At 40.3% G+C, this 121,896-nt stretch overlaps 5 protein-coding genes, 1 long non-coding RNA gene and 1 pseudogene across 15 annotated transcripts; 3 read left to right on the top strand and 4 right to left on the bottom strand.

Annotated features, from left to right (window-relative positions):
• Positions 1-2,355: 2,355 nt before the first annotated feature.
• Positions 2,356-28,362, bottom strand: tut4 (terminal uridylyl transferase 4). 5 transcript variants are annotated; one of them, XM_085137872.1, is made up of 31 exons: positions 28,214-28,351; positions 27,957-28,102; positions 26,330-26,891; positions 26,089-26,240; positions 24,838-24,954; positions 24,571-24,748; positions 24,373-24,461; positions 24,234-24,285; positions 23,974-24,043; positions 21,347-21,473; positions 20,805-20,924; positions 14,129-14,317; positions 13,862-14,036; positions 13,251-13,783; positions 12,366-12,516; positions 11,882-11,968; positions 11,474-11,577; positions 11,315-11,372; positions 11,109-11,212; positions 10,908-10,997; positions 10,183-10,296; positions 9,980-10,057; positions 9,550-9,727; positions 9,416-9,463; positions 7,764-7,846; positions 7,540-7,655; positions 6,297-6,451; positions 5,166-5,263; positions 3,943-4,507; positions 2,964-3,134; positions 2,356-2,876 (listed from the first exon to the last, which is right to left on the bottom strand). In XM_085137872.1, the coding sequence occupies exons 3-31, from the start codon at positions 26,811-26,813 to the stop codon at positions 2,788-2,790; spliced, it is 4,575 nt and encodes a 1,524-aa protein (XP_084993998.1). In that variant the 5' UTR covers positions 26,814-26,891; positions 27,957-28,102; positions 28,214-28,351; the 3' UTR covers positions 2,356-2,787. The 5 variants fall into 5 exon arrangements, with proteins under 5 accessions (XP_084993998.1, XP_084994000.1, XP_084993999.1 ...); XM_085137874.1 differs by lacking the exon at positions 27,957-28,102 and having other exon boundaries at positions 28,340-28,362; XM_085137873.1 differs by lacking the exon at positions 27,957-28,102 and having other exon boundaries at positions 28,214-28,333.
• Positions 28,363-28,938: 576 nt separating this feature from the next.
• Positions 28,939-36,288, top strand: gpx7 (glutathione peroxidase 7). Its single transcript, XM_085137877.1, has 3 exons — positions 28,939-29,421; positions 32,783-33,044; positions 33,225-36,288. The coding sequence occupies exons 1-3, from the start codon at positions 29,290-29,292 to the stop codon at positions 33,386-33,388; spliced, it is 558 nt and encodes a 185-aa protein (XP_084994003.1). The 5' UTR covers positions 28,939-29,289; the 3' UTR covers positions 33,389-36,288.
• Positions 36,289-44,430: 8,142 nt separating this feature from the next.
• On the top strand, positions 44,431-48,449 carry LOC146499047 (uncharacterized; annotated as a pseudogene). The gene is made up of 6 exons (XR_014870173.1): positions 44,431-44,919; positions 46,491-47,155; positions 47,254-47,344; positions 47,530-47,640; positions 47,775-48,063; positions 48,147-48,449. The product of XR_014870173.1 is annotated as an uncharacterized LOC146499047 (transcript).
• On the bottom strand, positions 48,441-54,467 carry LOC146499045 (uncharacterized). The gene is made up of 13 exons (XM_085138284.1): positions 54,387-54,467; positions 54,197-54,272; positions 53,784-54,055; positions 53,428-53,577; positions 53,144-53,185; positions 52,578-52,711; positions 52,134-52,336; positions 51,958-52,054; positions 51,695-51,857; positions 51,451-51,554; positions 51,216-51,360; positions 50,738-50,861; positions 48,441-49,033 (listed from the first exon to the last, which is right to left on the bottom strand). Exons 3-13 carry the CDS (start codon positions 54,027-54,029, stop codon positions 48,735-48,737), a joined length of 1,707 nt encoding a protein of 568 aa, XP_084994410.1. The 5' UTR covers positions 54,030-54,055; positions 54,197-54,272; positions 54,387-54,467; the 3' UTR covers positions 48,441-48,734.
• Positions 49,047-50,681, bottom strand: LOC146499046 (uncharacterized). Its single transcript, XR_014870174.1, has 3 exons — positions 50,057-50,681; positions 49,853-49,970; positions 49,047-49,722 (listed from the first exon to the last, which is right to left on the bottom strand). It is a non-coding gene; the product is annotated as an uncharacterized LOC146499046 (long non-coding RNA).
• A 65-nt stretch (positions 54,468-54,532) lies between the features above and the next one.
• Positions 54,533-95,675, bottom strand: LOC146499043 (uncharacterized). 5 transcript variants are annotated; one of them, XM_085137794.1, is made up of 32 exons: positions 95,399-95,675; positions 95,008-95,127; positions 94,723-94,890; positions 94,488-94,598; positions 92,285-92,494; positions 91,843-91,944; positions 91,570-91,737; positions 91,335-91,445; positions 89,126-89,335; positions 88,684-88,785; positions 88,411-88,578; positions 88,176-88,286; positions 85,966-86,175; positions 85,525-85,626; positions 85,252-85,419; positions 85,017-85,127; positions 82,807-83,016; positions 82,365-82,466; positions 82,092-82,259; positions 81,857-81,967; positions 79,648-79,857; positions 79,206-79,307; positions 78,933-79,100; positions 78,698-78,808; positions 76,493-76,702; positions 76,054-76,155; positions 75,781-75,948; positions 75,546-75,656; positions 64,766-66,619; positions 57,291-64,123; positions 54,774-54,839; positions 54,533-54,641 (listed from the first exon to the last, which is right to left on the bottom strand). In XM_085137794.1, exons 1-30 carry the CDS (start codon positions 95,442-95,444, stop codon positions 58,713-58,715), a joined length of 11,256 nt encoding a protein of 3,751 aa, XP_084993920.1. In that variant the 5' UTR covers positions 95,445-95,675; the 3' UTR covers positions 54,533-54,641; positions 54,774-54,839; positions 57,291-58,712. The 5 variants fall into 5 exon arrangements, with proteins under 5 accessions (XP_084993920.1, XP_084993921.1, XP_084993917.1 ...); XM_085137795.1 differs by having other exon boundaries at positions 57,291-62,869; positions 63,578-66,619; positions 95,399-95,672; XM_085137791.1 differs by having other exon boundaries at positions 57,291-66,619; positions 95,399-95,674.
• Positions 69,005-73,665, top strand: LOC146499044 (uncharacterized). The gene is made up of 5 exons (XM_085137796.1): positions 69,005-71,056; positions 71,156-71,491; positions 71,690-72,341; positions 72,498-72,541; positions 72,662-73,665. The coding sequence occupies exons 1-5, from the start codon at positions 70,280-70,282 to the stop codon at positions 73,058-73,060; spliced, it is 2,208 nt and encodes a 735-aa protein (XP_084993922.1). The 5' UTR covers positions 69,005-70,279; the 3' UTR covers positions 73,061-73,665.
• Positions 95,676-121,896: the final 26,221 nt, after the last annotated feature.

The following is a 121,896-nucleotide window of genomic DNA, read 5'->3' as shown; positions in this document are numbered from 1 at the left end:
TTCTGTTCATCTGGACATAGCATTTTCAATGGGAGAGGTTTTGTCACTCATCCAAGTGACTTCTTCGGTCTCAACTGATTTCCCCAATCTCATAAACAGTACATTGCATTTTCAGTCATTATGCAATGTACTGTTTAATAATAAAAAAAGAAGGTTTTTTTTGGCTTGACAACATACATTTGTCTTCATTTCAAATAAGTAGTTATTTTTCACACAGAGAGCAATACCATTCTCCAATCTCTGCTGTCCAAAACTGCGCTGTATTCACCTAGAGGCACTGTGTGTAAAACCAATTTAAATAGCTCTCATGCAGGAACAAAGCAATTGTATAAAATGAAGAGAAGGAATGGAGCTATAAATAGATTAATATAGAGATATGAAAATAAACTTAAATATAGACATAGGAACACAAGTATTAACATTAATGTTTCTGGGATATAATAAACAATATAAGCATACAGGTGTCTAAGCAAACATTGCGGCATGCAAACAGAGAGTGCAGTGAGTCATGTTTATTCCTGTTCAATATGTGTCTGAATTAAAAAGTCTGATAGCAGCAGCAACAACAGGCAATGCCTTCCTGATGACCTTCCCTTTTTATAGTCAGTGGGTGTGTGGGCAGACAACTCTGGCTTGTCATCCAGTTGGATTTCCTGGTATTTGTAAGATGGCACTATCTACAAATCAGGACACATTAACTGTGATATTTAAAAAATGACATGATGACATATTCCTTGGTCAGTTTACTGAGCATTTCTCAGTTTTGTTCTTTATAGTTCTGTTCATCATATCATTGTTTGTGAGTCCTGGATTATTTGATGATATGTTTACATTATGTATTCTTTTGTTTTCAGTTCCATATTGCTTTTTAGTGTAGTTCTTCTTCAGCGTTCCACAAGTGGATGGAACACTTGTGAAAACACTCTAGTGTTAAAGTCAGTCTTGTCTTCATGTCTGTTTACGGTTTTTGTCTGTGTCAAGCTCGTGTGTCTTAGTCTGGATTTTAGTTTGGTGGCCTCTTGTCTCTTTCTTGTGAGGAGTCTTACTTCCACTGTCTTCTTATTCCCAATGTATCCCTGCTGTGTTATGCATCTGTCTCCAATTCTCCTAATCGCCATCCTATTTATACATTTTGCCAATCTCCCGGTCTGAAGTACATTATTCTATTCTATTCTATTTATACAGTGCCAAGTCACAACAACAGTCACCTCAAGGCACTTTATATTGTAAGGTAGATCTTACAATTATATATGCATACATGCATTTCTTCACAGTCCTTACATCCACTGCACACAGATTTCTAACTGAAATTCTAGGGAGCAGTTTTTACATCTTGGTTTTCTATCTGATCTTTTGGGTTCTCCTGTTTTATTATTTTAATGGCTACAGTCTTTTTGTCAGCCATTCTGACACATTTTGCAACTCTGCCATAAGACCCTTCTCCAAGGAGAGTTAAAATGTGGTGTGCACCAAACCATTTAAAATTACAATAAAGAAACACCAGAGCATTAACCACAGCCGAATACTGTGCATCGACACATTGCAATTATAATTTTTGCCTTTTTCTTTGTTTATTTTTTCCATGTTGTATTATAACTTACAATGATTTGGCTCCCTTCCTATTAGATTATATCGACACAGAACAGAGAAGTGCATCAGGGCTGTGACCACAAAAAGTAGAGAAGAAATCGCTACTCGGAATGTTAATGTTTCAAAAGTGATTCAGAGCAGCGTTTGATCTCAAATCAAATGGGACTTATCACATTAATGCTAGATTAGATCACAGTGCTGCTGTGGTTGGTTGTACATGTCTTTAGAGGCAGGGTCTGCTCACTGAATCAACTGTAACAGTTGTAAAGTGCTGTTGTGAAATTGTTCTAAAACACTGAGGACCATGTTCCCATTTGTGAAAACAGCACCATTGCTTTCTTCTTGCCATTAGAAAGAATGCACATCTGTACTCGACTACAGAAATCTCTTCAACTGGCATGTTTAATATACGTTGTACACATTACTGCTTCCACTCTCTATAGTGTCCCAAGAAAGATCAGCGCAGCTGATTAGAATGATAAAAGAAGTCTCAATCTTAATGTTACAATGTGCACTAGTCCACTAAGCATCTGGGTGCAAATGTTTTGGGGGGCTTTCAGTGGAGCCAGTGTACCTAGATGGAAGGAAATATTCAATTTCAGCAAATCATCTGCTCTCCACATGGACACAATGCAGTCACAACCTGCTCAAACATCATTGCTTGTAGTCTGAGTTCTAATGACCAAAGCACAAATGCAAACTAGATCATACATAGTATGCTGGAGTATTGGTAAGAGAAATAAACACACAGGACACAGTGAAGCGGTTTGCTTTTTTGTTTATTTTTTTTATAGCTTTTTTTATTATTATTATTTAAGACTTTTCCCCTTTTTTCTTGCTATCAATGCTTTTGGCACTACATACTTAGGGTGACATGTTAGATTGTTTTTAAAACAAACATCTATTCAAAGCCTTCATCTTGTGGCAAGCAAAGTATGAATAAAGCTAATAAAAATAAAGGTTTACATTTGTCCTCCTTACTTTACACATAAAATAAAAACACTTTTTGGACCCCCTCAAAAACGGGGGTATTAAAATATTTGACATTTGTATCACAAATCAATGTAATGACACAAAAAGTAAAACTTAAAAACTGTACAAAAATGATAAAATTCATTTTAAAAATTGTCTTGTGATCAAATGATGCTTTATGCGTTGTTTTACTGACCATAAGCCTGATTAAAAAAAGATGCCAGTTTACTTCTTCTGTTGGATGAAATTCAGATTCACTGGATGCCGGACATGAGGGACCAGTGGGAAGTTGGGATTCGGATGCATCATAGAACCTAAACAAAGAGAAAAGAAATCCCTTAGAAAAAAAATGTCTCTTTTCCAAAAGTAATAAAAAAGCATTGCTGTTCATCATATCTAACCTTGGGCCACAAAGGGTTTACCATGCTGGTAGCCTCCGTTGCCCTGCTGGATGAAGTTCTGGGGCATTCTGTAGGGCCAGGATGGAGACAGTGTGTACTGAGGGGTTTTATTGTGCTCCCATAACCGAGAGCCTTGGCTCACAGCTACAAATGAAGCCGGGTGGCCAGACTCTGTAGACAAAGGGGAAAAAAATCTTTCTGTAACTGTCAAAAAGAGACAATCGGTACCGGTAAGAATTTTAATCCTAGTGCAGATTTTGCAACTCAAATGGTGTTCTGTGGGTGCGGCACCCATAAGGTAGTAATCAGGATTAGACTAACAAGCTGAAAACAGCATGCCACAGGGAACTGCAGAAGGGTCAACACTGAAAACGCTGACTACTTGCATACATTTGATTTATTTACAAATAAAATCATCAAAACTTCTGAAATGCTTATGACTACTATAATATCATAGAAAATAAAAAAAACAAAAAAAACAACTAAATACAAACTAAAACAGCTAAGTGTATGAAACTGACACTGACAAGCCTCAGAGCTCGGGTAGACTGCCGCTCCTGTGAACCTCGTTCTTTTCACTAACATTTTTAAATTGTCAGGGTCAAGAAACAATCCTCAGTCTCATGCACAATCTTTCTGACAACTACAAACTCATGAGGATTTGGTAACATTTCCTCTACATTTGCACCATTTTCTTTAGCCTCTCCTAGCTGTGATTGAGATCTGCAGTTTCCTAAGACATACACAACCTAAATCCGAAACGTCATCCTGGAACAAAAACTCCAGATTTACTTCTGAATGAAAGAATTCCTTGATTTTCTCTGTAAAGAAAGTGCAGACTAAAGCAGCTATACCTGAGCACTAGAGTCAGGTGATGGTGTAATAAAATAAGAAATGGTTTGATGCTTTTATTTAAAGATAAAGATAGAGACAGAATCCCACACAGACAGATGGTGTCCCCAAATCACCCAGTGAATACCTGATTTGACTACAGTGCCATTGCCCATGAGTGACCCAGGTTGTGCCAAGTGGTTGTGCCAGTGTCCTTCCCGTCCTGGCCCGCTGATGCCCAGCTGTCTCCCCGCCGGCTGGGCGAAGATTATGCTGGGGTCATTCAGATTCATGGGGCTGGGGTTTCCACCTGAACCTGTGGGACTCCCGTTCCCAGATGCTGAACGCAGGGCGAATTTCATGCCAGGCGGAGAGGGGGCAGTGGGAGAGGACGAGGTGAGGACTGGTCCATGGATAGGCCAGGAGGTGGAGGGAAGGTGGACTGGGTGAGTAGACTGCCCCTGGGACTGGTGTGACTGGTGTTGGTGGGTGGGAAGAAGTCCCAGTGCAGTGAGTGCACCTGGGTGATACTGGCCTGGGTGGGAGGTAGGAAAGCTAAGGAGAGAGAGTGGGACCTGGGGATGTGCAGACTGCTTGTGGGGACCAGCAGAATTGGTCTTGGTGTGGGAGGGCTGAGTAGAACTGGAGTGGGTGGAACTTGGGGGGACAGCAGTGGGCTGTGGTGAGTAGGGTGGAGTCTGACGACTATCAGACTATTAGGAAGAAAGGGGGAAAAAAAGGAAGAAGTTAAAAATCAGCAATCTGAACAAGTGATGTGCAAATAAGTTCTAATTTTATTTGTTTGTGATTTTTGGATTTAGATATAAAAGTGACGACTCTTTAGACCATGTTTTCTTAAATTCATTCATAAATCACACTAACTACAATCTTTTTTATTTTTATGGCAAAATATAATCATTGGGATTATTGTAGGTTCTTTACCTCCTTTAAACTGCCTTGATTCAACTGTTATTGTGATTTGGCACTGTATAAATGAAACTGAACTGAATATGCCCAGTAAACTTATTTTCTGTTAATTATTTGCATCTCTTTCCAGAAGCATGCACTTAATTTTCAGCTGTTTAAGTGAGAGAAGATCCTATGACCTACAGTAGTTTGAGAGACATTGCAAAGTTTAATAACTTCCTTCATTATGAAAAATAAAACTACGCTAAAGAAAAGCTGATCACATGTTGTTACATGCTGCCATTTATAGTTCTCAGAACTGGAATTGGTACCAAAAAGAAAAGAAAAGAAAATCACATCTCAGTGTTGAATATGCATCACTTATGAACTTCTGTCACATCTGTGGTAGCCAGTGTCAGTGATTATTTTGAAAGCGTAGTGTGGAAGGTTAACTGTTGTGCTTACACATTCTGAGGCCTGTCTGGTCCTTCCAGGACAGTCTGCAGCTGTCTGGGGAATAGGGATGGACTGAGAGCTCACTATAGTTCGCACCATGTGAGAAGCTGTAAAAGAATAAAAAGCCATATAAGCCATCTTTGAGTTCCCACTGCAGAGAATATCTGATGTGTAACTCAAAATCAACAATTGTTAGGGCACTTACATACATTGATATATAAGATTTTAAAGAGACTCATAATAAGGTTGGGCGATATGTAAAAATCTCCCAAGTGACAACTGCCACTCCAATAACCAATGATATTCACGCAGGTGACTTTTTTGATGGGCAGAGAAATCATGCACACACTGATTAGCACGTTTAGAATTTATACATTTTTTGGAGGGAATAATTTACCTTCTTTATATGTTTGTTTCAATATTAACCCTTTAAGACCTACCATAGAACTAAGCCCGCCCGAGCTTATCGTTATATTTTTACATGCTGTAGTCCCATTTTAGGGAGTATTTCAAGTTGCTATACATCAATACAAAGTTATATCCCAAGATTTTATAAATGTATGCATTAAGTCCATAGTAACTGCATAAATTGCAAAAAAGTGCAATAAACTACAAAAAAAAATGGAAAATCGTTTTTGTTTTGTTTTGTTTTTTTAACACATATTTCTAGTTACAGAAATTTCAGAGGTATATACCTCAAAACTGTAAATACAAAAAAGTTGCACAAAATAGTTTCCAACCAAAGAAAATGTATTTTGAGTGTCTTCATAGTGTTATTTTTGCCATACACCAATTTTTATATACAGCATGAAAAACGAAAATAAATATTATTATGCAAATTTGCAAAAAAACAAAAAAAAACAAAACAGCATGTGCAGCAAAATAAACTTTTTCCAACAGTGCAACTTGAGTTCTAAGCATCTCAGAAACTATACAGAAAGACAAGCTGAATGCGTAAGAAGTATGTACAACTCCTCCTGTTTCCTATGCAAAAAAAATTATTGCGCTAGCTTATGTTGTAGCAATTCTACCGGGACTTAAAAGTAGTTACGCAAAACGGAAACACCATCCTGACAAATATTCATTTTCATACGCAACTTCAAAGGGAAAAAAAATAAGCTTTTTTTTTTTTGTGCTGACCTGGTGCTCCGGCAGCTCTTTGTTTGAGGTGACGATATTCAGGGCAGTCTCGCCGTACATGCCCCATGTCCCCACACTGGAAGCAACGTCGATCCTTTGGCTCTCGTTCCTCCTCTTTGATGTCCTCATCTTTCTCATTTTCCTTCTTTTTTATTCTGACAAAAAAATTCAAAAAAAAATCATGTCACCACAAGAAGGTATGGAAAACATGCCAGATTTAGTACAAGTCAAATAAAAACAACTTTGACTGAAAATATATATCTGAAGTTTGATAGTTGAAATTAATTTACGTCCAGTGCACTGACTTCGTACTTTAACATCCATGGCTGGTTGATTGGGGCCTAACATTTTTCTATTCAAAGTTATGATATTATATTCTGTACTGTACAGTGCTGTGCAAAAGCCTTGAGCCACCGCTCTCTTCTTTACATTTTGTTGTCAGTGAGCCTGCCTTTCTTGTAAGGTATCCTGAACAATGGTCTCCACGCTTCCTGAAGGTCTTTCAAAGGTTTTAGGACAATGGCTGCTTTGTGACTCATCTTTGGTCCTGTCCTTGTACCTGACCATTTTCAGAGAAATGTTTTTTAGTATGTTAAGCCCCTTTCTCAGTCAACAGTTAAAAAGAAGCTTAAAGCAACGGAAGAACCAGTGTGATGTCTACACATAACAGATGACAGACAAGAACCAATTTTAAATTGTACCTTTGGGTACTTTGGTAATACTGGCCTGTCCCAAAACACAGCATTAGTTCCCATTTGTTTACTTTAACCTACAAAAATATACCAAAGTTAACACAGTTTGACAACCACAAATACAATGTTTGCACCAACAAGGTGAATCCCAGCATGCTATTAGCCAAAAACTTGGCATATGCTTGGGTGTGCAATGTACCCATTAGAAAAAACTTGAGGAAACTGGACAAGTAGACAACAAAAGAAGTTGCTTACCACTCTTTTGTTTAAAAACAAACAAACAAACAAACTGCAATCTTCCTGAGAGATACAACTGGCCATTCTCTTGATTATTCTATTGCTCATGGAAATTTCATGAGAAATGGTCTCAGTGGATGGGTGGCTGTCAAGATCACATTCTTTTGGACAGTTCCCTCCACAGCTTTAGTTGTATTTTTTAAGATGTGAGAGAAAACAACTGAGAGAAGTTCTTCGTATTTGAGCATATTTATTTTTTTCTCGGAAATCTAGCCAACTGAGAGATAAATCTCTGTGACTTAAGAGGGGACCACCTGCGTCTCTTTGGACAGTCCTTCATGTAGTGTCCAATCTTTCCACAGATCCTGCAGCACCGGTCATTAGGAGCCAATTCACCATCTGTCAGCACCTTAGAGTCAAAAAAGTATTCCTGCAACAGAACAGAACACATTCGAAAGACAAAACCCCATTAAGCTGGGATACACAGCAGACAGCAGTCAAAGTCTGAACATTCAACTGTGTTACATGAATGACCTACCACTTCAGTGCCCGGGACGGGATAAAAGGGAGTTCCAAACAACTTTCTCCCGTTTATAAATGCCTTCATGATGAAGTTTGTCACTGGTGGAGGAATGAGAGGCAGCATAAGTAACAGGGCATTTTCACAGTTTCAAAGCAAGCTTCTGCAGACGTACCCAGGCCCAGAGCAGTTCTGAATCGATTTACATAGAATCCTGACATTTGTCTACATATTTCCCCTTCATAACAACTGTACGGTAGGTTATTGGTTTATTTTTAATATTCGTTTGGATGGAGTGTGGCCACTTTGACAAGTGTCCTGACACTGTAGGTGGCACTGTTTGCTACGGCTCATTTTCACTAAATGCACAGTGGATTCACAAGTAACAACTTTATATAAGCACTAATGTTGAGACTTCAGGACCAGAAAGCAATGGCTGACATCACAATGACAAAACTTATGTTTCACATATAGTCTATGGTTTTGGTGCCCATTAAATTTGTTTTCAACAATGGACGGGAATCAGAATAGCATTCTGCCTGATCTGCTGATGTGCAACCATGGATGATCTGATATCCTCGTGTCGGTGTTGTTCCCACATCATCATAATAAATGTTGTTCCAGGTTCAACATTGCAAGTGACCAATCACATTGTTGTGACGTCCCCCTTTTGTGCCTTTGAAAAATACCGCCTTAAAAAAATCTACTTCACTTGCGAGAAGAGAAACCGCTTCTGTCCGCCGATCCAGGAACTTAATTCTTTGAATTTCAGGATACTTTACTTTAATAAACGGTAAGCATTATACATATTGTCCTTACAGAGGCGGTTTCTCTTCTCACAAGTGAAGTAGATTTTTTGAAGGCGTTTGTTTTTTTCAAGGTCGCGGATGACGTCAGGAGAAGGTGATTGGTCACTTGCAATGTTGAACCTGGAACAACATTATTTATGATGACGAGGGAACAACACCAACAAGAGGATATCAGATCGTCCTGCAACCACACATGCTGCTACACTGTGATTGTGTGTGTATTTATATTACTATCATAACCTGACAGGACCTGGTGTTTTGATCTAGTCTCTAAACCATCAAAATTTGTCCTTTTTCAGAGTTGCTCAGGTTCTTCTTCTGTTCATTTTCAAGCATCAAAGTACAATGACTTCAACAGGTGAACAACTGTAAGTGTGGGTGCAGGTGCACAAATATTCAACCAGCCTCATCCTCTGGGCTAATCTACAATGGAAATGAAAAGCTGCAAGCAACGTGTACACGGTGTACATATTAGAGCATTGGTGTCCAAAGACTGTTGCTGACTGTTGCCTGCTTTTACAGGCAACAACTGCAGAAGGGGAGACTAACTGAAAAAAAATGCTGCTAAGATCAACATAAAAGATAATAAGAGGATGAGAATGATGTAGAGGGTGAGCCTTTATAGCACAAGGTAAGACTGGCTACTCCGTTATTTCAAAGTTGCTTGAACCCAGTAGGCGGCTAAACTGACACGAAAAAAGGAAATAAAACCCAAGAATTGTCTAAGATTGTTCAACCACCAAAATTACGCCATAACTTGACAGAGGTTTTAGGAAACTTTATCATAACCAAAGACAAGTTTTCAAACTCTACAGAATGCATCAATAAGATATTTTTGTATCGGGTATGGCAGGCACTTACTTTTACGAGAAACTCCAGCACCGAGGTTATGATTCAAATCAAAGGGATCTAAGAAGAAGAGCATATCAGTGGGATGAAAACAACTGAGTCTGGAAGCAAATCAAGCTTACGGAGATGCAGAGCCATGTGAGAACCTTCAATAGCGATGCATTTGCTGGTCCACTGTTTTTCAAACGTGGTGAGGCGTTTCCTTTGACGAATGCTGATCACGTGCTCTTTGAAGTCAAACTCTTCAGTGTAAAAGCGTAGAAGTCCCAGCCACAGCTCTCCCACAGACTCTGTGTTCTGCTGATTCTCTAAGTGATGACGACGCTGTGAGAACAGAGGAAACTAATTCCAGAGTCATTACAAGACAAACTGTACTTGCCGCTTTTTTGTGTGTGTGTTGTTTAATTAGATTTGACTAATTATTCGATATATGTGGTTTTTACACCCCAGGGAACGCTGAGACTAAAGTTAACTTAGGTATTACTTTTAAATGATTTTCCTAAATAATTGCCATAAGACATTTTAACGCGGTTGCTAACCTGCAAAACTCTTTTGTTTTTTGTTTTTCCAACTCACCAGATCCTCAAGGTCATCAAAAAAGAAAGCGTTCCAGCCATCTACCAACCGCTGAGGAACAGTATTCCCATCAAAGATCTAAAAAGACATCACACATCATTTAGAGCTATTTACTTCATGAAATTCAACGCAAAAATAATTTTTAAAAAAGCCTCTTTAAGTTTCAGGCACAGCACTTGACTGAGTTAATCAGTGGTAAATACCTCCTGCAGGACAGGAATGACAGGTGGCTGCCTCTGCTGCAGAAAGTAAAGCACCATCAGGATGTAAGCATAAGAAGAGAGGCTCCCTCTGGAAGCGTCACCGATGTCACAGCGCTGTGAGGACAAAAAGTGGGTTAGCTACAGGAAGAGACGACACTCGTGGTGAAGGCTTTTTGTAAGAGGGCACACTAAATCATGTTATAGATCTTATATTTTCTGTTGCATTTTCTTCCTTGTAAAACAGATTTGATTTCAACGTTAAATAAAGGTAAATAAAAACACACTAACATACACGTGTTATGCTTTCAGTGAGATTTCCAAATTTTTTTGGGAAGAAAACCCTGCATTTGTTGTAAAACCCGTTCCCAAATTCAAGTGCAGACATCAGAAGAATAAGCTCATGTATGTTTGAAAACATGCAGGTGGATATGCGTTTATTTGTATACTGAGCATCATTGTATACATACCATCTTTTATATAACTGCACTTTAATATTCTTTTTTTTTTTGGTTTTGTTTATGCACTGGTCTCAATGCTGATGAGTCTTTATACAGCTTCCATTTACTGGCTGTGTTGGTTCTGTTACTCCCACTGGTATGGGGTGGGAGATCACTTGCAAATACTGAATTTGTGCTTCTTTGAAAACACCCAAGAAGGATCGTAGATCACTGAATACTCAGCCTGAGTACTCTGGTTACAAACCCAGATTGTCAATTTTCACATACCTTTGCAAAGACCTTCATTGTGTATCCCAGAAACTGCACACGTGGATCCAGAGCCGCATATGTAGCTAGCATCCTGGTGTTGTGTTGAGCCTAGAAAGAAGAATCCTCCAAATTAATTTATAATGCAACATATTTGACAATATAAAACATCTCTTATAACATTACATGACAACAGTCATATTGAGGGCATCTTCCACTCACCAGTGTGTTATAAAGGCTGATATCCCCCTCCAAACCACTCTGTTTGTGTTCAAACTTCACTATAGGCACTTTAGCTGTGGTGATAGGTAAGATGTTCCTCAAACCTGAGATGATGGAAATTATGAGATTAAAGTCAGTTTTTCCACACAGAGAGGAGTCTCCTACATAATTATTCAGGGGGAAATAATAGGAACACTTTAACTGACCTGTATGCTTCTTGAGCACTTTTGCAAGGCCTTCAATGATTTCTTTGCAGTTCAGCTTCTGTTCAGACAGATCCAAAAAAATTAATTAAACACTGATCATATGAAATAATGATCATGTGTTTATTCAGGTGAGTGCATCTGAATGTTTTGTCTGCTAACCTCTGCAGTTTCATGGCCCTCCAGAGTCATGCAGATGTCAAGGTCACTGTCACGGAATCCAAAGCCATTTTTGGAAGATCCAAACAAGCAAAGCTGGGCTTTTTCTATGGAAACATGGACGTTTTAAAAAGAAAACCAAAAAGTTTTAAAGTGTTCTCACAGTGATGTTGTACTCTCTAAACTCATTTCTATCAATTCTACTAAATCTGCTAATACTCATTAAGTTCATGGAACTCAACAGTTGCTTCACATTGAATGTATTCCTCAGTATATTGTGTCTTGTCAACTGCTCAACAGCTTTTAACTTAAATTGTGCAAAACACACTGTAACACTACACAGCAAAGTTACCAAGGAAACGGAGAGAAATATTTGAGACTTTTGTTTGCAGTAGATTGTTTCAGGCTCACCATTGTATTCCTTTCTTATAAACCTCTCCAGGCTAGCAAGGATCTGCTCCCTCCTCTGCTGTTCAGCATGTGTAGGTGACAATTCAACTACCACAGCAGATCAGACACACACACACACAGCAGATCAGTCAGACACACACACACACACACACACAGAAAGAAACAACGATGCCTTAATTATTGAAGTTTTTTCTTTTTTAACAACTGCTGAAATACTGGTTTCAGACTGCACAAGATGAGAATTATCTGCTTTTGATGCTATTTGTTTTCTCGTATATTAAAGGAATTTTTGATATTTTTCTTAAGCTTTGTAGAGTCTTTACATTTTGATCACATATAATCATAAGGTATTTGCCAGCTGCCCACCATATACTGAAGGGAAGATGGGTTTTTATTTTACTCAAAGATAATGGCTATACAAGCAAAATGATTCCTTGCAGGAAAATGCTAAAGTGAAACAAGTTAGAAGTGCAATGTTACATACAGTAACATAGTTTGCAGAGGCCATCGAGGATCTCTCTGAAGCGGTCATTCATAGGGGGCAGAGGCTTCAGCTCGATTTTCTTAAAGTCTTCAGGGCACTCGTCCTTCAGGTGACCATCTCGTTTGCAAATGCTGCATACGACAGTTGGAGGCTGGAACAGGAAAATTAACGATGTCCGGGAACAGCTTTAATGTTATGTAACAGTTCCGAATGTCACGTATTGCAAAGCTTGAAAATATTTCCTTATGTTTGCTTTAATGTGTCCAAATACTGAAGCAAGTCATATTGTCGCAATCTTAAAAATACTTGAAACTGCCAATGCTACCCCTCAGCCTCTAAGTAGACACACCTACATTATCAACTTCAAAATCCTACATTGTAATAACTTGAGAACAAGGCATTCACATGACTTTCAAATAAATAAACCAATTCAAAACTACTGACCCACCAACTCATCCATCCACCCATCCATTCATTCATTCACTTTCTTATCCTATTCTGAAGCTTTCCCAGCTGTCAAAGGGAAAGAGGTGGGGTACAACCTGGACAGGTCTCAGGTCTACCACAAGGCTAACACTGAGACAGACAACCGCTCACACTCTCATTCACAATCACTAATTAACTTAGCATGCATGTGTTTGAGGAAGCCGGAGTAAGTGGAAAATAACCCACAAAGCTACAGGGAGAACACGCAAACCACACAGTTATGTAGCATGAGCAGCTAAGATGATGCTTCTTCTATACTACAGCAACAAGTTTAATGGATCTCTATTATAAACAGGTCAGAAGCCTTATCTCAAACTACATTACATACAAAATGTTGTGCCTTGCTAAGGCATTTACAAATATTTATCCAATGGATGGATGACATTAATTACTATTTACCTTTCCACAAGTGAAAATCATCTTGTCAAACACATAGTGCAGATCATCTGGTGCAACAGGCCCGTCATCGTCTGAAACTCCGTTATCCTCCTCTTCCTCTTCTCCTTCCTTGTCACTGTCCAGCAGGCCATTGGGGGAGAAGGAAGGTGTGTTTCCCTCACTGAGAAGCATGTCCATGAGGCGGGTGTCTAAAGTGCTCTCATTTCTTTCTTTGGATGGATCTGAACCATCTTCATCATCACTGTCAGGCTCTTCATCCTCCTTTGAGCCCTGGTGCCCTCTTTGAACACTCTGGCTTTTTTCTGCTTTGATGTTATTCTCATCCTTGTTCGTAGATGAAGGCTCTTTCTTCCCAGCTTCTTCCAATTTTACACCCTGTGCCCTTGCTTTCTTCTTTGTTTGGTGTCCTCCAGTGCCCTTTTTCTGAGGGCAAGCAAAGTATTTGTAAGCTGTTCTGAAACGCTCTTGGATGTACTCAAAGACCATCTGGCTGTTCAAGCTTCGAGCAACGTTCCTCTTCAAGGCAAACGGATCTAGAAACATAAGAATGAATGAATTTCTCAATTTCTCTATGCTTGGAAAGTGAGTTTTGCAATAGAACTATCTCTTACCTTCGATAGCAAGCCTGCGGCGAGGCCAGTTCTTCACTTCCCTAGAGAGGAGGTCCTTTAAGCGGATGCTGATGATATATTCTTCAAGTGCAAATTCCAGTGTGTAGAAACGCAAAAGCTCCAACCATAACTGGCCCAGCGCAACATCTTTACCCACGTTGAAGGTTAGGCGGATCTTTAGGTGAAAGCAGCTATGGTTAGTGCAAAACCCAGGGGCAAAAGTGAGAGTATCAACACTGTCACTGAGTTAGGTAAAACCAATCTTACCAAGCCCCCTGAGTTAGGGGCATCATTGCGGTGTTGAGGTTTGGCCCTGCCTTCTCCCCTGGCCTCATTTCTGTTCTCTCCCCGTCCTTCGGTAGAGGTCGGATGTCTATGCTCCCACTGGACATACATGTCCATTGTAATTCCAGTCAAATGATATTCATCCACATGTTTGACATCAAAGCCTTCAATCTGCAGGAGAAAAGCAAAGCCAAACATAACAGAGAGTAGAAGCAAAGTAAAACAGTTAGCAAAGAGATCACTAGCTTGTTTTTAAGAGCCAGTTTAACCCGTAGAATCTGATATCACAGCTATATTTTTACTAATATTTACTACTGTCGTACTTTTGATACATTGCAAAGAAGGTCAAAAGGCAGAAGCCTGACTGAAAATCAGTGGTCTTATGGAGCGATGAATCTGATTTTTAAATTTGCGATTCAAATCATTGTCAACACGGGAGTGTCTACAGTAAAACACAGCGGAGGCCCCGCCATGATTTGTGGCTGCATTCCAGCCAGTAGTGTTTGAATTTTGTCAAAACTAATGGAATTATGAACACTAAAAATACTGTCAGATTTCAGTACCATCTGGAAATGTTTGGCAACAATTTAATTTTCAGCATGATAATGACACCAAAAACCAATGCAGTCAATTCAAACAGATAGAAAAATACATAATGGAACACTGCCAGTCATGGAATGTCCCCTACAGAGCCAGATCCCAACATTATTGAGGTGCTGTGGGATCATAACAGGTAACAAAACAAAGCAAGCTTCTCTTAGAATGTTTTCACACTGGTTTGGTCAGTTTAAGGCTGACCAAATACGTCCACACTAGCCCGGATAGATTTGAAAACGGCGTTTTCGCCTGAAAACGCTCCGCGTCCACACTAGCGTTTTTTCCGTCGTTTTCACAGAGTTGTGCATCCACATTGAAACGGCCCAAAACGCTTACGTTCCAGTACTGCGCATGCGCGAAAGCGAGTGAGAATTAAAGAATTTGAAGAAAAGCTATCTGGAGCATGTACAAACTGATATTAATCATTTTTAGGGCTGTCAAAATTGAGAGCAATGAAAACAACTGCTGTATAATGCCATCCGCTATCTTTGTTTAATTGGTCACATGACTGCATCACATGACTAAAATGCGTCATCGTTTTAGAAAGTCTGCGTTTTCGAGTCTCCACACTGCGGCGGGACAGCTCCGTTTTGAAATGTATGCGTTTTCGAGAGCGTTTTCAAAACGCTGCGTTTTTCCTTGAGGAAAACGCCGTCTCAGTGTGGACAGGAGGCCAAAACGAAGAGGAAACGATGCGCTTTCAAACGAAAACGCATTAGTGTGGACGTAGCCTAAATCAAACCCTGTTCATTTTCCCCTTGGTGTGGTTTATTTGTTTAGGTGTAAACACAGTAATCACACTTGGGTGTTGACCAAAGCAACCGCACAGAGACACTTTGGAGGGGGTGATCTCAAAACGGTTCCAAATGAACTCGAGTGGTGTGTTTGTGGCGTGAAAGTGACCCCAGCCCGAGCTAAGAAAGTGTCCTGTAGCAAAATATGCTGTTTATTCTCAATGTGGGAAAGTGCTCTGCACTATAAATGTAAAAGCTCTGTAAGGGCTTGCAACTAGCTGTGAAATGAATGTAAATTCTCACTTTTCTCACACAGCACTTTCTTCCTGTATTACTTTTATTGCTCCCACCCCAGATACATCTGCCTAATAAGCAGACTGACACATTTTGATTGGCTTGGAGTTCACTTGAATTTTTCTCTATGTGAAAACAAACCAAACCATTGTAAACCTGTAGTTTTTCCCCAAACTCATCACCTAATTCAGACAGAGGAACTATAGGGTTTTTTTTAATGTTGTATATTTGCACATTTTAATAAATCACTATACCTTTTTACCATTTCCTAGCAAAATATAAAGAAATAAAAGGTGGCCTAAAACGTTTGCACAGTACTGTATGTCTAAATCCCCAAAAAACACTTTAAGGCTGCAAAGCCATATTTCTGCTTTGCAGCCTTAAAAGATCACCTAACTGCAGATTAAATGTATATTTTTCTAGCCTGCCATGCCACTTCTCACTCTAGATTGTTAGCTGCCCAGTTTTGGAAACATGAGCTATAGAGATGATGTGCTTAAAGCATCAAAAATACTTTTAAAATATTCATAAGCAACATCCTTTCCAAGAAATATTTTTCCGTTTATACCAAACGATCCACAAACAGTTTGGTTTGACGGGTATATAAGAACTACTCTTCTTCCTGTCTAAGGAGCTTGAAAAGTAAAATGTCTGGACTTCAAGTTTCCTTGAAGAGGTTTCACCTCTTATTCGAGAAGCTTCTTTACTTTTAGAACTGAAGAAGCTTCTTGGATGATTCAGTCATGTTTACTTGAACTGAAATAATCAGCGAGTGAATGTGAGTTTTGAGAGAGGCCCATAATGCAATACAGCAAAGGAAAGGACCAATATACCCTGATTATGTTGTTTTTCCTAATGATTGGATGCCAGATCAAATTAAAATTTGACAGATTACAACTTAAGTGTGAAAAAGCTATAAAATCTCTGTATGTTACTCAATGTCATTATAGCAGGTGTGCATCATTAGTGTGGCATTACTTGTTTAACCAGCACGACAAGTAGCTCCGTCACTCACATAGAGAAGCTACTGCCACTAGAATTGACACCTTCTCATATCCTGTTCTGCAGGGGATGTTTTTAGACCTTACACTATTAAAAAGCAATGAATCTCAGTGAGCACCCTGTGTCATCCACATTTGTAACCACATGGTAAAACTGCAACAAGTCTCATAAAACCTATTTTATTTGTTTTATTTATCTTTTTAAAAACTAACAGGAAAAAAGATCTGCTAAACATTTTATAAACAGTGAGTTTATCATTACCTTCTGATAAATGCATAGGTATAATATAGGTAGGCATCTTTAAAGAAAACTAATGATTTACAGCATCAGAAGAGTTTTCGTTATTACACATGCAAAGCATACAGCATAGTGCACAAAAAGTCTGATGAGATAATCTAAGCAACAACACAGGATATTTTTAATGTTGTACTTTTGCATCAATGTGTCCATTGGTGACAAGAATGATACAATTCTCCATCAACGTCTTGTATTTACACCTAGTTTCCAAATAGAGACTCGAGCCATGTGGGATTGTTTTTTTAAAACCAAACTATCCTGAAGACACACAGACAGAAAATGTGGGTCATTTTGTCCATTAGATGCTCAGACACTGTCAACATTACACTGTCTGGGCCCTGCTACCACTGGTAAAAACTTTGACAAGATGTGAAAGTGTCATATGATGTCAAAATTTGTTGTTGCTCTAGTAACACTATGCATTTGTGTTCTTTAATGTGTAACCTTACTTGCAAGTTGCACTTGCAGAGTGCAAACAGTGGATGGAAATTGTTGATGTGGTTACATGGTGGGTTTACCGCTTACCACAGCGGGTTAAAAAACTGAACCCAAGACTGAACATTTTTCAGTTTTAATTAGTGGTGCAATGGATCAAAAATCTCACGGTTCGGTTCGGATCACGGTTTTAAGTCACGGATCGGATCAATTTTCAGATCAGCAAAAAAGACAAAATTTTAACATTTACTTATTAACCTTTTAAGTATTTTTTGCCTATTAAAAACATTCAACTCAAGACTTATTCCACGCAATTATATAAAAACAAATTAAGGTGCAATATAGGGCAGTACAGGGCTTTATATTTACCACTCCGCTGTGATATAATGAGCAGTCATGTAGCTTTCCGTTGACCTGGAGGTCCACCCGTTTGTAGTTGGGCAACAAAAGATGCCTGGGACAGTTCAGCCATAACTTTAAACTTTTCCTGCTCATATATGCCTTCGTTCGTACATGCCGTTGCACCACTAGTTTTAATATACAGTGGGGCAAAAAAGTATTTAGTCAGCCACCGATTGTGCAAGTTCCCCCACTTAAAATGATGACAGAGGTCAGTAATTTGCACCAGAGGTACACTTCAACTGTGAAGAATGTGAAAAAAAAATCCATGAATTCACATGGTAGGATTTGTAAAGAATTTATTCGTAAATCAGGGTGGAAAATAAGTATTTGGTCACCTCAAACAAGGAAAATCCCTGGCTCTCACAGACCTGTAACGTCTTCTGTAAGAAGCTTTTCTGTCCCCCACTCGTTACCTGTATGAATGGCACCTGTTTGACCTCATCATCTGTATAAAAGACACCTGTCCACAGCCTCAACCAGTCAGACTCCAAACTCCGCCATGGCCAAGACCAAAGAGTTTTCGAAGGACACCAGGAAAAGAATTGTAGACCTGCACCAGACTGGGAAGAGTGAATCTACAATAGGCAAGCAGCTTGGTGTGAAAAAATCAACTGTGGGAGCAATCATCAGAAAATGGAAGACATACAAGACCACTGATAATCTCCCTCGATCTGGGGCTCCACGCAAGATCTCATCCCGTGGGGTCAAAATGATCATGAGAACGGTGAGCAAAGATCCCAGAACCACACGGGGGGACCTGGTGAATGACCTGCAGAGAGCTGGGACCAAAGTAACAAAGGTCACCATCATTAACACACTATAACGGCAGGGAATCAAATCCCGCAGTGCCAGACGTGTTCCGCAGCTGAAGCCAGTGCATGTCCAGGCCCGTCTGAAGTTTGCCAGAGAGCACATGGATGATACAGCAGAGGATTGGGAGAATGTCATGTGGTCAGATGAAACCAAAGTAGAACTTTTTGGTATAAACTCAACTCGTCGTGTTTGGAGGAAGAAGAATACTGAGTTGCATCCCAAGAACACCATACCTACTGTGAAGCATGGGGTGGAAACATCATGCTATGGGGCTGTTTTTCTGCCAAGGGGACAGGACGACTGATCCGTGTTAAGGACAGAATGAATGGGGCCAAGTATCGTGAGATTTTGAGCCAAAACCCCCTTCCATCAGTGAGAACTTTGAAGATGAAACGAGGCTAGGTCTTCCAACATGACAATGATCCAAAACACACCCGCCCGGGCAACAAAGGAGTGGCTCCGTAAGAAGCATTGAAAGTCCTGGAGTGGCCTAGCCAGTCCTCCAGACCTCAACCCCCATAGAAAATCTGTGGCGGGAGTTGAAAGTCCGTGTTGCTCGGCGACAAGCCCCAAAACATCACTGCTCTTGAGAAGATCTGCATGGAGGAAATGGGCCAAAATACCAGCTACTGTGTGTGCAAACCTGGTAAAGACCTATAGTAAACGTTTGACCTCTGTTATTGCCAACAAAGGTTATGTTACAAAGTATTGAGTTGTATTTTTGTTATTGACCAAATACTTATTTTCCACCCTGATTTACGAATAAATTCTTTACAAATCCTACCATGTGAATTCATGGATTTTTTTTTTCACATTCTGTCTCTCACAGTTGAAGTGTACCTCTGGTGCAAATTACTGACCTCTGTCATCATTTTAAGTGGGGGAACTTGCACAATCGGTGGCTGACTAAATACTTTTTTGCCCCACTGTATTACACTACTGTACAGGCTCCTGAAGCATTACACAGTTAAGTTACTTTAGTTATTCTTAAACTAAAAGGTTAAGCAGTTATATGTTTACTTAAGATTTCCACTGAAAATCTATTATTTCTAGGCTGGAGGGAGAGCCTTCAGTTTCCAGGCCCCTCTTCTGTGGAACCAGCTTCCAGTTTGGATTCAGGAGACAGACACTATCTCTACTTTTAAGATTAGGCTTAAAACTTTCCTTTTTGCTAAAGCATATAGTTAGGGCTGGATCAGCTGACCCTGAATCCTCCCTTAGTTTACGTTGCAACAGGCAATAGGCCGCTGGGAGATTCCCATGATGCATTGAGTTTCTCCTTTTCAGTCACCCTTTTCACTCACTATGTGTCAACAGACCTTTCTGCATTGAATCGTACTTGTTATTAATCTTTGTCTCTCTTCCACAGCATGTCTTCTATCCTGTCTTCCTTCTCTCACCCCAACCGGTCGCAGCAGATGCCCGCCCCTCCCTGAGCCTGGTTCTGCCGGAGGTTTCTTCCTGTTAAAAGGGAGTTTTTCCTTCCCACTGTCGCCAAAGTGCTTGCTCATAGGGGGTCATATGATTGTTGGGTTTTTCTCTGTATGTATTATTGTAGGGTCTACCTTACAATGTAAAGCGCCTTGAGGCAACTGTTGTTGTGATTTGGCGCTATATAAATAAAATTGAATTGAACTGAATTAAAAAACACTACGGTGGTTACCTTTGTGTTTATATTTGAGGTATGCTGTGTCACTTGGTATAATATTGCATCACTACTACTGCACTATAATGCTGATGCTGCTGCGTCAATACATTTCACACTGAAATAGGTAAAGTGTCATTAACGACAGTAACTCACTGAAGATGGTAAATGCCCTTCATTCACTTGTACTTATAACTGCTGCTGCTCGGAAGCTTTATGCTCCAATCATTGTTCTGTATTTTTTTTCTATACTCTCAAAAATCTCATTGTCGCAGACTTTATGGAAATACTCTCAGAAATCTCAGATACAATTTTGAGACTATATCTCCCAACCCTATTCCAGGTTCTAAAATATAAAGGGATTTAAAAATAATTTTGTTTAAGGTTGGTTATTTGCCAAGGAGCACAGATACAGAGTGGCCCTTTCTCAGTAACTTACCCAGGGGCCCAGATAGACAGGGAGGATAGGGTCTTTTCTCTGCTGCAGGAAGAAGATCACCATGAGGGCAAAGGAGTATGAAGGGATGCCACCTTCAGCCTGGCAGTCAATGTGACACAACTGTGTGGATAAATACATAAAAGAAGAAAAAAATCTATTTTAGCTTTCAGCGAAACATCAAAGCAAAAATTTTAATTTTGGTCCAAACAATACATTAACAGATCATCTGTGTTTGCCATTTGGGCATATAAGTTTTATATTTGTACACAAATGAGGTTGAAAATAACTCTTTTAACAAGAGATTTTAAAAAAACAACAAAGAAAAAAGACAAAAAACAAAAAAAAACACTTCCATTACATCATCATTATTTCTGGTCCGTCAGTTTTCATATCCAAAACATCCACTATATCCTTTGTGTCATTTCATAAACACATTAATTATCAACTATCATGACACAAAGATACTTTTGCAACATGCTGAGAACTAAACAAATGATACATGTATTAGGTGTATGCATTCTGAGTGTCAGAAACAGGCTTACCCTCGCCCAGTAGCGGAAGGCCAACACCAATGAAATCAGTCTGGGCTCCAGTTTAGACAGGGCTGCCAGATGATTGGTCGTAAGACAAGCAACATCATTTCCTGCACTCACTTTACACATCAGACCACTGTGAAGAAACAGAGGTGGGGGAAGATGACAATTAGCTGGACCAAATTCTAACTGTCATAATGTCTCACTGGCTCATGATCTGAAAGAGGTCACATTAAAAAACAAAAAACAATACCAGACTGCAGGCCTCAGTGATTTCCCACACACAGGCTTTATATAGGTAGGGCACTTGATACATTTTGATAATTCACAACTTACTTTAGAATTTTCATATTTATTTTTGTAATATATACAGTGGACATAAACAGTGTATACACTTTTCCCATTTTTAATGTGACCTAGAAGCCTTTACAATTCAACTGAAAAACAAAGTTGTTAGGAAAAAATATATTCAAAAAATTAAGCTTGTTGCATAAGTGTCCACATCCTTAAACTAATACTGTGATAAATCAAAAGGTGTTACAACAGACTTCCTGGGAACATGCCTGCCATCAATTAAGAGACTCTGATTAACCCCAAATAGAGGTCAGCTGCTGTCCTGATCTTCACTGTTTTCTGCTACAGCAGAAGTCATGGTTTGCCAAGAGCCTAAAAAGCATCAAAGTCTAGCGGTCGAAAGGTATTAGTCAGTTTTTTGTTTTTTAAAAACCACTTAAAAAGGCATTAGATATATCATATACATCAAAGTGGATAAAAGCAAACAAAAAACTGGTTACAGCTTACAAAGAAATGCATCAACTCTCCAAAAGGCATAAGAGAAAATGTGTTCCAATCTGATAAAAACAAAAGCTGAACTTTCTGACCACAATTCTGAAAGGTAAGTGTGGGTGGGAGGAATGGAAAAACTTCTATCAAAAGTGCACCACAAGCACGGTGAAGCATTGCTTATGATTTGGGATTGCTTTTATTTACCTACAGCTGTGCTTAAAAGCCAGGTACCAATTCTGCCAAGGAGAACAGTCAAATATAGAGTCAAAATTATCTCAGATGCTTGTTGATAACTACCAAAACCATCTGGTCAAGGTGCAACTTGATAAACCGACATTTATCTAAATGTTACTGGGCTGGATGTATATAAAGTGCTGATCCAAAGTTTAGGACCACTTGAAAAATAGCAAGCAAAAAAAAAAAGTCATTTACTGCATGGTTGGATCTTAACAAGGTTGGGTCTTAGGAGATTAAAACAATGCTTGAACTGAAACAGGATGTTTTACAGCTGTTCAAGTTTAGGACCACACCTCCAAAAAACCTGTGATTCTCCTGGAAGAAGTCCCTTGTCCTGCGGGCATTGTGTACTGTAGCATTGTCCTGTTGAAAAACCCAGTCATAACCACACAGAGGAGGGCCCTCAGTCACGAAAGATGCTCTCTGAAACATCTGGACATAGCCAACAGCCGTTTGACATTCCTGCACCTCCAGAACCCTCAATTGCTCCACTGAAGGAAAAGGCATCCCATTCCATTATGGGCCCCCCTCGACTGTGGTGCGTAGAAAACATTGCAAGTGGGATCCATCAGACCATGAAGGTTTTTTTTTTTTCTTCTTCTCATCAAACACTTAAACTTTCTTCCACCTTTAAACATTCTATGTTTGGTGCTCTCTTGGAAAGTCCAAATGGCCAGTTCTGTGGCATTCAAGGAGACGAGGCCTCTGAAGACAATGTTTTTGAAGCCCTTTCTCAGATGCCGTCTGATAGTTATGGGGCTGCAGTCAGCACCAGTAACGCTGGTGCCGACTGCAGAACAAGCTCTACTTGGAACCTGCAGTCAGCACCAGTAACGCTGGTGCCGACTGCAGACCCAGTAACGCCGATCGAGGATTGTCCAGTTTCTTCAAGGACAGCCAACAGGATCGTCAGGCTCACTACTGGTGAAATTTTGTTCCATAATCGTCAGGATAATTTAAGAAATTCCAAATGACTGTTTTATTGAGCCCCACCTCAGCAGCGATGGCGTGCTGTGAAAGACCCTGCTTATGCAGTTCAACAACCCGACCACATTAGAAAAGTGGAACATATTTTTTGTCTTTGCCATCAGTGACTACCTGACAGAAAATGACAATGACTCCATATTTTTGCACAGATTTGGCCATTTAAAGGCATGTGGTCCTAAACTTTTGATCAGGTGTAAAACGGCCTTTTTTAGTTTGAGCGTTTTCAATAAATTGCATGCTCTAAAAATTATTTTTTATCTCTCTCCCATTTCTTCTTGTTGCATGTTGGAGCTCTACTTGGAACCTTGTTAAGATCCAACCATGCAAAATATGATTTACCATTTTTCAGGTAGTCTTAAACTTTTGATCGGGACTGTATTTAAGGCTGTGTGTATAATTTTGATCTTATTGTGGATTGTAGAAAATTCAAAATCAATTTAAACTTTTGCACCGAATTCTTGAACTAGATTGTTTAAGTTATTTCAAACCTTTACTTAAAATTTCCCAGTCTACTAGGCTACTCTACTACCTAGCCTTACATTTAACTTATTCTCTGTCACTGAAGATAATGCTGTGTCATAGACATACAACATGGAGGGACAAAAAGAGATCCTGCTAATGCTCACCTGCTAACATCCCGACAGAACACGATAGGTACTTTGGCATGGAAGTCTGACTCCACCTCAGAAAACTCGGCTAGGGAGAAAACAATCAATTACTGTTTGTTTTTGTTTTTTTAAATGATGGGTTTCAGCCAAATTGAAAACAAAAAATGCAGATGGGGGAGAAAAAAAAACCCCGAAACAGCGTTCAGCTAATCTGGAGTTATATACAGCCTAATAACAAGCACATCAACTTAATATAAAATGCAACTGAGAAAACTTACGACTGTTTTTGAGGATTTCCAGCACCTGAATTAAGACTTCAGGTTGTGTCATCTGAACAGACATAAGAAAAGGTCACTGCTGTCATTGTGCTTTTGTGTTAAGAGTAAATGGATTGCAAACTATTAGCAGCAGACTTACTGAGGGAGGGTAGGTGACATCAATGTTGATATCACTTGTCTTGAAGGCAAAACGGGTAAGACACGAACCATAGAGACGGAGCGAACAAGCTGGAAACCAAAGAATCAACGTCAGACAGAATAACTCTCACAGAAAGACTGCCAACTGTCAATAAAGATAAAATCAAGGAATTGACTGGATGCGATCACATCATACAACCTGTGAGGTGTTTCTGTATAATGATCTCCATCCTGCTGACCACTGTCTTTCGAATCTCAAAGTCTTCCTCTGATATCCCTTGCTGCCTGGCAGTTTCTAGGACAGCGGCATTGACAGCCCACAGCTGAGCAGCAGAAGGAGGTGGCAGGGCACGCAGCTCGTTTTCCTCTTGTTTCTCCTAACATGTCACAAGCAGAATGTGTAAACTATTTTAAAATCTTCCTATCAGTCCACTCAGATAAACACTAGCATATCACAAGTACTTACCATTATGTTTTTTTTGTGTCTCTTTTCCTTGATGTGTTTGTGTGCTCCTTGAATGTTCTCAATGTGCACAGAGCACAGCTTGCATATGTACTGGTAATTTGGGTACTCAGGGGACTGCTGTAAAAACAAAGACATAGGCAATCAATTTATGTTATCTACATGTGGGGGATTTGTTATTTGGATCCTCCAGCTTATAATTAAACAGTGGATCTCACCTTGCCATGCTGGGTGGAGATTTTTTTTTTTTTTCTTTTTTTTTTTTTTAAAGTGCCCAGTACAAAAAAAAACAAAAACACACATTCTGAAAATGACTCAAAGTAACAGAAGAATGAAATAGCGAAAATTAGGAAGAACAGATCCTCTGTTATACATCCTGTTTAAAAACTGAATGTTCATATCAAACATTATCAGGGCTTCATAAAAATAAGCTCAGCTTATGTAGAGGAAATTCCTATCAGCCAAAACCTTCCAACTACTCTAGAATCTGCTTCAGGCAGTCTTTGCTAAGTATGACCTTAGAGACAGTGAACCGTTTGGGTTTGTTTTGTTTTTTAAAGAGGAGCAGCCAATTAGATGAACTGAGGGGCTTCACCATGGTCCAAATGGTAGAAAAATACGATAATGTGTCCAGTTTAAACTGAGTTCAATCTTGAGAGTTTACTCAGACTTTTCTCTTAGAATGAGCCTTTTAGTCTTTTTTTCCCCCATTTATATGAGACAGAAATGATTAGCCATTAATGATCAGTGCATTAATGTTTAATTAGAACGATCACATTTAGATTAGCACTAAAAATGAAAATGAGATTTAACACATGATCTGCCTGTGTGCTACTATTTTTTCCCATGTTTAATTTAACTATACCATTAGATAATTATTATAGTACAGTAGCAATCTGCTTTATAGCTAAATTGTAAGCTGATTTGTTCCAATGTAAAGGCAAGACCTTACTGCCAAAATGTCCTCAAGCTTTAGTTAACCCTTTATTATTTACAGAAGAGCCATTCCATTTGGATATTTTCATTTGTGCTGCTGTTTATGAAAATAAGTGTATCATAAAAATACATGTATCTCAAAACTAAAGTTATGAACACATTCAAATTAAGATGTGGCTTTTTAAAATTTTTATACATGTGGAAAAATGCAAATTAAAAAAAATTATTGCACTGTCTAGTAATTTAGCTACTCTGGACCTATTAGATACATATTATTAAAATTTGGTATACAAAGGTTATACTGAGTGGTTTTCTCACTTTCAGCAGTCGGTAGATGTAGTCTCTGCGGAGACGCTCCTCTGCCTGTCGGAGGCCCAGCTGTTGCTCTGTGAGAGGTCCTTCCTCCACAGTGGGCCTCACCTCTGGGCCCTCTTGCACAGACTGATGCATCAGTGTTGCGGCTTTCAACACTAAAAAACAGCAAACACAAAGCACTTTACTGGAGCTCTATTTGATGAAGAAGACTTCTTCATTTCAGGAAAAATGCTTTACAACCCACCTTGGGATTTTTCTTTTGCTAGGGCTCTAGTAGAGCTCCTAGCCTGCTCTGTAAGCCCTTTGTCAGGGGTAACAGGCACTACAGAAGAGCTGCTCTCTTTGTTTGCTGAGGGGCTGCTGTCTGCAGAAAGAGATGTTCTGGACTCAGAAGCCTGTGGCACCAGGTGCTGCTGTAAGCTTGCCCCTTTTCCTTTGCCTCTCTCCCCAGAACCCGTTCTTCCAGTCAGCCTACTCAATCTGGATGGCCGACCTCTTCTCTTGTCCTGGGGAGTATCTGTAGAAGTCTTGCCTTGCCCACGACTAACCTGGCTGCCTATATTATGTTCATCCTTGGCAGTCGTGCTGTTTTCTTTGCTGCGGCTTGCAGACTTATGACCCTCTCTCTGCACAAGAGTCTCTTTATTTGATTTCTCAGTGGATAAAGCTTTAGCTCCTCTGAGCTGAGACTGTTTGACTGGCTTTACTGGACTTAAGGACTCATCCATCCCTTTTTTCTTCTGCTCTTATTCCTGGTGGAGTCAACACCACACTGAAGATGGCCAGGGAGGCAGGCCACCCAAAGTCTAGGAAAAGAAGAAGAAATAAATTGTATCTGCAGTGAAATAATGTGTTGTGCATTGTTTTAACAATTCAGGTGAAGCTGACTAGCCCAGTGCATATGTAAACTTTGAACTAGTAACTCAAGATTTTTCTCTGAGTTCATAATTGCTAGTTTATTGTTTATTTAAAACTTTTTTTTTGCAATAACAGATTTTTTTTCCCTTTATTTTTAAAAGAGTTGACTTTGACTCATTAAAAAGGTGAATAACCAAGTTATAAATAAATAAGGAAGTGTTGAGTGAATTTTGGGTCAGATCTTTACCTTTTACTCTTTTGTTTAAAGGATTTAAACAAAAGTAATTGTTTAAAAGTAATAAAGATGAGTGGGGGGGCGTTACAGAGCAACTTTAACTTTGTCTTTAAGAGTTCAAACAGATCATTTTTATTATGCATTGTTCACGCTGAACACAGAAAATCCCAGAGCCAAGTTACCAAGTGACCACATCAACAAGTTTTTATGAAATCAAACTAAAATATCTTGGTGTGAGAACACTAAACAAAAACTATGACAGATATGCACATACAGTACAATTTATAAAGCTCGTTTGTAATATTCTCAGTTAAAACATAAATCGTTTAGCACAGAGCTCCACACTGCTGCTAATGATCATTTTCATTCGTCATAAAGCAACAGACCAATTTGTCTATAAAATGCCGAAATTAATCAAACAAAATTTAGCATCGTAGTTCCAACGTAATCAAACTAGCGTTTTTAGATCAAACACAAATGCCAAATAGACAGTTTACCACCCTGATTGCTTTTCCCCCAGGTCTGTTCCTGGAAATCCACCTCCACTATCGCAGTTGGAGATTAATTTCGTTTTACAGTAAACCACAGGTTAGGGGTTGCAGACATTACTACTCATTGGGGCTTCGGTGTGTTTCAGTTTAGAGAAAAACAAACTTAAACACAACACCGAAAGCTAACACACACAGTTAGCTAAACTTCCGAGCAACAAATAAGGGAGGGGGATGCCATCACGCAGAGAAAATTGTGCGTTAAAATAGAATTAACTTAAAAAGCTTACCATTAAAGCTTAAATGTACCGTCTTACGTTATGGGAATGCTTCACGCTTACTTCCTGGGGTTGTTTTGCTCTGCAGAGTACGTTGTTAGCCCTCTCCGTAATGTTACTGAGGTTAGCTGCGATGCCCGGTCGTCCGCCTGAGCTAGCTACGGGAAATAAATAATACTGGTACTCACTTACTACACAGCAGCAAGTCATAAAAAACACAAAGGAGACGCTTAAACCGTTGCAACACAACAGAGCACGCACTGACTTACTTTCGAACTCTTAAGTTGATTCGAAATTATTGTTTAGCTACCTCCATGGTTCTGGTCTACATAATGTTTTCAAATCCCACGGCCCTGGTCAAAACAGCAAGCATTGACGCCATGTTAATACATTACCCCGCTGCATTGTGGGAGTGCCAGTGATGATGAAGAGGGGCGTGTTTCGTGCCGCGTTCATGTATTACCAGGAAGGTCCTTGCTTTGTATACAACACCTTGCTTTGTATACAACACCCTTTCTCTCTCTCCCCCTCTCTCTCGCTCTAGCTATATATATATATATATATATATATATATATATATATATATATATATATATATATATATATGTATGTATGTATGTATGTATGTATATATATATATATATATATATATATATATATATATATGTGTGTGTGTATATATACGCGTGTGTGTGTGTGTGTGTGTATATATATATATATATATATATATATATATATATATATATATATATATATACACACACACACAGTATATATATGTGTGTGTGTGTGTGTATGTATGTATATATATATATGTTCATCATTACAACAATGATGTAATATACATCATTGTTGCATATGTATGTATGTATGTATATGTATATATATTTTCCTCTCTTTTCATAAAGGATGATCCCAGTTTATACTAAAAGTGGCGATAAAGCAACTATTTCCTTAGTATTTGGTAGTGTTTGGACAATTAGAACTGCTCTAAGGTGCCACACAGATACTTCTGGGCCACTGCTCTCACGTAGGAACCTTCCTGAATAAAACTGGAATGCACCCTAAACTGGGCCTCAGGTCCGTTATTTTGAGACATCAAGACACACTTTCCTCACGAGTTTACAGGCTAAATTGCTAGTTTCTGCTCATACCGAATACAACCTAAGACCAATAAGACTTTTATTTTTGTTAGGCGCTTCCTGCCCAGGAAACGCTGATCGCTGTGTGTAGCTTGAGTGCAGAGGAGGTGCGCAGACTGCTGGTGACTGCGGGGCGGACGGAGAAAGACTGCAGGAGTTTATCTTGGTTCCGCTGGTGTTGTATTGGTGGTTTGACTGCAAAGATGTTCCCTGCAGTGCTCACAGTGTTACTGACTTTCTTCAGCCTCGCTGAAAGCAAACAGAAAGACTTTTATACTTTTAAAGTTGTGAATAGCAGGGGTAAGCTGGTATCTCTGGAGAAATATCGGGGTTCGGTAAGTACGACTCACAACAGCTTAAACTACAGATGTTAGAACGCATGCCAGCCCTTTGCTTGAATGAATGTTGCATGGGAATGTTGGCGTCTTTCTTTCTTTTACTTCTCTCCATGAAATGTTGTTTGTAGATGTAATTAACACAGCAGTGATGAGAATCAGTTTGACTGTGGGCTGCTGGTGGGGATGTCCCGTCATGTAGCCCGGATAGCCTACGTGGCAGGCCTGCAGCCCCTGAAGTTGCAGAAAGTGCTGAGATTTCATTCAAACAAGTTACGGATCACCAGACCGCGTTAGCCCTAATCTGTCTGAAGACTTTACTCTATCTTCACTCTATCCGTCATCAAAGGTAACGGAACATACATGAGTTTGGTTTTTACCCCAGTTATTGTAATAAAGTTGAAAAATAAATAAAAGTAATAATGCAACAATGATGTATATTACATATGACAGCCTTTATATAAAATGATAATAATAAGACAAACTGCATCTTTTTTGACTTAGCTGTTTTTGACTTTATTTACTTCCAAATTCTTAATCACAGAGCTTTAAATGATTATTATAGACTGTATCTTTTAAAAAGATATCCTTTATGTAACAAAGTGAAAGACTCTCTGGATTTTGTTTTAACCATAAACACAAACAGACAAATTAAACTATAAATCTTTCGCACACTACAAGTGAATGAACACAGTTGAAGACAACAGTAGCACAGCATGATAGTTATTCACTGCATCTCACTTCAAAATGTTATATTCAGTTTCAGTTCAGTTGTATTTATAGTGTTAAATCACAACAAAAGCCACCTCAAGGCGCTTTATTTTACAAGGCAAAGACCATCCAATATTAGAAAAATAACCCTAACAATTAGGGTAAGCACTTCTACATAACATCTGCAGCAGTATAATGTCAAGGATTTGTTTGAACCATTTTCCCTTGATGTCCTTATGCACATCCCATAGTTGAAAACAGTCGAACAGAGTCACTCTCATTTAATGGATTATTGTGTTTTCCATCTCCCCTCCTCCATCCCATCTCACCTCACTCTTTTCACACCCTCTTCTCATTTTATATGCATGTGTGTCACACATTATTATTAAGTTATAAAAATAAGATATCGGCACTTTGTGACTTTGTGACTAATAAATCAACACCAGCTGCTTCTTCAGTGAGATCCACATTCTGTGGATGAACTCCCATTCCACTGTCGCAGATTCCAGCATGCTGATTATAGTCCTTGATCATACTGTAGTGTAACTGTGGTTTCTTGTATTTTGTTCGAGTTTTTTGTTTGTTTTGTTTTATTTTAACCAGAGTTGTGCTTTGTGTGATTTTGGGGTGTATTTCTATTTGCTGGTGTTTTCTTGACCTCTCAGGGCCACTGTATAAAAGGCATCAAGGACTGCCAAAACAGCAGCCCTATCAGTGACAGCATACCAGTAAAGAAAACACAAGGCAATGGGTTGGCCTGTCCACTAGTAAACTGAGTGCAGAAAAGGCTTTATTAGATGGCTAGATTGTAGAAGTAGAAGGTACAGGACAGACTGGGGCTGCTGTTGATATACACCTAGGTATCCTAGGAAAAAATGCTTTGTGTGTGTGAAACTTTAATGCCAGCAAATTCTTTCTCACAAAGGCAAGTGTGGCTTTGTGTGTGCTAAATGATCATCCACGAGAAATCACGGGTGGCAGACAGTAACTTTAATTCAAAAAATGGGAGTCATCCAATTACCCCGTACACTACCTTCTCAGCATTACACCTACTAAGTTTGAAGTTAATCATATTAACTGTCTTTGAGATATGATACCAGACACATACAGAGCTTAATTTATTAGAGATGTGGATATTTTCAGTATCCCATGTCATATATGTCACACCTGCAATTGTATTTTCTTGACACCAGATGTCACTAGATGATAAGATTACACACTGGTTTCTCAGGAAGCCATACTTCTGCAGTGATGATCTTCTCTAGTTTAACTGCAAGTTAAAGTATGAAGCTGTGACATGTATTAATGTGTATTAGGATACTTATTAGTTTCTGTATCTGTGAATGGCGCCTGTAACATGTAATGGCCTAAATCACAGTTATCTGTGGTCCAAATAATTAGTCAATCAGTGGGACGGCCACACTTCACTTTTGCTCTTTTTGAAGAAGGAGCCTGTCTGTCTGTCTGTACACAGTGGGGCAATATACACACTTAAAAAGATGACAGAGGACTGTAATTTTCATCATAGATATACGTCAACTATGACAGACAAAATGAGAAAAAAAATCCAGAAAATCACAGTCTGATTTTTAAAGAATTTCTTTGCAAATTGTGGTGGAAAATAAGTATTTGGTCAATAATAAAAGTTCATCTCAATACTTTGTTACATACCCTTTGTTTGCAGTGACAGAGGCCAAATGTTTTCTGCAAGTCTTCAAGGTTTTCACACACTGTTGCTGGTATTGTGGCCTATTCCTCCGTGAAGATCTCTTCTAGAGCAGCAGTCCCCAACCTTTTTTGCGCAATGGTTTACGTCTGACAATATTTTCACGGACTTGCCTTTAAGGTGTCGTGGATAAATACAACAAAATAAAACCAGTAGCAGTACCAAAAAAAAGAACATTTATTCATAACACACAAAAACCGATAAAAGCCAAGCCTCAACTCCGGAACCAAACGACTCATGGTCCGGTACTGGTCCGTGGCCCGGGGGTTGGGGACCGCTGCTCTAGATCAGTCATGTCGCTGGGGAGTCTTTGTCTGGCCTGTGTGCCTTCTAGGACTGGGCGATATATCGAGTTTTTTTTTAAAATATCGATATATTTTCATACGAGATATAAGATGTGACAATATCGTTTATATCAATATAGTATATGTTACGTTATAATTATACTTGTAGAGTCGCAAGTTTGCCTCTCTTTCATCCACTTTTGTCTCTATGCAACATTATCCTCACTGTCACAGTGCAGTAAAGACAAAAATAGTCTAAAAAGAGACAACTAAACAAGCAATTTTACATCAGATATGGTCTCAGTGAAAGTAACCGTTATTTAACATAAATTAATGAAAAAATATCCATATCTGTTTCAGTTATAGCAGGTGGCCTCTTCACTGAATGTGTCATCCTCAGCAGCCTTGTAAAATTGGTCAATGGCAACCTTTAACTAACACATATAGCTTTATAGATCCAACATATACTGTACAGTGGGGTGATTCAATCCAGTGGTTGCCAACTTTATGTGAACTACATGCAAATAAAACTGCAAGTAGTTCATTTAATTATGCATGTTTAAAGAAAACATATATACTGACACATATTAAGCTAGGAAAGCTTTTGTGGTGTTTTTACAGTGTTTTCTGGTGGCTTTAGGTTTCCCTGGTGGTAAACGTAGCTAGTGAATGTGGCTTCACTGAGGAACACTACAATCAACTGCAGCAGCTCCAGCGGGACTTTGGTCCATATCACTTCAATGTGCTAGCCTTCCCCTGTAACCAATTTGGACAGCAGGAGCCTGGCAGTGACAAGGAGATTGACAGCTTTGTGCGCAGAGTCTACGGAGTCTCCTTTCCTCTGTTCAGCAAAATTGCTGTTGTTGGCACTGGAGCCAACAATGTCTACAAGTACCTTCTTGGTGAGTAACTGCCTCTCTCGGGGGGTGGGGTTACGAGAGAGCAGTCGTGTGCGGTGTAGAAAAAAGAGGGGAAAAATAGAAACCTTAGAAGCAAAACTTAAAACAAAAATGCTTTTTTAAAAGGTTACAAGCTTACACTAACCTGTTATTCAGACATCTTTGTCATTTAATCTTTTACAGAGGCATCTGGAAAGGAGCCTGACTGGAATTTCTGGAAGTATCTAATTGACGTTAACGGCAAAGTGGTGAATGCATGGGGACCAAAAGTCTCTGTCAAAGAAATTCGCCCTAAAATTGCTGAAATGGTGCGGCAAATAATCTTGAAGAAGAAAGAAGAGCTTTAACACATTTCGCTTCAAGACTCTACTGAATGTTAATACCACAGGGAAACTGTGGCAGGTTTGAGCAGAAAATGAGTCACTGCTTTGGTAACATTACACTAACGTAATGGCTTATTCATTTGTGTTAAGGAAGTAAAACGATTTGTGGTAGGTCTTGTTTGTAGCTATAAATAATTTTTTAAAAAGGTGGCGCTACAGGAAATAGAAGATCAAATACACTGGGGATTAAGGCAATATGAGGTGTGATCAAGCAGCAACCCTCAGGCCAAAGAAAGGTTCCAAACATTCCTTAAATAGCTACACGAAGCTGGCTCCAAAATGCGTCAGTACTTTTGGCTCGCATGTCTAGAATTCCTTGCAGGATTAAAAAGCACACACTGGAACAAAAATTGTATTTGGCCTCTAATGATACCTAGGGGTGTGGCTGCTTTAATCGACAGTTATGCTAATTTAAGTCTCACAACCTTCTCTCAGTGTTTGTGGTGTTGGAGTTTATCCAAATTGATCAGCTACAACTGTACTTCTTTACTTGATCGACTTAGTAAGATTCAAAGCTACCAAATGTGTTATGGAAATTTTCATCCTTCTGACACCTAAGTTTAAGTGTACTGTAACAGAAAACTTAATTTTTCTTGAATCTGTACTAAATTTTCCACAATTTCATTGTAATTTCTTTCCTCTACTTACATTTTATTGTTCTTATTGTCATTCTTCCCATGTTTTGCTCTGGTTATATTTAGAGTTCCTTCAGTTGTCCAAGCCAGTAGTGTTAAAAAGTACATGGTCTCTTCTTTTCTGTTCAGCAAATGATTTAATGGGCATATGAATAATTGATCAGTAGTTACAAGACAAATGTCTATATTATTAATTAAATGTTAAGCAAAGATGAACGAAAATATTTTTGTCAGTTCATTTAAAATGTTTGGACCCCAGATTGATTGGATGGCGGAAGTAGTGGACCTCCAGCTATTTTAATAGGGGACCCCTGAGATAGTCTATATAATTATTAAATTGAAACAATTATTTGGGTTTAACATAAGGAAATGTTAGTTAGTGACCGATTAGCCTGGTGACCTTTCCGCGTTTCTCATAATAAACCATTTCAGTGCCTCATCTTCAGCTGCAGGTCTAAACATCCTTCAGTTCAGTTCGATGCAGTTAGAGCAGTAGAGCTAATGTCTGAACTACAGAACTGACTTTAATCAGCATTCAAGCTCATAGTGAGTTCTGTAGTCAAAAATCATTTATTTGTACCGATTAGCTAATGAACATGGCTTTCCCCAACACCCAACTGCTCATCCTCGCTAGAAACCATAAGGGGGAAAGCATAAGATGCTAGTTACTGCAGCCCCAAACAATGACATTCCACCACCATGCTTGACTGTAGGCAAGACACACTTGCCTTTGTACTCCTCACCTGGATGCCGCCACACACCCTTGACACCATCTGAACCAAATAAGTTTATCTTGGTCTCATCAGACCACCGGTAATACATGTCCTTAGTCTGCTTGTCTTTAGCAAAATGTTTGCGGGCTTTCTTGTGCATTATCTTTAGAAGAGGCTTCCTTCTGGGACGACAGCCGTTTGATGCATTGTGCGGAGCGTATGGTCTGAGCACTGACAGGCTGACCCTTCACACCTCCAACCTCTGCAGCAATGCTGGCAGCAATCATACATCTATTTTCAAAAGACAACCTCTATGATGCGGAGCACGTGCACTCAACTTCTTTGGTCAACCATGGCAAGGTTATGTTAGGTTCTGACTGGAACCTGTGCTGTTAAACTGCTGTATGGTCTTGACCACCATGCTGCAGCTCATTTTCATGGTGTTGGCAATTTTCTTATAGCTTAGGCTATCTTTATGTACAATAACAATTCTTTTTATCAGATCCTCAGAGAATACTTTCCTATGATGTGGCATGATAAACTTCCAGTGACCAGTATGAGAGAGTGTGAGAGCAATAACATCAAATTCAACACACCTGTTCTTTATTTGTACCTGAGACCTTGTAAAACTAACATGTCACATGACTCCTAGAAGGGAAATGACAAACTGGGCACAATTTGGACATTTTACTTTAGGGGTATACTCACTTTGCTTGTATATATATTGAAGCAGATTTTAATCAGGTTTGTACGGTTATGTTGAGTCAGTTCTTAATTGCACTGGAACACGTGACAATGATTAAAAGCTACACTTTAGCTATTAGCAGTGGCTCAAGGTCAAAGTAGCCATTCATTTTACCTGAATTCTCAAATCTCTCTCTTCCTAATTATGTCCCTATTTCAGTCATTTTACTTTACTTGTTGGCGTAGGTATTATGGGCACCTGAGATGAAATTCCCCCTGTTTGAAAAACTGAAATATATGCAAGTATTTGATGTTTAAATTTATAGGTGCCAATTTTTTGTATCTGAAGCGGCACAAGTATTACCTGTTTTATATAAACATGTAAAAAATAATCTTATTTTTTTAATACTATACCTTTTGGCTGAATGTATGTTTGTTTGTTTAGAAATAAATATGCTAAATGATGTCCCTGTGTGGTGAGAAGGAAATGGCTTTAAGACTAAAGCATAGATTTTGATGTTACAGACCTGATCTGATATTTCCCCATTAAAATGTAGTTATCAATCTCCACTTTGCTTTTAGTGTCACTGTGAAGGCTCTGCAGTATTGGTGAGTGTTCAAACTGTATGTACTTTAGTTAAATGGTAAATTAGTTAAACCACTACATACAAGTACATTTGCTTGAATTGATGTACTTACCTACGTTAACTGTAATGACTATTAACAGGATACATTGTTTTAACAAAGTAAATGATGAGACTATTTCGGATTTTTCAAGTGCTTATCTGAGTCAACACAGTGAGGAGTGCCAGAGGAAACAGAATACCCAACCACAACCCACGGAGCTAGATACTACAGATTACACCCATAATTTAGGAGTGGAGTGGATGGAATGGCACACGTGCAGTTCTGACTAAAACCTCATTGTGCACTTGTGGAATCAGCGTGAGTGTTGTTTGTGTCACAGTGACCAGCACAATCACTTTCAATGACTTGTGACAAATGCTGGTTGAAAAATGGGATGCCAACCCACACCAGTGTGTGACCAAGCTGGTAACCAGCATGAGGAGGAGATGCCATGCTGTTGTGACTGATACACAGGAAAGGTAACTCCAGTATCAACTTCGGTCTTTTAAACATCCGCTCCCTCACTGGTAAGGGACATCTCATCCAGGATCTCCGATCGTAAGTTGGACTTTCTTTGCCTGACTGAAACGTGGCAACAGCCCAATGATTTTGATTTTGATTGAATTTGTTTATACCTGTCAACCTCGCAACTCGGGGAGGGGCAGGGGTCTCGCGATAATTCACCGGAAGCACTGGAAAGTTCTCCCTGTCTCTGCCCCTCCCTCCCATTCATTTGAAAACATTGCATTACAGCTCCCTGGATCTATCCCCACCAGTATATGTATATCGGCCACCTAAGCCAAATAAGGAGTTTTTAAATGAATTTTCTGCTCTACTCACTCATTTCTCTATACTTTCTCCAAATCTGATAATTGTTGGTGACTTCAATATTCATATGGACAGTGACAAAATCCCTCTTTCCAGAGATTTTACCTCCTGCCTGGAAAGTTTTGGGCTTCTACAGTACATTTACCATACCGTTTACCATACCATATATCAGTAAGACAAGGTACAACCTCTCTCATGACCTTAGGACATGTGTGGTATGCCAGATGGAGTGTTCGCCCAGGGCGCCAAACAGGCTAAGACAATAATAAACAAATGAACTTAGCTAACCTAATGAACTTAAACATAAACATTTAGATCCAAATAAACTAAGACTTAAAACGCTGGGTCAACAGACCCAGGAAAAGTGACATAATTCTTAATAGATATATCAGTTTCTTCTTTATTGTATTATTGGGGCATATGCTCAATATATAACGTAACCATAGCGTTAGTTCACACCATGTGTTTAATTACAAATGGTGTGATACTAACACATAACATCATTATAAAATAAGATGTAATGCTGTAGATCAACTTTAAAACTTTAAAATATATAAAGCATATAAAATTTACAGCAATAATACTGTTACGGTTTGGAGGAGGACTCAAGCGCAGGACTCCGGTTCTGATGCTCACAAGAAGGGTTTATTAACAATTCACCAGGTGTATATACAAGAATGTGTGTGTGTGTGTGTGTGTGTGTGTGTGTGTGTGTGTGTGTGTGTGTGTGTGTGCATCCTCTGTCCAGGATGTTGTATAGGAATTTCTTTCACCTAGATATTAATGACATTATTTATTGTATTAACATGTCTGACACTCATACTGTAAGACAAATGGTAGGGGGTGTAGCAAGGATGTTGGGGGGGAAACAGGAACTCCAGAGGACCAGTCTTTTGTCTCTTGAGGACTCTGGGAAGTAGCAAGGGAGTGTGAACCTTAAGGTGTGGAACAGCTGTGTACTGCCTTTGTTCCTGGAGAAGGTATTTAACTGAGAGCCATGCTAGGCTCAGTGAGAACTCTGCTGACCGTCTGTCCCGCGGCCATGGGGGCTCCACAAGCTTGTTTGTATGTTGTCTTTGTGCGCATGGATTAAAAGAATGTTAGCTACCGCTCACCGCTCGTCTGCAGACTTTATTTAAGTGGAAAAACTTCCACAACAAAATGGCGCTGTGAGCAGGGAGGTCCGTGTGGTCGCTGAACAACGGTTCTGTGGACGGGCTGATCACCCCTGAGGGAAAAGGTACCTTTGTCCTACCAGCTGTTGAAGCAAAGGAAATGGAGGAGTCACGGAGCCGTGTGTTTCAGTCACCACCGAGATCATCGATTTTGAGGGGACTTCTGCAGATGGGTGAGTTGTAGCTAACTTTGTATACAGTTATGAGGAGTTTTTTGTCTGGCCGAGTGGTGAAGTGCTTGCTGCTCCGGAGTTCGAGTCTCCGGAGGGAAAATCCTGGGGTTAGAGTCCCCAGGCTTGTGTTGGGTTCCGGTGTTGTGCAAAAGAAAAGCAGTCGTCTGCAAGAGTAATTGCAAAAACACCGGTCCATCACAGGGAACGGTGGTTCGAGTCCACCGTTGATAATCACGTCTGCACAATACAGTGTGTGGAGTGACGGTATTTTAGCACTTTTCTGCCGGTAAGGGAAGAAGGCCATTGCAGGGGACGCTCTGAATGTAAATATGGGATCTAGATCCAGTAGCAGCGGACGTTTCACCAGGCGGCCAGAGACAAAACTCAATACGTGACTGTATGGTAAGAATTGAGTAAATGTGTAGTGTGTAAGATTGCAGAGAATGGTTGTGTGGGAAACGTTGATGTGTGTGTAAAAACAGTAAAAATTGGGTTACAAAATGTTGAAAATGGGGAACAAAAACAAGAAAAAAAAAAAAAAGAAGAGAGGAGTGTAGAAATGTGTGTAACAGTTGTTTCCAACTAGAGGGAGAAGGTGGTACTGCAGGCCACCAGCTCCCCTAGGGTGGACACACACAAAATTAGCAGAATTGTTGATGAAAATGAGCAATAAAATTAGGGCAAGGGTTTTGTGTTTAATGATCAAAATGTCTCAGTGTGTCACTTGCAGGTGAAGAGCAGACCCGGATCAATTTTCCACGTGCAGCAGTCGGAAGAAAATTATAGGTTAACACCATTAGAAACACTCAAGCCAAGTTTTGTCTAAATTGTTTTACAGCTTAACTTCCATGTGTTTGTCACCCTGAGAACACAAGCTCCAAGAATCTCTCCTTGAAGACTAGAAATGCAGTTTCAGAACAACGAGATGGATCTCGAGAGCTCACAGCAGTATCCTGAGCAGTGAAGAAAAGGTCCAGCAGCAACAGCTGTGCAAGACAGCGACAGCAAGGAGAAAATGGCATCATCATGACTGGATGGATGGATGTGCATTTCCAACGAGCTGCACCTTCACTGTGTGTGAATGGACTTTTGAAAAGACTGCTTGAGTTGGACATTTGCCACTTTCGGCGCAAAAATGGCAAAATGAGACCGTGGAAAACACAGGACAAAGCTGAAAGACAACTGACTCTCACTGGACTGCTGCAAGGAGGAGAGATGAGATGAGACCACAGTCAAAGGAGAAGGGGACAACATGGAGGAAGGCTGTTGTAGTGTGGGAATGAAATTTGGGTTTAGGAAACTGGGAAAGAAAAAACGACTGCCTTGCGTGGAGAATTGAGAAGTGTCTGGAGCACCGCAAAGAGGAGAGGTACACAAAAATTACACAAACAGAAAAATGCATTAATCCTACTAACACAAACACATGCAATGAAGCTCATGAAGACCAAATAGCATTTTAAGCATTTCTGTTACCATCATCTTGTCCAGTTAGCTTAGTAGGTTAAGAAGTGATACATAGACTAGTGAACTAGTATTATTTTTGGGGAAGGATGATTGAATCATAGCAGAGATGAACAGAATGCTGCGGGAGGGTCAGATGAGTGGAGACTAATAGATTATTGAGTTTCTGGTTTCTGATGTGTGAGGGAGGTCTTATCATGACACACATCTGGGTACATGGGGAAAACAAAAACTCATTTTCTAATAGAATATTGCTGTTGTGTGAGGTGTGTGACTGGTGGATGAAAGTTTTGGGGATTTACTTGGCTGATGCATTTTCTTTTGGTACCACTTTGAACCTGCCAATTAGTTGTTTTGATCTATCATTCTAAGGGAGTATGCTTAGACAACTTCTAAAAGAGGCCTTCAGATTTTTTGATTTTTAACAGTGCACTGAGATTTTTGTTTGGCAATTTTCTCTTTTTCAAGCAGGCCTGCAAGATCAGAATCGAAAGCGCTACACAACATGTTGATCAATCGCAAGTGAGCTTCTCCAAAATTAAAATGGGCTCGGGAGAAAGCCACTTTTTTGGGACAATCAGAAAACAAGTCCCTGTCAAAAAGGATTCAGCGAGGGCCTGGAGTAAAGCTACTTCAGGGGAGAAGCCCTGAGAATTTTTAAGAGACAATGCACAACTTTATTGTGTATGTCTAATTGTGCTAAGCTAACATAGGGCAAAAGAGGGTTTTTTCCGGGGAAGTTTTCATTTTTAAATTGCAGGAACCGTGACATGAGGGATATGGAAGGATTGACTGAGGCGCAGATGCAAACTATGACTAGGAGAGAACGCTTCAAGAGGACCACTGAGAAGCAGGGACCATCTGCAGGACAACAGACAAACGACAGTGGGCTTCCAAAGGATTATCACGAGGAGATTTTGAACAGCAAAATCTTAAAATAAAATGAAAGAGTTTCGTCGTTGACGCTGAGGAAGACAACTAAGGTGTACGACGTGCTCTGCCTTAAATCTACAGCCGCGTTGGAACAGAAATCGAGGGATGGAGAGAGCGTGCCAAGCTCCAAAAGTGACAGCGCAAGGAAGATCAGCATTGGAATTATGACTCTGTAAATGGCACAGACACCAGGAGCCATGACTGTGACTGAGAATGACCACCTAATGCTGTTTCACTTTGCCATGCAAAGTACTTTGACACTCTGGAGAAGACCTTTCCTCTGTATCATTGTTGTTTCCATTTGCATGTGAGAGCTTAGATTGTGGGGAAGATTAAAGATGAACAAAGGGTGGTGGGAGAACAGTGAAGTGAGGATACACAGTGTGAAACTCCTTTAAGTGAACAATAATGTTGATGTAATATACAGAGTGTCAGGAAAGAAATTCTGGTTTTAATGTGATTCTTGATTTTAGAATCAAAGGGTGGGATTGTATAGGAATTTCTTTCACCTAGATATTAATGACATTATTTATTGTATTAACATGTCTGACACTCATACTGTAAGACAAATGGTAGGGGATGTAGCAAGGATGTTGGGGGGGAAATAGGAACTCCAGAGGACCAGTCTTTTGTCTCTTGAGGACTCTGGGAAGTAGCAAGGGAGTGTGAACCTTGAGGTGTGAAACAGCTGTGTACTGCCTTTGTTCCTGGAGAAGGTATTTAACTGAGAGCCATGCTAGGCTCAGTGAGAACTCTGCTGACCGTCTGTCCCGCGGCCATGGGGGCTCCACAAGCTTGTTTGTATGTTGTCTTTGTGCGCATGGATTAAAAGAATGTTAGCTACCGCTCACCGCTCGTCTGCAGACTTTATTTAAGTGGAAAAACTTCCACAACAATGTGTACATCCTCATCATTGAATGAGTGTCCACTGGCCTGTAGGTGTGAATAGACTGCCGAGTCCTGAGCTCACGAGGTAGCTCTTCAATGTTGTGCCATCCCCTTCGCCAGAGGTTGTTTGGTTTTCCCGATGTATAAATCCTGGCAATCCTCCTGACACTTAACAGCGTACACTGTATGCAAATTAACTTTTTATAAGGTTGGGGAAACCGGCAGTCATCTGAGACTGAGGGTACATCCACACCAGCCCGGATAGATTTGAAAACGGCGTTTTCATTGGAAAATGCTCCGCGTCCACACTAGCTGTTAGATTTGTATTGTTTATTGTCATTTATGCTTAGAAATATTTACTCACATATGCTTAGAAGTAGATAATCAGTTGTAGATCACACACCTCTTAGGAGAGGTCGTATCTTCTCTTGCTGATATATGGTATAGCAAACACACGTATACATGTTTGAGTGTAAGAGCCTTTTGTTTAGATGGACCGCTAGAGTCCTGGCACCAGCTTTGGGGAGTCTTCATGGGGTCACACTCTGACCCCACACACACATACACACACACACACACACACACACACACACACACACACACACACACACACACACACACACACACACACAGACTTACACAACGCACAGGCAAGGTACTCTTTGTGTGTATGTAGATGTCATATGTTACTGAACCTAAGTATATTCATGTAACCTCAATAAAAGAGCAGTGTTACGGGGGAGTGGACGAGAGTCTGACGGAGGTCAAGTGGGTGGAACGACACTTGGCTCCAGGCAGGCCTCCCTCATGCATGAGTAACACCAAGAAGTTTGCCTACTTGTGTCTTGCTTTGCTGTGTAATTAAATTGTCTTCAACGTTTCAGCGAATAGGTTTAAGCTACAAACCTATCACTAGCGTTTTAAGTCATTTTCACAGAGTTGCGCGTCCACATTGAAACAGCCGAAAATGCTTACGTTCCAGTATTGCGCATGCGTGAAATGCAAGAAGATTCGACCTGCCTCATTTCTGACTGCCTCTTATTTACTTTCCGGCTCTTTGAAACGTCGCTGAAAAATGTTGAGGAAACGCACCAAGTTTTTTAAATGGACTAACAATGAGGTGGAGTTGTTGCTGCGAGTAACACAAAAGTACAAATTTGAAAAAGCGAGTGAGAGTTAAAGAATTTGAAGAAAAGCTATCTGGAGCATGTACAGACTGATATTAATCTTTAATAGGGCTGTCAAAATTGAGAGCAAATAAAAAACTGCTGTATAATGCCCTCTGGTATCTTTGTTAATTGGTCACATGACTGCATCATATGACTAACATGCGTCATTGTTTTAGAAAGCCTCAGTTTTCGCTGTCACTGCGACGCGAAAGCACCATTTTCCATGAGCGAAAACATCGTCTCAGTGTGAACGGGAGGCCAAAAAGGAGCGAAAACACGCATTAGTGTGGACGTAGCCTGAAGAAGTCACTTGGATGAGTGACAAAACGTTTCTCCCACTGAAAACACTACATCCAGATGAGCAGAATCAACTTTTTGTGATTTACTTACCTGGATGATTGAGCATGCATCAAGACCTCACAGCCCATTGTTTATTTAGTGGGCTGGTTTCAGTTATTGTGCAAATGTATTGTTTATAAGATTGGGGAAAGCTGGAGTCAGGTTAGACTGAAGAAGTCACTTGGATGAGTGATGAAATGTTTATCCCATTGAAAACGCTAACTTCAGATGAACAGAATCCACCTTTTGGTAAAATGCTTAGAAAGGACAATTAATTGTGTCCATCATGGAATTTGGTGAGATGAAATCAAGATTCTGGAATAATATTTAATATTCATGTTCCTCCAGTCCTACTGTGCATCTCTGTCAGTTCTCTTTGTCTCTCTTTATTCTGGGCCTTTCTATTTCTCTCTGTCTTCCATGGTTTGTGTGTGTCTGTTTGGGTAATCACCCTTACCTTACAGGGGTGGGATCTGTCTGGGATCTGGGAAATTGGGTTCATTAATAGAATACAGGGACGGTTTGCAAGACGGTAGTGAAACCTGCTATGATGTTTGGTTTGGTGAAAGTGGCACTGATTAAAAGACAGATGAAGGTGGCTGAGCTGGATACTAAGTTTTGTTGAGAGTGATCGGTAGGAGGCAGGTTGCTCAGGTTAACCAACCAAGCAGGTGCCCCAAATCAGCTGACATGAGAGTAGAGGGCTATGGGGCACCAGACACTTTGTCAGAGCTTGGAATTAATTTTCCTTCTCCACCTCCAGAAGAGCTCCATCTCCTTTGCCGCCTGCTCTAAAGAGGTTCCATCTCTGCTGTGAAATACTTTTCCTATATCGAAGCTAGCTGTCTGCGTCATTCCAACTCAGCTGCCAATCTACACCTGAATCTACTTTTTGGCTCTGTACTTGATTTAAAAAAAGGGAAAGCCATTAAAATTATTTATGAGGAAAAAAAAGCTGAATGAATATTCTCTAATTTGATTTCATAATTATTATCAGGGATGTTGGATGACTTTTCTGCTTGGTCACAAAACAAAATTCATATCAGTTATTACTTCCATTACATTCATTCATTTTGGTTCTTTTGACATGATATATTGTGTACTACTATGTAATGTACGAGCATTAATGAAACTTTTGTATCAAAAAAGTTTCAATAATGCTCTCTGGTCTTATCAACCACTCAAAGCCCTTTAGGCTTTTTAGAACCACTAAAGACCAGAGAACTTCATTATTATTATTATTATTATTATTATTATTATTATTATTATTATTATTATTATTGAAATCTGAGTACTAGGAATAGAGATATATTAGTTTGAAAAGAACTTTTCAATTATCCAAATTTGTATTTCTATTAGAAAAATAGAAAAGCCCAAATATGGGCAGAAACCTGTGCCATCAGAAACTGAATTTGAATAAGTTAAATTTGAATTTGAATTGCTCAGATTGAATCTGAATTGTAACTTGAATAAATGCTTTTGAAAACTGAATTTGAATTAGTCTAATTTGAAATTGAATTTATGGTTTGAAAATGATCATCACTAAATTGAAAATGAATTTTATATTTTGAAAATGAATTCATTTACTTTGAAACTGCATTTTATCCTTTAAAAATTCAGCTCTCGAATAATTTCAGTTTCACTTCTCACCATTCAGTTTCAGTTCTACAATTCAATTTCAGTTCCAAAATTCAGTTTTTTGGAACTTACATCCGGTTCCGGTTCAAGCGTAATCGAGCGCAGAGTAATCGAACTTCGTTTTACTAGCGGACCGCAAGTGGTCCGCTAGTAAACGACATCTTGAGCTGGAGCTGGAGTAATTCTTCTGAAGACATTCGTGATGTCAAATGACCAGTTGAGAAACTCTCAGGTTGGTAATAAATGTATTACATGTATAAGAACAAGCGTCATGTTAACAAATAATACCCGTACAGTAACGTTTATGCGTGTTGTAGCTGTTAGCTAAAAACACTAATTTAGCGCAGATTGCCCTGGGTTCAGCGTTGACAAACAAATATGAAAAACTCCTTTCAATAGAATTCCAAAGTTGTCATCTTGTAGCCCTTCCGGAGTCCTCCACACTTGCAGAGGCCCCTACAGTAGGATGAGGGAAAATTTACAGGCTAGTTTCAGGTGTGAGGAAGTTGCAGGTTTCCTGAAAAGCACTATTAATTAATTAAAGTGCTGGAAATCCATGAAACTGTGCTTATTATTGTTAAATTCTTGTGGATTTAAAATGTGAAGGGAACGCTGATGGTTTGTAATGGTGTTAACTAGGGATGGGTATCGTTTAGGTTTTATCCGATACCGGTGCCAAACCGGTACTTTTGAAATGGTGCCGGTGCTTAAACGGTGCTCAAACCGGTGCTTAAAGAATGGAGAACACAAAATTGGTCCAAAAACATCTTATGTTCAGCTGTTTTTTTGTAAAAAGATAACAATGTTAGCCTTTTCTGCAGCTATAGGGGATTTATGGTATCACTCTTGGCTGGAAGCAGTGCTTAATCAATGGAAAAAACACAAACTTTGTCCAAAAACCTCTCATGTTTAGCTGTTTTCCACTTTTTCTTTGGTCATTTTAGCCTTTTTGGCCAGGGTGAAGGGAGTATCTGCCATCAAACAAGAAGACAGCTGCATGTAGCTATGACGGTGTTTGCTAGTTCACCTTACATGCATTAATTTAATAACGTGGTTAGCCTACTAAGCTACTCACGCAGAGAAGAACGGCTGCTGCTGCCATCATCATCCGTCAACATTTCTGCTACACTGGCAGGGCTAGGGGCCAGGACTCTCCTCTTCGGGTTTTTGGGGGATGTTGCTAACTCCGGGTCCGATAACAGGCAACCCACCCGCAGTCGATGCGCTGGTGTGAGGTCTTGCAGCAAGCTATCAAATACGGCGCATTTTTCGGCTTTTAAAAAAAACGCTATCCGTCGCCAGGTGTTTCATCGGATTTGAGGTGTTACCTTCTTTGACAGTATCAGCTTAAAGCACTTGTTGCAGGCTGCTGAGTTTGCATATTTTGCTGTGAAGTACAGCCAGACTTTTGACCGCTTCGCCTTGGGCATTTTTAATCTGTAGCTCTGCTCTAAAAGAACGTACGTACATGGACCCGCCTACTATCCGGAAACGTAAAATGATTGGCTAGAATCTAAAGTGTATCATTCCATACCAGTTGGTGGCGGTAATGCACCTTTCAGTTGTTTGCCAACCGCCAATATAAATGTAAGGAAGAAGAAAGTGTACCACAGCTCAGGAAAAAAAAGCACCGAAATAAAGCACCGAAATGTGCGCTGCTTTTCGGTCTGGTTACTACCGTTTATGTCAGAACCGGTGCCATCATGGCACCGGATACCGGTACCCATCCCTAGTCTTAAGTGACACTTATTATTAACAGTTATCTTAATACTAAATGACATTGTATTGCATTGCCTTTTGCAGAATATATTCGTGCAGGAGTGCTTGTCCAGATTTAGGCAAAGGCTGGAGTATGTCCTCAACAACGACCCTCTTGACCTTGATTTTCTGGAGTACATTGTGACCCAAGAGAGGACTTTCATGAATGCACTGGAGAATGCTGACCTTCCTGCTGATGTCTGCGAAGCTATAGAAGAACTGAGCAGCTTGTTGCACCAGCGAAACAACCCTCCCCCCTTCAACTCTGTGGTACAGATTATTGGTCCTTATGGGCGTTTTAGGCTTCAGGTCACAGAGAATCACCTCCAAAGTCTTCTTCAGCTTGGTCTACCTGCCACATGTGTAGCAGACCTTCTTGGTGTCTCAAGACGTACCATGTACAGGAGCATGCAGGAGTACAACATGTCAGTTAGGAGTCTTTACTCTACCATATCTAATGACGCTCTGGATGCCAAAGTGAGAGACATTAAATCCAGACTACCTCATGCTGGATATCAGATTGTCAAGGGTTGCCTTCAAGCTGCGGGCCACCGTGTACAGTGGAACAGACTAAAGGCATCAATGCACAGAGTTGATACAGAGGGCATCTTAACAAGAATGTCAACTTTGGGCTGTGTGGTTTGGCGAAAGTACTCTGTTCAAGGCCCACATTTCCTACAGCACATTGACACCAATCATAAATTAATTAGGTTTGTTTTGGCATAGAAAATTAAATGACTAACATAATTCTGAATATTTTTATCCATCAGAATTATGCTTTGTTTGTCTTTTGGCTTTTTTTCACCAGATACAACATAGTGATATTTGGCGGCGTGCATTGCCAGCACTGCACTTGATTTTTTTCTGGATGGAGTGAGAAGATTTGGATGGCCTTACAAGTGAGTAATTCTTTGTTAAATTTATTCTGAAGTTTGTCTCATGATTTGTGTTTGCCATGTTTAACCATGAAATTAACAGGATTTCAGTGCTGTATATAAATTTGCAAGTGTGTCAATCATGTATTTGAATAGCTTTTGTGTATTTTGTTGTTTCAATACTTATTTCAAAATCTTATATGGTACAGAGTGAGAGCTGACCAAGGAGTTGAAAATGTCAAGATTGCTGAAATGATGTTCACTGTGAGAGGCACAGGATGTGGAAGCTTCATAAGTGGAAAAAGCGTGCACAACCAGAGGTAATGCTTGTAAGATCTAAATGGCATAACATTGTTATTTCATCATGATTGACTCCAGCTGAATTGCTGTTTGGCTGTCCTTTGTTAGTTTTTGATTGACCTTTCAGACCTTTTCTGTATTTTTTCAAATGTAGGATTGAGCGCCTATGGAGGGACGTTTGGACAGGGGTGACACACATTTATTATGATGTACTACACAGCTTGGAGGAAGATGGATTTCTTAACATCTCAGATAGTCTTCATCTCTTCTGTGCCCATTACACCTTCCTCCCAAGACTCAAGGGGGATTTGGCCAAGTTTTCTGCTGGCTGGAATGATCATTCCATCAGGACAGAGCATAGCCTTTCACCAAACCAGCTGTGGGAACTTGGAATGCTCCAGCACCCCATCAGAGAGCCACAGAGATATGAAGAAAATTTGGCAGTTGAGTAATAATGGCAATGTTTTTGTTTTGAGTGCTATATGTAGATTTTTAAAAATCATTTACATATGCTGCTTTATTTCAGGAAATCCAAATTGAGAGCATTGATTGGGAGAGTGCAGGGCTATCCCATCATAACAACCCAGGTGTTTTGGTGCCAGAAATGGAATGTCCACTGAATGCTGAAGATATTGAATCTCTACGCCTTTCCATAGATCCTCTTGTGCCTTCATGTAGTTTTGGAAGAGACATTTACCTGACCACACTCTCACATGCTCTTCACCTACATCACCATCCATGAAAGTTGCAGCTTGGCCCATCAGAGAGTAAAATTATAAGAACATGTTATTTTAGAAACTGCTAGTGATAGTTTTTCTTTTAAATAATCCCTTCTCTACTTGTTTTAATGGTAATTTTCATTTTCTTACTTTCTGTTACACTTATGAACCCAAATAGATACTCACAAGCTGACACTGTCAAATGGAGGAGGGAATGAGATCAGCAAGGACTATATTGACAAAAACTTTTTTTTAATAATTTCAATGGCAATAAACAGAATGCTTAAACTGTAAAACAATAAAAAAAAAACCCCATCAAGCAACACATGTCGATTTTTTTTGTTTTACTAACATTTCATGGAACAATCAAGATGTCTGGCTGGCTGATCATGCTCCTAAATATGAAGAAATGCCTGACCATAGTGGAACGCGTTTGTCATCACAAGCTTGAACTCTTCATAAGTTTGCATATGCTGAACAGGTAGCTTGACTGTGTTACTACATGCTGTAACGGTTGGGTAGTAAACTTCACGAGCGCCATACTGAATATGGCATGAGTGGTTGAACTGCACAGAGACTTTGAAGTTTATCTTCTCATCTGGCAGGACAGGAATGTGGCCTTGTCCTGTGAGCCACTGTAAGAATGAACTTGGGGAAAGGATGACTGGACGGTCACTGGTCTCAGGCTCTTCACCTTTTTTTAAAAAAAAAAAAAGTCAAAGCAGTCATTTAGATAAAATATTAGATACTGTTTACCTGTAACTTCACAAACACAACTTAAAAATTTAATTACTGACAAGAGTGAACAAGCACTCCTAGATAGTGATGGGCAGATGAAGCTTCATGAAGCACTGAAGCTTTTCATCCAATTGGTTCACCCCAGCGCAAAGCTTCTTGAAGTTTCATTTGCTCTAGTAGGACACCTACTGGACGTAAAAATATTAGTTGGCATGAATTTGAAGAGTGTGGCCTTTTGCACACAGCCTGTAAATGTCAACAACAAAAGGAGTGTGTAAAACATCGATATTGTAGTGATGGCAGTATACTTTGTATATTTATGCTGGCAGTATGGAAAATGATCATTTGGAAATGCTTAAAATGGAAATGATCATTTACTGTGAGGTGTGGTTGGGGTGTGGACAGTGGTTGTGCTTTTGTAACGTTCAGGTATGGACAGCTACACACTGAGGCTTTGAGCCTCAGTCCTGCCCACATTTTATTCTGTAAAAACTAAATTTTCACTGCTTTTATGACCTTTTTAGTGGGGAGAACATAGCTAGGATTGAATGATTTAACAAATCTTTTAAATCCTTTGTCCTCCACAATGCTAAATGGCCTCAATCACCATGCTAACCAGGTCTTCATCTATTTGAGATTGTTCTCCTGAGGAAAGACAACAAAAACAAAACACAAATATAAATATCACACACGTCACTTATTGCATTGTATAATATTGTTATATCATTTAGTAACATTACTGCATGCTACATTATCATGGCATTTGATGGCTCACCTGGTCTTGCTCCACAATCGGTGTTCCCCCTATTCTCATGCAAAGCTCTGTAGTGCCTAAGCATGGATGAGGTGTTGTTGTTATATCCCAGCTCCCTGGCACATAGCAAACACTTCACCTTGTACAAAAGTAAAGACAGCTTAACATATGTTTTATTGCACCATCAGTATTATGAAAATACATCTTCTGTAGAAATTTACATACCTTGTTGGGAGGAATAAAATCAAAATGTTCCCACACAGGGGAGGACATCCTCCTCTTCTTAGCTGGCTCCATTCTCTCCTGACTTTCTCTCCTCACTCTCATAAACCTCCAAACTCTCTCCAAACTGTCTCTAACTCTCACTAACCGCAACTCTCCATCAAACACCTACATTTTTGAATGAAGTCTGAGGGGTTTATATCGCTGTCATATCTCGCGGCAAAGTTTGAACCGCTTCATGAACCAGTCACGTGGTACAGCCGGGCAGCGAGGCTTCGGACGTCATCATTTTCAGCTCCTCCCATAAATGAAGCAAGCCTCGATACGCGCTTCGCGGAAACGTCCCCTCAATTACTCGACACACGCTTCGAAGCCTCGATACAGAACGTCACATCACTACTCCTAGTGTAATCTACAGCTGTGGCCAAAGGTTTACAGAATAAGAATGATTTGCTTTCACACATTTTGCTGCTTTTGTATTTTTATATCTTTTTGTAAAACGTTTTCTGAAGTGTACTCCAGAAACGTCAGACAAAAAGATCTAAAAACACTAAAGCAGCAAACTCAATGAAAACCAAGACTTGCCGTTCTCTAAACTTTTAGCCATTCCTTACATAAAATTATGATTCCAAGTTTAACACAGAAAGACAAAATACATTGACAGTAAACTACATGTGCACTTACGTGATTCCAGCTCTTGCAAGAAGTCCTGTAGATGGCTCATAATCCTCATTTCCACCCGTTCTTTGTTGGAGCCCTTCTTGCTGAACTCAGGATGGCATGTTGCAAAAACAAAGTCAGCATCAGCCTGGTAAGAAAGACAAAGCAAATTGTGACTTTATCTGAATCAAGACTTGTAATTGACATCAAGGACCTATTATTTTGTCTTTATTCTAAGTAATTGTATTCTTTTGGTTACATGTAAATACTCCTTGTTAAAAGGGATTTTTTCATTGCACCTGATGCCTTGTGTTTGCTCTAAACGGTTCAGGAATATTAAGCAACTTAAGACAATTTTGAATATTCTTTTTCCAGTGCCACCATTAATTACATTCTCTACTATAGGACTTAAAGTATATACTGTAAAGTAAAGGTAAAGAGCACTTTGAACTACTATTCACAATTACAAGTGTTATCCCTACTAAAGTCAACATTTACTCACCTTAACTTCCACCCCTGGGACAAACAGCGATTGGCAGATGTTTGGGTACTGCTTCAGTAGATCAGTAAGACCATAAAGTTTGAGACCATCACGTAGCTGGGAGAGGAGAGGCACCAACCGAAGTGTGGCATGAAGAACAACAGCACTGAAATGCAGAAAGGAAGAAAAAGTAGCATGCTGCTAAATGAAGAAAAAAAAAAGAATTTCGGGGGGGAAAACAGTAAAACAGTTTTACCGAACAATTTCTTCTTTCTTTTCGACATTAACAGGTCCGTGATAGCCACAACTCAAAATTTCATCTGTGAGTTCTGTCATTTTATCTTCTGTGGCCGAATCAACCTTAAAGGACACAAACATACACATTAACACGACCAATTCCAGAGTCCTATAATTTGCAAATAACATAAGGGATGGTAAAATCTGTGCTAAACATGTAATTCAAAACACTGTAGAGCAGTGAAACCTTTAAGACTTCATACCTGGGAGATAACAGAAGTATAATGAACATCACAGACATCCTCTTTCATAATGTTCTCAATCTGCAGCTCTCCACTGCACAAGTACTGGTAACACCAACCTTTGAGGCAGCAGGGTGGTGGCCCACCTTGCGCCAGACTAACTGCCCAAATTTCACCAGCACTACTGTGAGAGGAGAAGAGATAAATAATATCAATCAGGTAATTTCCAATGCATGTGTGTGTACACACAAATGAGGACCCCAATGCATGTGAGAAAGGCCTACCGGAAGTTTCCTATATCAAGATCCAGCAATGAATATTTGGGAGCCTTCCCAGTCTCGTCACCCTCAAATAGCCTTTGCTCCAAGCCTGCAACCATTTCTTTTAACACAAATAGTTAGTCCGGTTAAGTAGCCATTTTCACTCCTATCAATTTAGATCACATTTTAAATATGTGTACCTGTGAGGAATTCTTTCCGTAATGCCCCTGTATCAATTCCTGCCTCTCCGATAAATGTGCTCAGCTGATTTGTAGGCAATGCCTTTTTTTGCCTCTTCCACTGTGCAAGTCCCCGCTCCACCATATTGGATCTTGAGACAGTGATACGGAATTCTTCCTCTGTATTCACAGCAGTACTTATGGCCTGCAGGATTTCATCCAGGCTAATGGAGAAAAACTTGCAATTACAAACATGATACTGGAAACCATGTTGTGTGTATTCATGTGTATTCTTTAATGTCTTTTAGGTTTTAAACTGAATTGTGCCACCACCAGCAGTAGAAAATGCAGTAGACAGGCTAAGCCTTTAGGTAGCTGGATTCCTTTACACGAAGGGTACTTGGCAGAAATTGTTTGAAAACCACTGTACAGAGCATTGAAGAAAGACTACTGATGTGTACAAACCTAGAAATGCCCATCCTTTGTTGTGAAGGTAGGTTTGCATTGCTGTAATGAAAAAATGCCAGAGTAAAAACCACATCACTTGACCTCAAACATGTACTGTACGAAAGCAACAAATAAAACAATACCTTTAAAACTTAAAAACTTAAAAGAGAACTTGTGTTGTGTTGTTGTCACCGTGTTTTAAGTACTTCTGTAAGACTTAAACAATTAAAAATGTTATGGCAACAATGACAAAACCTAATGCAAAAAAAAAAACTTTATAAGGATCAAAACCAAAGTATAACATACATGGCACAATCAGTAACAAAGATTAAATTCTGTCTATCAAAATATAAATTAATAGGTGGAAAGCAGAAGGCTTGTAGGGAAATTCTCAAACATACGTTGGAAGCCATATTAAAAGACTGCATTACCTCTCACAACACTCGCTTGCATGTGACTCCACCTCATTCTGAGGAAATGTCACACCTCAGACAGGGCACACAATCTGTAACAGGAAACAATATGAACGATAGAATCAATAATGCCTCAAAGACAGACATTCAACACGTTGCACTCAACATTACCTTTGCAGTTGAGGACAAAATAATGACATCTTCCTCCACATGCTGTCAAGACAAGCAAAGAAAGAGGAAAAAACCAGCAACTTTAAAAGAATGGAATTGTGACGTGATTGCATACATGTGATTGTTGCTTATCTGTCAACTTTCATTACAAATACAGCTTACATAGGCTACCCGCTTTAAATATAAGGAATAAATCCAACCTCTAATAATGAACCTCTTCAACTTGGCTATTGTAGGACACTTTAATCAAACTTATTGCAATTTTCTCCCCATTCAATTTAAGGCATCATATTTATGTTCCCGTCTTTGTCATGCACAGTCAAATAGATAAAGGTTAAAGGGGTACCAAACTTCACCTTTAGATGTGAGTTAAGTTGATCGTCTTCTGTATGTGGTATGGGATGTGGTGCGTCCTCTATGCCTTCATTACAAGTCTGATAAAGGAGAATCGCAAGTACAAACTTAATAAATTACCTACAGAAACACAACCAAGTGTAGTGACATCCACAACATTGAACATGAAGCTCCTGACTGATAAAAACATTTTCAAAACACGTTTCAGTCATTACGTAGTTTTATAGGACAAAGCTACGTGTAATGTGATCTCCCAGACTCATCCATGCAACGGGACTGTACACACCTCCTGTGCATTAGTATCTGAAGGCTGACATGTTTCAACATGCAGTGCTAAGAGTTGAAGTGGGTAGCTGGTTTGACATGAGTGGAACATCGCCTTTGGCATATTGGAGAAGGAGCTGGAGTCAGGGGGCAGCGGCTGAGTGTCTAGCTCTTCCTGGATTGGAGCAATGTATAGGACGGTCTTTCCCCCAGCACTTGCATTTTTTAGCAGTGACCCAGTATATCCACTGTCCTCAGGAGGCACCATATTTAGTTTCCGAGAACCCCATCCACCTGTTGAGAAAAGTGAGTGACTCAGTACTATTCAAAATGTGGCAGTACACATTGCAGTGCATTCATGGTCATGATATCATCAAAATTCTTCTATAACTATCAATTCAAAAGTTGGAATGGCCATTAAGAGGTTTTTTCTACCTGCTCCTTTGTAAATCAGCCAGCCCCCAGAAACACTTTCCAGTTTTGGATACAGATCTTTGAGTCTTGAACATACCTTTGAAATAAACCATCGGCCACCAAATTAATTGACTCTGAATAAAGACAAACACTTTTTGATCGTTAACTTACAACAAATATATTTTCCTGTCAATGTGGAGCAGTACCTTACCTCATCATGACTGTAGCTGTCAGGTATCAGTGTAGACCTACGTCCCAAACCAGCTTGCAGATGGACAAATTCTCTACTGCCTTTTGGAGTAGACTGAACAAGCTACTAATCACTAAATTGAAAATGAATTTTATATTTTGAAAAGAGATCAAGAGATCAAAATTAAGTTGTATCTCTTTAACTGGTGTGAATTGGTTGGCAGGCCCTCGAAAGCACCGGCGCTTTGCTTTGTTTCCATAAAGAGCAGGAAAAGACCTGTGAAGACATGTTGTAAGTTGATATAAAATAATACAATTGTACATCTTAACAAGTTATGGGTATTGAGAACTTAAATAAGTAAGTATAAGGAACAACAAGTCTGACAAAGGAACAAATACAACAAGAAACCTAGTCATTTCTGTGTGGATACTTGGTCGGCCATCTCTCCCTCTCTCCTGACTCGTTTCCTGTCTGCTAGAATGACACAATATTCAGAAGATGCATCACATCATTTTATGCTAACTAATTAATATAGTACAACAGTAAAACACGTGTCAAATGATTCAAAAGTTATTTGGTAATCTGTGCATGTGTTGTTTGTGTCTAGCTTCACAAAACCTGGGAGGCTCTTGGTGAGTCTGAACAGTGGTAGAAGTTAGTAAATTTAGCAGGTGTCTTGTAGGGGTGGGGGAAAAAATCGATACTGTGTAGTATCGTGATATTTTGTTTTCTAATAATGTATCGATACAGGGACAGCAGAAATCGATATTTTGTTACAACATGCTCTGACTTCAGAGCATGTTGATCAGCTCTTTTTTCTGAGCAAGAATCCTGACATTCCTTTCAAATGTGCTTAACTTTTTTTTTGGCATCAATAAACTAAATTTAAGACATGTTTTATTTTAATTAAGTTTAAAACTTTTTTATTTAATGTAAAATTATATTTTGTTTTAATTTACTTTCAAATTCTTCAGTTGCTGAATGGGCTGCATAGTTTTCATAAATTGCATAGTTCAGAATAGCTATAATTGTACCAGATGGTTGCATTCAGTTAAGTTGGACTAGACTGTAATACAACCCGTTCAGTTTGTCAACAATAAAACTGGCTGAAATGAGAGAAAGACTGAGTGTGAGACTTTGATATTAGATAAAATGAATATTGATAAAGTTTACCTTTATGTACAGAATCTGAATATCGCAAAATATTTTAAAAAATTGCAATAATATCGTATCATGCGTTAAGTATTGTGATAATATCGTATCGTGGGATGTATGGTGATTCCCACCTCTAGTGTCTTGCTGACCTGACAATTTCTGAACTGTCTGCCTGTCAAACACAACAATTGAGGAGTATGTTAAGAGTACTGTGTAATTAACCATACACTATGTAACAGAAAAGTTATATATCATATCACACCGAAGTGATCAGTAATGATCCAGACACTGATGAGTGTTAGACTAAATATACACTGTAGCTAAGGGTTTTAAGTAGGGCTGGGTATCGTCACTGATTTCTAGAATCGATTCAATTCCGATTCACAAGGTCCAGAATCGATTCGATCCACGATTCGATTTAATTCGATTCGATTCACTTCGATTTGAATATGGGAAATTTTGACAGTCAGAAATATTATAATTCAGATTAGTACATTTACATATTTTTGTATCTATAAAAAGGAAGCTGACACATGCAAGACTTTATCAAAGGTGTGAGCGTCACAGCAGATGCCTTTGTGTCAAAGTAGCTGAAGATAAAACACAGAAACACATGAAGGTGATTTTTCCTGGCCTGGGATTTTATAAAAATATTCTGCAGTCCATCAAAAACGAAAGAAAACCATTAATCAACATATGAACATTACCTCTGAAGTTACAGCGGTTTTATTAGAGACACGGCTTAGCGTTTTGCATTTTGCATAATTTTAAAAAGTTTAAATTTGTTCAGCATTGAACGGCAGAAATTAGGTTTTCTTTTCGGAAGTATATAAAACGGAAAGAAAAAAAAAGTCGGCCGATAGCGCTGTAAACAAAGGTAGACTTGTGCGTAACAAGCAAGCGAATAATGCAGAAAACCATACAGACAGAGAGAGAGAGAGAGAGAGAGAGAGAGAGAGCTGTGCCTCATGGTAGAAGCAAAACAGTAAAAGTAAGAGTGAATACATGACGATGTTTATGTGAAGCGTAGTTTGGATCTTCTTTTGCTGCTGGTTCGGTCAATATTGTTTGGAGAGACATCAAACTAACAGCTTTACAATCAGCGCATAAAGGGCGTGAACACAAAGCGCGGACCCGCCGACAGATCAGAATCAGCGGGCTGTCGGCTTTCAGCCCCGACTGTGAGAAATTCGACATCTAACTGATTCTGATCCGCGGGCTGCGCTGTGTGTTTAAGTCTTTGTGCAGAATCCATGTTCCTGCTCTCATTTACTGTTTTAGCTGTTTGGTGGTTGTTGAAATTTTGTGAGATTTCACCAGAGATTCTGGCATTTCGGGCAAAATAAATTTGTATTAAAAAATCGATTCAGGATTTTAATGAATCGATTTTACGTAATCCAAGCCAGAATCGATTTTAATCGATAAATCGATTATAAAAACCCACCCCTAGTTTTAAGTAAGCTAAAGACTTGGGATGCTGTGTGAGACATAAGTAAACCCAAACAGCAATGGTTTTGACATTCTTTTGCACGTTTTCCTACTGTAGGGGCCTCTGCAAGTGTGGAGGACTCCGGAAGGGCTACAAGATGACAACTTTGGAATTCTATTGAAAGGAGTCTTTCATATTTGTTTGTCAACGCTGAACCCAGGGCAATCTGCGCTAAATTAGTGTTTTTAGCTAACAGCTACAACACGCATAAACGTCACTGTATGGGTATTATTTGTTAACATGACGCTTGTTTTTATACATGTAATACATTTATTACCAACCTGAGAGTTTCTCAACTGACATCACGAATGTCTTCAGAAGAATTACTCCAGCTCCAGCTCAAGATGTCGTTTACTAGCGGACCACTTGCGGTCCGCTAGTAAAACGAAGTTCGAATACTCTGCGCTCGATTACGCTTGAACCGGAACCGGATGTAAGTTCCAAAAAACTGAATTTTGGAACTGAAATTGAATTGTAGAACTGAAACTGAATGGTGAGAAGTGAAACTGAAATAATTCGAGAGCTAAATTTTTAAAGGATAAAATGCAGTTTCAAAGTAAATGAATTCATTTTCAAAATATAAAATTCATTTTCAATTTAGTGATGATCATTTTCAAACCATAAATTCAATTTCAAATTAGACTAATTCAAATTCAGTTTTCAAAAGCATTTATTCAAGTTACAATTCAGATTCAATCTGAGCAATTCAAATTCAAATTTAACTTATTCAAATTCAGTTTCTGATGGCACAGATTTCTGCCCATACCCAAAAAAGACCTGACATTTCTTAACAAAAAAATCTGTTGATTATTCTAAAACATTTTATCTTTTAAATATTTCCAAGATAGTGCAAAGTAGTGTACTGTAGAAAATCAATTGATTGCATTATTGGGTCTTATAAAGTGTGAAGAGAGTACAAGTCTACATTCTGGGGAGATCAGAGTATCTCTTCTTAAATAAGATACGGATAATTTGGTAATTTGCTCTGTAATTTTAGATATGCTAAAAGTACAGCCTTGTGTGATAATCAATATGACTGAGAATAATCAAGAGAATAATTGACACATGAGAGTAATCATAACATTTTACAAAACAAACATATTGTCATAGCTCATTTTTGGTCCACCATACTTCCCATCAATGGTATATTTCCAATGCAAAAAAAAGAAGTTCCCACCGTAATGTCTGTTGAACACTTTATCATGGTCACAGTTATTATCCTTTGGCTTTTTTGGTGTAATTACTGAACTAGTGTTAAAAATGCTGTCATTGAATGGGTAATTCATTTGAATGAATGATGCATTCAGTGGATAATTGAATAATTGTTGTAACATAAAACTGACGATATATATGTATAACAAAAATCCCCAAATAACTAGTTATGGGTATATGCATGTATATTTCTATTCATATTATTGCATACTATTACATTTATTCAAGACATTTGCATGATGAGTTTAATGAATAGATAAATGCGTTTCGAAGTAAATATATATTACACTTTATAAGTCACTGGGAAAAGGGCAATTGTGTTTTAAATAGTTATCTATCCTCAGCGTTACCCAAGCTGTTTTAATCACATCTGAATTTTATGAAATTTAAATCCCAACTAAACAAGAAGAGAAGAAGTATACATTGACATTAAAAATGTGCCTTCACAGTTTTATGGGTTATTATGCGATTTCCATCTGTGATTTTCCAATTTAATAATAGAGGGTGAAGACAAAGAGTCCCAGTACAAAAAGGAAAACATTCAAATTGGCAGAAGATGCGCTACTTGTTGTCGTTGTGGATTTTGTTGGTGAAGACATAGTGGTTGGGATTGAAGCTGTTGTTCTGGTTGGGTCTGCAGTAGTTGTATTTGATGTTGCAGTAGGTGAATTTGAAGGAACCTTACTTGTGGTTGTTGTTGCAGTTGTTGTGGTTTGAGAACTTGTTGTCGTGATTGGTGGTGCTGTGGTCATGGTTGGTGCTGCTGCAGTTGTAGTTGGAGATTCTGTTGTCATTGTTGAAGATGTTGTGGTCGTGGCTGGAGCAGCTGTTGTTGTTGTTTGAGAGGTTGTTATTGGGTTTGCAGAAACAGTTGATGTGGTTGATTCCACCGTGGTTGTAGCGGGAGACTTAGATGTCAGAGTTGCAACACCTGTTGTTTTTATTGGTGACACAGTTGTTGTGGTTTGTGCTGTTGCAGTTGTGCTTGGTGATGTAATGCTTGTAAGTAGTGCAGCTGTTGTCATTGTTGGAGTAACTGTTGTTGTGGTTGGTGCTCCTGCGGTCGTGGTCGTGGTTGCAGCACCTGTTATTGTTGGTGGTGACACAGTTGTTGTGGTGTGTGCTGGGGTTGTAGTTGAAGCAGCTATTGTTGTGGTTGATGCAGCTGTGTTTGTAGTTGGTGCCTTAGATGTTGTAGTTGCAGCAAGTGTTGTCGTTGCTGTTGACACATTTGTTGTGGTTTGCGCTACAACAGTTGTAGTTGGTGTCGTTATGGTTGTGGTTGAAGCAGCTGTTGTTGTTGTTTGAGCAGTTGTTATAGTGGTTGGAGCACCTGTCGTTGTGGTTGATGTCACGGCAGTTGTACTTGGTGCCTTAGATGTTGTAGTTGCAAGACCTGTTGTTGTTGTTGGTGACACAGTTGTTGTGGTTTGTGCTGTTGCAGTTGTAGTTGGAGCAACTGCTGTTGTGATCGATGCCACTGCGGTTGCAGTTACTGCCTTAGATGTCGTGGTTGCAGCACCTGTTGTTGTTGTTGGTGACACAGTTGTTGTGGTTTGTGCTGCTGCAGTTGTGGTTGGTGCTGCTGCGGGCATGGTTGGTGCCGCTACGGTTGTGGTTGCAGTACCTGTTGTTGTTGGAGCAGTTGTTGTTGTGGTTGGAGCAGCTGCTGTTGTGATTGATGCCACCGCGGTTGTAGTTGGTGCCTTAGATGTCGTACTTGCAGCACCTGTTGTTGTTGTTGGTGACACAGTTGTTGTGGTTTGTGCTGTTGCAGTTGTAGTTGGAGCAGCTGCTGTTGTGATCGATGCCACTGCGGTTGCAGTTACTGCCTTAGATGTCGTAGTTGCAGCACCTATTGTCGTTGTTGGTGACACAGTTGTTGTGGTTTGGGCTGCTGCAGTTGTGGTTGATGCTGCTGCAGGCATGGTTGGTGCCGCTGCGGTCGTGGTTGCAGTACCTGTTGTTGTTGGAGCAGCTGCTGTTGTGATCGATGCCACTGCGGTTGTAGTTACTGCCTTAGATGTCGTGGTTGCAGCACCTGTTGTCGTTGTTGGTGACACAGTTGTTGTGGTTTGTGCTGCTGCAGTTGTGGTTGGTGCTGCTGCGGGCATGGTTGGTGCCGCTGCGGTTGTGGTTGCAGTACCTGTTGTTGTTGGAGCAGTTGTTGTTGTGGTTGGAGCAGCTGCTGTTGTGATTGATGCCACCGCGGTTGTAGTTGGTGCCTTAGATGTCGTACTTGCAGCACCTGTTGTTGTTGTTGGTGACACAGTTGTTGTGGTTTGTGCTGTTGCAGTTGTAGTTGGAGCAGCTGCTGTTGTGATCGATGCCACTGCAGTTGCAGTTACTGCCTTAGATGTCGTAGTTGCAGCACCTATTGTCGTTGTTGGTGACACAGTTGTTGTGGTTTGTGCTGCTGCAGTTGTGGTTGATGCTGCTGTGGGCATGGTTGGTGCCGCTGCGGTCGTGGTTGCAGTACCTGTTGTTGTTGGAGCAGTTGTTGTTGTGGTTGGAGCAGCTGCTGTTGTGATTGATGCCACTGCGGTTGTAGTTACTGCCTTAGATGTCGTGGTTGCAGCACCTATTGTCGTTGTTGGTGACACAGTTGTTGTGGTTTGTGCTGTTGCAGTTGTAGTTGGAGCAGCTGCTGTTGTGATCGATGCCACTGCGGTTGCAGTTACTGTCTTAGATGTCGTAGTTGCAGCACCTATTGTCGTTGTTGGTGACACAGTTGTTGTGGTTTGTGCTGCTGCAGTTGTGGTTGATGCTGCTGCGGGCATGGTTGGTGCTCCTGCGGTCGTGGTCGTGGTTGCAGCACCTGTTATTGTTGGTGGTGACACAGTTGTTGTGGTGTGTGCTGGGGTTGTAGTTGAAGCAGCTATTGTTGTGGTTGATGCAGCTGTGTTTGTAGTTGGTGCCTTAGATGTTGTAGTTGCAGCAAGTGTTGTCGTTGCTGTTGACACATTTGTTGTGGTTTGCGCTACAACAGTTGTAGTTGGTGTCGTTATGGTTGTGGTTGAAGCAGCTGTTGTTGTTGTTTGAGCAGTTGTTATAGTGGTTGGAGCACCTGTCGTTGTGGTTGATGTCACGGCAGTTGTACTTGGTGCCTTAGATGTTGTAGTTGCAAGACCTGTTGTTGTTGTTGGTGACACAGTTGTTGTGGTTTGTGCTGTTGCAGTTGTAGTTGGAGCAACTGCTGTTGTGATCGATGCCACTGCGGTTGCAGTTACTGCCTTAGATGTCGTGGTTGCAGCACCTGTTGTTGTTGTTGGTGACACAGTTGTTGTGGTTTGTGCTGCTGCAGTTGTGGTTGGTGCTGCTGCGGGCATGGTTGGTGCCGCTATGGTTGTGGTTGCAGTACCTGTTGTTGTTGGAGCAGTTGTTGTTGTGGTTGGAGCAGCTGCTGTTGTGATTGATGCCACCGCGGTTGTAGTTGGTGCCTTAGATGTCGTACTTGCAGCACCTGTTGTTGTTGTTGGTGACACAGTTGTTGTGGTTTGTGCTGTTGCAGTTGTAGTTGGAGCAGCTGCTGTTGTGATCGATGCCACTGTGGTTGCAGTTACTGCCTTAGATGTCGTAGTTGCAGCACCTATTGTCGTTGTTGGTGACACAGTTGTTGTGGTTTGGGCTGCTGCAGTTGTGGTTGATGCTGCTGCAGGCATGGTTGGTGCCGCTGCGGTCGTGGTTGCAGTACCTGTTGTTGTTGGAGCAGCTGCTGTTGTGATCGATGCCACTGCGGTTGTAGTTACTGCCTTAGATGTCGTGGTTGCAGCACCTGTTGTCGTTGTTGGTGACACAGTTGTTGTGGTTTGTGCTGCTGCAGTTGTGGTTGGTGCTGCTGCGGGCATGGTTGGTGCCGCTGCGGTTGTGGTTGCAGTACCTGTTGTTGTTGGAGCAGTTGTTGTTGTGGTTGGAGCAGCTGCTGTTGTGATTGATGCCACCGCGGTTGTAGTTGGTGCCTTAGATGTCGTACTTGCAGCACCTGTTGTTGTTGTTGGTGACACAGTTGTTGTGGTTTGTGCTGTTGCAGTTGTAGTTGGAGCAGCTGCTGTTGTGATCGATGCCACTGCAGTTGCAGTTACTGCCTTAGATGTCGTAGTTGCAGCACCTATTGTCGTTGTTGGTGACACAGTTGTTGTGGTTTGTGCTGCTGCAGTTGTGGTTGATGCTGCTGTGGGCATGGTTGGTGCCGCTGCGGTCGTGGTTGCAGTACCTGTTGTTGTTGGAGCAGTTGTTGTTGTGGTTGGAGCAGCTGCTGTTGTGATTGATGCCACTGCGGTTGTAGTTACTGCCTTAGATGTCGTGGTTGCAGCACCTATTGTCGTTGTTGGTGACACAGTTGTTGTGGTTTGTGCTGTTGCAGTTGTAGTTGGAGCAGCTGCTGTTGTGATCGATGCCACTGCGGTTGCAGTTACTGTCTTAGATGTCGTAGTTGCAGCACCTATTGTCGTTGTTGGTGACACAGTTGTTGTGGTTTGTGCTGCTGCAGTTGTGGTTGATGCTGCTGCGGGCATGGTTGTTGCCGCTGCGGTCGTGGTTGCAGTACCTGTTGTTGTTGGAGCAGTTGTTGTTGTGGTTGGAGCAGCTGCTGTTGTGATTGATGCCACCGCGGTTGTAGTTGGTGCCTTAGATGTCGTACTTGCAGCACCTATTGTTGTTGTTGGTGACACAGTTGTTGTTGTTTGAGCAGCTGTTGTTGTGGTTGATGCCACCGCGGTTGTAGTTGGTGCTTTAGATGTCATAGTTGCATCACCTGTTGTTGTTGTTGGTGACACAGTTGTTGTGGTGTGTGCTGTTGCAGTTGTAGTTGGCGCAGCTGTTGTTGTGGTTGATGCCACCGCGGTTGTAGTTGGTGCTTTAGATGTCATAGTTGCAGGACCTGTTGTTGTTTTTGTTGGTGTTACAGTTGTTGTGTTTTGTGCTGTTGCAGTTGTGCTTGGTGGTGTAATAGTTGTTAGTAGTGAAGCTGTTGTCGCCGTCGGAGTAACTGTTGTTGTGGTTGGTGCTGCTGCGGTTGGTGCCGCTGCGGTTGTGGTTGCAGCACCTGTTATTGTTGGTGGTGACACAGTTGTTGTGGTGTGTGCTGAGGTTGTAGTTGAAGCAGCTGTTGTTGTGGTTGATGCAGCTGTGATTGTAGTTGGTGCCTTAAATGTTGTAGTTGCAGGAACTGTTGTCGTCACTGTTGACACACTTGTTGTGGTTTGTGCTACAACAGTTGTAGTTGGTGTCGTTATGGTTGTGGTTGAAGCAGCTGTTGTTGTTGTTTGAGCAGTTGTTATAGTGGTTGGAGCACCTGTCGTTGTGGTTGATGTCACGGCAGTTGTACTTGGTGCCTTAGATGTTGTAGTCGCAGGACCTGTTGTTGTTGTTGGTGACACAGTTGTTGTGGTTTGTGCTGCTGCAGTTGTGGTTGGTGCTGCTGCAGTTGTGGTTGGTGCCACTGCGGTTGTGGTTGAAACAGCCTTTGTTGTTGTTTGAGCAGCTGTTGTTGTGGTTGATGCCACCGCGGTTGTAGTTGGTGTATTAGATGTCATAGTTGCAGGACCTGTTGTTGTTGTTGGTGACACAATTGTTGTGGTTTGTGCTGTTGCAGTTGTGGTTGGTGCCACTGCGGTTGTGGTTGGAGCAGCTGTTTTTGTGGTTGGTGCTGCAGTTGTTGTGGTTGGTGCCACTGCGGTTGTGGTTGAAACAGCCTTTGTTGTTGTTTGAGCAGCTGTTGTTGTGGTTGATGCCACCGCAGTTGTAGTTGGTGTATTAGATGTCATAGTTGCAGGACCTGTTGTTGTTGTTGGTGACACAGTTGTTGTGGTGTGTGCTGTTGCAGTTGTAGTTGGCGCAGCTGTTGTTGTGGTTGATGCCACCGCGGTTGTAGTTGGTGCTTTAGATGTCATAGTTGCAGGACCTGTTGTTGTTTTTGTTGGTGTTACAGTTGTTGTGTTTTGTGCTGTTGCAGTTGTGCTTGGTGGTGTAACAGTTGTAAGTAGTGCAGCTGTTGTCGCTGTCGGAATAACTGTTGCTGTGGTTGGTGCTGCTGCGGTTGGTGCTGCTGTGGTCGTGGTTGCAGCACCTGTTATTGTTGGTGGTGACACAGTTGTTGTGGTGTGTGCTGGGGTTGTAGTTGAAGCAGGTATTGTTGTGGTTGATGCAGCTGTTTTTGTAGTTGGTGCCTTAGATGTTGTAGTTGCAGCAAGTGTTGTCGTCGCTGTTGACACATTTGTTGTGGTTTGCGCTACAACAGTTGTAGTTGGTGTCGTTATGGTTGTGGTTGAAGCAGCTGTTGTTGTTGTTTGAGCAGTTGTTATAGTGGTTGGAGCACCTGTTGTTGTGGTTGATGTCACGGCAGTTGTACTTGGTGCCTTAGATGTTGTAGTTGCAGGACCTGTTGTTGTTGTTGGTGACACAGTTGTTGTGGTTTGTGCCACTGCAGTTGTGGTAGGAGCAGCTGTTGTTGTTTGAGCAGTTGTTATTGTGGTTGGAGCAACGTTTGATGTGGTTGATGCGATGAACGTTGTTGCTGGTGTCTTAGATGTCGTACTTGCAGCACCTGTTGTCGTTGTTGGTGACACAGTCGTTGTGGTTTGTGCTGCTGCAGTTGTGGCTGGTGCCACTGCGGTTGTGGTTGAAACAGCTGTTGTTGTTGTTTGAGCAGTTGTTATAGTGGTTGGCGCAGCTGTTGTTGTGGTTGATGCTACCGCGGTTGTAGTTGGTGCCTTAGAAGTTGTAGTTGCAGCACCTGTTGTTGTTGAAGACACAGTTTTTGTGGTTTGTGCTGTTGCAGTTGTGCTTGGTGTTGTAATAGTTGTAAGTGGTGCAGCTGTTGTCATTGTCGGAGTAACGTTTGTTGTGGTTAGAGCTGCTGCTGTCGTGGTTGGTGCCACTGCGGACGTGGTTGCATCACCTGTTGTTGTTGTTGGTGACACAGTTGTTGTGGTGTGTGCTGTTGCAGTTGTAGTTGGAGCAGCTGCTGTTGTGATCGATGCCACTGCGGTTGTAGTTTGTGCCTTAGATGTTGTAGTTGCAGCACCTGTTGTCATTGTTAGTGACACAGTTGTTGTGGTTTGTGTTTCTGCAGTTGTGGTTGGTGCCACCGCGGTTGTGGTTGAAACAGCCTTTGTTGTTGTTTGAGCAGTTGTTATAGTGGTTGGCGCAGCTGTTGTTGTGGTTGATGCCACCGCGGTTGGTGCCGCTGTGGTCGTGGTTGAAACAGCCTTTGTTGTTGTTTGAGCAGTTGTTATAGTGGTTGGCACAGCTGTTGTTGTTTTTGTTGGTGTCACAGTTGTTGTGTTTTGTGCTGTTGCAGTTGTGCTTGGTGGTGTAATAGTTGTTAGTAGTGCAGCTGTTGTCGCCGTCGGAGTAACTGTTGTTGTGGTTGGTGCTGCTGCGGTTGGTGCCGCTGCGGTTGTGGTTGCAGCACCTGTTATTGTTGGTGGTGACACAGTTGTTGTGGTGTGTGCTGAGGTTGTAGTTGAAGCAGCTGTTGTTGTGGTTGATGCAGCTGTGATTGTAGTTGGTGCCTTAGATGTTGTAGTTGCAGGAACTGTTGTCGTCACTGTTGACACACTTGTTGTGGTTTGTGCTACAACAGTTGTAGTTGGTGTCGTTATGGTTGTGGTTGAAGCAGCTGTTGTTGTTGTTTGAGCAGTTGTTATAGTGGTTGGAGCACCTGTCGTTGTGGTTGATGTCACGGCAGTTGTACTTGGTGCCTTAGATGTTGTAGTCGCAGGACCTGTTGTTGTTGTTGGTGACACAGTTGTTGTGGTTTGTGCTGCTGCAGTTGTGGTTTGTGCTGCTGCAGTTGTGGTTGGTGCCACTGCGGTTGTGGTTGAAACAGCCTTTGTTGTTGTTTGAGCAGCTGTTGTTGTGGTTGATGCCACCGCGGTTGTAGTTGGTGTATTAGATGTCATAGTTGCAGGACCTGTTGTAGTTGTTGGTGACACAATTGTTGTGGTTTGTGCTGTTGCAGTTGTGGTTGGTGCCACTGCGGTTGTGGTTGGAGCAGCTGTTTTTGTGGTTGGTGCTGCAGTTGTTGTGGTTGGTGCCACTGCGGTTGTGGTTGAAACAGCCTTTGTTGTTGTTTGAGCAGCTGTTGTTGTGGTTGATGCCACCGCGGTTGTAGTTGGTGTATTAGATGTCATAGTTGCAGGACCTGTTGTTGTTGTTGGTGACACAATTGTTGTGGTTTGTGCTGTTGCAGTTGTGGTTGGTGCCACTGCGGTTGTGGTTGGAGCAGCTGTTTTTGTGGTTGGTGCTGCAGTTGTTGTGGGCAAAGTACAGATCGGTCGACTTATTATGGTACTGACATTCTGCATGAAAGGTAGGGAACCCAGGCTTGAGGCAGCTGCACACAGGTTTGTAGACGCACAGCCGTGAGCTGGGAAAGTGTTGACACCGTCGTTCACTGCAGATCAAAAATCAGAGTTTGAACAATTTCAGTTATTTTTATGTTATGATGTTATGATATAGCTTCATATTTAAAGCATTACTCAGAACATCTTAAAAATCACTTGATGCATGTTCAATCATTCAAGTAAGTAAGTGGGAGTGGGAGAAATGTTTTGTCACTGATCCAAGTTACTTCTTCAGTCTCAGCTGACTGCAGGTTTCCCCAACCTTATAAACAGTACATTTGCACAGTGACATTAACTAGCCTACTGAATGAACAATGGGCTGTGAGTAGGGTTGCCAACTCCCTGAGAAATAAATAAGGGACACCTGGTGGCCAGGGCCGGGCGACCCAGTTGTCTTCACCCTTCCCAGTGTGGTGAATTTTTTAGCTCTTTTTTTGTGTGTGAAATTATTATTTTTTAAACATTTGACTTGAATTTGATTTAAGTAGATGCATATTCTTTGTGATATCAACACATGGGAAACTAAAATCATTTAGCCATTTATTTTTTAGCTCAAAATGACAACATTAACACAATAAAACAGGTCTCTTTCTTAAACAGAAGCCTGTCATACTTAACTTTTGAGAATAAAAGTAAATCTTTCTTTAAAAGAACTCTGTCCTGCTTAACCTAAAATTATATAAATTAATAGAAAACAATAGAAAGAAAAATATTCTTGTAACAGTGCACATTTAGTGCATTTAGTGCAATTGGCTTCAGTAGAGGCATTTTTTCAGCTTTTGCTCCCGTTTGTAAACCCACTTGTTCCCATGATTACGCATCATAACTCATCATCATTATTCATCTATGTATTACTTCTATGTATTACTCATCTATTTGTTGTAATCATCTATCCTTGCAGTTGTTTATTACACAAAATAAATTATATTATCACACTTCTGGCCACATAGCGCTGATATTCACTGCACATGCCCATTTTAACCTTAACCAGAGGGTTTAAAAACAAACAAACCAGTGTTTACATACCATATCTGCTTCTGCCGTGGCCTGGTGGACAAAAATTGGTTAAGGGTTCCCCGAGCTTTCACGCCCCTCATGTTCTTCATGTGCCCACCATTAGAAGCATGCCTATGGAAAAAGTGCGCCGGCACACAGTGCAGTGCGCTTTATTGGTGTTATCGTGCACTTTTCCAGCCAGGTGTTTTCTTTTTCCCATTCTTTACTGTACTTTTGTAACCTTTTTTTCTTTCTCTGAGAGGAACAAACATTGCTGGTCTAATGCTGGGCTTACACTGTGCGATTTTTGGCCCATTTTGAGCCGATTTTTGAGTCGTGCGACCAATTTGGTGATCGGCCCGATTTTGGCCTTCATCGTGCATCCTGTAGTATATGTGGGGTAACGAGAAGCGATTAACACCTCACGACCAGCTCCCGATCATCAATCGCTCGTGAGGGTGTCACCGCAGCCGCTCACACTGCTCACACGCAAACACGTAAACGTCGGTGAAAAAGACGGAGCAGCACGGCTGTGCGGCGTGTGATCTGGACACAAGCGATGGAGGCACAACTTGTAGAACTTTGGAAAGCTCATCCGAGCCTTTTCGAAGTGGCATCACCAAATTATCACGACCACAACAACCGTGAAAATAGTCGGATTTACATTGCTGCTCAATCACAGCTGCCTGATCAGTGTTTTTCATTAGCAATTTAGCAAAGTTGATGGTGGTGTGTGTCTGTGTGACAGATTTTCTGTTATAACCTTCATTTTATGGAGGCACAGTGTGAGCACTCAGGTCGCATCAGAGCATCGGGCGGTATAGTGTGAGACCCTGCATCGTGACCTACGAACTTATAACCCATGCGAGCCAATCGTGCAGTTTGAAAATCGCACAGTGTTTGCCCAGCTTCAGGTGTACTGTCGTCTGAGACTGCAGTGTCGGCGTTTGTTTCCCTGTTGGCCATGCTTTTTGTTGTGGTCATCTGTTGTCTTCCGGTATTTTCTCTGCAAGCGACCTTTCCTCAACCAATGAGATGAGCGGTAATCTGAATTGTCATACTCGAATTGTCATAAGTGTGCTGTCAGCTCATTGGTCACAAAGCAGGAGCGGGGCTGGGAATTATGTTTTCAAACAAAGTGTTAATTACATTAAAACTTATAGACTACTTTTGATTCTCACTGTATTACGGGACAAAGTGCGTCCCTTTTCAGCTCAATACGGGACGTGTACTTTTGTTTCTAAATACGGGACGATTCCGTTTTTTAAGGGACGGTTGGCAACCCTAGCTGTGAGGTCAGTTCCTTGATCATTAAGGATGACTGACAAAATGTTTCTCCCACTGAAAATGTTATGTCCTGATGAACAGAATCATCAGGACATTCCATCAAATGTTCCATCATTTGGGATCTTAAAAATCAATTTGCTGAGATTCAGTTTAGTTTATTATATTATGTGGTTCAATGCCACTGGGCAAGTTAAAAGAGATGTCAAATGGTAAAAGAACTGATAAATTTATTGCTGTTCTCTGCTTTAACAAAGCCCTCGAGGCAATACTTACTACAACTCTTTTACCAGTTCACACACACATTCATACAGCAGCTTTAATGTTTCGCCTTTTTCGTGCTCTCTAACTGTTGCGTGTAACACTATTGATGCATCAGGGTTTTGAGGTTCAGAATCTTTCATTTTCACATGCGAACTGTAACCATAAAACATATCATAAGACAAACATGACTGTGTAGTAGCCAGTGACCATCAAAAAAAGTACTCAGAGCATTATAATTGAAAATGTTTTTCTTTTTTATGCCCTAACACACCTGTCACAGTAATTTATTATCAAATATATTGTATTACTTTTTTTTATTTAGAGCTTATAATCTATTTCTCAGTCAAAAGAAAATCATTAAGCTACACTGTAGATCATCTGTAGAGTTGTGAGCATTGACCATTGTTATTGGTTTGTAAATGGTCAGAGAAGTACACTGGATCTAATGTACTCCATAGTACTCCATGGAGTCCTGGCATTCCATACTCCAGTGGGTAGCATTTTCTGAGAACATCTTTAATGTTAAATAATGAAGTAACATTTAGGTTTATAGATGTAATGTTAGGATGCCTGGGTCATTGACCCAGGGCTTTTGAGTTTATTATATTATTTATAATTTATAGTCTTTGGGTTTTCGTTAGAGTCATGTCTTATGGTTTGTCTCTGTGTAATCCTTAGTTGCTGTCTCCCCTGTCTGCTATATCCCCGTGTCCAGTCAGTGTCTGTGTCTGCCCTGGTCCCACATCTCTGTTCCCTCTGTAGTGCCTGCATGTGAGTCTGTGTCTTTTGTTCAGTCTGTGTTATGTGTTTCCTGTTTTACTTTGAAGGTCTCTGTCTTATCTCAGTGTGTTCAGTTTACGCTTCCTTGTCTCGTCAGTTCTGATTTGCCCCAGCTGTGTTTCCCTCCTGTTGTCCATTCCCTGATTGCTCCCTCTATGTATTTAAGCCCTGTGTTTCAGTTTGTCATTGTCGCGATCTACCGTTTATTTAGCTGTGTGTTTTTTCATTCCTTCGGTGTAAGTTTATTTTGTTTTTTCCTGTTATGTTATATTTGAGTTTAAGATTAAAGCGGTTTTTGAGTTTAAGTTTTGTCTCCGGAGTCTGCACTTTGGGTCCTTCTCCTGCCTGCACGCAGCCATCACATAACAGAAGATCGCGACCAGAACATGGACCCAGCAGACTCTGTGTGGTATCGGCGACCCGCAGTTTCTGCCTTCGTCACGGAGAGCGTGAGGCAGGAGGCTAAGCATGCCCGGGAGCTCCAGTCACCCTTCTATGGGTCACGTTTGGCTTTGGGAGGGCCCCGCAGCCTCCAAACTGCCATGGCTACGGCCGAGCCGGCGCCTATGCCTCGGGCGATCAGGTTGAGCACCTGCTCATTCTCTCCGGTCGCTACACCTCCGCCTTCACCCCTGGATTACCAGTCCGACAAGAGGGTTAAGCGGCGGAGGAAGGATTACGTGACGCCGGACGTTAGACTCACTCCGCTGCAGTCCTTCGCTCTGTTTTTGGGTCTGCCACGTTCTGAGCTTCACAAACTCTCTGCTTCCTCATCGCAGCCCAGTTCGCCACCTCCCACTTCCCGGAGAAAGCGACGCTCACGCAGTCGCCACTCTGTCTCTGCTGAGCCACTCCCCATGGTGAGTTATAATGACTGTTTTCATTCTGCTCCCTCTGAGCTGGAAAAAGACAATCATGTGAACACTATAAATTCTGGGACGGTGAAAACTGTTAAGACTGTTAGACGTGGTGGTGGAAGGAAGCTAAAAAATATTTTAGAGGAGTCTGTGTTTGCTGAGCCTGCTCCTTTGCACCGTTGTGTTCCTGCTCCCAGGGCAGCTCGGGCCCAGCATTCCCCTGCACCTGTTTCAGTGCTTCAGGTGAGGGAGGCTGAAGTCCAGCTGGTCCCTGCTCCAGTGTCCAGGCCGGCTGAGCCTCTGCCTGTCGCTGCACCCATACCAGCTCCTCGGGTGGGGACAGCAGCTGCCCAGCCATGGACGGTGCCTGTCCCGGCTCCCAGGGTGAGGATGACCGGGAATCAGTTAGCTCCGGCACCCGTACCTTCTCCTCGGGTGGGAGTGGCTGGTGTCCGGCAGGTACCTGCACCTGTTTCTGACCTCACTGGAGGCTCAGGTGAGCCCGTCCAGCAGTTTTCTTTAGGCTCCGTGGGCTCAGACAACCTAGCCCAGCCATCTGCTAATCCACCACCTCACGCACCATTACTACCATTCTTACAAGAGTCAATACATCTTAAACTTCTATCCATAGCTCAAACATTAGCTCACCTATCGGCTCAGTCACCTGCTCAGTTCTCACCTCAGTCGTTTACTCAACCTTCTGCCTCTGCTGGAGGGTCCGAGGGGCCCGTCCAGCCTTCTGTTCCCGCTGGGGATTCTGGAGAACCGTACCAGCCTTTGTTCACCTCCGCTGGGGGGTCCGAGGGGCCCGTCCAGCCTTCGTCTGCCTCCGCTGGAGGGTCCGAGGGGCCCGTCCAGCCTTCGTCTGCCTCCGCTGGAGGGTCCGAGGGACCGCTTCAGCCGCCTGTTCCCGCTGGAGGGTCCGAGGGACCCGTCCAGCATCCTGCCTCCGCTGGAGGGTCCGAGGGACCGCTTCAGCCGCCTGTTCCCGCTGGAGGGTCCGAGGGGCCCGTCCAGCCGCCTGTTCCCGCTGGAGGGTCCGAGGGGCCCGTCCAGCCTCCTGTTCCCGCTGGAGGGTCCGAGGGGCCCGTCCAGCCTCCTGTTCCCGCTGGAGGGTCCGAGGGGCCCGTCCAGCGACCTGCATCGCCTGCAGCGCCACCACCTGCGGCTCCCACACCATTCCCTGCAGCGCCGCCCTCGTCAGGTCCAGCCTCCGAGTCTTCGCCCTCGCCTGGTCCAGCCTCCGAGTCTTCGCCCTCGCCTGGTCCAGCCTCCGAGTCTTCGCCCTCGCCTGGTCCAGCCTCCGAGTCTTCGCCCTCGCCTGGTCCAGCCTCCGAGTCTTCGCCCTCGCCTGGTCCAGCCTCCGAGTCTTCGCCCTCGCCTGGTCCAGCCTCCGAGTCTTCGCCCTCGCCTGGTCCAGGTTCAGCTTCAGCCTCTGCGTCTTCGCCCTCGCCTGGTCCGGCCTCCGTGTCTTCGCCCTCGGCGCCGCCTGGTCCTGCCTCACTCCGTCTATCTTCGTCTGCGCCTGGGGTCCCCATGCCGTCAGGTCCAGTCCGGCCTGCTCGTCCTGCCCGGCCTGCCCGGCCTGCCCGGCCTGCCCGTCCTGCACGTCCTGCACGTCCTGCACGTCCTGCACGTCCTGTCCGTCCTGCACGTCCTGCACGTCCTGTCCGGCCTGCTCGTCCTGCACGTCCTGTCCGGCCTGTTCGTCCTGCACGTCCTGTCCGGCCTGTTCGGCCACTTTCCGGGCCGATGACTGGACATCATTGCCGTCGCGGACGGCCCCCTGACCTGCTCCGTCGCGGACGGCCCCCTGACCTGCTCCGTCGCCGCCGGTGCCTCCCGCCCGGACGGCCCCCTGACCTGCTCCGTCGCCGCCGGTGCCTCCCGCCCGGCCGGCCTCCTGACCTACTCCGTCGCCGCCGGTGCCTCCCGCCTGCCCGGCCCCCTGAACTGTCCTCTTGGCTCTTGGGCCGCCTGCCTCCGGGCCGCCCCCCTGAACTGCCCGGGTTTGGACTGTTGTGCCGTCAGCCTCCGGGCCGGCCTCCTGAACCTTTTCGAGACTGGTACCTGGGCCTCTGCGCCTTTCATGGGCTTTTTGTCTGTTTTCTTTTGGACTGTTGCTGGGCCGCAGTGCTGTTGTTTTGGGCTTTTGCTCCCTGTATTTTTTGTCTCTGGCTCCGTGTGTTTGTTTCATTTCGGTCCCTCCATCCTGTTCCCCCGCCGCCCACCCTGGTTGGGTTGTTTTTTGTTTTGGTGTTTCGGGTTGGGCTGTCTGGGAGCCAGCCCTTTAGGGGGGGATACTGTTAGGATGCCTGGGTCATTGACCCAGGGCTTTTGAGTTTATTATATTATTTATAATTTATAGTCTTTGGGTTTTCGTTAGAGTCATGTCTTATGGTTTGTCTCTGTGTAATCCTTAGTTGCTGTCTCCCCTGTCTGCTATATCCCCGTGTCCAGTCAGTGTCTGTGTCTGCCCTGGTCCCACATCTCTGTTCCCTCTGTAGTGCCTGCATGTGAGTCTGTGTCTTTTGTTCAGTCTGTGTTATGTGTTTCCTGTTTTACTTTGAAGGTCTCTGTCTTATCTCAGTGTGTTCAGTTTACGCTTCCTTGTCTCGTCAGTTCTGATTTGCCCCAGCTGTGTTTCCCTCCTGTTGTCCATTCCCTGATTGCTCCCTCTATGTATTTAAGCCCTGTGTTTCAGTTTGTCATTGTCGCGATCTACCGTTTATTTAGCTGTGTGTTTTTTCATTCCTTCGGTGTAAGTTTATTTTGTTTTTTCCTGTTATGTTATATTTGAGTTTAAGATTAAAGCGGTTTTTGAGTTTAAGTTTTGTCTCCGGAGTCTGCACTTTGGGTCCTTCTCCTGCCTGCACGCAGCCATCACATAACATGTAAGGCCATAAGCTGGAAGAATTTTGGAGGCATCATTAACTGTGATTTACTAAAGAACTAATTCAGCAGATTTTTTTTTTTTTTTACTGATTCTATATTTCAAACATAAATATCTTTCACATAAAGAGTAATTTAACATCTTTTAATGTGCTCTGTTTGCTGACAGTCTGAAACATCAAATCTCACTGCAGTGACTTTTGGGTGTACTCTAAAACCTGAGAACACCACTAAAGGGTGTAGTTGTTTGTTCAGCATTTCTGATGTCATAATACCACATCCACCGGCAGTGTTGGGGAGTAACGGAATACATGTACCGACGTTACGTATTTAAAATACAAAATATGAGTAACTGTATTCCGTTACAGTTACCGTTTAAAAAGGTGGTATTTAGAATACAGTTACTTTGTTGAAATAAATGGATTACACGGCGGTACTTCCCTGTCTCATATTGTGGCGGGTCAGGACTGTTTGGGTTTTGTTTGACAGCTACGTTCTGTTGTTCCAGGTGGCAGCGTTACGGTTGCCATGGTTACAAGGTGACGCTCTCTCTCTGCGTGTTTCCTGGGTGAGAGAGCGCCTTGTTGTTGTTGTTGTGCTAAGCTAATAGGCAGAATGCTACAGGTATAGCTCTAAAGAATGTAGCATCATAGGCAGTGTAGTCCATGCTGCAGGGAGAATGGACTGCCATACACGTTATGTGTCTGTGAGCAAGAGGAGAGAGAAAAAGGAAAAGTAGAGCTGTCATCGAGCAAAAACGGGAGCTGGAAGCATGTAAATATAATAATAACCACTGCAGCCAAGAAGAGTGCCTGACAGCCCAGTTGTAAGTAAGCTATTAAGACTCGACTGTACACCGTGTTCGTGTTTTCCTCCAAAAACAATAAGTTCCATTGGAGCAGCCTTTCAACGCCTCTCTCTGTCTCTCGCTAGCAAAGTTGACCCAGAAAACAAAGTAAAGCTAGTTTTCGGCTATGAGCCCGACACAGAACCCACCGTATTAGCCAGAGGTCCCTTTACTACGGTTCGGAGCCGTGGACCTTCAGTAACAGTAATAAATCACAGCAATAGTACATTTATGTAGTTGTAAACAGCATGATAATATATTAAGTAATCCAAAGTATTCAGAATACGTTACTCTCATTAAGTAACGTAACGGAATACGTTACAGAATACATTTTAGGGCATGTATTCTGTATTCTGTAATGGAATACATTTTAAAAGTAACCTTCCCAACACTGTCCACCGGTAAACATTTTTCAATTGAAGAGAAGAACAGAGCCTGATTTTCCCTCAATTTTTTGGTGACTTTCACAATAATGCCATTGAAAACATGTACTCACAATGTCAGAAGCCAAAGTGATTTCCTATGAACGAACAGTGTTCCTACACTGGGTGTTCTATCATCATGTAAACTGTGGTTTTCATTTACAGTAGGTAACTGATTTTTCCAAGAAATGAAAGTGCTACTCTTGATATTTTCATGTGTATTTTCTTTACTTTGCTCTAGTTTTGATGGACATTTGTCTGTTTGTTTTCAGCGGTTGTTTTAAACAAATGATTAGTCACGACAAAAAGTGGCAAATTAATCAATACCTCCATGCTACAAATATTGAAATATTTTTAAAAGCAGTTTGGGGAATATTTGTTAACTAATATATTTATGCTTTGTGGACAAATCTGTAATCTTTTAAAAGCTGATTAATGAGCACATCTTAATTGTCATCTTTAATGATTCAAAGTACAAAATAACATCTATTACAAATATTGATAAAATGCTTCATAATGTTTCCAGTGACTGGTTAAAAAAAACAAAAAAAAAACAAACTTTGTTGATGTTATTCTAGGCAGAAAAAATAATTTAAAGCTGATCTTTGTTAAAGTATACATCAAGAAGACTCACTGATTGATTGAAAGCATTGGTCCTCCACTCCTTGACATTGTATTGGAGTGTTGCACAAAGGGTTGGAACAAATGTTACATAACTGGCCATTACTTGACTGAGGAGTAGGAGCTGAAACAGAAAAGAACATAATTTCAATTCACAACAGAGAACATTTCAGCAGATACCAGAATATTGTTTCTTATCTCTTTCTGTTATTGTGTCTTTAATAAAACACTTATTGATTTGTGCTTACCAGCCAGAGTTTGTGAGTTGCAGTTATCTGTGTTGCAGCACGTGGCAGATGCAAGAGCACTTTGAACACCCAGGTCAACTGAAAATGTCTGAGAGCCCGTAGCTGGACACAGGGAGGAAGATGCACATGCCTTGTAGATTTCCGTTGTTGTATTTCCAGATGAGGTAGCTGCAAATTCACAGTGTGGTTCATTAATGTTGATGAAAAGTACATATAACCTCACAGTGTTTGCTATTTACTGAAGTGTATCAGATAATATGAAGAGAAGATTACCTAAAATAGTAGCTGTAACACACATCGTCCCTGAAGAACATGTAATTGGTACTGTGCTTGAACACGTCTGATCAGTACATGTTTGACACTGAAGGGCTCCAGCTGCAATCAGGAGAGAAACATTGAAAGGACTGAAGTTAAAATGAAACATTACAGGTTTTTGAATACCCCAGTATACTGGCATTATTAAAGTCTTCATCTCTTCTATTTCTTTACACTGTTACAAAGGTTGATGAAATGCTGTTAATCTCTGTATCTCTGTATAAATAAAAAAAATGGATAGGAAACACTAAATTAGAGTTAATTTAAGGTTAATGTATTAAGGATAATTAAACCATGGCGGCCTACTCTAAAAACTGTCACACATTTAACAGACTGTGAATCTATATTTAAAATGTTATAATTTTTAGGGCATGTATATCACCACCATGTGGAGCACCTGTTGTCGTGGTTGGTGTAGCTTTGGTTGTGGTTGGAGCAGCTGTTTTTGTGGTTGGTGCTGCAGTTGTTTTGGGCAAAGTACAGATTGGTCCACTTATTATGGTACTGACATTCTGCATGAAAGGTAGGGAACCCAGGCTTGAGGCAGCTGCACACAGGCTTGTAGACGCACAGCCGTGAGCTGGGAAAGTGTTGACACCGTCGTTCACTGCAGATCAAAAATCAGAGTTTGAACAATTTCAGTTATTTTTATGTTATGATGTTATGATATAGCTTCATATTTAAAGCATTACTCAGAACATCTTAAAAATCACTTGATGCATGTTCAATCATTCAAGTAAGTAAGTGGGAGTGGGAGAAATGTTTTGTCACTGATCCAAGTTACTTCTTCAGTCTCAGCTGACTGCAGGTTTCCCCAACCTTATAAACAGTACATTTGCACAATGACAGTAACTAGCCTACTGAATGAACAATGGGCTGTGAGGTCAGTTCCTTGATCATTAAGGATGACTGACAAAATGTTTCTCCCACTGAAAATGTTATGTCCTGATGAACAGAATCAACCTTTTGGGATCTTAAAAATCAATTTGCTGAGATTCAGTTTAGTTTATTATATTATGTGGTTCAATGCCACTGGGCAAGTTAAAAGAGATGTCAAATGGTAAAAGAACTGATAAATTTATTGCTGTTCTCTGCTTTAACAAAGCCCTCGAGGCAATACTTACTACAACTCTTTTACCAGTTCACACACACATTCATACAGCAGCTTTAATGTTTCGCCTTTTTCGTGCTCTCTAACTGTTGCGTGTAACACTATTGATGCAACAGGGTTTTGAGGTTCAGAATCTTTCATTTTCACATGCGAACTGTAACCATAAAACATATCATAAGACAAACATGACTGTGTAATAGCCAGTGACCATCAAAAAAAGTACTCAGAGCATTATAATTGAAAATGTTTTTCTTTTTTATGCCCTAACACACCTGTCACAGTAATTTATTATCAAATATATTGTATTACTTTTTTTTATTTAGAGCTTATAATCTATTTCTCAGTCAAAAGAAAATCATTAAGCTACACTGTAGATCATCTGTAGAGTTGTGAGCATTGACCATTGTTATTGGTTTGTAAATGGTCAGAGAAGTACACTGGATCTAATGTACTCCATAGTACTCCATGGAGTCCTGGCATTCCATACTCCAGTGGGTAGCATTTTCTGAGAACATCTTTAATGTTAAATAATGAAGTAACATTTAGGTTTATAGATGTAAGGCCATAAGCTGGAAGAATTTTGGAGGCATCATTAACTGTGATTTACTAAAGAACTAATTGAGCAGATTTTTTTTTTTACTGATTCTATATTTCAAACATAAATATCTTTCACATAAAGAGTAATTTAACATCTTTTAATGTGCTCTGTTTGCTGACAGTCTGAAACGTCAAATCTCACTGCAGTGACTTTTGGGTGTACTCTAAAACCTGAGAACACCACTAAAGGGTGTAGTTGTTTGTTCAGCATTTCTGATGTCATAATACCACATCCACCGGTAAACATTTTTCAATTGAAGAGAAGAACAGAGCCTGATTTTCCCTCAATTTTTTGGTGACTTTCACAATAATGCTATTGAAAACATGTACTCACAATGTCAGAAGCCAAAGTGATTTCCTATGAACGAACAGTGTTCCTAAACTGGGTGTTCTATCATCATGTAAACTGTGGTTTTCATTTAAAGTAGGTAACTGATTTTTCCAAGAAATGAAAGTGCTACTCTTGATATTTTCATGTGTATTTTCTTTACTTTGCTCTAGTTTTGATGGACATTTGTCTGTTTGTTTTCAGCGGTTGTTTTAAACAAATGATTAGTCATGACAAAAAGTGGCAAATTAATCAATACCTCCATGCTACAAATATTGAAATATTTTTAAAAACAGTTTGGGGAATATTTGTTAACTAATATATTTATGCTTTGTGGACAAATCTGTAATCTTTTAAAAGCTGATTAATGAGCACATCTTAATTGTCATCTTTAATGATTCAAAGTACAAAATAACATCTATTACAAATATTGATAAAATGCTTCATAATGTTTCCAGTGACTGGTTAAAAAAAACAAAAAAAAAACAAACTTTGTTGATGTTATTCTAGGCAGAAAAAATAATTTAAAGCTGATCTTTGTTAAAGTATACATCAAGAAGACTCACTGATTGATTGAAAGCATTGGTCCTCCACTCCTTGACATTGTATTGGAGTGTTGCACAAAGGGTTGGAACAAATGTTACATAACTGGCCATTACTTGACTGAGGAGTAGGAGCTGAAACAGAAAAGAACATAATTTCAATTCAGAACAGAGAACATTTCAGCAGATATCAGAATATTGTTTCTTATCTCTTTCTGTTATTGTGTCTTTAATAAAACACTTATTGATTTGTGCTTACCAGCCAGAGTTTGTGAGTTGCAGTTATCTGTGTTGCAGCACGTGGCAGATGCAAGAGCACTTTGAACACCCAGGTCAACTGAAAATGTCTGAGAGCCCGTAGCTGGACACAGGGAGGAAGATGCACACGCCTTGTAGATTTCCGTTGTTGTATTTCCAGATGAGGTAGCTGCAAATTCACAGTGTGGTTCATTAATGTTGATGAAAAGTACATATAACCTCACAGTGTTTGCTATTTACTGAAGTGTATCAGATAATATGAAGAGAAGATTACCTAAAATAGTAGCTGTAACACACATCGTCCCTGAAGAACATGTAATTGGTACTGTGCTTGAACACGTCTGATCAGTACATGTTTGACACTGAAGGGCTCCAGCTGCAATCAGGAGAGAAACATTGAAAGGACTGAAGTTAAAATGAAACATTACAGGTTTTTGAATACCCCAGTATACTGGCATTATTAAAGTCTTCATCTCTTCTATTGCTTTACACTGTTACAAAGGTTGATGAAATGCTGTTAATCTCTGTATCTCTGTATAAATTTAAAAAAAAATGGATAGGAAACACTAAATTAGAGTTAATTTAAGGTTAATGTATTAAGGATAATTAAACCATGGCGGCCTACTCTAAAAACTGTCACACATTTAACAGACTGTGAATCTATATTTAAAATGTTATAATTTTTAGGGCATGTATATCACCACCATGTGGAGCACCTGTTGTCGTGGTTGGTGTAGCTTTGGTTGTGGTTGGAGCAGCTGTTTTTGTGGTTGGTGCTGCAGTTGTTGTGGGCAAAGTACAGATTGGTCCACTTATTATGGTACTGACATTCTGCATGAAAGGTAGGGAACCCAGGCTTGAGGCAGCTGCACACAGGCTTGTAGACGCACAGCCGTGAGCTGGGAAAGTGTTGACACCGTCGTTCACTGCAGATCAAAAATCAGAGTTTGAACAATTTCAGTTATTTTTATGTTATGATGTTATGATATAGCTTCATATTTAAAGCATTACTCAGAACATCTTAAAAATCACTTGATGCATGTTCAATCATTCAAGTAAGTAAGTGGGAGTGGGAGAAATGTTTTGTCACTGATCCAAGTTACTTCTTCAGTCTCAGCTGACTGCAGGTTTCCCCAACCTTATAAACAGTACATTTGCACAATGACAGTAACTAGCCTACTGAATGAACAATGGGCTGTGAGGTCAGTTCCTTGATCATTAAGGATGACTGACAAAATGTTTCTCCCACTGAAAATGTTATGTCCTGATGAACAGAATCAACCTTTTGGGATCTTAAAAATCAATTTGCTGAGATTCAGTTTAGTTTATTATATTATGTGGTTCAATGCCACTGGGCAAGTTAAAAGAGATGTCAAATGGTAAAAGAACTGATAAATTTATTGCTGTTCTCTGCTTTAACAAAGCCCTCGAGGCAATACTTACTACAACTCTTTTACCAGTTCACACACACATTCATACAGCAGCTTTAATGTTTCGCCTTTTTCGTGCTCTCTAACTGTTGCGTGTAACACTATTGATGCAACAGGGTTTTGAGGTTCAGAATCTTTCATTTTCACATGCGAACTGTAACCATAAAACATATCATAAGACAAACATGACTGTGTAATAGCCAGTGACCATCAAAAAAAGTACTCAGAGCATTATAATTGAAAATGTTTTTCTTTTTTATGCCCTAACACACCTGTCACAGTAATTTATTATCAAATATATTGTATTACTTTTTTTTATTTAGAGCTTATAATCTATTTCTCAGTCAAAAGAAAATCATTAAGCTACACTGTAGATCATCTGTAGAGTTGTGAGCATTGACCATTGTTATTGGTTTGTAAATGGTCAGAGAAGTACACTGGATCTAATGTACTCCATAGTACTCCATGGAGTCCTGGCATTCCATACTCCAGTGGGTAGCATTTTCTGAGAACATCTTTAATGTTAAATAATGAAGTAACATTTAGGTTTATAGATGTAAGGCCATAAGCTGGAAGAATTTTGGAGGCATCATTAACTGTGATTTACTAAAGAACTAATTCAGCAGATTTTTTTTTTTACTGATTCTATATTTCAAACATAAATATCTTTCACATAAAGAGTAATTTAACATCTTTTAATGTGCTCTGTTTGCTGACAGTCTGAAACATCAAATCTCACTGCAGTGACTTTTGGGTGTACTCTAAAACCTGAGAACACCACTAAAGGGTGTAGTTGTTTGTTCAGCATTTCTGATGTCATAATACCACATCCACCGGTAAACATTTTTCAATTGAAGAGAAGAACAGAGCCTGATTTTCCCTCAATTTTTTGGTGACTTTCACAATAATGCTATTGAAAACATGTACTCACAATGTCAGAAGCCAAAGTGATTTCCTATGAACGAACAGTGTTCCTACACTGGGTGTTCTATCATCATGTAAACTGTGGTTTTCATTTAAAGTAGGTAACTGATTTTTCCAAGAAATGAAAGTGCTACTCTTGATATTTTCATGTGTATTTTCTTTACTTTGCTCTAGTTTTGATGGACATTTGTCTGTTTGTTTTCAGCGGTTGTTTTAAACAAATGATTAGTCATGACAAAAAGTGGCAAATTAATCAATACCTCCATGCTACAAATATTGAAATATTTTTAAAAACAGTTTGGGGAATATTTGTTAACTAATATATTTATGCTTTGTGGACAAATCTGTAATCTTTTAAAAGCTGATTAATGAGCACATCTTAATTGTCATCTTTAATGATTCAAAGTACAAAATAACATCTATTACAAATATTGATAAAATGCTTCATAATGTTTCCAGTGACTGGTTAAAAAAACAACAAAAAAAAAAAAAAAACTTTGTTGATGTTATTCTAGGCAGAAAAAATAATTTAAAGCTGATCTTTGTTAAAGTATACATCAAGAAGACTCACTGATTGATTGAAAGCATTGGTCCTCCACTCCTTGACATTGTATTGGAGTGTTGCACAAAGGGTTGGAACAAATGTTACATAACTGGCCATTACTTGACTGAGGAGTAGGAGCTGAAACAGAAAAGAACATAATTTCAATTCACAACAGAGAACATTTCAGCAGATATCAGAATATTGTTTCTTATCTCTTTCTGTTATTGTGTCTTTAATAAAACACTTATTGATTTGTGCTTACCAGCCAGAGTTTGTGAGTTGCAGTTATCTGTGTTGCAGCACGTGGCAGATGCAAGAGCACTTTGAACACCCAGGTCAACTGAAAATGTCTGAGAGCCCGTAGCTGGACACAGGGAGGAAGATGCACATGCCTTGTAGATTTCCGTTGTTGTATTTCCAGATGAGGTAGCTGCAAATTCACAGTGTGGTTCATTAATGTTGATGAAAAGTACATATAACCTCACAGTGTTTGCTATTTACTGAAGTGTATCAGATAATATGAAGAGAAGATTACCTAAAATAGTAGCTGTAACACACATCGTCCCTGAAGAACATGTAATTGGTACTGTGCTTGAACACGTCTGATCAGTACATGTTTGGCACTGAAGGGCTCCAGCTGCAATCAGGAGAGAAACATTTAAAGGACTGAAGTTAAAATGAAACATTACAGGTTTTTGAATACCCCAGTATACTGGCATTATTAAAGTCTTCATCTCTTCTATTTCTTTACACTGTTACAAAGGTTGATGAAATGCTGTTAATCTCTGTATCTCTGTATAAATTTTAAAAAAAATGGATAGGAAACACTAAATTAGAGTTAATTTAAGGTTAATGTATTAAGGATAATTAAACCATGGCGGCCTACTCTAAAAACTGTCACACATTTAACAGACTGTGAATCTATATTTAAAATGTTATAATTTTTAGGGCATGTATATCACCACCATGTGGAGCACCTGTTGTCGTGGTTGGTGTAGCTTTGGTTGTGGTTGGAGCAGCTGTTTTTGTGGTTGGTGCTGCAGTTGTTGTGGGCAAAGTACAGATTGGTCCACTTATTATGGTACTGACATTCTGCATGAAAGGTAGGGAACCCAGGCTTGAGGCAGCTGCACACAGGCTTGTAGACGCACAGCCGTGAGCTGGGAAAGTGTTGACACCGTCGTTCACTGCAGATCAAAAATCAGAGTTTGAACAATTTCAGTTATTTTTATGTTATGATGTTATGATATAGCTTCATATTTAAAGCATTAGTCAGAACATCTTAAAAATCACTTGATGCATGTTCAATCATTCAAGTAAGTAAGTGGGAGTGGGAGAAATGTTTTGTCACTGATCCAAGTTACTTCTTCAGTCTCAGCTGACTGCAGGTTTCCCCAACCTTATAAACAGTACATTTGCACAATGACAGTAACTAGCCTACTGAATGAACAATGGGCTGTGAGGTCAGTTCCTTGATCATTAAGGATGACTGACAAAATGTTTCTCCCACTGAAAATGTTATGTCCTGATGAACAGAATCAACCTTTTGGGATCTTAAAAATCAATTTGCTGAGATTCAGTTTAGTTTATTATATTATGTGGTTCAATGCCACTGGGCAAGTTAAAAGAGATGTCAAATGGTAAAAGAACTGATAAATTTATTGCTGTTCTCTGCTTTAACAAAGCCCTCGAGGCAATACTTACTACAACTCTTTTACCAGTTCACACACACATTCATACAGCAGCTTTAATGTTTCGCCTTTTTCGTGCTCTCTAACTGTTGCGTGTAACACTATTGATGCAACAGGGTTTTGAGGTTCAGAATCTTTCATTTTCACATGCGAACTGTAACCATAAAACATATCATAAGACAAACATGACTGTGTAATAGCCAGTGACCATCAAAAAAAGTACTCAGAGCATTATAATTGAAAATGTTTTTCTTTTTTATGCCCTAACACACCTGTCACAGTAATTTATTATCAAATATATTGTATTACTTTTTTTTATTTAGAGCTTATAGTCTATTTCTCAGTCAAAAGAAAATCATTAAGCTACACTGTAGATCATCTGTAGAGTTGTGAGCATTGACCATTGTTATTGGTTTGTAAATGGTCAGAGAAGTACACTGGATCTAATGTACTCCATAGTACTCCATGGAGTCCTGGCATTCCATACTCCAGTGGGTAGCATTTTCTGAGAACATCTTTAATGTTAAATAATGAAGTAACATTTAGGTTTATAGATGTAAGGCCATAAGCTGGAAGAATTTTGGAGGCATCATTAACTGTGATTTACTAAAGAACTAATTGAGCAGATTTTTTTTTTTACTGATTCTATATTTCAAACATAAATATCTTTCACATAAAGAGTAATTTAACATCTTTTAATGTGCTCTGTTTGCTGACAGTCTGAAACGTCAAATCTCACTGCAGTGACTTTTGGGTGTACTCTAAAACCTGAGAACACCACTAAAGGGTGTAGTTGTTTGTTCAGCATTTCTGATGTCATAATACCACATCCACCGGTAAACATTTTTCAATTGAAGAGAAGAACAGAGCCTGATTTTCCCTCAATTTTTTGGTGACTTTCACAATAATGCTATTGAAAACATGTACTCACAATGTCAGAAGCCAAAGTGATTTCCTATGAACGAACAGTGTTCCTACACTGGGTGTTCTATCATCATGTAAACTGTGGTTTTCATTTAAAGTAGGTAACTGATTTTTCCAAGAAATGAAAGTGCTACTCTTGATATTTTCATGTGTATTTTCTTTACTTTGCTCTAGTTTTGATGGACATTTGTCTGTTTGTTTTCAGCGGTTGTTTTAAACAAATGATTAGTCATGACAAAAAGTGGCAAATTAATCAATACCTCCATGCTACAAATATTGAAATATTTTTAAAAACAGTTTGGGGAATATTTGTTAACTAATATATTTATGCTTTGTGGACAAATCTGTAATCTTTTAAAAGCTGATTAATGAGCACATCTTAATTGTCATCTTTAATGATTCAAAGTACAAAATAACATCTATTACAAATATTGATAAAATGCTTCATAATGTTTCCAGTGACTGGTTAAAAAAAACAACAAAAAAAAAAAAAAAACTTTGTTGATGTTATTCTAGGCAGAAAAAATAATTTAAAGCTGATCTTTGTTAAAGTATACATCAAGAAGACTCACTGATTGATTGAAAGCATTGGTCCTCCACTCCTTGACATTGTATTGGAGTGTTGCACAAAGGGTTGGAACAAATGTTACATAACTGGCCATTACTTGACTGAGGAGTAGGAGCTGAAACAGAAAAGAACATAATTTCAATTCAGAACAGAGAACATTTCAGCAGATATCAGAATATTGTTTCTTATCTCTTTCTGTTATTGTGTCTTTAATAAAACACTTATTGATTTGTGCTTACCAGCCAGAGTTTGTGAGTTGCAGTTATCTGTGTTGCAGCACGTGGCAGATGCAAGAGCACTTTGAACACCCAGGTCAACTGAAAATGTCTGAGAGCCCGTAGCTGGACACAGGGAGGAAGATGCACATGCCTTGTAGATTTCCGTTGTTGTATTTCCAGATGAGGTAGCTGCAAATTCACAGTGTGGTTCATTAATGTTGATGAAAAGTACATATAACCTCACAGTGTTTGCTATTTACTGAAGTGTATCAGATAATATGAAGAGAAGATTACCTAAAATAGTAGCTGTAACACACATCGTCCCTGAAGAACATGTAATTGGTACTGTGCTTGAACACGTCTGATCAGTACATGTTTGACACTGAAGGGCTCCAGCTGCAATCAGGAGAGAAACATTGAAAGGACTGAAGTTAAAATGAAACATTACAGGTTTTTGAATACCCCAGTATACTGGCATTATTAAAGTCTTCATCTCTTCTATTTCTTTACACTGTTACAAAGGTTGATGAAATGCTGTTAATCTCTGTATCTCTGTATAAATTTAAAAAAAATGGATAGGAAACACTAAATTAGAGTTAATTTAAGGTTAATGTATTAAGGATAATTAAACCATGGCGGCCTACTCTAAAAACTGTCACACATTTAACAGACTGTGAATCTATATTTAAAATGTTATAATTTTTAGGGCATGTGTATCACCACCATGTGGAGCACCTGTTGTCGTGGTTGGTGTAGCTTTGGTTGTGGTTGGAGCAGCTGTTTTTGTGGTTGGTGCTGCAGTTGTTGTGGGCAAAGTACAGATTGGTCCACTTATTATGGTACTGACATTCTGCATGAAAGGTAGGGAACCCAGGCTTGAGGCAGCTGCACACAGGCTTGTAGACGCACAGCCGTGAGCTGGGAAAGTGTTGACACCGTCGTTCACTGCAGATCAAAAATCAGAGTTTGAACAATTTCAGTTATTTTTATGTTATGATGTTATGATATAGCTTCATATTTAAAGCATTACTCAGAACATCTTAAAAATCACTTGATGCATGTTCAATCATTCAAGTAAGTAAGTGAGAGTGGGAGAAATGTTTTGTCACTGATCCAAGTTACTTCTTCAGTCTCAGCTGACTGCAGGTTTCCCCAACCTTATAAACAGTACATTTGCACAATGACAGTAACTAGCCTACTGAATGAACAATGGGCTGTGAGGTCAGTTCCTTGATCATTAAGGATGACTGACAAAATGTTTCTCCCACTGAAAATGTTATGTCCTGATGAACAGAATCAACCTTTTGGGATCTTAAAAATCAATTTGCTGAGATTCAGTTTAGTTTATTATATTATGTGGTTCAATGCCACTGGGCAAGTTAAAAGAGATGTCAAATGGTAAAAGAACTGATAAATTTATTGCTGTTCTCTGCTTTAACAAAGCCCTCGAGGCAATACTTACTACAACTCTTTTACCAGTTCACACACACATTCATACAGCAGCTTTAATGTTTCGCCTTTTTCGTGCTCTCTAACTGTTGCGTGTAACACTATTGATGCAACAGGGTTTTGAGGTTCAGAATCTTTCATTTTCACATGCGAACTGTAACCATAAAACATATCATAAGACAAACATGACTGTGTAATAGCCAGTGACCATCAAAAAAAGTACTCAGAGCATTATAATTGAAAATGTTTTTCTTTTTTATGCCCTAACACACCTGTCACAGTAATTTATTATCAAATATATTGTGTTACTTTTTTTTATTTAGAGCTTATAATCTATTTCTCAGTCAAAAGAAAATCATTAAGCTACACTGTAGATCATCTGTAGAGTTGTGAGCATTGACCATTGTTATTGGTTTGTAATTGGTCAGAGAAGTACACTGGATCTAATGTACTCCATAGTACTCCATGGAGTCCTGGCATTCCATACTCCAGTGGGTAGCATTTTCTGAGAACATCTTTAATGTTAAATAATGAAGTAACATTTAGGTTTATAGATGTAAGGCCATAAGCTGGAAGAATTTTGGAGGCATCATTAACTGTGATTTACTAAAGAACTAATTGAGCAGATTTTTTTTTTTACTGATTCTATATTTCAAACATAAATATCTTTCACATAAAGAGTAATTTAACATCTTTTAATGTGCTCTGTTTGCTGACAGTCTGAAACGTCAAATCTCACTGCAGTGACTTTTGGGTGTACTCTAAAACCTGAGAACACCACTAAAGGGTGTAGTTGTTTGTTCAGCATTTCTGATGTCATAATACCACATCCACCGGTAAACATTTTTCAATTGAAGAGAAGAACAGAGCCTGATTTTCCCTCAATTTTTTGGTGACTTTCACAATAATGCTATTGAAAACATGTACTCACAATGTCAGAAGCCAAAGTGATTTCCTATGAACGAACAGTGTTCCTACACTGGGTGTTCTATCATCATGTAAACTGTGGTTTTCATTTAAAGTAGGTAACTGATTTTTCCAAGAAATGAAAGTGCTACTCTTGATATTTTCATGTGTATTTTCTTTACTTTGCTCTAGTTTTGATGGACATTTGTCTGTTTGTTTTCAGCGGTTGTTTTAAACAAATGATTAGTCATGACAAAAAGTGGCAAATTAATCAATACCTCCATGCTACAAATATTGAAATATTTTTAAAAACAGTTTGGGGAATATTTGTTAACTAATATATTTATGCTTTGTGGACAAATCTGTAATCTTTTAAAAGCTGATTAATGAGCACATCTTAATTGTCATCTTTAATGATTCAAAGTACAAAATAACATCTATTACAAATATTGATAAAATGCTTCATAATGTTTCCAGTGACTGGTTAAAAAAAACAACAAAAAAAAAAAAAAAACTTTGTTGATGTTATTCTAGGCAGAAAAAATAATTTAAAGCTGATCTTTGTTAAAGTATACATCAAGAAGACTCACTGATTGATTGAAAGCATTGGTCCTCCACTCCTTGACATTGTATTGGAGTGTTGCACAAAGGGTTGGAACAAATGTTACATAACTGGCCATTACTTGACTGAGGAGTAGGAGCTGAAACAGAAAAGAACATAATTTCAATTCAGAACAGAGAACATTTCAGCAGATATCAGAATATTGTTTCTTATCTCTTTCTGTTATTGTGTCTTTAATAAAACACTTATTGATTTGTGCTTACCAGCCAGAGTTTGTGAGTTGCAGTTATCTGTGTTGCAGCACGTGGCAGATGCAAGAGCACTTTGAACACCCAGGTCAACTGAAAATGTCTGAGAGCCCGTAGCTGGACACAGGGAGGAAGATGCACATGCCTTGTAGATTTCCGTTGTTGTATTTCCAGATGAGGTAGCTGCAAATTCACAGTGTGGTTCATTAATGTTGATGAAAAGTACATATAACCTCACAGTGTTTGCTATTTACTGAAGTGTATCAGATAATATGAAGAGAAGATTACCTAAAATAGTAGCTGTAACACACATCGTCCCTGAAGAACATGTAATTGGTACTGTGCTTGAACACGTCTGATCAGTACATGTTTGACACTGAAGGGCTCCAGCTGCAATCAGGAGAGAAACATTGAAAGGACTGAAGTTAAAATGAAACATTACAGGTTTTTGAATACCCCAGTATACTGGCATTATTAAAGTCTTCATCTCTTCTATTTCTTTACACTGTTACAAAGGTTGATGAAATGCTGTTAATCTCTGTATCTCTGTATAAATTAAAAAAAAAATGGATAGGAAACACTAAATTAGAGTTAATTTAAGGTTAATGTATTAAGGATAATTAAACCATGGCGGCCTACTCTAAAAACTGTCACACATTTAACAGACTGTGAATCTATATTTAAAATGTTATAATTTTTAGGGCATGTGTATCACCACCATGTGGAGCACCTGTTGTCGTGGTTGGTGTAGCTTTGGTTGTGGTTGGAGCAGCTGTTTTTGTGGTTGGTGCTGCAGTTGTTGTGGGCAAAGTACAGATTGGTCCACTTATTATGGTACTGACATTCTGCATGAAAGGTAGGGAACCCAGGCTTGAGGCAGCTGCACACAGGCTTGTAGACGCACAGCCGTGAGCTGGGAAAGTGTTGACACCGTCGTTCACTGCAGATCAAAAATCAGAGTTTGAACAATTTCAGTTATTTTTATGTTATGATGTTATGATATAGCTTCATATTTAAAGCATTACTCAGAACATCTTAAAAATCACTTGATGCATGTTCAATCATTCAAGTAAGTAAGTGGGAGTGGGAGAAATGTTTTGTCACTGATCCAAGTTACTTCTTCAGTCTCAGCTGACTGCAGGTTTCCCCAACCTTATAAACAGTACATTTGCACAATGACAGTAACTAGCCTACTGAATGAACAATGGGCTGTGAGGTCAGTTCCTTGATCATTAAGGATGACTGACAAAATGTTTCTCCCACTGAAAATGTTATGTCCTGATGAACAGAATCAACCTTTTGGGATCTTAAAAATCAATTTGCTGAGATTCAGTTTAGTTTATTATATTATGTGGTTCAATGCCACTGGGCAAGTTAAAAGAGATGTCAAATGGTAAAAGAACTGATAAATTTATTGCTGTTCTCTGCTTTAACAAAGCCCTCGAGGCAATACTTACTACAACTCTTTTACCAGTTCACACACACATTCATACAGCAGCTTTAATGTTTCGCCTTTTTCGTGCTCTCTAACTGTTGCGTGTAACACTATTGATGCAACAGGGTTTTGAGGTTCAGAATCTTTCATTTTCACATGCGAACTGTAACCATAAAACATATCATAAGACAAACATGACTGTGTAATAGCCAGTGACCATCAAAAAAAGTACTCAGAGCATTATAATTGAAAATGTTTTTCTTTTTTATGCCCTAACACACCTGTCACAGTAATTTATTATCAAATATATTGTGTTACTTTTTTTTATTTAGAGCTTATAATCTATTTCTCAGTCAAAAGAAAATCATTAAGCTACACTGTAGATCATCTGTAGAGTTGTGAGCATTGACCATTGTTATTGGTTTGTAATTGGTCAGAGAAGTACACTGGATCTAATGTACTCCATAGTACTCCATGGAGTCCTGGCATTCCATACTCCAGTGGGTAGCATTTTCTGAGAACATCTTTAATGTTAAATAATGAAGTAACATTTAGGTTTATAGATGTAAGGCCATAAGCTGGAAGAATTTTGGAGGCATCATTAACTGTGATTTACTAAAGAACTAATTGAGCAGATTTTTTTTTTTACTGATTCTATATTTCAAACATAAATATCTTTCACATAAAGAGTAATTTAACATCTTTTAATGTGCTCTGTTTGCTGACAGTCTGAAACGTCAAATCTCACTGCAGTGACTTTTGGGTGTACTCTAAAACCTGAGAACACCACTAAAGGGTGTAGTTGTTTGTTCAGCATTTCTGATGTCATAATACCACATCCACCGGTAAACATTTTTCAATTGAAGAGAAGAACAGAGCCTGATTTTCCCTCAATTTTTTGGTGACTTTCACAATAATGCTATTGAAAACATGTACTCACAATGTCAGAAGCCAAAGTGATTTCCTATGAACGAACAGTGTTCCTACACTGGGTGTTCTATCATCATGTAAACTGTGGTTTTCATTTAAAGTAGGTAACTGATTTTTCCAAGAAATGAAAGTGCTACTCTTGATATTTTCATGTGTATTTTCTTTACTTTGCTCTAGTTTTGATGGACATTTGTCTGTTTGTTTTCAGCGGTTGTTTTAAACAAATGATTAGTCATGACAAAAAGTGGCAAATTAATCAATACCTCCATGCTACAAATATTGAAATATTTTTAAAAACAGTTTGGGGAATATTTGTTAACTAATATATTTATGCTTTGTGGACAAATCTGTAATCTTTTAAAAGCTGATTAATGAGCACATCTTAATTGTCATCTTTAATGATTCAAAGTACAAAATAACATCTATTACAAATATTGATAAAATGCTTCATAATGTTTCCAGTGACTGGTTAAAAAAAAAAAAAAAAAAAAAAAAAAACTTTGTTGATGTTATTCTAGGCAGAAAAAATAATTTAAAGCTGATCTTTGTTAAAGTATACATCAAGAAGACTCACTGATTGATTGAAAGCATTGGTCCTCCACTCCTTGACATTGTATTGGAGTGTTGCACAAAGGGTTGGAACAAATGTTACATAACTGGCCATTACTTGACTGAGGAGTAGGAGCTGAAACAGAAAAGAACATAATTTCAATTCAGAACAGAGAACATTTCAGCAGATATCAGAATATTGTTTCTTATCTCTTTCTGTTATTGTGTCTTTAATAAAACACTTATTGATTTGTGCTTACCAGCCAGAGTTTGTGAGTTGCAGTTATCTGTGTTGCAGCACGTGGCAGATGCAAGAGCACTTTGAACACCCAGGTCAACTGAAAATGTCTGAGAGCCCGTAGCTGGACACAGGGAGGAAGATGCACATGCCTTGTAGATTTCCGTTGTTGTATTTCCAGATGAGGTAGCTGCAAATTCACAGTGTGGTTCATTAATGTTGATGAAAAGTACATATAACCTCACAGTGTTTGCTATTTACTGAAGTGTATCAGATAATATGAAGAGAAGATTACCTAAAATAGTAGCTGTAACACACATCGTCCCTGAAGAACATGTAATTGGTACTGTGCTTGAACACGTCTGATCAGTACATGTTTGACACTGAAGGGCTCCAGCTGCAATCAGGAGAGAAACATTGAAAGGACTGAAGTTAAAATGAAACATTACAGGTTTTTGAATACCCCAGTATACTGGCATTATTAAAGTCTTCATCTCTTCTATTTCTTTACACTGTTACAAAGGTTGATGAAATGCTGTTAATCTCTGTATCTCTGTATAAATTTAAAAAAAAATGGATAGGAAACACTAAATTAGAGTTAATTTAAGGTTAATGTATTAAGGATAATTAAACCATGGCGGCCTACTCTAAAAACTGTCACACATTTAACAGACTGTGAATCTATATTTAAAATGTTATAATTTTTAGGGCATGTGTATCACCACCATGTGGAGCACCTGTTGTCGTGGTTGGTGTAGCTTTGGTTGTGGTTGGAGCAGCTGTTTTTGTGGTTGGTGCTGCAGTTGTTGTGGGCAAAGTACAGATTGGTCCACTTATTATGGTACTGACATTCTGCATGAAAGGTAGGGAACCCAGGCTTGAGGCAGCTGCACACAGGCTTGTAGACGCACAGCCGTGAGCTGGGAAAGTGTTGACACCGTCGTTCACTGCAGATCAAAAATCAGAGTTTGAACAATTTCAGTTATTTTTATGTTATGATGTTATGATATAGCTTCATATTTAAAGCATTACTCAGAACATCTTAAAAATCACTTGATGCATGTTCAATCATTCAAGTAAGTAAGTGGGAGTGGGAGAAATGTTTTGTCACTGATCCAAGTTACTTCTTCAGTCTCAGCTGACTGCAGGTTTCCCCAACCTTATAAACAGTACATTTGCACAATGACAGTAACTAGCCTACTGAATGAACAATGGGCTGTGAGGTCAGTTCCTTGATCATTAAGGATGACTGACAAAATGTTTCTCCCACTGAAAATGTTATGTCCTGATGAACAGAATCAACCTTTTGGGATCTTAAAAATCAATTTGCTGAGATTCAGTTTAGTTTATTATATTATGTGGTTCAATGCCACTGGGCAAGTTAAAAGAGATGTCAAATGGTAAAAGAACTGATAAATTTATTGCTGTTCTCTGCTTTAACAAAGCCCTCGAGGCAATACTTACTACAACTCTTTTACCAGTTCACACACACATTCATACAGCAGCTTTAATGTTTCGCCTTTTTCGTGCTCTCTAACTGTTGCGTGTAACACTATTGATGCAACAGGGTTTTGAGGTTCAGAATCTTTCATTTTCACATGCGAACTGTAACCATAAAACATATCATAAGACAAACATGACTGTGTAATAGCCAGTGACCATCAAAAAAAGTACTCAGAGCATTATAATTGAAAATGTTTTTCTTTTTTATGCCCTAACACACCTGTCACAGTAATTTATTATCAAATATATTGTGTTACTTTTTTTTATTTAGAGCTTATAATCTATTTCTCAGTCAAAAGAAAATCATTAAGCTACACTGTAGATCATCTGTAGAGTTGTGAGCATTGACCATTGTTATTGGTTTGTAATTGGTCAGAGAAGTACACTGGATCTAATGTACTCCATAGTACTCCATGGAGTCCTGGCATTCCATACTCCAGTGGGTAGCATTTTCTGAGAACATCTTTAATGTTAAATAATGAAGTAACATTTAGGTTTATAGATGTAAGGCCATAAGCTGGAAGAATTTTGGAGGCATCATTAACTGTGATTTACTAAAGAACTAATTCAGCAGATTTTTTTTTTTACTGATTCTATATTTCAAACATAAATATCTTTCACATAAAGAGTAATTTAACATCTTTTAATGTGCTCTGTTTGCTGACAGTCTGAAACGTCAAATCTCACTGCAGTGACTTTTGGGTGTACTCTAAAACCTGAGAACACCACTAAAGGGTGTAGTTGTTTGTTCAGCATTTCTGATGTCATAATACCACATCCACCGGTAAACATTTTTCAATTGAAGAGAAGAACAGAGCCTGATTTTCCCTCAATTTTTTGGTGACTTTCACAATAATGCTATTGAAAACATGTACTCACAATGTCAGAAGCCAAAGTGATTTCCTATGAACGAACAGTGTTCCTACACTGGGTGTTCTATCATCATGTAAACTGTGGTTTTCATTTAAAGTAGGTAACTGATTTTTCCAAGAAATGAAAGTGCTACTCTTGATATTTTCATGTGTATTTTCTTTACTTTGCTCTAGTTTTGATGGACATTTGTCTGTTTGTTTCAGCGGTTGTTTTAAACAAATGATTAGTCACGACAAAAAGTGGCAAATTAATCAATACCTCCATGCTACAAATATTGAAATATTTTTAAAAACAGTTTGGGGAATATTTGTTAACTAATATATTTATGCTTTGTGGACAAATCTGTAATCTTTTAAAAGCTGATTAATGAGCACATCTTAATTGTCATCTTTAATGATTCAAAGTACAAAATAACATCTATTACAAATATTGATAAAATGCTTCATAATGTTTCCAGTGACTGGTTAAAAAAACCAAAAAAAACCAAACTTTGTTGATGTTATTCTAGGCAGAAAAAATAATTTAAAGCTGATCTTTGTTAAAGTATACATCAAGAAGACTCACTGATTGATTGAAAGCATTGGTCCTCCACTCCCTGACATTGTATTGGAGTGTTGCACAAAGGGTTGGAACAAATGTTACATAACTGGCCATTACTTGACTGAGGAGTAGGAGCTGAAACAGAAAAGAACATAATTTCAATTCAGAACAGAGAACATTTCAGCAGATATCAGAATATTGTTTCTTATCTCTTTCTGTTATTGTGTCTTTAATAAAACACTTATTGATTTGTGCTTACCAGCCAGAGTTTGTGAGTTGCAGTTATCTGTGTTGCAGCACGTGGCAGATGCAAGAGCACTTTGAACACCCAGGTCAACTGAAAATGTCTGAGAGCCCGTAGCTGGACACAGGGAGGAAGATGCACATGCCTTGTAGATTTCCTTTGTTGTATTTCCAGATGAGGTAGCTGCAAATTCAAATTAATTTAAATATTTTTGATTAATGTTGAGGGAAAGTACATATAATGTATTTTTGTACTTTGAAATTTACTGAAGTGTATGAAATAATATGAAGAACAGATGACCTAAAATAGTAGCTGTAACACACATCGTCCCTGAAGAACATGTAAGTGGTACTGTGCTTGAACATGTCTTATCTGTGCAGGTTTGACACAGAAGGGCTCCAGCTGCGATCAAGAGAGAAACTGTGAAAGGATTGAAGTTAAAATGAAAGATTACAGGTTTTTGAAATGCCCCAATAAACTGGCATTATTAATGAGACTTTATCTCTTCCATTTCTTTAGGCTGGTACACAAATTGGTGAAATGCAGTTAATCTCTTTATCATATATAAATATTTTTTAATTTGTTGTTTTATTGTTTGTTGTTGTTGTTTTGGGAGGGGGTGGGGGTCCATCACATGCATTAATCAATTTTCCTACTGATAGATCCTAAATAATAAGAAAAGTCCAGTTACCTGTGCTTGAGTGTGCCCAGAGGAGAATCAGAGTACTCAACTTCATTGTGATGAACAGGTCAGTTTTGCAGATTAGTTTCCCTGGACTGTGATACTAAATCTCAAGAGCACTCCTACACTTTATATACTGAACAGGTGAGCTTAGGATTGGGTGTGTTTATATTTTTACAGCATGAACATCAGACATTCATCTCCTCTTTTGTCAAATCATTCTGCTAGTGCACTTTACCACACCCTTTTTCAATTGCACATTTAAACAAAAAAGGGTATGCAACCGCTTTTTATACAAATTATAAATGTTAAACTATGAACTATGATCACATGCATTAATCAATTTTCCTACTGATAGAAAAGGGCTCACTGACCCTTTTCTATTTTTGCTAAACATATATCTTTAGCTTTTCTTTATTCACTAAATTAAGATGAGTCCATGAATACCTGTTGATAAAAGCTGGCAGAGAGTATGGAATGAATAGTCATGGTGAGATATTTACTACCTCACACTACATGAATTACCCCTCAAAACCTTTTGACAATTTAAGCTAGAGTCTGGAAACACTATCAGTTTAGGGAGATATCGCTGCATCTATCTTTTAAATGATGCATTTATTCCCCATTGCTCTTTTCTAAAGGCTTAGCACAGCAAACAAAGTTTTGGCTATAAGAAGCACTAATCATTGAAGCTTTTCTGTCTACATGTAGTTAAAGCCATAATCAATGCAAATCTGTGACTGAGATACAAACAGCCAAACCTTATATTTAAAGGCTGGCCGCTTAAAAAAATGAAGGACTGATATACCCACACTTTTTTATTGCACAGTTTGGCTCACTGGTACTTTTGTTGTTCCTGCTAATCTGCAATGTTGATAAACCAGGTAACCGGTGTGTTCAGGGACGTTAATCAGACAGATGCTTTAAACTGCTGCAGGAGCAGGTGTGGCAGCAGTCTCACCTTGAGTATCACATTAACATTTGTACAGTGAAGGAACGGCACTTTTACTCGATTGCTGTAGTTAAGTATATTTTAGCTCAAACATTTGTTTTATTTTTCATAAATTGAAAAGTATATTTTGCAATTTGTTCAGTCTGCTAATAATGTGTTACTTTGACACATCACCAAATACAGATGAAACTGTGACTCTAATAAAAGCTTAAAATGTTTGACAGTATTTAATGTAATAGGTTAAACAATAGCAAACCCAGGACTGTTTCCCAAACAGCACAGTTCTGCTTTTTGATGACTTTGCCGCACCCTCTCTTATTGTGACAAAACCTATTTATATCTTAATAATAGCATGTTGAAAATCAAACATAAGATATTCTTTGTATCGGGTCTGCGTGTGTGTCACAGGCACACACACCCCTGCCCTATGCACGTCATGTTTTTTTGTTTTTTTGTTTTTTTTATGTTGGCTCTTGTTGTGTGTGTTTTGTGCATCTATAAAGGGACAACAAAGAGGGTTGATTTTCATGCAGGATGATTTTATTTTAGATTATGGTTATTCTTGTTATTCAATAGCTATTTTTATCTGACTTCCTCTGTACTCTATGAATTTAAGCTACTTGAGTCTTAGCTGTATCCAAAAGGTGTTCAATAAGTGGTTACCATAGTTTGTGATATTGCACATTACCCAGACCTAAATTTACTGATCTTGTACTGAACGTTTTGTCCCAGTGGCAGGTGGGTAGCACACTGGCCTTAACACTTGCATATGACTGGGTAGCTTTAGCAATTTATAGCCTGTGTGGTTCATGTTTTTGAAAACAGTTTTCAAGGAAATGCATCACTTTCTCTTGTATTTAAAGAAAAATATATAAGATTGGGATCCCCAGAAAATTGATTTTGTTCATCTGTCCGTAGCATTTTTAGTGGGAAAAACGTTTCCCATCCAAGTGACTTCTTAAGTCTCAGCTGACAGTAGGTTTCCCCAGCTTTATAAATAGTAAGTCTGCAAAATGACCAAAACTAGCACTACTGAGAACAATGGGCTGTGAGGTTTTTGATCATTATTATGCAAATTGTCATGACCATTGATCAACAGCCACTGATCAAAGTCAGTTGAGCACTGAACACCTATGGGCAATCTAGAATTAATGATTAACTTAACCAGAGTAACCCCCAGCTACATGTCTTTGGACTGTGGGAAGAAGGCGTAGTACCTGGAGAGAACCTATGCAAACACAGGGAGAACATGCACACAGAAAGGCCCCAGCCAGGTGATGGAATTAAACTCAGGACCTTCTTTCTGTGAGGTAACAGTGCTAATCACCGCACCACATTGCTGCCCTTTTTGTAGGCTGTATGTTTTAATCATTTTATATTTTGGTTCTGTATTGTTATTTAGCCTTCTGGCTATCAGGCTAAGTTCACTTTCCTGGTCTTCTGCCTGTGTCAAGCTTGTGTGTGTGTGTGTGTGTGTGTGTGTGTGTGTGTGTGTGTGTGTGTGTGTGTGTGTGGTTTCAGTTTCAGTTATTTCCTGTCATATATTGATAGTTTTTTGTCTCATGTGTTTTGGGTTCAGTTCTGCTTCCCCTGTCTTGTAGTCTGTGATTAGTTTCAGCTGTCCTCCCACAAGTTGCTGGTTATCCTCTGTGTGTATGTATTGTCCAGGTATTATCAGTACCATGCAGGTCAACTGTTACTGATTTCAGGTAAATATGGTGGAATTATCTGCAATAATGCAGCTCTCCTGTGCTCCATCTGAGTCACAGTCCTCAGGATTTCACACACAGTGACCAACAATTTCTATTCGACGAGTTATCCATAGCTCTATCAAAATAGATCAATTCATATCAATTCTTCTTCACTCTCCTTTTGTTTATCTAAATTGTTTCACTGTTTCTGAGAGATGCACACATCTATAACCTGAGCTTACACTCTTATTTTTGTTAATAGGTCATTACTGAATTTTCCGGAGGAACCCACCTGAGGGATTAATAAAATTTCATCTAATCTAATCTACTCGCGCCCTCATCTAATTCATCTCATCTGCTCATTTTTTTGAGATGCTACTTTGGGCTCCTCCTGGCAGAATGCTATCTATTAATGAAGTGAACTTTACATCCAAATTATAGTGCACTGTTAGTAGATCACCCTGTGAATACGTCACCATAATAATTTGATTAGTGTAACATAACTGCTCCATAGCCTATGAATTAAATCTTATTTTCTTACACTTATAACTATCCAGCAGGTAAATATAACTCCTTTCCTCCACTTTGTTTTATGACTGAAGTGAAATTCCCTCTATCAATCACTTATTCCAGTTGACTCTAAGTAAAGGTTAATTCATGATAATTCTAAAGACATCATTAAACTTGGGCTGGAAAAGTATAACTTGAACTAGGTAATAATCATTACCTACTTTCTAGGAAGCATTTTTGTAGAAAGGAAGAATTTGCTTACTTTTTAAATACATAAAGAAAAGGCCTGTTTCATTTTTTGTTTGTTTGATGTCCCTCATTTTATTTATTTAATGTTTATCTGCATTTTAATCTACACAGACATAGTAATTTGTATGTCTGTGTAGGTTCTAAGTCATCCAGGTCATGGCAATATTTGTAGTAATAGTAGTCTTTACTTTTCAATCTCTCTAGAATAGCAATTTGTAGTAGTGTTACTTTTTTTAAATGTATATCCATAATAATAATAATAATGGATTGGATTTATATAGCGCTTTTCAAGGCACCCAAAGCACTTTACAATGCCACTATTCATTCACTCTCGCATTCACACACTGGTGGAGGCACACTATGGTTGTAGCCACAGCTGCCCTGGGGCAGACTGACAGAGGCGAGGCTGCCATATCGCGCCATCGGCCCCTCTGGCCAACACCAGTAGGCGGTAGGGTAAAGTGTCTTGCCCAAGGACACAACAACCAGGACAGAGAGCCCGGGAATCAAACCGGCGACCTTCCGGTATAACCAGCTGTATAACACAAGCTGTGTATATTGATGCATTTATATTTGTTCCTTTTTAAAAAATGTCTATTTGCAAAGAATCTCAACTATAAGACAGCACTCCTGTCATAGTCCTGGGTATTTTGACCCAGTATTTTGTGTTTTCTATTATTGTGATGTATTTTGGTTGTGGTTTTCTAGCTCTTTGGTTTTTGGTTCTGTTCTTCCTCAGTTCAGTGTTTAGTCATTCCTGCCTGTGTGTTCCTGTAAAGTCTGTGTGTTTGCATGTGTGAGTTCCTGTTTTATTTTAAAGGTCAGTGTCTCAGGTTATTCTGTTTTACTTCCCTCACTCTCGTCAGCTCTGATTTCCCCCAGTTGTGTCTCCCTCCTGTCTCCCATTCCCTGATTGCCCTGTGTGTATTTAAGCCCTATGGTGTGTATTGCTGGTTTATCTGTGTGGTTTCCCTGCATCTTTCTACATCTCCCTTTAGCACTGTTTCATATCTCAAGGTTTCAGATTTGTTTTTGTTTCGTTTTCCTAGTTTAGGTTTTCAGTTCTGTTTTTTCCACCCTCGCCTTTGTTGTATGTTCACTCTTTAAATAAAACTCCCTCACATCAGTAGTGCTTGCATCTTGAGTCATTTAATAATTTCCACATGGCTTACCCCGGCAGCTGTGGCAACTCCAGCACAGCAGGCAAACGTAAAATACGTAGCACTGGTGTTCTGCCAGGAGAAGCAAAGCAAGCAGGACTGGATTTGTTTAGATTTTTACAGCATCGAAATTCAGAGAATTATTTCCTCTTTTGTCAAATCATAGTGGCAGCAGAAATTACCCAAGCCTTCTGTAAACAACAGATTGTTTTTGTTTCTATGAAAAAGACAAAAAAGTACAACAAAAGAAAAAATGAGAAAATAATCGTATTTTTCTGAAAATGGAATGAGAATGATTTCTTTTAGTGTCTCTGCAAGTGCCTTTGTCTTGATAACTTAAATTTTTTTAATTACTCTTCTTCACTCATTTTTTTCTCTTTGCTAGGTGTGCTAGGTGTCTCATTGTTCCTACTGGTGGTGGTCAGAGGGCCTGGTGACGCCAGTGTCAGGCAGCCTCGCCTCTGTCAGTGCGCCCCAGGGTGGCTGTGGCTACAACGTAGCTCGCCATCACCAGTGTGTGTGAATGGGTGGATGACTGGATATGTAAAGCGCTTTGGGGTCCTTAGGGACTAGTAAAGCGCTATATAAATACAGGCCATTTACCATTACTAAAATGGGTGATTTTTTTGAAGTCCAAACATGCTGTTTGTTCTTATGAAAAAGATCATGGCATAAGTACATGTCCCACACCCTTTTCATTTAGCATTTAATGCTACAAAAAAGAGTGAACAATGACTTACATTTCTAAAATGAAATGAATGACAATTGTCTCCTGTTTTGTGTCATTCAGACTTATGTCTGCATTTGAGTTTTTTGTGAACTTCAGTTTGTGTGTCTTTTTTGTGTGTATGAGCCTAAAACTGGCAGGATATACACAGCAACTGTGTGATTAAGATGAGAATGTTTTTCTGAAATAATTTAAGTTTTTAAATTTAATAATTTTAAAAGTGGCTTTGAAGGAACTGTAAAAGTTGTATTTTGCAAAATCTTATCTCAAATTTTATCAATAAGACGAAAAAATGAATCTTATCAGCATAAATCTATCTGCAAAAATATCCATGTCAAATTATTTTTTGACGATGAGCATCACTGTATAAGCCATTGTGCCTTAATGACATTCGGTGAGTGTTATGTAAAGTCACTGCGTACTTTTAATCGTTTTTACAGTGTGGTAACTATTTGAAAAATCTAAAGAGGAACGATGCTACAGCAGTCATTTACCACAGTCTGTCTTCTCTGTGTCATGTCTCATATTTGGGGATATTCAGAGTAGTCAATTATGTGTTCACTGACAGATAATCAATAAAACACCGGCAGCTCTTTCATCTTGAGTATCAGGTCAAGACGTTACATTTTATGAAATACATATGCTTCCTTTAGTCAATAATATTAAAAACTATAGCTTGCATTTTCATAGCTACACAGGTGATACTCAGCTTTAATTATCAATGAAGACAAGTGATACAAATCCATTAATTAAACTATAAACATGTCTTAAAGACAAAAAAGTGTAGATGAGCTTTGATTTCATAATTCTAAATACAGACAACACTGAGATTATTATATTCAGAACTAAATATCATATAAGATCTTGTTAGATACTGTGCTTTGAAGAAACATAGTATCTAAGGAGATACTTACTCTAAATCACATTTCCTTAGCTGCCAGTATCACTGTGAGAAATCTTGGAGTTTGGTGTGCATTCAATCTGAAAAAGATATCCTTCTGTCTGCACAATAAACCTGTTATGGCAGCAAAGGCCAGTGTGTGAAAATGGACCAAAATGCAGATGCAGGCAGAGGCAAAAACTGGTAGGTTTTCAATTAGACTTTATTCATAACACAAGGTAAAATACTTAAGCTCAGGAAACATAGGTATTTCCTGAGCTTAAAAAGTATTTCCTGAGCTTACAAGAATCTAAATGTGAGTCGGAAGCAGTTGTGGCCCGTGGGTAGAAGTCACTAAAGCAGAGGGAGAGAAATGTCACTGGAATGCTGAGTAAGGTGATGGGGAGGTAAGGCAACTGAATGGCTTGCCAGTGGCTGACTCGCTTGCAGGTGGAGCATGACATGAGGGTGGAATGGTGAGCTGAGGATTCAGAAGGGCTGAGCATGGATTGCAAATCCAGCCTGAGTGATCCAGTGATCTGAGGATTTTATGGCAGGAGGGCAGGCAGACGAAGAGCAATGAAACAGAGCTTGAACCAGTGGTGTGAAATTCCCAGAACTGACCAGTGACCAGGTAAGCAAGGTTATAGCCAGGAAGGAGGTGTGGGGGATTAGAAATTATTTTACTGCTATTGTTCATAATCATCATCATTACCATTGCATTAATAACATAATCTACAGTATTGATATTGTATTCAGATGTTTAAACATATTGGTACCCGATTAGCCTTTATTACAGGTGCAGTTGTAACCACATTAAACTGTTGAGTTAAATCAATAATCTTAAATGCTTTTGAATGCTTGTTATAATCTGAAATGTGTACGTGCTGGCCTTCTGTCTGGTGGAAAAGGCTACAAGTTGAAACTGAGTGCAGTTCATGATGACATACACTCACACAGTAGACTTTATCTCATTTATAGGTGAGAGGTTAATCATGTTTGCTTGTAACTCTAAAATTGTCTCTGTAAAAGAGGAATAGTTTCTTGCTGTCTCTGCAAACAGAGGAACAGTTTGGTTTTCCAGACGGGAAGTGAAAGTGAGAAGGCTGAAGCATCTGCTGTGGAGACGGAGACAATGTTATTTTAAACTGTCTTAAGTCATTGTGGTTTTGAAACCTATGTATGAACTGTATCTGAGTGACGTGGAAGGGGTGTAGTAAATTTAAGCCCTGAAAGGTATAAACCACCTGCTTATGCGCTGTAAGTTGGGGATCGGCGCTGTCTGCGTACAGCGGGCGGTCTTCCCACGCGTGTCATTAAAATCATCATTTGACTCCACCCGGCCGGACCAGTGTTGTTATTATGGAAGTTGATTACCTCCTCTATCCCTCCTCAATATTGAACCTAACAGAGGCCTGTAAGAAAAGTGGACAAAGACTGGCAAAGACTAGTTGTGAGTCTTAAATACATTTCGGTTAGATCACAACCAGATGTGGACAGGAGGTGCAATGATAAGGGCTCCGCCTAGAGGTGGAGTCCATGTTACTGTGGAGAAACACCACTCACTCAGACCATGACAAAACCAAAATGTAGGATCGCCTTTTTCACATGAATAATATCCTTAAAATTAGAAACATCCTTTCTCATTATGCTGTCCTCACTAAAGTTTGTTGCAGGCAACGTAATTTCAGCTATACAGCTAGCTTAACAATCTTTATTCCCAGCACTTCATCCTCCAAGAAACAGGCCGCTTGTTGTGTTTGGCAGGATTTAATGATGAAAATAAATTCTCTCTCTCTCTTTCTTTTGTAAAACTGTACAAAGAAAAGGAATACAAAATACACAATGAAGACATGTTCCATTAAACTGGGAGAATAACATTGCTCTAGTGAAAAACACACGACCACAGATGAAGCATCTGCTGGAAACATACAAGCATCTACCTGCCTCCATATGATTTAACTCAAAACAGTGTCAAAACGTACTAATACACATTAAATGTATAAGAACTTACGGATGAAGCCGATATTGTGGACTTTAACACCAGGATTGCAGAGATTGCCATCAGATTACAAATGCTGTCACTGCAGCAGCTAAAGAGCACACTACTTTCTGTAGACCACTTCCTCTACAAAAAAGACATTCTGCTTAGTTACCACTAGGTGGTAGTAACACTTCTTAAACAACTATAATATGTCCGTTCCATGACACTCCCCGACTGGCATATTAAAGATATCCCACTTTATGCCACAGCCTCAATCCCCTAGCTTGCTGATGAGTCATTGTCCTGTGGTGAAAACAACAAGATTACTTGAGAAACTGGTCTAGAGAAGACTTTCGCTGTCTGGTTCCGTATCACCTTAACTTCGACTTTCCTAACAAGTCCATCTCTGCTGGGAACAACCTTGACAATAATTCCCATAGGCCACTGATTCCTCTTGGTTTGATCGTCCTTGAGCAGAACAATATCTCCTTCTTTGAGATTCGGTTTCTGAGATTGCCATTTGTGCCGACTCTGTAATGTGCTCAAATATTCACGGCGCCACCTAGCCCAGAAGGTATCTGCCAAGGCCTGAACTCTTTTCCACTGATTCTTGAGCAGATCCCCTCTTGAAAACTCACTTACAGTAGGAGAGGGAACACCCCCCTTCTGGGTCAGCAATATGGAAGGTGTTAGAATGAAAGGCGCCTCAGGATCAGTAGAAACTGGTATTAACGGCCTTGCATTGACAATGGCACTCACTTCAGCCATGAAAGTAGTTAAGACCTCATGAGTGAGTTTTACATGTCCAACCTGAAGAAGCATAGAATCTAAAATCCGTCTTGCCACTCCAATCATGCGCTCCCAAGCGCCGCCTATATGACAGGAGTGAGGTGGGTTGAAAACCCAAGTGCATTTTTGTTGAAGAAGGTAATCCTCTACGCTCTTATTGCCAGGATCCATCTTCAGCTCTTTGAACGCTCCAGTGAAATTGGTCCCACAGTCCGAGCGAAGCTGTTTGGCATGACCCCTGATGGAGAAAAACCTTCGGAGCGCATTTATAAAGCTTGAGGACGTCATTGTTTCAATAACCTCAATATGTATGGCTCGAGTGGACATACATGTGAAAAGGACAGCCCACCTTTTGTCTTGAGCTTGACCACCTCTGGTACGGCGTATCACCACTTCCCATGGTCCAAAAGCATCAAGGCCAACATAGGAAAATGGAGGGTCAGCCTGAAGGCGCTCTGTGGGTGGGTCTGACATTTGTTGCTGCTCGGTTCTTCCTCTTAGTTTCCTGCATGTAACACACTTGTGAATAATGCTGCTGATGAGACGTTTCCCTCCAACAATCCACAGACCACTGTTGCGAATTGCACCTTCAGTGAAATGCCTGCCCTGGTGCTTTACAGCCTGATGATGATGACAAACAAGCAAGATTGCTACATGGCTGCGGCTTGGTATTATTAGCGGATGGACTTCACCACTTTCAAGTTGTCCTCGACCAATGCGTCCACCTATTCTTAACATACCTTCGCTGTCGAGAATGGGTCGGAGTTTGTACAGAGTGCTTGTTTTCGGAAGGTCATGTTTCATTTTGATGCATTTCAGTTCTTCTGAATACATTTCTTCTTGCACACATGTTATGATGATCTGTTCTGCTCTGACAATGTCAACGACTGACAGGCCACTTTTGCACATATGCCATCCAACACACCTTTGATTCTTTGAGTGAGAGAAACACTGAGCAATATGACACAGACCGCCACAGTCTTACTGAGTGTGGTCCAGGTAGAAAAACGCTGGAAGCGTTTTGAGCCAAGCTTGTCTCTACTAACTTGTGTGGCGAGCGAGATTACCTCAGGACGTACCTCAGCATCAGCATCTGGGTTCACAAGGTCAAATGTTGATCCTTTATCGCCACTGGCAGCTACCTTTGGTTGTTTCATTAGGAATGCTGGTCCTGTTAGCCACGTGGTGTTGGAAAGCTCGGCGGCTGGAACAGAACGTGACCCATGATCAGCCGGATTTAGTTCTGAAGGAATGTAGTTCCACTGATCAGGTCGTGTTGACTGCCGGATGCGCTGCACTCTATTGTTCACATACACATAGAACCTCCTAGTCTCGTTGTGTATGTATCCCAATACAACTCTGCTGTCAGTGTAGAATTTCACTGTCTTGAGATCTAGATCAAGCTCCCTCATTACTAGATCGGCTATCTCAACGGCCATGACAGCAGCACACAACTCCAGTCTTGGGATTATGAGGCCTGGGTTGGGAGCGAGCTTGGATTTCCCGAAAACAAAGCCCACCTCTTGGAGACCTTGTTCATTCGTTGTCTTAAGGTTTTTTAGTGCTGACAATGATTCATTCCATCTTCTCCAACTTTCTTTTCTAGCCTCAGGGAGTTCTACGTCCCAGTCTGCATTCTCAGTTGTTAGCTCTCTTAGAATCAGTCTCCCTGTCACTGCAACAGGGGCTATGAACCCCAAAGGATCAAACAGACTGTTTACTGTTGACAGGACACCACGGCGTGTAAATGGCTTTTGATTCTCAGGAATATTGAATCCAAAAGTGTCAGTCATTATGTTCCAGCTGACTCCAAGACTGCGTTGGACTGGTAAGTCGTCCACAAAGAGGTTAAGGTCTTTTACATTGTCTGCTCTTTGATCTGCAGGAAATGCGTTCAATACTTCTCCTCGATTTGAAGCTATTTTGTGCAGAGTGATGTTAGATGCTGCCAACATCTGCTGTGTTCGACGCAGAACATCAATGGCTTCTGCTGTTGTAGCAAAAGACCGGAGGCCGTCATCTACATAGAAGTCTCTTTCTACGAAGTGCCTCGCATCACTGCCATATTCAACTTCTTGGTGCTCTGCTGCTTTCCTGAGGCCAAAGATTGCCACTGCAGGTGATGGACTGTTTCCGAAAACATGAACACGCATGCGATAATCCACCACATCCTTACTCAGATCATTATCCTGATACCACAGGAACCTAAGAAAATCCCTGCAGTCCTCCCGAACAACGAAACAGTAAAACATCTGCTGAATATCTGCAGTTATGGCTACAGGCTCTTTTCTGAATCTGAGGAGGACACTGATGAGACTGTTGTTAAGATCTGGTCCAGACAGCAGCACCTCATTTAGCGAGATTCCATCATACTGAGCACTGGAATCAAATACCACTCTAATCTTGTTTGGTTTTTTGGGATGGTAAACACCAAATGTGGGCAAATACCAGCATTCTGCCCCCTCCTGGAGTGGTGGTGCAAGTTCAGCATGTCCCTTGTCTAACATATTTTGCATGAAGTCTGTGAAATGCGTTTTCATTTCAGGCTTCTTATCTAAAGTCTTCCACAGTGACATCAGACGGTGATGAGCATAACATCGGTTATTTGGTAGCCGTTTATGTGGGTGCCGAAAAGGAAGAGGGGCAACCCAGCTTTTTGTCTCATCCTGGAAGAATTCCTCTTCCATGATCTGTAGGAAGACTGAATCCTCAATGGAGTGTGCTAGCTGGTTGTCATCTTCTGTGGCATTGAAGACTGTTTCTCCAAGATTAGTCACTGGCGATGCATTTTGAATGTCTCTATTGGGTGGGGTTCTCTTTTTCTCATCTTTGCCATTAGGATTTTCTTTCACCTTTATCTTATTCTCACACGTGGCAAAGTGACTTGGTCTGCCATTTTCCAGGATGCAGGTTTTCATAGCACTGTAGTCGTGTTGTGTGCATCTCCTATGCACACCTCTCCAACTATGACCCACCCTAGGTCTAAGCGTTGTGCATATGGGGCGTTTAGTGGACCATTATACTGGTCTCGAACCTTATGCGCTCTGATAATGTCTCTTCCCAATAGAAGAAGAATGTCTGCATCTGGGTCAAGCGGTGGAATCTTATCTGTCACTCTTTTAAGATGATGGTGGTGACATGCAGCTTCGGGTGTGGGTATCTCTGACCTGTTGTTTGGGATATCATTACACTCTATAAGTGCAGGCAAGGGCATGGTAACTTTCCCATCCAATGATTCTATCATAAAACTGTGGGCTCTTCTCCCAGATGCTTCTATGACGCCTGCACAGGTTTTCAGTGTGTATGGCATAGTTGCTCCCTTGAGACCAAACATGTCAAAAAACTCAGATCTGGCCAGTGAAACATTACTTTGGTCATCTAAAATGACATACATCTTCTGCCACAGCTCTTGGTGCCCATTTGGATACACATTCAGCAGACAGATCTTTGAGCAGGATTTCCCTTGAAAACCATCCCCACATACCTGGGTACATCTGGATGTGACACTCTGTGCCTCTGTGTCCGACCTCTCCCCGCCATTCTCTGTCGAGGAAGTAGGAACTGCATCTGAGCGTGAAGCTGGTCCGGGGTGCAGAGCAGAAATGTGTTTATCGCTGTCACATTCCCTGCATTTTACGATGGCCTCACAAGATTTGGCTTGATGAGTTGTAGAGGCACAGCAGCGAAAACATATGTTGTTTTCTTTTAAGAACCTTTTCCTCTCTTCCAAGAGCAGTTTTCGAAAACCTCTGCATTTTTGAAGAGAATGAGGCTTGTGGTGCATGGGGCATAGCTTCTCTGGATTTCCTATTTTGGGCTCTGAAGCCATAGATATGTTTGTCTTGTGCACGGAAACAGGTCTCACTTGATTTGACTTTTCTTTTCTGTAAGAATTTGGAAAAGGATCTGGATAGTTAAAAATGAGATCATTTCTCTCTTCAGCCTCTCTGCAGATGAATTCTTTGAAGTAGGAGAAAGGAGGAAGGGCAGCATGATGACCTCTTTTGTATTTGCACCCGTGTGACAGCCACTTGTCTTGGAGATATAAAGGGAGCTGTTCCACAATTGGCTGCACACCTCTTGATGTGTCAAGATACGCTAGACCTGGCAGGTAACCTTCTTGTTTAGCAACGTCAAGTTCAGTAAGCAAGTCAGCCAGTTCTTGTAGTTTTTGACTCTCTCTGTTGTGGATCATGGGAAAACTCTCAAGTTTACAAAAGAGAGCTCTTTCTATCACCTCTGGACCACCATGTTTTTTATTTAGTCTTTCCCAGATCATTCTAAGTCCCACATTAGGCTGTCTGATATTCACAGACCGTATTCTGATTGCATGCTCACCAGATTCTTTACCCAGCCATTTGATAAGCAGATCCATTTCTTCACTTGCTGATAGACTCAGACTTTCGATTGTGTTGATGAACGTTTCTCTCCAGGCTTCATAGTGTTCGGGTAAGTCATCAAACTTTGTTAGGCCTGAAGAAACCAGCTGGGATTTAGCAAGGAACTTGGCAAGATCTGTAGATGAGTCATTATTGTGGGAGCTGTTTAGATGTGGTCGATTGTCGGGCAGTACCCTGTGCTGGTAGCGCTCATCTTCTTGCTGTGGAAAGTTCATATGGAGTGGCTGAGCATTATTTTGAGGAAAGCTGGCTCTGTTGTCCATGAGCTGGGGCTGTGCATTCTGATTGTAGCTTGGAAATGGAGTGGATGTTGGCGGTAAAGTCGAAACATTCTCTACTTTGGGTTCTTGTGGGAATTGAGCTTTTGTGTGTTGTGTAACATAGTGATCAGTCCTTTTCAATGCACTCTCTGGCAAGGGCAGAAAGTCAAATTCTTTGTTGTTGGATTCATTCACGTCTCCTGCAGCTGCCTCCAACACCTCAGCTTCAGCTTGGGAAGCCTCAGCTTCTTTCTGTAGACTAATATAATCTATCTTGGCTTCTAGTCTGGCCTTTTCGACTCTCAGTTCGCCTTCCTTTTCGGTGAATGCTAGTCTGGTTTTCGCCGCCTCTGCTTTGGCTCGAGCCCTGGCTGCTTCATAGGTTACTCTGGAGCTTGTTGATGAGCGTGAAGAGCGTGACCTCTTTGAGCTGTGGCGTGAATAAATAGACCCCGATTCAACTTCATCTCGTGAGCCTTCAGCTCTATCTTCCTTTAAAGCTTGTGCTGAGGCGCTTGTGGCCTCCATTGCAATGTGATGCAGACTGACAATCCTTCACTCTTCTTAACTTCCACGTTGAGTGGTCATCCTTTTACTATGCTGTCCTCACTAAAGTTTGTTGCAGGCAACGTAATTTCAGCTATACAGCTAGCTTAACAATCTTTATTCCCAGCACTTCATCCTCCAAGAAACAGGCCGCTTGTTGTGTTTGGCAGGATTTAATGATGAAAATAAATTCTCTCTCTCTCTCTCTTTTGTAAAACTGTACAAAGAAAAGGAATACAAAATACACAATGAAGACATGTTCCATTACACTGGGAGAATAACATTGCTCTAGTGAAAAACACACGACCACAGATGAAGCATCTGCTGGAAACATACAAACATCTACCTGCCTCCATATGATTTAACTCAAAACAGTGTCAAAACGTACTAATACACATTAAATGTATAGGAACTTACGGATGAAGCCGATATTGTGGACTTTAACACCAGGATTGCAGAGATTGCCATCAGATTACAAATGCTGTCACTGCAGCAGCTAAAGAGCACACTACTTCCTGTAGACCACTTCCTCTACAAAAAGACATTCTGCTTAGTTACCACTAGGTGGTAGTAACACTTCTTAAACAACTATAATATGTTTGTTCCATGACACTCATTGTGAAGCTGAAAAGTTACTTCATGCATTTATTTGTTCTACACTGCGCTATTGTAATTCATTGTTATCAGGTTGCTCAAAAAGCTCCCTTAAAAGCCTTTAGTTGGTCCAGAACACTACAGCAAGAGTACTAACTGGGAGCATAAAGAGAGCTCATATTTCTCCTACACTGGCTTCCTTTCATTAACTCCATCTTTAATCCAGAACTGAATTTTAAACCCTTCTTTTCATATATAAAATCTTAAATAATCAGTCAGCGTCAGGCAACAAAGTTTTTGAGTGCTAAAAAGAAACTTGGTAAGAAAACTGGGGTTCCTATTTTCTTCAGTCACTGATGAATAGTAAGATGACCTAGCTTTACGGAGCTTTTTATAGTGTAATAAACTCTTTACAGGTTGCAATGAAAATCTTCCAAATTAGCTAGATACATTTTTGTGAATAATTATTTAATTCGGAAGCTCTGGCACTGTGCTTAAAACTTTATGCAATTTTCATCATTCCGCCTTTCCAAATAAATTAACAGTTGTAGCAGTATCTTTGCAATCAGTTTTAATACTCTGGTTCAAAAATGTTGCTACAAATCCGCTACCTGGTACATGTCTTGCCAAAAAGGGTCGAACCTACAGTATTTACTTATTTAATTAGAGGTGGAAAAACTCCATGTGCTGACAGGTAGGCAAGAATAAATAGTTATTAGTGTTAAAACTGGTCTTAATTACCAGCTATACAAACAGTGCTCCCTGCCTCCACATAGTACAATTTTATTCAACTATGCAATCAGGAGAATATTAACAGCAGATACCCAATTTATACATTATATTGTTTCTTGAGATTGTGCATTTAAAGTGGGGCGGAAAGGTGGAAAGCCTCAGTCTGCTAGACAGAAGGTTGGCTTGAGTGAGTCCTGCAGAAGCACAGACTGCAACTGAGCAGGCTGTTATGATAGGCTAGAAAGGGGCTAGGCAGACCATGGAGACAAAGGGTGCCACTGAGGAACACCCAACACCCACTCCCAGAACAAGAATCTTGATGCCATACTCAGGCAGTAGCCCTGAGAAGGCTCCTGCTCCTTCATGAGCGAAGCCAGGTGAGTGAAGGCAGCCAGTAACTTGAGAGGGACAAAATGGATGACAGATTGGCTAGAAGGCCTGAGTAGATATGGCCCTGTGCAACCTAGCCAGAAGCGAATCTTAGAGTCCCTGTGGATGCAGCATCTTGAACACTGTAATTCAAACATGTAAACAAATCTAACCAGGCAAATCTCACAGGATGGAGCTAAATGAAAATCAAGGACAATTTCTTTATAATTTTTTTTATTAATTATTGTGAGAGAGAGGGATTTTTACCAACCCTTTGAGGGTGGTGATTTCAGCAGTGAGTGTTTCTGCCTGCTTCTGACTAAATCTTTCTAAAGAATTTCCAAGAGTGTCAGGTACAGGTTTTTAAGGATTTTAGGGATTACCAAATCCAGATTATTAGGGCTTTAAATAGTAAGGATGGTAAAATGAAGCTTTATGAAGCACTGAAATGTGTAATGAAAAACTGTTCATTAATCAAGGTTTTCAACACAGTCGTCTTTAGTGCCATCTTGTGACCAAAAAGACAAAGAGCAGTTTGAATCTACAAATGAAAAAGAACTGCTTCATTGTGATTGGTAACTCTACCAACAGCTACTGTTTAATATCATGTGACAATTCTGTGTGATATCGGACTACTATTAGGGTGCTTTGAACAGCAATCAGTCAATCAATCAATCAATTTCTAAGCACATTTATAAACTACACATGTTGACCAAATTGCTGTATAGAGTAAAAAGTAAAACAAACACAAACAAAGAGAACAAAACAAAACTCAGTCACAATTAAAAGCTAGGGAGTGAAGATGTTTTCAGACAGGATTTAAAATTGTCAAGTGTTGGAGAGGTCCTAATTTGAAGAGGCAGACTGTTCCAAAGTTTAGGTCCAGCAATTGCAAAGGCCTGGGCTCCTCCGTGTTTCATCTGCTTCTATGACAATAAGAAGCAACTTATCAGTTGACCTAGGAGTTCTGTTTTAAGTATTTTTAGTTAATTTCTTTTCCACTTGCTGAAATGTAAAAAGTAAAGAAAAACATATTCTTGCACAAAAGCTTCCTGCTAGATCCAAAACCAGGTTAGGTTATGCCTGAGACTGGTAGAACTTAACTTTTCATTTATTGTTTGCTGGGTTGTTACTCTACTTGTTCAGACTTCACACAATGGAACAAAATCAGTCATGAATTGGCCTTTCCAGATCCTGGACCATTAATGAAATACTTTGTGATTATCTTTAAAGAAAACAGAAGAAAAGAAAGCTACCTAAAGAGTTCAGGCTGTGTTGAAGAAAAAAGGTAGTCATACCAAATGTTATGTTCAAGCTCTGTTTTCACCTTCCAACCATGCCAATAAAAGTGTATTAGACCAATATTAACTCGATGGAGGTGTATTACTCTGAGCAACGGTTTGGGTTTGAGTTTTGTTGGAGCTTGCATTATGTCTGGAAAATGTGTGACATGACTGAGTGCTGGATTCATGAACAAGGAACCTGATGGTGCCTTCCCAGAAATGGGACATTGAAGAATACCAATAAATTACCATCTAGATTACTATGTGAATTTGGTAAATGTGAGGTTTTCCTACTTGATAATCACTTTTTGGTGTTTTGTGGGGATGATTTCTTTTTTGCTGTTGAAATTAACAGTTTGTCTCAAGGAGACTCCATGCTCTCCTAATTGCTACAGATTAACACGAGTGATATTCTGATGTGAGTTTTAATGAATGCCATTCTGCATTGCAACACAGTATCACTCTGGAATCTGTTTTCTTTGACTGACCTAAATAAACTAAATAGGCAAATTTTAACATGTCAGATCATTCCACCTAATTAAAATCACTTCTGTGTATTTTTAAGTTCAACATGATATCACAAATTTTTCATATGTCTTAAAAGCAGTTTTTGTAATATACAGTAATCTAATAATCAGACAGATATTCTGTGATTAGTTTTAGTAAAGAACAATACACAACCATGGGATTCACTGAGAGAGTTTTACAGACAGGCAGAGATGGGGGTTACTTCTTGTCTGCAGGAGGAGGACTCTTATTTGGCATGAGGTTAAGAGCTGATTGCTGAAATCTATGGAATTATTTTTCTGTTAAAAGTTGTGTGAAAATGAAAGAAGCAAAAATCACTCATTTTAATGTCATCCATTAGTTTGGTACAATACAAAGAAGAGGAGTGTTTTTATGATAGTGCAGGGCTCTAGAGTGCGACTAATTTGGTCGCAAATGCGACTAATTTTTTCAATGGTGCGACTAAAAAAAAAACTTTGGCCGCACCAGTGCGACCAACTGTTTTGAGTAACATCAAAAAAAAAAAAAAAAATCTCTGCAACTCTCCGTGTGATCAACAGCAGACACATATTATGCCCCTATCGTGGACTAAACCAATCAGAGATAGTCAGGGGCGGGACCTCTCTGATTGGCCATGGCCCAGTTGAAAGTGCAGGTGGATAGAGGGAGGTGAGTAGCTTGAATAAAGGGATATGGATTCATTAAATCCTGAATCGACTTTTAAAAAAAACAGTGTTTTGCCAGAAACGCCAGATTCTCAGATTAAAGCTCACAAAACTATTTCAACAACCACCAAACAGCAAATGAGAGCAGGTACACGGATTCCACACAAAGACGTAAACACAGAGCGCAGATCCGACGCATCAGAATCAGCTTTCTCTTTCTCGGCTCTCTCACCCGATGGCCCGTAGACGGACACGCTGTCGGAGCTCACCGATTCTGATGCGTCGGGTCCGCTCTGTGTTTACGTCTTTTTGCGCTAGATTCTGAGCTGCAGGTTTTGTCTCTCTCCAACCAAAATTCACCGAGCCAGCAGCAAAAGAAGTAGCAAACTACGCTTCACATTTGATAAATGTTGTCATGAATTTTTGTCTGCTTGTTCACACTACAAATAAAATGCGACAGCAAACCAGTTCTAGTGTGGACGCTCAAAGAGGCCTGCATGCGCAAAAGAAGACGTCACACACAACGCGCTCTGTTTAGACCCAGAGCAAACAATATTGTTTGACTGATGGCCCTTAGTATAAAGACTTCGGACTTTACGTTTCCCAATTTTTGCTTTAAGTTATTTTGTTATTTGCATGATGTAAATAACCTAATAATTATCCTTATTGCCGTTTTAGAGAGGAGCTGTGCTTCAAAGGATAGTTGCAGATTTCTGTCAGAATCTGCAGATTATATAGTATAAATAAAATGTTCACGTTGTCTTCTCAACAGTTTCACTAACATCTACACTGGATGGCCAGGAAGTGTTCGCGATGTCTTCTCTGGAGCTGATAATTGGCGTCTGTCTTGTGTCAATGACTTAAAAGATGGATTTAATGCGACATGACCGTTCAAACAGCAGACGCTTTCTAAAACATCGGATATGTATCGGATTCAGTACCACATTCGAAAGTGACCCAGATCGGATTTGAAAATATCGGATTTGTGCCATTCACACTGTCATACCATGATCGGATATGGGTCGCATAGGGTCAAAAAATAATCGGATTTGATGCGCTTTCGCCTGCAGTGTGAACGTAGCCTATGTAGCACGTGCGTAATCCAATTCCACAACACAGTGTGATTGGGGAAATCAGCTGTGTTTTGCTGCCCATGTTATTTCGAATCTGGCGTGAACCGGCGAGTCAGTTCCTGAATCAGTCACATGGTACGGACTGCCTGCAAGGCCTCGAACATCACTGCATACGTAATCAAAGCTTCACAAAAACTCCTGAGATTACTCGACACACGCTTCGAAGCTTTGACACACAGGACACATCACTAGTATCAGGTAAGAATGTAAGAATTTAGTTATTTGTTATTTGAAGGTTGACGTATGTATAATATTACTAAAGCTAACTTAAACAGAAGGAGAAAAGTATACATTTCACCGACCATACCAACTCTGAACAAAGAAAACATTTTCATGTCATACGTTCATGTCTTTCCGACAAGGGCGCTTTTGTTAGCCTTGCAGTTTGTTAGCCCTGCAGTCGGCTTGCCCACCGTGTACCCGGGCTCTCGCTCTATGGCTGTATGCAGCCCCTCGGACCCTCCAGCAGGAACAGGTGGCTGGACAGGCTCCTCGGGCCCTCCAGCGGAGAAAGAAGGCTGGACAGGCTCCTCGGACCCTCCAGCAGGAACAGGCAGGTGACTGAGCCGATAGGTGAGCTAATGTTTGAGCTATGGATAGAAGTTTAAGATGTATTGACTGTTGTAACGATGGTAGTAATGGTGGGTGAGGTGGTGGATGAACAGATGGCTGAGCTAGGTTTTCCGAGCCTATGGAGCCTGAGGAAAACTGCTGGACGGGCTCACCTGTGCCTCCAGCGAGGACAGAAACAGGTGCGGGGGCCTGCTGGGCAGTAGCTGCTCCCACCCGAGGAGCAGGTACGGGTGCGGAGGTAGGCCGTGCCCTGGCTAGCCTCACCCTGGGAACCGGAACGGACAACGGCTGGGCAGCTGCTGTCCCCACCTGAGGTACAGGTACGGGTACAGGGACTAGCCTCAGCTGGCCTGGAAACTGGAGCAGGGATCAACTGGGCCCTAGCCCCTCTCACCCAAGCAACTGATACAGGTGCAGGGGATGGCTGGACCGCAGCTGCACTGGGAGCAGGAGCACAGGGAGAGAAAGGAGCAGCCTCAATGAAAACCGGCTCATCAAAAATAGGTGTCGACCCTTTCCCACCATGTTTAACAGTTTTTAGTCTTAGGTTTAGTAGTGTTCACAGTCTCAGAAAAAACAGACTCGGCAAACTTGGGTTTTAAAGTGTTCCCACCCCAACGAGCAGACCTTGAACTAAAAATCTCAGACGAATGCTTATTGTGATGAACCTATTCACCACCGTAGGTTGCTCAGAAGTGTCCATATGATGGCGGCGAGAGCGCCGCTTCCTTTGGGCATAAGAAGTAGGCGAGGTGAACAGCTGGGCCTCAGATGTGCAGAATGGCGACATCGAGGATGGAGCGTGAGCGTCTGAGGAAATGTGGGGGACTCCCAACTGAAGCGGCTGCAGTTTACTGTTCAACTGTTTACAATTTAGCCTTTTAACATACAAATGAAATCCTATGTAAAATGTCAAAGTACAACATATTAGAACTTGCCTCAGACTCTCTGGAATCTAAAAAAGCAAAATATGATGATATTCAGCAGCATAAATTAGTGTTTTGAAGTTAAGATTACAATGACATTGTGATGCAGCTCCGCCTGGTGCGATAACTCGCGCCGCCAGGGTGAAGAGTCCGCTGAGTCCATTTGGCTGGAACGTTCTGTCATGGTGAATTGGGTTAAAGGACTCAGGTGCGAGACTCCTTGCAGAGTGACAGTGAATTTATTCACAGTGAAAAAATAAGACAACAGTTTGAGTCTGTAATCCAAAAAGGGCAGTGCAGTGATACGGTGGCTTTTCCCCGTGGTGACAGTGCAGTGACAATCCAAAACAACTCCTTCTTGTGCCTGCTCCTCCTCCAATCCCTGGATCCCGGTTTAGCTCAACGTTCCAGCGTTGGTTGTGACTCAACCGCACCGTTAAATAGGTCTGCTTCGGATTTGTAGTAGCCGGCGAAGTGATTAAGCACAGGTGCGACGATTCCACCTCAGGATACTCCCCCCCCGGGTGAGCTGCCGTTCCATGCCACGGCTTCCAGAAGTACGTGTTCCAGCATACAAACACACATGCACAGGATGGAGAGGAGAACACCACAAAGTACACACAAACACAACAAAAATTGGCAAGGCGACCAGTCAGGACCATCTAGCCGTGACACAGGGTTCAGTAGTAATGGTTTGGTTTGTTGATGGTTCAAGTTTTAAGACAGCAGAGGGACAGGCTAAAACAGGTTTTGCTGTAGTAGATCATGAGAAAGTTATCCATGCAACTAGCATGTTCCATGTCTGCTCAAGCAGCAGAGATAGTAGCTTTAACGGAAGCGTGTACAGCTGCAGAGAGACAAAATGTGACAATATACAGTGATAGTCAATATGCATTTGCTACATTACATTTCTTTGCAGCGCAATGGACAAGGCGAGGTATGACAACCTCGACAGGGTGCTGTGCACCTTCTTGAGCCTGTTGATCCTAAGTGGATTGGCAGGAGCGCACTGGGACAGAGCAAACATGCCACTGTCTACACATTCTTCTGGGCTGTGGTCATATAGCATCACTGAGAGCGAGACAGTTTGTTTGCTTGCCTTAGCAACACACCCAGGAGTAAAACGTACTTGGAACACTGCCAACTTTTCAACTCCCCTGAACCTGAATGGAAAGGTTGATTCACCAGTAGCTGGGAAGGTAAATTGCTCAGATACTTGAGGCCAGGCCAACAGACAGACCTGCTGGCCTGGCCCCAAGTATCTGACCCGCTGCCGGACATTATACTGCTAAACAAACTGGAAGCAGGCCAGTTACCCATGTGTATGAAGGGCAATGGGTCAGTCCAGGTTGGGGATTTGCCATGGCATCTGTGCAACATCACCTATTCTTTTTGCCCTCGGTTGAATAGAATTAAGTGGCTGACGTGTCTGATGAATGCCAGGTGTACAAGTGATGAAATTCAGCGAGCAGCAGACTGTGCATTTGACTCCTCGTATCAAATGACACTTACTGAGGGAAGACAGAATGTGACCAAATGCTCAACAATCGCACCAACACCTAGAGGTGTAGCAGACTGGTATTTCTTATGTGGACTGTTGAGGTTTAAATTTATCATCTTAAATGTTTATATGCTGATTATATTGCTTTATATAAGAAAGGCCTAACTCTGAGTACAAGGGGAGGTGCTTGTGTAAACTATTGTAAACTATTGTTTATTGTAACAATTTTTTCAATAAAAGGCAGCGAGCGGAGGCCAGAGTCGGGGCCATTTTGTGGTAGGATTTGAAGTGCGTTCCTGAGATACCGATGAGGCCTCCCTTGCACAAGTAAAATAGATCGACCGCTGTTGCCTTGCTTTTTTTCCTTCATGGGAATAAGTCTCTGAGTCAGCGAGGTCTGAGTTTAGACCCGACACAGAAGCTACGGGTAGATCAGTGACTGAACAAAGGCAATTTATGGCAATGTAGAGTAACAACAAATGGATGTTTACTGTGAGCAGAGAAAGACAATAATTACTAATTCATTATTAATTACTCACAGGTGCCAGTCTGTGGAAGTGAGGGACTCCGCCCAGGTGTGGAGACCCCAACAACACAGAAAGCCTCAGAACTCACCCAGACAAAAGGACCATGGAGCTGTTCAGTTCCATGCAAAACAAACAAGCCTTAAACAAGACAAAAGAGGAAGAAGAAATTAAAATGTTCTGTTCTAAATCTGATGTGTTCTGCAAATTAGTTTGAGAGATGTAGGAAAAGACATGATTTCATGATTTCTTTTTTTTTATTACTATGCCAACCCTTTTGCAATTTTGTAAATACTGGATATTTTGAGAGGTCTCATTTTATTCTTACTTCATTTTTCAAATTTATTTGAGAATTAGTCTATCCAATTAAGATAAAAAAAAATGTTGGTTGTAAAGATTTAGATAGATATTTTATTGTTTTAATTCTATTTTGCAGTTTTATTTTTAAAGTCTTGGTGAGTGACTTTTTAAAAAAAAATAATTTGGCCTACCCTTTTTAGTTTTCTTATTATTGGCAATAGTGAGAAGTGTTATTTTTGGGTTAGAATATATCTGCTATAGGCAATCCATTAAGGTAAATGTCATGTTGTTACTTGTTATAATCTGATGAGTAGCATTTCATTATTATTATTTATTTATTTATTTTCAGTTTTGCCCATGAGTGATTGACATATTAAGGTGGTCAAGGGGGTTTGCATGCCTCAGTGACCCTAAGAGCTAGACCAGCAGAAGCTTAGCCTTCAGATGAGACATCCTGTCATGATGGCCTGTGGCCAGCATGGAAGGGAAAGACTCAAACGCAGATGCAGTGAGCTCAGAATTAACACAAGTGATTTATTTGGTGAAACAGCGACAACATGGTTCAAGTACAGTGAAACGAATTTGCAGTTAGTGCGATAACTACTATTTACAACTTTATACAACACAGGGGAATGGTACAGGGTGACGAAGGGTCTCAGGAAAAGGGTCACTGGGGAAAACTTGGGAGCTGGTGGTTTCCCAGGGCAGGACGGCACAGAGCCTCTAGAGCACAGGGAAAGTGGGGTTAGTGATTGAGCATGAGCTGTTTGACAGAGGAAAATGGCAAACTTATAACTGGGGAGCAGAGAGAAACTATATTCTGAAACAATATCCTGAATCTTTCCTTGAGTGTATTAGGGTACCTGGGTCATTGATCCAGTGTTTTCAGTTTGGTACCTTTATGTGTTCTCATTTTTGCTTTATTACTGTGAAGGTTTTGGTTTCTGTTTTGCATTTCTCTTTTCTCCAGTTCTTCTTGGTGTGTGATTTTGTAGTTTTTAAGTTTGGTTCTATACTCCCTCTGTTCTGTGTCCAGTAGTGATGGGATTTTCGGCTCTTTTTAGAGAACCGGCTCTTTCGGTTCGGCTCACTAAAAAGAGCCGGCTCTTTCGGCTCCGAACTGGCTCTTCAGGTTGTTTTGTTGCTTTAATTAATTTATTATTAACAATAATATGAAATAACTATGTGAAATACTATAGGGGTAACTATGTGAGAATGCTGTTTGTTGTTCAGCGTTTAACACAATAGTGCCCAGCAGATTATTCACAAAGCTGAGGGATCTGGGACTCAAAAGCCGTCTGTGTGCATGGGTGTTGGACTTCCTCACTGGCAGAACTCAGGTGGAGAGGGTGGGTAGATGCGTCTCTAACAGCATCACCATCAACACAGGAGCACCACAGGGATGTGTCCTCTCGCCACTGTTCTACTCCCTGAGTTGAAGAGCCCCCGAGTTGGCTTGATTTCTATATTGGTTAGAATTAAGATTATTTTTATTTTTCCAGTTAATGAGCCTTTTTTTTTTGGCAATGCATAATGCAGTGAAAACGATGTGGGCTATATTCTTTTCTGTAGTGCCATAATCTAAGTTGCCCAACAAACACACTAAAGGGGAAGTTGGAATGTTACATTTCAGACACTTTGATAAGTCTTCAAATATCTCACTCCAACGCTTCTGAGCTGGTGGACAGAATCAAAGAGTGTGGATGTAATTGACCGGTGTATGTCCGGCTTGACAGTGTGAGCAGTTGTTAGAGGACAAAAAGACCATTTTGAACATCCGATGACCTGTATAGTGTACTCTATGTAATATTTTGTATTGAATTAATTGAAGACTGGGCTTTCTAATTAAATGAAAGGTTTTTATGCATACCTAAGTGTAACCATGGTTTCCATCAGCCGTTGGAATGTGCTTGGTGCATTGGTAATCCCCTGTGGCATCCGATTAAACTCCCAGAATCCTAATTGGCAGACAAAGGCAGTCTTCGCTTTATCCTTCTCCTCCATTTCAATTTGGTAGTATCCTGACTTGAGGTCTAGCACTGTGAACCACTTTGATCCTGCAAGTGCGGAGAAGGTGTCTTCCAGTTTAGGCAGAGCATAAACATCTTTGATTGTTTGCAGATTGAGTTTGCGGTAGTCAATACAAAGACGTACACTGCCATTCTTTTTGCGCGCAACCACAATTGGAGAGGCAAATGGTGAGTCGGATTCTCTGATAACTCTGGAGTCAAGAAGTTCTTGCAGGTGTTTCCTTACAGCATCAAGATCTTGAGGATGAATTGGTCGTGGTCTTTGCTTGAAAGGGGTTGGATCAGACAATTTGATTTGGTGTTTAACTTTGTAGGTCCTGCCAAAATCCAGATCGTGTTTGGCAAATACTTCAGGAATACTGTTGAGCTTTTGAGCAATGCGTTCTCTCCAGTCTGAAGTTATAGGGGAATCTCCAAAGTTGTATTGTGGTTGAGATGGAGGTAACGACTCTGTAGAGTGGTCTGAATAATGGATGTGACTTCCTGGAAGGCACTGATTTCTGCAAAGATAGCTCGAGCTGGAATGTGGATTTCATGGTCAGACTCATTACTCACTACAATAGTCAGAAAACATGGCCGACGTTGAGGTAAGTCCACAAGGCAGGTTTTTACCATGAGTCCACCAGGCAGAGAACTGGAAGTGGGGTGTTCCAGAATAACTGCTATCTCACCTTGGAATAGCCTTGTGACCAGGCATCCCTCAAGGACAGTGGTTTGGCCGGCAGTAATGGTATGTGGTTGGTCTGACTTCAAGATTACAGGAGCATACTGGTTGTTTGAATTCTGGACATGGCGACACTGGAGAATTTTATAAACTGCAATGTAACCGGAACCAGTTGGCAGGAATGACTGCTCAGGGTGGGTATCACAGTGTTTGCTGTAAGCAACATCAAGAGTGTTGGTGCCAACAAGTATCACTGGGTATGATTGCTGGACATCAGGCACGACAAGGACAAGTGTATCTACATCAATGGATGAAGCAAGAAAATCAGCTGGGAACGTCATGTTAATCTCAATGTATCCCAGGTAAGGTACGGCTTGTCCAATTGCTCCTTCTACTTCCAAAAGATCATTTAGTGGTTTCATTGGGTGGTCTGAAAGATAAGTATTATAGAAGGAATAAGGAATGGTAGTAACCTGAGAGCCAGTATCAAGAAGACAGTTGAAATGGTTGCCCTTGATTTGAATTTGTCCTGTGCTTTTGGTCCCCACAAGCCCTTTT

Source organism: Neolamprologus multifasciatus, chromosome 17 (assembly GCF_963576455.1).
Source record: "Neolamprologus multifasciatus chromosome 17, fNeoMul1.2, whole genome shotgun sequence".
Taxonomy (NCBI): domain Eukaryota; kingdom Metazoa; phylum Chordata; class Actinopteri; order Cichliformes; family Cichlidae; genus Neolamprologus; species Neolamprologus multifasciatus.
The sequence above is the reverse complement of the archived record's forward strand: the minus strand, read 5'-3'. Positions and strand labels throughout refer to the sequence as shown.

Excerpts from the sequence above, each read along its gene's own strand:
- tut4 (XM_085137874.1), bottom strand. The coding sequence starts at position 26,813 with ATGGATGAGTCCTTAAGTCCAGTAAAGCCAGTCAAACAGTCTCAGCTC. Across the intron at positions 11,373-11,473 it reads AGGGCCATGAAACTGCAGAG|AAGCTGAACTGCAAAGAAAT; the intron begins GTTAGCAGACAA and ends CTGTCTGAACAG. Across the intron at positions 9,464-9,549 it reads CAAATGCATCGCTATTGAAG|ATCCCTTTGATTTGAATCAT; the intron begins GTTCTCACATGG and ends TCTTCTTCTTAG.
- gpx7 (XM_085137877.1), top strand. The coding sequence starts at position 29,290 with ATGTTCCCTGCAGTGCTCACAGTGTTACTGACTTTCTTCAGCCTCGCT. Across the intron at positions 29,422-32,782 it reads TGGAGAAATATCGGGGTTCG|GTTTCCCTGGTGGTAAACGT; the intron begins GTAAGTACGACT and ends TGGTGGCTTTAG. Across the intron at positions 33,045-33,224 it reads TGTCTACAAGTACCTTCTTG|AGGCATCTGGAAAGGAGCCT; the intron begins GTGAGTAACTGC and ends AATCTTTTACAG.
- LOC146499044 (XM_085137796.1), top strand. The coding sequence starts at position 70,280 with ATGGACCCAGCAGACTCTGTGTGGTATCGGCGACCCGCAGTTTCTGCC. Across the intron at positions 71,492-71,689 it reads AGGGGCCCGTCCAGCCTTCT|CATCCTGCCTCCGCTGGAGG; the intron begins GTTCCCGCTGGG and ends GGACCCGTCCAG. Across the intron at positions 72,542-72,661 it reads GTCGCGGACGGCCCCCTGAC|CTCCGTCGCCGCCGGTGCCT; the intron begins CTGCTCCGTCGC and ends CCTCCTGACCTA.
- LOC146499043 (XM_085137791.1), bottom strand. The coding sequence starts at position 95,444 with ATGAAGTTGAGTACTCTGATTCTCCTCTGGGCACACTCAAGCACAG. Across the intron at positions 91,738-91,842 it reads TGTTACAGCTACTATTTTAG|CTACCTCATCTGGAAATACA; the intron begins GTAATCTTCTCT and ends GTGAATTTGCAG. Across the intron at positions 76,703-78,697 it reads CCAATGCTTTCAATCAATCA|TGAACGACGGTGTCAACACT; the intron begins GTGAGTCTTCTT and ends TTTGATCTGCAG.
- LOC146499045 (XM_085138284.1), bottom strand. The coding sequence starts at position 54,029 with ATGGTGCCTCCTGAGGACAGTGGATATACTGGGTCACTGCTAAAAAAT. Across the intron at positions 53,578-53,783 it reads CAGATACTAATGCACAGGAG|ACTTGTAATGAAGGCATAGA; the intron begins GTGTGTACAGTC and ends CTCCTTTATCAG. Across the intron at positions 53,186-53,427 it reads ACGGGAACATAAATATGATG|CATGTGGAGGAAGATGTCAT; the intron begins CCTTAAATTGAA and ends TTGTCTTGACAG.